Below are 144,179 nucleotides of genomic sequence, written 5' to 3'. Positions count from 1 at the left end.
AACATTTTGGCAATGACAAAGAAATAATAATCAAGTATTAGTTATTGTTTTCTCTCCAATCATTAATATCAAGTGATATTCAGTTTGATATTAGATCTCAAATGTTACTGAAGAAAATGATATGGATTGAAATCATTTGGTAGGAAAAGTTTTCAATATTTCTGTAGACAAAACACATTGTTTGTGAATAATTAGGATATTTGAAAGGTGAGTGCTACCTTTGTTAGAATGAACAGGACCAAAGTGGAAAATCTGTGATAAAATCTACAAATGCAGAAGTCTATAAATTCTGGAAAAGAAGTGGAAAGCAGAATGGGCTCAATGTCTCATACAAGTGGTCCTCTACTTATGATCACAATTGAGCCCAAAATTTTTGTTGCTAACTGGAAAGTTGTTAAGTGAATTTTGCCCCCAATTTATTATCTTTCTTGTCATAGTTGTTAAGTGAATCACTGCAGCTGGTAAGCTAGGAACATGGTTGTTAAGTGAATCTAGCTTCCCCATTGACTTTTCTTGTCGAAAGGTCATAAAATGTGATCACATGACCCTGGGACACTGCAACCATCATAAATATGAGTCTGTTGTCCAGCATCTGAATTTTGATCACATGACCATGAGGGTGCCGCAATGGTTGTAAGTGTGAAAATGGTCATAAGTCGCTTTTTTCATTTGTAAGTTTGAATGGTCATTAAATGAATCATTGTAATTTGAAGACTACCTGTAGTGAGATTTTTCTTTCTTTCTTGTTTAGTGAATTTTCAGTCTGACTTCAGACTGGAAATTTATTAGATTGAAATTATAGTCCTAAAAACTAATGCTGGGGTGTCTGAGATGCTCATTTACCTTTAAAAAAACCCAGTAAAAGGAAGGAAGCGCAGGTTATTCTACCTCATTACTGTAATATACCAGCACCAGCAAATTACAAAAAGTATAATGTGTGAGTACTGGTAAACAGCTATTCACTTGTGTGTGTATGGGAGGGGGACATCATAAGACAGAATGCATTTTGCAAGGAAAGGAAAAATACATTACACCCATCTTTTTTTTTTTTCTGGATGGTTCGATGACATTCTTGATAGGGCAGAACAATTGCCTTACTTTCATTTATTAGAATAGCATCATAAAGACCAAGGTACTTGGAAAATGTCCCAGAAAACTCACATCTTCTAAGCACCTTGGCCTTTATGACACTATTCTAATAAATGAAAGTGAGGCAATTTTCCATTGTTCTGCCCTATCAAGACTTTGTGCACTTTGTGAAGGAGAGTTCTTTACCAGTATCAGTAACAGTCTGTATCAGTGGTGGGTTGCTCCCGGTTCTTTCCGGTTCTTGCAAACTGGTAGTAAAAGCAGCGGGAGGCTCTGCCCACCCGCCCGGACGTCATAATGGATGATCTGCGCATGCACAGAAGTGCAGAAGTGTGCACACTCCTGTTGCAAACCAGTAGTAAAGGTAAGTAGAACCCACCCCTGGTCTGTATCATAAAAAATTATGGGTTATTTTTTCACTATGGAGAAGTAAAATTCTAATATATCCGAGGTAAACCTAAGTTCATTTTCACTCTACCCTAACCTTAACAACAATTTAAATTCTATCACAAACTAGTTCATTAATAGAAAAAGGCAGCAATATATGAAAGTTAATTTTGCTGATAAATCTGAATTTATGGCTCTCGGTATCAGATGCCACATCAAAATTATACAATGATCAGTATATCTTTTCCACTGTTATACAGATTACAAAAGAGAAAGAAAAAAGGATGTTAACTATGGTGGAAGTATCAGAAATCTATAACATCTCAGCACCACCACATAGGAGCTGCCAACTTGCCATGGCCATGTCACCATACTCACCTTGGTGTAGCCATCTTGGTACCACCATCTCAGCACAGGAAAAATCGCCATGGGAAACTCACTACAGGACAACTTGGTGTGCCCCTGCAGCATCTCACAGTGACAGGGAAATGTATGAGAGGCACGTCCCACCTGTCATGGCATTGTGTTGCCTGTGCACAAGAGGTGCGTCCTGCCCATTTCTTTTTCCCTTCAAAGGCTCATGGGGGAAAAAATGGCTGAATGCAGCCTAGGAGGATGGCCTGCCTGGTGAGCATGCGGCAAGTGAGATGTGCCTCTTGTGTGTGGCAGTGATGGTGATACCACAGACAGCCGTGTGGAGTGAATCACCACAACCTGACTTACTGGCCAGTCCCCAGAAGGTTGGCCTCGATCCAGAGATGTAGCCTGTTGTGATGGTCGATGGTCACCTCCTACAAAAGAAGGTGCCAAAGGAGCCAGGTTGAGGTTTCCTATGGCAGGTTTTCTGTGGTGAATTGTCCCACACTGAAATGGCCACACCAATGTGACCCTGGTGACAAGGCTGTGGGAAAGTGCTGGTGCCCAGATGTCCGATTCTGGCACCAGAAGGGCAAACCAATAAAATAAAAGGGATACAAAGACTGTACATGGTCAGGTGTTAATAGTAGATTTTATCCTTATATCTGCAGTTTTACATGGAAGAAAACATCCAGAAGTAGAAGGAAACCAGATCATTCTTTTATCTGAAACTGAAAACAAAATCATTTGTTAGTGACATCAGCAAAAGGTGTAGCATCAGTTTCACAGACATTAATGATCTGCACAGGTGGTCCTGGTCTTCATCCAACAGCCAAGAGCTTATTGACTGGGGGCAAGTTAGAGATGGATTTTCTCTGCTAGATTCTGCCCAGTGAATTTACCAACCTTTCTGAATTACTAAATTTCAATGTCTATGGAGATTCTCAGTCATCAAGGTCATTGTTGTCCCAAAGGTGCTTTTTCAAGGGGCAACTGGACTTTCTTGTTTTTCTTTGAACATGTTTTGTTTCTCATCCAAGAAACCTCTTCAGCTCTGACTGGATGGTGAGGAATGGAAGGATTTATATTCCTTGCAGACAGCTAGTCATATGCATTCTTTTAGAGAGCCATTGAGGCCACTTGGAGTTTATCTGTGTCCTCAGGGTCATCTGAGTAGTGAAAATGGGCATGGAACCTTCTTGGAATTGCTGAAAGGACTGTGTTATAGATAAGAGATAGCTGATGTCATATTCCTTCCCCTTTGACATAGATGGCCTCTTTGACCCCTCTGTCAAAGTAGGGGTCTCCTCTGATCAAAATGTGGACTTTGCTGTCTTCAAAAGGGTGGCATTTGTCTTTTAAATGCAGATGGACTGCTGAATCTTATCCTGGAAGGTTTGTTTTCCTATGTTGTGCCATGCATTTGTGAAGTTGTTTTGTTCCCTCAAAGTACAGATCTGCACATGTCTCACTGCATTGTACTACATATACCACATTGCTCAGCTTATGTCTGGGTGTTTTATCCTTGGGGTGGGCAACCAAAGATAGCAAAGTGGTGAAGACAGTCCACAGTCCACATTTTGGACAAAGAGGACCACTGGTTTGAAAGAGGGGTCAAAGAGGCCATCTATGTCAAAATTGAACAGCTCTCTCTCAACAGAGAGGGAAAGATATTATATCATCTACTGTCTACAACACAGTCCTTTCAGCAGTCCCAAGAAGGCTCCACACCCATTTGCACTACTCTGGTGACACTGAAGATACAGATAAACCTCCAAGTGGCCTCAACGACTCTCTAAAAGAATGCAAATGACAAGCTATCTGCAAGGAGTATAAATCCTTCCATTCCCCACCATCCAGTCAGAGCTAAAGAAGCTTATTGGATGAGAAGTGAAAATCCTTCAAAGAAAAACAAAAAAGCCCAGTTGCCTGTTGGAAAAAAAGCATGGGACAACCATGACCTGGATAATTGAGAATTTCCATAGACATAAAAGAAAGTGACTGAAGTTTTAAAAATTAAAGGGGAAATGCAAATAACAAACCAAGAAAGTGACCTAGAAAATGTTTTTTGTTGTTGTTATTGTTGGAGCTATCAAAGGCACTTGTGAAACTACTGATGAAATCTGTGTGATGGGAGAAAGAATTGAAGAAAAATCAAATCTACAATATTTGAATGTTGTAAAGCTTAAGACTGTTAGCACTAAAAGAAAGTAATATAAAATTTTCATTCTCATACAGTTTCTACAGAAAATGTGTGGCTAGTAGATAATGCATGTTTATCCAGTTAATCTAAAAATGGTATGGTGTCAGCCATATGTGGTTACCTCCAATACTAGACTATTTACAAGCCATTTTAAAAAGCACTTGTCCAATATTGATCCCTCTCACAAACTCAGTGCAAAAAAGTTTTCTTGTCCCATGAATTCCTCTTTGTCATAAGGTTGCAATTTTATTTCTTTGTACATGTATATCCTATCTGCATTTAGAACTTTAGTTATTTTTGAGGAAGTTGAAGTCAAGGTTTCTTTCTGGCAGATGTTGACATTCAAAGATTACAGACAATCTCCTCAACGGGAATGGCATGATTCCTGAATTTCTTTAGCCTATATTTCAAATGATTGCTCTGTTAATATGCCATAAACCTGTTAAATTCCCTTGGAATTGAGTAGGCTGAATCATGATGTGATTAATTTCATTTGTGCTTCAAAGCATTGTGAGCAGCTTCTGGAATGGAATAAGAATGAAACAAAGACATGCATGTTATACTTACTCTTTGCAGCAATAGCTTGTAAACAGGCAAAACCCTATTCGTTTGAATGGTTTACAAGGCAAGTATTTGCACATGCCTCCGACTTGAATACACTCTGAATCACCCCATACATTTTGTTTAATTCCTGCAAAAGAAAAAAAAAGAAGATAAAATCAATCAGGTTTTATATTCATTAAAAAATAAATAACTCACATTCTAAAGAATGCATGCATTTCCCCTATTTGCAGGATGTATTTTTAGCACATACCTATACAATGCCTTGCCTGTTTCAAATCAAGAATGAAGTAAAATAGAACAACTTTTTAAAGTATTCTCAATAGTGTTTGTCAAAAATGTGCAATTTGAGGCTGGAGAAGCTCCCATAAAAGCCTCTGGGATCAGTCTCCATGCTTTCCTGAGATGGGATACCCCCCCCCCCCAGATTTAAGTCATGCATGCCAGGTCTGCCTGCTCATCCACAATTAAGACATGAATGAACATAGTTTATTGACAAATGGACCTATCAGTTCCCAGCAGTATGTTGAGGTCAATCTGAAAGAAAAAAATGAAAGATGACAGGAAACTTTATTTGGAGCACTTTTACCTGGCTAAAGGAAGCAGCTGTTTCCACAATATGGAAAAACAAAAAGGTTTTTTTTTTTTTTTAAAAAAAAAAAAGCTGACTAAAAGCAAAAGGATAATAGGGATTTTTAAAATAATGATTATGGGAAACATAGGCCTTGTTATAAGAAAATTCTGGGTTCAATCTAGGCCAGGTCTTTCAAAGAAAACACAGGGCAGGTTACTTGAGGCAGACACAAAGTTTAATATTTGACAGTTTGTCAGCAGACATACGATCTAAACCAAAGTTAGGCTGAGAAGCGACAGTTTTCAAATGATTACCTTTATAGAAAAACCTCTCTTTTTTCTCCCAGGAGCAGAGCCTGGTTTAAGACCATAATCCCTAAAAATATTAATCAAAGGAGAACTGTAAAAATATTACAGTTGTCTTGGAAAATAAACTCACATAGATATTCTCATTCTCAAAAATCTTTGGAAGGGCAAAAGTGCTCAAGTTTTAAAGTTGGGAAAGTTTCTTAAAAATATTACCTTTTCCCAATGGTGGGTTGCTATAGGTTCGCACTGGATCGGGCAAACTGGTAGCGGTGGCAAGAGGCTCTGCCCACCCACCCGTATGCTTTGCACATGCGCACGTGCATCCACGAGCGAACTGGTAGCGACAGGATTTGCAACCCAGTACTGCCTTTTCCTTTTATCCTCTCTAAACCATTATATTTAACTGCTTGTTTCTATGCGGTACTGTGTAGCAACCCCAACAAATACCACTTTTAATTAATTCCTTTATGTTTATATATCCTACCTGAAACGGACAGGAGTGCTAAGAAGAAAATTAAAGAAAAAAAAGTAAACCTCTTCATGATCCAAATATTCTTCAACATCACTAAAAGAAAAGAAATAACAATATAAGACAAATGACTGAAAAATGTTCAGTGGTACATTTGTTCAAGTTTTAGTTCTTATGGTTTAAAATTATAATTGGTCCCCCAAATTAGGAGAGTTTTCATGCACTCAGAAAAACCCAGATCAATCAAATGAATGAATGAAAACATCACTATAAATGTCCAACTGTCTTTGCATGAAAAAATCAAATCATGATATAAGAATTCAATGACTAGTAAAATTGTTTGAAACAATGGAAGCTATAGTTTAATGCTAAACTAAGGATTGAATTTAAGCTTTAACTATTTCTTCTGTAAAAGAAGTTTTGGAAATCACCTTTTGTATGTTTTTGTATCTTTTTGCAGTTTTTAATTTTTTTGCACTGCTATCTCATATCTTTTTTCAACTCTTATCTATTTCTCTATTTCTTGTTAGTTTTTATCTTTTGTTTTATAAAAGATAATAAAGATATATAAATGTTCATCTGTCTCAGAACATAATAGCCAGTTTATATCTATACAATTGTTAAATATAGAAGCGTTAATAGTTTCAAATATTTTTGAATTCATATCTTAGTTTGAATGAAAAAGTACTCTTGGAATCCACTGAGATGTATAAGTGACTGATTACCGTCCTTGCAGATCAATTTAAGCCAGACAAAAGCTTATAAGCTATCTTTGATTTTATATCCAGTTGAAAACATTGTCAACTTGATTACTTATTTATGTGAGTAGGTGTGATCTTTTAATCAATTGGGACCTGTTTGAGCCCAATAATATTTTTTGTCTAAATGTACACAGTTTAATTGTGAATGCATACAAAGAAGCCAGTCTTCAGGCTTTGCAGATAATCCTGATCTTTGTAATTTGTTAAACTTTTAACAGTCATTGAAACACATATTAATACAATAACATATTTTAACTCTACTTTAAGGATTTCTAATTTCTAAAACACCATAGAGATTAAAAAAAAACAATAATTAGCTACTTATCAAAATATTGGAATTCTAGATTTCCTACTTACGTTGTTTGATAGCATTTTTCATCGTTTCAATTACCCTGTACATTTTGAGCACATTCCATCCTTTGAGATATATGGTTTGATCATCCCACAGAAAGTCTTATTTTAGGGTACTTAAATAGAGATAATGTACCTTTCTTATTATAGTCACCCATATTCTGGAATCACTCTGTACCCATGGTTCTTTTCTATTTCTTGCTTCCATGTTTATATTTTCATAAAGAAATTTCATAAAGTAATCTTTCTGCCTACACCAGTTCCCATATTCTGGAGTCCCATTGTACCCATGGTTTTTTCCCCCCTATTTGTTGTTTCCATGTTCATATTTTGATAAAGAAAATTCATAAGTAATCCTTCTGCCCAAACCAGTTCCAATAAAACAAGATTCTTAGAAATATATTCATTAATGTAATTTACTTTAAAACATGCATAGTTATAATTATACAGAATTTGAAACCAGGATATTAATGCACTTGCTGTCTTTGTTCACTTGATAAAAGACACAATGTTTGGTTTAGAATAGAATAGAATAGAATAGAATAGAATAGAATAGAATAGAATAGAATAGAATAGAATAGAATAGAATAGAATAGAATAGAACAGAACAGAACAGAACAGAACAGAATAGAATAGAATAGAATTTTTTATTGGCCAAGTGTGATTGGACACACAAGGAATTTGTCTTGGTGCATATGCTTTAAGTGTACATAAAAGAAAAGATACGTTCATCAAGAAGCATAAGGTACAACACTTAATGATAGTCATAGGGTACAAATAAGCAATCAGGAAACAATATCAATATAAATCGTAAGGATACAAGCAACAAAGTTACAGCCATACAGTCATAAGTGGAAGGAGATGGGTGGTGGGAACGATGAGAAGATTAATAGTAGTGCAGACTTAGTAAATAGTTTGACAGTGTTAAGGGAATTATTTGTTTAGCAGAGTGATGACATTTGGGAAAAAACTGTTCTTGTGTCTAGTTGTTCTGGTGTGCAGTGCTCTATAGCGTAATTTTGAGGGTAGGAGTTGAAACAGTTTATATCCAGGATGCGAGGGGTCTGTAAATATGTTCACAGCCCTTTTTTTGACTCATGCAGTATACAGGTCCTCAACGGAAGGCAGGTTGGTAGCAATTGTTTTTTCTGCAGTTCTAATTATCCTCTGAAGTCTGTGTCTGTCTCATTGGGTTTCAGAACCAAACCAGACAGTTATAGAGGTGCAGATGACAGACTCATTAAATTCAGTCATTAAGGCACCAAACTAGAGTGAGTTTTAGTCCTGCTTTAAGCATAGAAGCTAGCTAGATGATTTTGGGCTAGTCACTCTCTTTCTCATCAGGTTGTTGTGAGGAAACTAAGAGGAATTTAATATACTATTAAGTATATTTGCTACCTTGGATTATTTATAAAATAATAAAGGCAGGATAAATATAAAATTATAAATAAACAAAATACAGAGAGTGTACTTGACTTATGAAGAACTACTTATCTTTTTAATCTGATGTTGCTGTGACCTAAATCCAAATCTCCAGCTCTCTCTTTTTGTTATTCTTATATGACTGGTGGTGGGAAGGGGGTGAGTAAGTTTCCATGCAATCTTTATCAATTCTTCCAGGAATACCAGACAGAAAGTATGACTAGATAAGTTAATTCTGCTTCATTGTATGATTATATTAACAGAATCGTTCAAGTCTGAAGGTACAACTTTCTACCACCACTTTTAACTGTTTTATCCATTAGGGTAGGTCCTCTCTAAATCTCTTTCTATGGCCTTGAATCCACTGGAGGCTAATGTAATATAAAAGTTCTCCTAGAATAGAATAGAATAGAATAGAATAGAATAGAATAGAATAGAATAGAATAGAATAGAATAGAATAGAATAGAATAACAGAATTGGAAGAGATCTTGGGGGACTTCTAGTCCAATCCCTGCTTAAGAGGAAACCCTGTACCATTTCAGACAAATGGTTAATCAATCTCTTCTTAAAAACATCCAGTGTTGGAGAATTCACAACTTCTGGAGGCAAGTTGTTCCACTGATTAATTGTTCTGTCAGGAAATTTCTCCTTAGTTCTAAGTTGCTTCTCTCCTTGATTAGTTTCCATCCATTGTTTCTTGTCATGCCCTCAGGTGCTTTGAAGAATAGCTTGACTCCCTCTTCTTTGTGGCAGTCCCTGAGATATTAGAACACTGCTATCATGTCACCCTTAGTACTTCATATCCAGTTCCAGCAACCATTCTTTATATGTTTTAGCCTCCAGTTCCCTAATCATCTTCGTTGCTCTTCTCTGCAGTCTTTCTAGAGTCTCGACACCTTTTTTACATCCTGGCAACCAAAACTGAATGCAGTATTCCATGTGTGGCCTTATCAAGGCATTATAAAGTGGCATTAACACTTTATGTGATCTTGATTCTATTCCTCTGTTTATGCAGCCTAGAACTGTGGTGGCTTTTTTGGAAGCTGCAGCAAACTGCTGCTGGCTCCTTTTTAAATGGTTGCCACTAGGACTCCAAGATCCCTCTTAGAGTTATTACTATTGAGCGAGGTACCACATATACTGTACTTTTCCCAGAACTACTTTGCAGAGCTAACAAATGGAAAGCTCGGCCATTCATGTATAAAAATGGGAAAAAAATATTGGTAGCTAAAGATAATAATTTTCTTACTCAGAGTAGCCTACTAACTAGAATAAGAATGTCAATTCATCTGACCATCATTCACCAGTAAGTACTTAATTAGGCCAACAAGTGTGTCATCAAGTTTATGGAGAGATATCATTATTTGTATATTTTATATTTCTGCTAAATTTTATTGTTTAATAGAGCTATTGTTTAATAGAACATTTAAAAAATGATTTGGAACAGATATTTCACTCACATGAGCATAGCATGTCCCTGCTATTCATTCAAACATTTTCATGATTCAAATGTTCTTCAATTTCACTAAAAGAAAAGAAATAACAATATAAGACAAATGACTGAAAAATGTTCAATGACAATGCTATTTATGATAAAATTTCAAAAAAGATATGATTATGATATTAAAAAAGGTTTCCAAATGTATTGAATTGTGTGCACTATTTGAAGCATTCAAATAATCATTTGAAAGATAAAATACAAAGCAATGAAGTATTTCAATATATATTTTGATTTTAATTTACATTAATTTTATGTACATTTCTCTAATGCGTATGTATGTATTTATGCTTTGTATTAAATTTCAAAGATGTGTGTATTCCAAGGATTGTTTGGCCACAGTACTATCTGTGACAAATTTTGAAGAACAAATGTATGTGACAATTTTTCCTTCTTCTGTTCAGTTGTGTCCACTTCTTGGATATTGCCTTGCAGTTTTCTTGGCAAAGTTTTTCAGAAATGGTTTGCCATTGCCTTCCTCCTAGGGCTGACAGGAAGTAACTGGCCAAAGATCATCCAGCTGTCTTTCATAGCTAAGGTGGAACTGGAACTCATAGTCTCCCAGTTTGAAGCCTAACGGTTTAACCAGTACACCAAACTGGCTCAATCTGACCATTAGAAAAGGGAAACAAGAATTGTAAGTAAGGTAACCTCTTCTAAAATAAATAAGCAATTTAATAGTTATTTTTGAAAATAGCTTGACTAGTAAAAACTCTTGCTTTCTCTATGCTAATCAGCTGATAAACAAATTAATGGTGAGTCCAAATCTGGTTAGTTTCTAGACATAGTTAAAGCTTTACAGATCAATGACTTCTGCTTAGGAACACAGACCATCATTATCATCTTCAATCCCTGGTTGAGCTTTATAGAGAATAACACTGCTTATTGGACTCCATTAAATCTTACCCATATGAGTATGCTTCGAAATGTAGCATAATTTTCACTGGAACTTCTGAAAGAAATACTTAGTTCCAATTATTTCAATGAAGTTTAAAAATATTGCAATTAACCAAAATTTAATAACCATCAGGATGGTACAATTACCTTACAAACATGTTTTCTTTGTTAGCTCGTTACTTTAATTAGTTAGACTATAACATCGTAAAACAAAGCACTATAAATGTAATCTGACCTCTTTAGAATTTATGTGCTGCCTAGAACTACTTATCAATTGCAGAACATTTAGTTATTGTTAAATGTTGCTCCCTTCTGATGTCTTTCATCATTCTTCCATTGCAATGAAATTATGTACTTCTTCCACCCACCATTATTTTATCTACTATAATGTGAAAGAACTAGTAATCTTTTTGTATAGTTTCTGAAAGTCCTTCTCTAACTTAATTGTTGTTCCTTGGAAGCTGTTATTCCTCATAATGTGATTCTCCAATTCCATCACTGTAGGTGTTTCTTGATTAGATAACACAGTGCTTATCTTTTTGGCCACAAAAAGAGCTTTATGTAAAAAAATCTTCTATTTATAGAATGCAGTGGATTAAAATATGGGTGCCTGATAGCTGATTAGGAGTGTAAAGAATAGAATAGTGGAGTCCTTGGTGCTCTCTGAGCTTAGTTGTAGAAGTTTCATTACCAAATTAGATGACGTCATCAATGCATAGAGTAGTTGGGCTGCTTCAGGTGATTGGGAGGATGGGAATGTTCCCCCATGTAACAAAGTAATTTTAATTGAGTAAATGGTTGTTTTCTCTCCTTGTTCAATATAGGTACGTTAGCCAATGGCAAGAGAGGAAGATGTGTGCTTCATCACAATAACAGTTCAAGAAAAGGTACATCATAACTTTCTGGATTTAAACAGTGCATTGTGTGTGTGTAAATGTATGTTCATTTGGTACTTTTAATAAAGTTTTTGTTGCTGTTGTTTCAGTTCTGGATGGTTGCTTCCATCACTCATCTCGGCTGAGCTACTGTAATAGCTCCTATCCTACATGGGAATGATCTTGGGAGACAGGTGGGGTGAGGAGGGGATGCTGCTTAGGGAACATTCAAATAAGAGAGGGTACAGCCCACAGGTGGATAATAGGCAAAGAAAGAAACTCAGAAGGTAACCTTCCTATTTTTTCAGACTGTAAAAATGATGGCAGGAAATTTGTACTACAGGTAGTCCTTGACTTACAACCACATTGAGCCCAAGATTTTTATTGTTAAGCGAAACATTTGTTAAGTGAGTTTTGCCCCATTTTATGATTTTTCTTGCCACAGTTGTTAACATACTAACTTAACAAACATGTTAAGTTAGTACCATGGTTGTTAAGTGAATCTGGCTTCCCCATTGACGTGGCTTGTGAGAAGATCACAGAAGGTGATCACATGCAACTGTCATAAGTATGAATCAGTTCCCAAGCATCTGAATTTTTGATCATGGGACCATTGGGATGCTGCAATGGTCATAAGTGTGAAAAACAATCATAAGTCACTTTAATTATATCCCTTTGTAACTTCGAATGAATTGTTTTAACTCGAGGATTACCTGCATTGGATCTGTAACATTCTGTTAATGAAGCTTTACAGCAAAGTAGAATCAGCTCATCTGGTCATGATTCCTGTCTGATCTAACTGAGAAAGGTGATGGCTATTGGCTCCCAAGTTTTTCTTTGTTTTCCCTTTCTGTATTTAGCCAGACCCAGAGTGTGGTAAGAATTTCCTCTTTAATCCTCTGTTGGTTCCCCAAACAGATGGTGTGGAATGGAGAAACCAATTTGTAACAAAGGATGGTGGCAGCAAAGACCGAATTTGCTGGTCACCCAAAGTTCAGGAAACCTCAGAATCTAAGTACCTTAGAGGAAGGGCTGGTTACACACTCTTTTCCCTTATTATGCCTTGCTTGATCTAAAATGTCTGTAGTGACAAGCTGAAATTAAGAGGCACATATATTTCTCAATTGACATTGTAACTGAACTTTCTCTGTGTTGTGTAATTAAATAATTTTCATCCTATTTTCTGACTGCTAGTTGACATTCATGGACACGTTTTGCCAATATTCTTCCTGTTTCTCCCACATAGTGATTTTCATAGTCCTTACATTGGATGCTATAAATAACTTCTGTTTTGTCTCTCTTTACTAGATCTGTGGGTTTGTTTAATATACTTGAAGGAATCTTGTTAGTGTGATAGTGATACAGTGATGCAAGGTTGGAGGTTTCTAAAAAGTTTTGGATATATAGAACAGTAAACTTTTTGTGGGTTGCAATGGTTGTACTGTGATAGGTTACATGGCTAGACACATTTTAATGAAGTTACATAGGAATTCATTGCATTGGAAGATAAGTTTTATTGCTCATCTATTTCTGCTTTCTCAAGTTCTGGGTTACTGCAATGCATTTTTGCTCATCTAAATCAATAAGGCCTGCTTATTTGAGATATTGCCTATCTCCAATTGTTTCTGCCTACCCAGTATGCTTGGGCAATGTGTGTGCCTTCCAGAACCCATCAATTATATCTTTATCATCTTGCAATACTGAGGAAGCATTCCTTCTCTGTTGCTGACCTCAGCCTCTGTAAGAACACTCTTCCATCCCAGGGATATAGGTGGTGACTCACTTTCCTGGGAATCCATAAAGCTCTTAAGACCTACTGTAGTTATGTGCCCAGGCTTGCGGGTAGTACAGGTAGTTCTTGATTTACAACAGCCCATTTAGTGACCGTTCAAAGTTACAAACTTCTGACAAGCAAAGTCAGATTCACTTAACAACCATGCTGCTAATTTAACAACCGTAGTGATTCACTTAACAATGGTGGCAAGAAAGGTCATTAAATGGGGCAAAACTCACTTAACAAATGTCTCACTTAGCAACATAACTGTTGGACTCAATTGTGGTCATAAGTCCAGAACTACTTGTATGTAAGTACAGAACTACTTGTATGTTTGTGGGACCCTTATCATGTTTAATTGTTATTGTTATGATTTTCTTTCTTTCTTTCTTTCTTTCTTTCTTTCTTTCTTTCTTTCTTTCTTTCTTTCTTTCTTTCTTTCTTTTCTTTCTTTCTTTCATTCATTCATTATTCTCCCATCTTACCTAAAGGTAACTCTGGGCAGCCCACAGTCATAAAAGATAAACACTATATAAGCTAAAACCATAAGTGAATTCAGAAAGCCAAACACTGTGGCCCAATTAAAAGATGGGGAGGATGGGAACAGGATAAAGGGCTTAGTCCAAATTATCCATGTTCTTTTGTGTTTTAAACCTTTTAATTGCTTACTTAGGTTTGTAACCTCCCCATCTCAAGTGAGTGATAATAAGAAATGTAAATAAATGGTATAGTTCATGTGGATTGCTATAAAATAGTCTTGGGTTTACAGGCTGTTATTATTTTCTCTGTTGATGAGAATGTCCAGTATTAATTTCTTGTTCTCTTGTGAATTTGAGTCTATATAATGTGTTGTTGCCTTATGGCTGTGCTCTATTTATTATGATGAAAGTAGAATCTATTGTGTGTGTGTGCATGCCTTCAAGTCATTGTTGATTCCTGGAAACTCCCTGGATTGTCTCTGAAGTTTTCTTGGCAAGATTTTGGAAGTGGTTTGCCTTCTTTCTAGGACTGAGACAGATGACTGGCCCAAGGACAAGCAATTGGCTTTCTGTCTAAGATGGAACTAGAACTCATAGTCCCCCTATTCCTAGCTCAGGGCTTTATGAATCCATATTTTGGATTCTATGTATAATACTGTTGCATTAAAGTTGTAAACCATTTTCTCCCAGTGTGAAATTTTGCAAAAGAGATTTAAGGATCAGACAATAATCTTCATAAAAATACAAAAATCAATGATTTGCTGTATTAATGTTCAAGTGATATTTTTTTATTTTTTTTTATTTTCATTTTGCTTTCACTTTTGATGAGAATTCCTCTATTTTTCTATTGCATTTTCAGTGTCTACTCAAAATCTCAATTATTTTTATCTAGCACTTGTGTTCCTGTAATAAGGCTTAAAAACAACAGTTCCATTACCTCCAATGCAATAAAAATGGAATTGAAAAAGAAAATTTCAGTCACCTTACTGACCTTCAGTTCTATCACTGCCTCTATTCTGCTGTATTCTAGACTAATTGCAGCTTCTGGATGATTTTCAAGAGCAGCTCCATGTAATCTACAGTGTATCATAATTCACACAGCTATATTATTATTTGGAGAATTTTTGCTTAATATGTTATATCAACCAAGCTATTGTGGTTTGTAATGTATTTTTTACTATACTCTGTGATCAGCCATGTGTGGTTTATTGTTTATATTATTTATATGATGAACAGTTGCAGGAACTGGGCATGGCTAGTTTACTGAAGAGAAGGACCAGGGGAGACATGATAGCAGTGTTCCAATATTTAAGGGGCTGCCATAGAGAGGAAGGGGTCAAGCTACTTTCCAAGTCACCTGAAGGCCAGACAAGGAATAATGGATGGAAACTGATCAAGGAGAGATTCAACCTAGAAATAAAGAGAAATTTTCTGACAGTGAGAAGAATCAACCAATGGAACAGCTTGCCTTCGGAAGATGTAGGAGCTTCATCACTAGAGGCTTTCAAAAAGAGACTGGACTGCCATTTGTGAGAAATGGTGTAGGATCTTCTGCTTGGGGGGTGTTTGGACTAGATGACCTACAAGGTCCCTTCCAACTCTTTTAATCTGTTAAATTCAGTAAACAACTGTTAAACAAATCTATGGATTAATGTGATATGAAAACTAGGTTGAAGTCTTGTACAGGCATCTGTCTCAAGGTCTCCAGATTAATAGTAAAAAAGTTATTCACTGTTATAATTGCCAGATGTTCAGGGATTATAATAGCTGGAAATTCTAGGAATTATAATTCTAAAATATCTGATTGGAGAATCAACTTGATCAAGGCATCAATCTAGGGAAAGCTGTACTAAATAAATGCAAAACTGAAATTCTTCAAAGGCTGTTGCCATAGCATCAATATGACAATTCAACACTTCCAAAGACTCCAGTGGATTTGTACAATTGTACACACTATGGTACTCCATGTAATCCAGACCCTTCTAGAAATGGGTGGTCCCTTTTGATTAGACTGTGAAACATTTTGCTTTTTCCTGTTAAAGTTATTGATGAAGTGCCAACTGAATAAAATGTTTAGATATCAAATGTCTATACCTGATAATTAAAAATATTTTTAAAAAATTCTTTCCCTTGAAGTCAATTTTGTAATCCTGTGTGTAGAATAATTCAAAGATGAACTGATCAATTTCAGAAATTGAAAGTGATTATCATAAAGGTAAATTAAAAACATACAATAAAATCACTGGTTTATTATAGATGTCAGTGTTTATTTTTCAGTTTTTGCCTTTGACAGCAATACTAGAAATAGTAATGAGACAAACAGATGGTCTGATAATGAATCTAGCCTTGGCTGCTGTTCCAATTATTTTTTTTTTGGTATTCAGACTCAGAGCTGAAGCATTCAACCATTAATTTTAGGTTCACTGAAAGAGATAATATGGAAATCAAAATTTTGTAAAAAAAAAAAAAAAAAAAAAAATAAGGAAAAAGCAGCATCTTAAACTTGAATTTTATATCCTGAAGAGTAGAAGACTTCATATAATTCTTTATCAGGGGTGAAATGCTACCAGTTCGGACCGGTTCTGCCATCCGGGTAGGGAAAATTTTGACTGGTTCGGAGAACCGGTAAGAAAAATTTTGATTGGCCCCGCCCACTTGCCCTCCCCCTCTCTCACCTCTCCTATATTCTGTTGTTTATTAGCTCAGCTGATTCGCGCGGCAGAGTGATTGCCACCTCAACTGAGCTAAGAAACAGCAAATGAGTCCTAGTCTCATTTGCCCTCAGCTAGAATAATAAAGGGAAACTTTCTGCGGCTTTCCCTCCCCCCACCCCTCCAAGCAGGGAAAAGAATACTAGCTTTAATGAGATGTCTGGGCATTCAGCCAAGAGCAATTACCACCTCCTTACAATATTGGGAAGCTGAAAACCACCTTGCCTGAATTGAGAAACTGCCTCAAAAGAAACTGCCTTTTGCTTCCTCTGGAGCAAAAGCAGAGAGCCTCTTCTAGGGAAGAGTTCTCTGTCTTCTATTTTTCTTCCACAGCGGAACAAAAAAGCCCCTTCCTGTGAAGGCTTTTCCAGTTCTTTATTCTGATTTTCTTCTGGAGCAAAAGAAAGCCTTTCTAGTGAAGCAGTTCGACTGGTTAATTGTTCTCACTGTCTGGAAGGTTCTCCTTAGTTTTAGGTTGCTTCTCTCTTGTTCAGTTTCCATCCATTGCTTCTTGTTTTGCCTTCTGGTGCTTTGGAAAATACATTCCCCCCCCCTCTTTCTGGCAGCCCCTTAAAAGCCTGTTGCCTATCACACTCTTGGGCATGTCTTTGATACTAGCGTAATTCTTTTCCGGCAGCAAGTTGCTCATATCAAGTTGGCTATGGCAAGTTGTCCTATAGTGAGTTGGCTGTGGCGAGTTGGCCATGGAGAATTGTCAAGACCTGTTGAGAGGTCTTGCTGGAAGCCCCTTTCCTTTGAGAAATACTTTCGCCCAATTTTGAAGCAATATCATAGTGATCTACATTGGTAGCAATGGCTGGATAGGTTAGTGTATAAAACCCATGATTAAGATACTTAACTAAGGAAATAGTTTTAGGAAGTAGATAACCTCACATATCACTTGTCATTTTATTATTTTAAATAATGCAAAATTTGGCACTATTTTGTTGTTCTGACATGCTTACTCAAGCTGGCATCCATATATCATTTTCCCCTATATCTCTGTTACTTGTCATGCCACCCACTATCAACAGGACTTACCATTTTTTTAAAGCATGATACTCTCTTCTGAGTTGCTTCCACATAGCTAGTTGTCCCTAAGCATGTCATTTTTATGCTTCCACAACCACATGTGCATTAATTTATAATTCTTGTCATTCCTGCATACAGAAAAGGAATTCAGTTAGGAATTTTTCATTGTATATCCTTCCTTCCTTCCTTCCTTCCTTCCTTCCTTCCTTCCTTCCTTCCTTCCTTCCTTCCTTCCTTCCTTTCTTTCTTTCTTTCTTTCTTTCTTTCTTTCTTTCTTTCTTTCTTTCTTTCTTTCTTTTTCTTTCTCCCCTCATATAAAGGTTAATATAGGGAGATGAATCTAATATCCATATGTCTTGTCCTACATGTCCTATCATCCTTGACATAGCAAATAACAGAATTCATTGAGGTAATCTGATATGTATTGGACTAGGAAAGACTGAATTATAGCATTAACCAGAATTTAATCTACATATTTCTGTTCATTTGCAACTATGTATATAGTTCATTTAAACTAAATGGTTAAAATGCAAACATATACCATTTTCTATATAATTTTATAGTGGCAGCCAAAAATTAAACTTGCTTTTACTTTTAAGATGCAAGATATCGACTGACTTATACCTTTTCCCAAAAAGTTAGTTTTCACATAAGAACACTGTACATAAAATTTGCTTTATGCCAACAAATGAAGAAGCCAAATCTTCTAGTTCCTTAAACTCATAAGATGCTGATGTTCTTTAATATCTGTTCTTTCATCCTAATTTCAATCCCATCACTTTCTCTGTCCTCCTACAACCTTGGCATTTTCCTCATTCATAGTCCTGTCTGCTCAGTTTTCCCATTGCCACCTACATGCATTCCCACCATTCTTTCTCTCAAATCCCTGTATTGGAGAAAGGTGCAAATGAAAATGGATAATTTCTTTTTAAAAAAAAATCTTGTTCTTCAACTGCATTTTTTAAATAAAAGAACAGACTGGAAAGTTTATCTTATCTAATCTTCCCCCTACCCCACCCCCACCCCAGCTTCAGTAAATACCATTTTGATCAAAATGTAAGAGGGATATTTCTCTTTCAGCGAAGTTCAGATATATGGGCCAAGTATATGTATACTTGAGCAGGTTTTAAACGTTTCTATTATTATTATCTTCATCATCATTATTGCCTGTTCCTGCACTATCAAGAATGTATGTATAAATTCCATTCATTTCCATGTTCTGGTGAACAGTAACATACCTAGTATTGTACCTGTGTACATTCTTTTTACAGCAATAAAAAACTTTCCTACAGAATCCAATGAGCTTAAATTTAGGATATAAACATTCCCCCATCTTGCAATAGCCTTCAGCAGCATGACATTCTTTTTCTGTTTTAATTGTATTTCCAATTCCTAAAAAAACAAAAGAGAATTGGTCAGAATTAGCCATATGCAGCAGAATGAATGAGGAAAGAGTAAATACAGTAAGTAATGGGAGAAAGGACAGTTTAAAACAGAAGTTACTGAAAGGCCAAATGAAATATTTCTTGAATATTTAGTGAGAAATCAGGAAGGAAAGAAGTCAGGAATAGTGACTATATTAAGAAAAAGGAAGAAAATCTATATAACAATAATTATTGGGAAACTTGGTCTATAACATGTTTTCCCAAGCCTTGGGCCAATCATTTCCAATTGTCGCTCTGTCTCAGTTCAGTATATTCAGATAGTATCAGTTGGAGAACATTGATCAAGATAATTTTTATAAAGAGGAAAATAATATAGAATTAAAGCCTTATCACTTGGGATTGAAGGTTTATATAAATCATAAAGATTCCAAAATGTATCTGAAGTTTGCTAGATGGCCAGTCAAAAGAGTTTTATCATGGAGTTGGCAATCAAGCAGACTGGACATGGTATTAAGGGATCTCTGATGTCTCAGGTAGAAAGATCCAATACATGATGGGGGAGGGGGGATGAAAACTAGTAACAACTATCTCTTTCTTTTGTATTTACAACCAAGAAAGAACAGAGAATTTTGACAGGGAACTGTTGGCTCAAAAAATGGCATCATCAAGAACACTTTGTATTCCTCGACTATATGGTCTATTTTATGAACAAGAAGTACATGGTGAAAAGTTGAATGTACCTCACAAACACTGGGAAGAATGTGGTTGGAAAATGTCTTGTGTGGGTAATCTGATGGCCTTTAAAGTGAATCTGTAGTGAGGAGGGAGGAAGATGAGAGGTAAGAAATTCTGAAAAATAAGAGAAGACTGCAAAAAGAAAGAAAAATGGGAGAGCCTTAATGAAACTGGTAGGAGTATAAGAAAGAATACTGACAAAACAAAGACAAGGTTTAAAAAATGAAAAGGCCGTGTAACAAAAGCAGAACAGCAGGGAATCGCCCAAGCCCAAATGTGTAAGGATTTAATCAAGAAGATTTAGGGCACAGGTGTTAAACTCACCATGTCATGTTGCTGTCACATGACGTATTGCAACCTTTTTTCCCTTTGAGGAGTTGGGGTGCATGTGGCCTGCACCTGACACATCCGGCCTGTGGGCCGCCAGTTTGACGCTCCTGATTTAGGTTCAGAATGAGCTGAGACTTGCAATAAATGCTAATCTATTTTACTGTCTCTTTGTGTGTCTTCCTCTCTCTTCCTCCCTCCCTCCCTCCCTCTCTCTCTCTCCCTCTCTCTCTCTCTCACACACACACAGAGGAAGAGAGAGAGGAAGAGAGAGAAAGAGAGAGGGAGATACACAAAGAGATAGTAAAATAGTGGACAACAGGGAAATGGCAGAACTGCTTAATTCTTATTTTGCATTTGTGTGGTTTTGCTCCAATTTTTTAAAAAGGAGAAAAGTCAGGAATATGGACTACCACTCTACTATTTAAAAGTTCACCTATTTTTGTTTATGGTTGATTAATTAAACTTTTTTTTTACCTGGAGTAAACAAAAAGGCTATGCAGAAGAACACACATGTAAGGTAAAGGATCTTCATAATAAAGCATGTAGGATTCTGACACTGGTAAAAGGGAAAAGATAAAAAAATATATCACTGAGTGATGTCCAGTTTTTCTTTTGCAAGCAGTAGCCCCTAAATTAATATGCTAAGATATTTTTGGTTCATTGGTGATAGAAAAATATCATATAAAATTCAGAAAAATGCAGATTTTTATATAACTATGTTTAATTTTGCACAGAAGTACTACTTGGCTGTGGTACTTCCTTGCCAGGGCCCAGAAGCTAAAGAGAATCACTAGGAAATAGTCAATATAAAATGGACTGAAAGATTAAAACAAGAAGCCCTCCAAAGGCAATGATAAAACATGGATCTATTTTTGTACTCTTACCAATACATACATTTGCAAAAGTTAAACTTATCGCAGAGATTTTTATATTTATATATTTATAGAATATATATAATTGTACACTGCCTCAGTCACCAGAATAACTGTAGCTAACATAATACATTAAAAGCCATAGAATAAAGGTTTAACAGAAAGCAATGACAAGCACAGCATACTGTATTAACGATGTCAAGGTAGAAAACACAATAAACACCAAGAGTTGAAACTATGAAAAATGATATAATGTGATCTTATAAAATAGCCGGCCCCAGGCTTTGATGAAAAACCCACATTTTAAAGGACCATTAACTAGTACTAGAGTTGGGACTATGTGGACTTCTGTGGACTCAATAACATAGATAACAGTAGGAAACCAATGCCACACAGATCAGTTCTACTTTTATTGTGAACCCATAATAACAGAATTTTGCAAGCATGAATTTGCTTCCCTGTTTCCTTCCTTTATCTTTGTGTGAGGGGCTTACCTGAGGCATATATTACATTTTACCCTGATTTTTTATATGATTGTTTCATTGGTAGAAGCGCTTCCATGTCCATTTCCTTTATACTCTATTACTTCTCAAGGAATGCAGGGATGACCATGGAAAAATCATGTGTCTAAGGTCTCAGGAGATGACATTGATTGGTGCATGCCAATTCTACCAGATCTAATAAATAGGCAGACATAACTGGAGAAAAGTAATCCCTCAGATTTAATCCTCAAGCCATTAGCATTTTATAATTAGTAACGAGCACCTTGAACTGCACCTGGAAGCCAACTGGTAACACTATCATTACTTGGCCTGATACATTTTATACCGATTCTAACTTCTGGCCCTTATAGACTCCTCCATCTAAACTAACATTGCAGAAGTCCAAATGTGAACTGATTAAAGGCATAAGTGATCATTAGAACAGTTTCTCAGTCCAAGAAAGGATTTAACTGACATGATATTTACAAAATGTTCCTTGGCTACAACAGTCATTGGCTCACAGTGCCCTGAGGTCCTTCATGAAGGAGGGGCTTTGGGCTTGAACTCTCCCCTGCTACCACACCAAGTGAAATCAAGCACAAAAAAGGGGGAACTATTGCTTACTGACTACTTGCTTCTTTCCATAAGCAATTTTGTGGTCTTTATAACTCCAGAAACATTTGAAGGATCTAACATCTCCCCAAACTTTCCAAAACAATAAAGAAAATGCTTCCCAAATGTTGCTTCCTACTCACTGTGTCACTGGTTCATAATGGATGCATAAAGAGCACCACCATTTGTTTCTTTGTGTGAGTCAGCCCCTTCAAGGATTTCAAACCCTCTCCAAAAGCAAGTTCACAAGTTTCTCTTTTCTATGAGAGAAAAGATATTAGAAGAAAAGTTAAACAACACTTCACTATGGCTACCTGGAATCATTTTCACTCTGAGCCTTAATCAAAACCCTACATACCATAAGCAATGAAGAAGTGATTAAGAGTCCCTCAATCTTCACTTCCCTCCTTCCTGTTATTCACCCAGGAAGTGAATACCAAAGAAAAAGGGCTGTTCTGTTGCTATGTGACAGCAGCCTTAGAATTTTCCTCAATTATCACTTAGCAGCAGCCATTACAATAGTTCCATAACAGATGAAAGAAAGGCAAACAGAGCTATTCTGTCACCTCTCACTCCATCCTTTCTCCAGTAATCAGATGGTCTCTTCAAGCAATATCAGAACTCTGTTCCTATTGGTACGGCTATTGGGAAGAGGAATGGTTGGATTAGCCATAATTTCCTCCCCTCTATACAACAGTGACAAAAATGGCTGACTTTATATAATAGAAGTAATCATCTTCAAGTAAGGGCCCCTGAGAGGAGGAAAGTCTTATTCTCTCTTCCATTCAAGAACTTTGTTCGTCTATATTTGTACACAGGATCCTTTCAGTCTAAATGTAGAATTTTAATATTATTTCTGCCTTAATTCATTTCATTTACTTTGCACTAGTTGTTTAAACTTATCAAGGTTGTCTAGATCATTACAAGAATCTTTCTTGGATAGCACCCAAGTCCCTATAAATGAAGAGGAACCATCCAAAATATGGTTGAGTATGGTCAATTGGTAGAGAAGGAACAGAATAAAGAGAGAACAGCACAGGAAATCCAGATAATATGGCAGAAAGTTATAGGGAGTGTAAAGAAATCAGAAATATTGCAGATAGCATGACAAATATTTATTTATTTATTTATTTATTTATTTATTTATTTATTTATTTATTTATTTATTTATTTATTTATTTATTTATTTATTTATTTATTTATTTATTTATTTATTTATTTATTTATTTATTTATTTATTTATTTATTTATTTATTTATTGGTTCGATTTATATGCTGCCCTTTCTCTGGAGACTCAGGGCGGCTTACAATGTGTTAAGCAATAGCCTTCATACTTTTGTATATACCTGCTTAGTAGGGCTTTCGGGCCCCCCTAAGCGGTGTACTTTTTATACAAAGTCAGCTTGTTGCCCTGACAATCCAGGTCCTCATTTACCTACCTTGAAAGGATGGAAGGCTGAGTCAACCTTGAGCCTGGTGAGATTTGAACTTGCAGTAATTGCAGGCAGCTGGTGCTACTTAACACACTTTAGTCTGCTGCGCCACCAAGGCAAATAACACAATCAATTGACAATATATAGTTAGGAGAAAAGAGTCAAGTCAAAAAGTTGTGACTGGAGGGAGAGATAGATATCCTCAAAAAGAGAAGTTTAAAAAATGAAAGACAGTGTATGAATAAATGCATGGGTTTAGTGAAATTAAGATGTGATGAAAGAGTGCCTTTTCCCAGTTTTGACTGGTGCGCTGTTTATGTCCCTTTTTGGAATGGGAGATCCTGCCAACAGTCACATATGTCCTCATTATCTCAAGTGGATTACAACAAGGCATTCTATTGGGTCTCCCTTTAAAGATCACCCAATCAAAGCAGAATGCCAGAGCTGCAAGGTAAGATTAGTTTCAGCACAAGTTAAAGTGGTGTTTTATGTTTTACATCTCCCTGGTGTAACCAGAGAGAGGCAGTACCTCAGGCTGCCTGGTCCCATGCCATGAATGACATGGGGAGATGTTAGATCCTTTAGCACCTTAAATTAGACCCAGAAGCGAACTGACCACCAATGCACCTTGTGGAACTGAGTATAACATGTTGTTCTAGAAGCACATATAACTGCTCACACTGATTTATTCTGTACCAGCTAAAGCTTAAAGATCAGGAGTGGCAGCGGGCCAGATGCATCACATGCAGGCCACGCCCAACCCAGCTCCGCAAAGGGGAAAAACATTGTGAAACATCACATCATGGCAACATGACACTGTGAGTTACCCTTGTTATAGATACTCTTCAATGGCAGCCCAATGTAGAACACATTGCAGTGACCAGAGATGAGTGGCTGTAAGCAGGGGCTGCCAATATAAAAACAGCAGAACTGTTGACGAACCTAATCTAATCTCACAACACTTTGCCAGAGGGCCATGACCTGTTGTTATAGTACCATGATGGTGAACCTATGGCACACGTGCCCAAAGTAGCACACGGAGCCATGTTGCCTGGCACGCGTGGCATCGCCCGTTCTTTTCTGGATTTCTGGCGCTCATGCACGTGTGACAATCAGCTGTCTTTCATGCGTGTGGCAGTGCTGGAAACTGGAAGAGCTGGTCTTCTGTTTTCTAGTGTGAGCATGCATGCCGGCCAGCTGATCGTTGCGCCAGTAACCTGAAGAGTACCTGGCTGGTGTGCATGCGTGCACCGGAAACCCCTGGGCAGCTCCTCTTCTGGGTTGCAGCTCTGACAAGCATGCACACATGCTTCCTTTTCGGCACTCAGTGCCATAAAGCTTTGCCATCACTGTTATAGTCCAACAGTATCTACTATCCAATTTTGCCAACTACATCATGATTACACACACACACACACACGAGAGGCATACTATCAAATTCGTCCCCCCAAACACTACAAGACTGTAGAAGCTCAGTGTTCAATGCAAGAGATTTTTATTTGCTTAAAGAACAAGCACAAGATAAATCAGCTATAAAAATGACATGGTATTGGAAATGTAGGAAAGGAACTTTGCATTGCAGATCAAGCAAAAAAAAAAAGAATTTCAATGAATGTTCAAGCCGGGGAATCCATCACGAGTAGCCAATGGTATGATTTTATCTGCACAAAGAGCAAAACAGAATAATCACATTAAAACTTTTCATTTGGTACATAATTTAGAAACACATATATGTATACATATTAATTCAAGTAAATGAAATATAGAAGAAATACTCTCAAATTCATAATTAACCCCCCCCCCCCCGAACAGACCTTTCTACCCAAAATTAAATTACTTAAATTATATCAATGGAGTGTATCTTCCTTTCTCTATATTTAAGACAGCTCGGTAAGTTTTCAGAGATAGTTTATTAATGCAAGTAAAGTGCTACATATTTTTTTCCCCATTCTTAATCTTTTTGTGTAAGGATTTAGGAAAGAAACTACATCCAGAAAATGGAAAAATAAAGTCCAGTTGCCATTTGAAAAAAAGCACCTTTAGGACAACCATGACCTGGATGACTGAGAATCTCCATTAACATACATCCAAGCTTCTCTTCTAGAGATTCTTCTCCTCTATTCTAGATCTATCTTTATACTGTAGTATTCATGTTTATCAAAGATTTAGACTTAGTGGTGATTTGAGTGCAAAGCATAATTGTTACTCAAACCGAGAATCCCTAAATTTGAATTACAGGATCATTGAAACTGAAAAATTGAAGAATTTTGAAGCGAATCTTTTCCCCGGATGAGATCAGAATTTGGTTTAGGTTTGCCTCTGCATTTGATTCACTTTGCCAAAGAGATTTGTGCAATTTGGTTTCTCTGTTTAGCCTCAGAAGATAATGAACCTTAGTTACCAATAAGAGCATTTAATAGTTAAGTGCTGCCATTCAGTGCCAAAATCAAGGGATAGATGGAGCAACTAGATGCATACTGTAGACTTCAACCATCAATACACTAAAGCTTTAACGGTAGACACTTTATTTATGAATAAGTGGCCTATTTTACCATCAGTCTCAACTCAATCCTTATTGCTGTGACTAAACAGCTGCTACAGGCAAAAGAACATGCCACCTCAATTTATTTACAGCCGGACAGGAGAATCTAAGGCATTCCATATATTGTTGTATTATGATCTCAAACTTCATAGCTATTATGGGCACTTGTAAGGAAAACAGGTATCTCTGAAATTCTTTGCTATAATTTTATGAATTATAAGTAGATTTTACTGAGACCTTGGATAAATAAAAGAAGCAGACAGAGTAAACAGTTATTATAAAATCAAATTAAATTACTTTTTTTTGCAGCAGACATCACTCTTATTATCACACTTTCCAATGGCTTTCAGATTTGATGGGCATCGTAGAAACCTGCACTTGCCACCTTCACGGTCACAGTCAGCAGCTGTCTTTGGTGTCTTACATGCTAGAAAGAGAGAGGGAGGGAGGGAGGGAGAGAGAAAGGGAAGAAAGAAAAAAATTATACAGATTTAGATTTGTGTAGCCAGAAACCCTCTATTATTATTCTTACTATTTGTTGTCAGAATAGCAGAATTTATCCAACAAAACAGGGCCACTGTGAAATCAGAGAGCATATACACCAGTGGTGGGTTTCAATTTTTTTTACTACTAGTTCTGTGGGTGTGGCTTGGTGGGCGTGGCATGGCTTGGTGGGCATGGCTTGGTGGGCGTGGCAGGGGAAGGTTACTGCAAAATCCCCATTTCCTCCCGATCAGCCAGGACCCGGGAGGCAGAGAATGGATGGGGGTGGGGCCAGTCAGAATTTTTACTACCAGTTCTCCGAACTACTCAAAATTTCTGCTACCGGTTTTCCAGAACTGGTCAGAACCTGTTGAAACCCACCTCTGAGATACACAGACCTTGCTCATCATGATCTGTTGGGTAAATAAAAGGAGAGATAAACATTTATATATGGCAAATAGATTACTAAGATAGAAAAATGTTTGGACTAGAATCAATCAGTTGACACATTCAATAAAATATGCTTAGCAATAAGGACAATCAGGAGGGGGGAGCGGACCTGGCAGGTATTACGGAAACCTGGTTGGGCCAAGAGCGGGGGGTCCCTCTTGTTGAAATGTGCCCACCAGGTTTCCGCGCATTCCATCAGCCGAGGTTGCAGGGTAGGGGTGGGGGGGTAGCGGTTATTATTAACGAAGGTCTGAGACCGAGGGAGGCCACTGTTCCTCAGACGGCCGGCTGTGAATCCCTCCTTGTGAAATGGGGCCACGGGGTTCAGATGGGTTTGCTGATCACGTACCTGGCTCCCTGCCATGTGGCAGCAGCCCTGCCCGAGCTACTCAGTGTCATCGCTACGGTGGCGGTTGAGACCCCTAGGCTTATGGTCATGGGGGATTTCAACTTGCCGTCCGTTGATGAGGCATCTGAGGTGGCTCGGGAGTTCATGGCTTCCATGACAGCCATGGACCTGACCCAGTTAATTCATGGCCCTACCCACACGGGGGGAAACACGCTGGATCTGGTTTTTGTCTCTGGACAGTGGTTGAGTGATCTCGAGATAGGGGATATAGTCACCGAGCCCTTGTCATGGTCTGATCACTCTCTCCTTCATCTCGACCTTCGAACCGCTACACCCTGCCACAGGGAGGCGGAGCCGGTAAGATGGTTCCGCCCCAGGTGCCTGATGGAACCTGATAGGTTCCAGATGGAGCTTGGGCCATTCCCTGAGGCTCTGGCACACGCCTCGACTGGAGACCTAGTGGCCGCCTGGGATAGGGTGGCCGCTGGAGCTCTGGATCGGGTCGTGCCTTTGCGGCCTCTGACCCGGCGCCGATCTCATTTAGCTCCTTGGTTCACTGAGGAGCTGAGGGAGTTGAAGCGCCAGAAAAGACGCCTAGAGAGTAGTTGGAGGGCCAGTCTTTCTGAATCTGACCGGACACTGGTAAGAGCTCATATTAGGAATTACCTAGTGGCGATAAAAGCAGCGAAATGTAGCTATTTTGCTGCTCTTATTGCGTCATCAGATAATCGCCCGGCCACCCTGTTTAGGGTGACCCGCTCCCTGCTCCACCAGGAAGCGCGGGAGAACCCCTTGGAGGGTAGAGCCAAGGATTTTGTTCAATATCTGTATGACAAAATCGCTCAGATTCGGGAAGATCTGGACTCTGACTGGATAGTCTCAGGGGGAGGGACTGGGGCAGGTCTTGAGAATGTTATCTGGGATGAGTTTGATCCTGTGACCCCTGAGGACGTGGACAGGATTCTGGGTAGACTGAACGCGACCACTTGTTTATTGGACCCGTGTCCCTCCTGGTTAGTGCTGGCTTCTCGGGAGGTGACACGAGGCTGGTTCCAGGGGATTATAAATGCTTCGCTGGGTGAGGGTGTCTTTCCTGCCGCCTTGAAAGAGGCGGTGGTGAAGCCTCTCCTCAAGAAGCCTTCCCTGGACCCGGCAATGTTGGTAAATTATCGTCTGGTCTCCAACCTTCGTTTTGTGGCAAAGGTTGTTGAGAGTGTGGTTGCGCAACAGCTCCACCAGCACCTGGATGAAACGACGTATCTGGATCCGTTCTAGTCGGGCTTCAGGCCCGGGTACAGCACGGAAATGGCATTGGTCGCGTTGGTTGATGATCTCTGGAGGGCTCGGGACAGGGGGTGGTCCTCTGTCCTGGTCCTGTTAGATCTCTCAGCGGCTTTTGATACCATCGACCATGGTATCATGCTGCACCGGTTGGAAGAGTTAGGGGTGGGAGGCACTGTGTTGCGGTGGTTCTCCTCCTTTCTCTCTGACCGGTCACAGTCTGTGTTGACAGGGGGACAGAGGTCGACCCCGAGGCCCCTCATATGTGGGGTGCCGCAAGGGTTGGTCCTCTCGCCTCTCCTGTTCAACATTTATGTGAAGCCGCTGGGCGAGATCATCCATGGTTTCGGGGTGGAGTACCATCAGTACGCTGATGACACCCAGCTGTACATCTCCACCCCGGATCACCCCAACGATGCCCTTGAAGTGATGTCCCGGTGCCTGGAGGCCGTACGGATCTGCATGGGGAGGAACAGGCTCAGGCTCAACCCATCCAAGACCGAGTGGCTGTGGTTTCCGACGTCCCGATATAGTCAGTTGACGCCATCACTGACTATTGGGGGCGAATCATTGGCCCCCACGGAGAGGGCTCGCAACTTGGGCGTCCTCCTGGATTCACGGCTGTCTTTAGAAGAGCACTTGACGGCCGTGACCGGGAGGATTTTTTATCAGGTCCGCCTGATTCGCCAGTTGCGTCCCTTTCTGGATCGGGACTCGTTACGCACGGTCACTCATGCCCTCGTCACCTCCCGCCTGGACTATTGTAATGCTCTCTACATGGGGCTCCCCTTGAGGAGCACCCGGAGGCTCCAACTGGCGCAGAGTGCGGCCGCGCGGGTGGTAATGGGAGCGACATGGCGCTCCCATGTAACACCTCTCCTGTGTGAGCTGCACTGGTTCCCGGTGGTCTTCCAGGTGCGCTTCAAGGTTCTGGTTACCACCTTTAAAGCGCTCCATGGATTAGGGCCTGGTTATTTACGGGACCGCCTACTACCACCAATAGCCTCCCACCGGCCAGTACGCTCTCATAGAGAGGGACTCCTCCGGGTACCGTCAGTCAAACAGTGTCGACTGGCGGCCCCTAGGGGGAGAGCCTTCTCTGTGGGGGCACCTACCATCTGGAATGAGCTCCCCCCGGAGATACGGAGGATCCCGGATCTGCGCTCCTTCCGCCGTGCTGTGAAGACCTTTTTATTCCATCAAGCGGGCTTGGCCAAATCTCTTCCCTTTTTAAATATGTAAATTTTAATCTTTTTAAATTATTGGGGTATTTTAATTTGTCTGGGCCAAATAATTTAATTTGATTTTATCGGGTTTTTAAATTTTGTGTATTTATGTATTTTATTGTTGACTGTTCACCGCCCTGAGTCCTTCGGGAGTAGGGCGGTATACAAATCAAATAAACTAAACTAAACTAAACTAAACTAAAAGTTCCAAAATTCAATCCCAGTAACACGAACTATCCAAAGTTAAAACTTTTTTTTTTTAGTTCAACTGTTCATTTAAGATTTTAATAATCCCATAGGTCTAACTAGTGCTGGACAGAAATTTAATATCCTTCAAATCATGTTCTGGTAACTAGAATGATAATTCTTTTTTTTTTTAAATGGAAGTTATCAGGAAAATGGTTTGTCATTGCCATCTTCTTCCAGATTGTTTTTTGTTTGTTTGTTTTTGACTTTCCAATCTAGCCTAAATTCCTGACATTCTATAAAGGTCTCTCATTTACACTAACAAAATCAATCCAATCCCTTTTAGAGCCCAGACAAGATTGCTCAGATGTCACAACTTGCTGAGATAACTTAATAAAAATATGCTGCAAATATTTCATTGTCTCTATGAAAAGACCTAGAAATTCAAGGTTGACTCAGCCTTCCATCCTTTCTAAGGTAGGTGAAATGAGGACCCAGTTTGTGGGGGCAATAAGCTGACTTTGTATAAATATACAAAAGGATGAAGGCTATTGCTGAGCACATTGTAAGCCGCCCTGAGTCTTCGGAGAAGGGCGGCATATAAATCAAATTAAAAAGAAAAAAATGTTATGCTAGCTTTACAATATTCATTTAAATAAATAATGTGTTGATCTATTTATTAAAAATAAAATAAACAGTAAAAATTGCAACATCCTATATCAGAGAGAATGTGTAGGAAGCAAAATAATGGAATTAACTATAAAGTGTACTGTGAATTAGGGAGGGGGCAGGGCTGCTGCTGCTGCCGGAGCATGTTTGCAGCAGCTCCTCTTGGTTTTATTTTATTTTATCAATTTTTGATAAAATATTTTATCAACCATTGGAGCCTTTTTATTTAAATAATATTTTTTGTAGACGATAACAGAGTAGACCACAACACAGACAAAGTTTTGGCTGATGAGGACTAATAAGGCATGGGGAAAAGAAAGAAGCCTGTGGCATCAGCCCGGGATTTCTCCCACCAATGAAGAATGCAAAACAACCAAAAATTGACAAGCACTTTGCTGACAAGAGATTTGTAAGTAAAAATATCCCCGCCCCCTCCATTTCCAACAATCTGGAGAGGTTAGAACGGGACCAACAAAGAGATTTGACAAAACAGCAGATACTAGACTTTCCTGATCTGGAGGAAGAGGAGCCAGCTGTTTTCACAAACAATGAGTCCAGCTACAGCCTGTATGGAGACTGAGATAAAGTCTAAAAAGTTTAACAACAAACTAATCCAGAGTGTGGAGAGTTTACCGTGGGAGAATACAACAGAGTTATGGCAAAGCAATGTCTTCTTACAGCACAAACAGTTGTTTCAATATTTGAGCAACTAATAACCATCCAACATGATGTAGAGACACTGAAAAAAGATATAGCTGTTTTTCTGTAAGCACAACATTGGGCTATAGGCACCCCCACTAAAGTCCGTACAGCAGACTTGGGTAAATCCCATATTCAGGATAAGGAAGAGGAAAAAGAGCAAAGACCCAGGGAAACAGTTAAAGAGCCTGCCAAAAAGTGGCAGCCCACTCGGAAAAACAGTCCTTCTCCAGACAAGGCATCAAGAGGAGGAGATATTAATAGAGGTATTAGTAGAGAAGTTTCATTGGAGGATAGTAAAGCATCTCCCCTACAATTACAGCAATCACATTGCTCATTACAAACACATCAGGTTGCACTTAGAATCCATATGAACAGAATTAATCATGGACCTGGATTACCAAGAGCACTATACTAAATTCCCTAAACCAGCTTCTTCACTGTCACTGGGGGCAGATTGATCTCCATGCTGCGGAGTGGCTTCCTGAGGCCCCAAATTGGAAGCGGATACTTCTGTCTTTCAAACAGCTGATCATACCACTGTTGCTGTTCAAGATGAAGGCACATTTAGCCTCCTTTCAAATCTTTCCTGTCAGAGTTTTCTGTGAGGAAAGGGTTAAACCCTTAATTGTTAACATGCTAGCTCCCAAAGTTGCTGTCTCTTCCGCATTCTCAACCTTGGAAAAGAGAGAGGAAGAAAGTGGGATTAAGCCAGCCTTGCCAGCGAAGATGTACTTAACAGCACAGAAATCGGTCTCATTAATGCTTTTGGCACTCTCCCAAGGAAAGAACAAGATAACATACTATTCAAATTAGAAAATTTAAAAAAATCCTTATTGGACATAATCGACACAGCTGAACTGCTTATTGATCTGCTTTCCCCTATAATTGAGCCTCTTGCTTCTCCCCCAGGGGGCAACAATTTGCATGAATATGTACTGTGGATTAGAATGTCTTCACTGCATTAACATTCTTTGAACAAAAAGAAAATATATCCCACACTATCATAAGAACATGAAAGAGCATCTTCATATTTATGCAGTATTCTTGGTTAGTTTGACATTAAGATATACCTTACCTATGGCCATTATCAGGGTAAAGAAGAGAATAGCTGAAAAAATGCCAAAAATCTTCATGTTTAGGAGGCTGGATAGATTATTTTGGACAGGCAATGAGAGGCTAAAGAGATGACCAAAACTCCTTGTATTTATAGTGAAAATCTGGATTTTGTCATGCCACAAATATGTATATCATGTGGTTTTACAGACTATGCAATAGTCTGCATAGAATGGGAAATTTTCCAGACACCTGATGAAATTATCCAGACAGGTTTTGTAAATGGGGGAACTATGCATTGCTCCATTAGTTGAGAACAACCTATTTTCAGTACTAGAGGTAGTTCTCCAACCTAGCAGTATCTGAATGAGATAGTGATAGGAAAAATTATTCCATGATGGAGACATTTATTACAGGCTTCTATTGGTGAATGGACTTTACTCAGAATATAAATTTGCCAGAATAAAACTACATAATTCTATCAGCACCAGATAAAAGTAATATAAGTGAAATGAATAAAGCTGTTTTCTGATAAGATGTCATAACACATTTCTTAGGTTCTCCAACTCTAATCTGAGATTCATTTTAAGATGAATGAAGCTCTGTTAACAATAAGAGCAATTAATAATCAAGTGTTGTCATTCAGTAGGAAAATAAAGAGAGCCATTCACCAGTGAGAGAGACAATTTCATAGCCATCATTCAATAATGCTCCAAAGCTTTTTAATGCTCATTGGAAACCTCTTTTGAACTGAAGCAGAAAAAAAAATGAAATTATGAATATGGGTTGATAACTGGAAAAGTAGTAGTTGATAGAAAAATGACAGTTATGTTATAACCACAGAGTTTAATTGAAAAAATAGTTTACATGATTTGTGATTATAAAAGCCCAGTCCATCACAATACCACTGGGAGGGAGGGAGGGGCCAGCTGTCAGGGGGAAAAGCTGTGTAAAACAGCTCGCTGGTTTGGAGAGTCGCTTTCAAAGCTATTTTCCTTTGGTCAGTGGACTCTTCATAGTCCCAGATCCCTTAGAGGGGGAATTGGAAGAAAGGGGTGCCCTGCAGTGCAATTCTTGATGGCAGTCGGGATAGCAGATGGCAGGAAAGCATCATAGAAGCTGATCGGGGATAGAAATGGCCTACAATGGTGGTCGTGAAGAAATGACATGAGAGAGCTGTACAATGATAGCGCTGGACTAGTGGGCAACAGAGAGACAGAGCTGGGCTAAAGCGATCTTTGGCATCTTCTTGCGAGTAAGCTGGGCGAAAGACTTTCCCGGAGGATTAGCAAAGAGGGAAGAGGAAAAAGGAGGCCCCAGGAAGGGGGAAATTCCCTTCAAAACACAGCAGTGAACGACAAGTTTAGGGCATAAAAGAGGCTATTTCAATGCAGGAGACAACATTGGAGAAGTGAGGGGGAAAAGTTAAGGGAGTATCTTGCTATTATTGATGATTTGATATTATAAAACCAGTCAATTTAAACTTTGAGTGAAAGTGCTGACTAATTGGAGATTATGAATTTGTTGAAGAGTGAGTGATTGTTGAATAATATAACAAGGAGCAAGGATAACACCTACCGACCAAGAGAAGAAAAGCTAATTTAAAGGAATTTAAGAGCTACATTTGATAACTTGTTGCTAACTAACTTTTAAATTGGGGAGATCCTGTGCATAACTTTGGCTGCAACAGAACTTGTGAAATAGTGCTCATTTAGAAACAGAGAAAACCCTACAAGGCAGTGGTGATATGGGACACTTTTAAGAAGACATTACCTTTATGAGTACTTTTATGATTACTACTTTATTTTTTCTTACTATTTGATTAATATATTTTTTCTATCTAATATATTAAGTAATGATGGCATTGGTATTGTATGTGATTTAATTATAAATTTTGTTATTAATTAATTGTTAATATTGTTGAATGTGCTAGAGTGATATATTGGAAGGATAGATTAATATAAGGATGCTAAATTTAAATGACATTTAAAAACATAGGATATTGAATGGAACTGGTGAATTTAAGTACTGAAAATTGAATTGTGGAATTAGTAATAGCTGGGGTGTGCTGGAGAAATACAAGAGGAATATAAGGAAGTGGGGAGGTTGGTTTTAAAGTGGCTGCAAAGATGACAAGCATTCCTAATTTGACAAGAATTGGTGCAGGGAAAAGGCAGGGGGTACAAACTACAACAGTGGAACTGAGTCCAGCAGGGGAAAGGTCCATTGAGGAAATAATGCAAAAGACTTACAACAGATGTTACAGACAATGCAGAATGTTATGCTAAAAAATCATGAGGACTTGAAACGAGAGATAGGAGAAGTAAGGAGTGATACGAGAGAATTGAAAGAAAAGATGAGATCAATGGACGATAAATTTGAATGCTTCCAGTAATAAATAATGAAAAATGAGCAAAAACTACAGGAAATAGAGGAGAGAATGGGAAGGGAAGAAAAAAGAGTGGAAGACATGGAAGAAAGACTGATACAAGCCAATAAAGATCTGGAACTGTCGGTTATCCATTTAGAAACAGAAAAGGCAGACCACTTCCTGCAATTCCAAAATGTGAGGGAAGAAAAGAGTGAGGACCTTCCTGAGATGATGGTAGATTTATTGGCAGGTGCATTAGGAATTGGGAAAGAGGAAATGATCAACAAAATGAATGAAATCTATAGGATCCATACTAATTATGCACGTAGGAACAATCTACCCAGAGAAGTGCATATTAGATTTATAAAAAAATCAAAATGTGACGAGATCCTCGATAGGACCAGAGAAGATCCACTGGAGTTTAGAGGAAGGCAGCTGGTGGTGTTCAAACAGGTTCCCAGAAGGGTAAGAGAACTACGACGACCCTACCAAAAGCTAACATTCAAATTGACAAGAAAAAATGTGAATTTCCAGTGGTTGATTCCAGAGGTGATTATGGTATCCTGGGGTGAAAAAAGGTTCAGACTGGACACAGTGAACAAAATAGAAGACTTTTACAGACAGAATTTTGGTAATGAAGGGGAGGTGGAAGAAAGAAAAAGAAGGGAGGACATAGAACTAAGAGGACAGTCACCAGAAAAGAGGGAATCTCAAAGTAAAGAGAAAGGTAATGGGAAAGGAAAGAATGTAGATAATGGGAAAGATGATGATGGTGGACACAAAGAATACAAAGAAGTCCGATGAACGAGGGCAACAAGGCCTAAATACAAGTAGAGGTGTACAAAAGGAAATATCAATCTTATCTGCAAATGTCAATGGGTTAAATTCTCCAGGAAAAAAATAAAAATAAATAAATAAATAAATAAATTAATAATAATAATAATAATAATAATAATAATAATAATAATAATAATAATAATAATAATAATAATAATAATAATAATTTTATTTCTATACAGCCCTTCTCCCGAAGGACTCAGGGCAGTGTACAGCCAATTTAAAAACACAAGACAAAACAATGATTAAAAATTAAAATAATTAAAAAGATTTGGCCCGGTTTAAAACCCCGAAAATTTAAAATACCCCAATTTAAAATTATTATGTTGATAGCCCGGCCTGGCGGAACAATAGGGTCTTCAGTGCACAGCGAAACACTCGAAGGTCGGAGATCTTACGTATTTCTGGGGGCAGTTCATTCCACAGCGCTGGGGCTCCCACAGAGAAGGCCCTCTCCCTGGGTGTCGCCAGTCGACATAACTTGGCTGATGGCACCCTGAGGAGACCCTCTCTGTGGGAGCGAACTGGCTGGTGGGAGGCTATTGGTGGCAGAAGTCGGTCTCGAAGGTACCCGGGTCCTGTGCCATGGAGCGCTTTAAAGGTGATGACCAACACCTTGAATCGCACCCAGAAGACCACTGGGAGCCAGTGCAGCTCGCGCAGGAGGGGTGTCATGCGGGCACAACGAGTTGCGCCCATAACCACCCGCACGGCCGCATTCTGGAACAGTTGGAGCCTCCGAGTGCTCTTCAAGGGGAGCCCCATGTAGAGAGCATGGGGAGGAATTTATTTTTCAATAAATTGTATAAAATGAACTTGGATATAATAGTTTTGCAAGAGACGCACATAAAAAAGCAACATCAGTATCTATTAAAATGTAATAAGCTAGGGAATATGTTTATATCCTCACCACAGCACAAGAAAGGGGGAATTGTTATGTATGTAAAGGATGGAATTTTGTCTAAACAAATATGTAAAGATGAGGAGGGTAGAATATTACTAGTAGAGTTAACCTTGAACGAAAGAAAACGATCTTGGCTGGATTAAATGCACCAGACAAGGGTCAAAAATTATTCTATAAAAAATTGTATAACAAGATAGGAGATTTAGAATATGATAATATGTGGATAATTGGTGATTACAATGTGATTGTGGATAGAGAACTAGACTATAGGAATGATAGATCAAAGAAAAGTATCAGAAGAATATTACCTAATATATTTTTTAAAATGGTGGAAGAACTGAGTCTAAAGGACAGTTGGAGGGAAAGAAACAGGAACAAGAAACAATATACATATTACTCTGGCAGATATCTATCTTGGTCGCGAATTGACATGGCATGGGCATCAACAGAATTAAATTTAGAAATAGAGGAAATTAATATTGATAAAAATTCATGGGCAGATCACCTATTATAATTAAATGGAAAGGACAAAAAAAAAATAAGGAGGTGGACTCTAAAAAAAGCAATTCTAAATAAAAAATATTAAATTAAAGATGGATGAACAAATGAGCTTCTTTTTTCAAAGTAATAAAAAAGAGGATATGAATAGTCAAAATCTGTGAGATACGGCCAAAGCTTATATGAGAGGAATAGCAGTAACATACATGGCTAAAGATAATAAACAAAAAAGGCAACAACAGAAAAATCTAGAGGAGGAGCTTAGCAAATTGGAGAAAGAATTACAGGAAGAACCAAAAAAGCGGGAATTGAAACAGCAGATAGATATAACTAAACATAAATTGAATATCACTGAAAAGGAGACTATGGCGCAGCAAATAAACTTTTTTGAGAATGCAAATAAGCCAGGAGGTTGGTTGGCTTATAGATTAAAAAAGCAAAAGGAAAAAAGTCAAATTAGTAAATTATATAATGAGGAGGGAGAAGTAATATGTCAAAAAGAGGGGAAGAAAAGGGTGGCCTATGAGTTTTTAAAAAATTTATATGAGCATGAAGGAAAGATAGAGGAAGGTAAGATATTGCAATATCTGCAAAAAATAGGACTGCCAAAAATTCTGACAGAACATAAAGACTTATTAAATAATGAGATAACAGCATTTGAGGTATCTGAGGCCATTAAAAAACAAAAAAGTAACAAAGCACTAGGTCCTGATGGGTTGCCGTCAGAAATCTATAAAAAATCATCAAGAAATTCTAGGCCCATTGTTAGTAGAGGTATACAATTATATATTGAATGAAGCCAGGATACCAACATCATGGAGGGAAGCAACCATTACACTGATTCCCAAGGAAAATTCCGATTTGACGCACATCAAAAATTATAGGCCGATATCTTTATTAAATTCGGATTACAAAATGTTTATGTCAGTTATGGCAGACAGGATGGCATGCTACTTTATAGGAGGAAAAACATAAAACTCATCAACACTTCCGGAGGCATTATATTAGGAGGGCTCTATTAAACATCTGGACTAAAACTAAAAGAAGCAATTATATGGAAATCCCTAACTGGGTATCAACATTTGAAATGTACACCCATCCAAACTTTATTAAATCAGGGGGAGTTGTTACCTATAAAGACGTTTTGAATGAAAGAGGAGAATTGCAAGCGGGAAATATTTTAAAGGAAGAAGGAATTGACCTGGAATGGTGGGCATATCTCCAAATAGAATCCAAATTTAGGAAAGATAAAAAAGAATGGGGCATAAAGCAAGAATTATTGGAATTAGATAAGATTTTATTAAGTAGGGAACGTAAGACCATAAATAAATTATATTGCTATTTGTTGGAACAAGATATGATTGAAGAAAAAGTCAAAGAAACAATGATAATTTGGAGTAAATATTTGGGACATAGTATTTACTTGGACAATTGGCAAACTCTATGGGAAAAAAAATTTAAAAATTACGTTAGCAACCTCATAGAAGGAAAATTTATACAAGATGTTTTATAGGTGGCATCTCCCTACCACAAGATTAGCACGAAACAATAAGGGAAATTCTTCGGCTTGTTGGAAGTGTAAGATGCCTTCAGGGGATTTCTACCATATGTGGTGGGAATGCCCAAAGGCAAAAAATATTGGAATTTAATAAAGAGTTGGCTTGAAGAAATTTAATAAATAAAGAAGTCAAGCTGGAATTTTTCCTTTTGGGAATGACAGAGGGTAAATATAAGAAAGATAAAAATTCTCTATTATTGCATGTACTCACAGTGGCACGGATAGCCTTTGCTCAAAAGTGGAAAGAGAAAGATACCCCAACTGAAGAGGAAATATTATTAAAAATTCTTAACTGCACAGACTTAACTTGGAGCTCAAGGATAAATGGGAAACACAGTACTATATAATTTGGGGAAAAATTTATGAATGGCTAGACAAAAGGAGGATAGCTGAGACAAGGGTGTAGTGTTGGATGAGAAATATATACGTTATGACAGATAAATATATATGTAAATTGCATAAATAGATACAGGTATAGATTAATAGACAAGTATGTATAACTGTATAGAGATATGATATAGATTGTTAGTATGATGTTACGTATAAATAACGTATAAGGTTAAAGAATTATATTATAATATTAACTTTAACATAATTTATATTAGTTTAAAGTGTTGAAAGATATTTAGAACCAGTGATGTCATATCTATGTCCAATGTTTTTAATTTTGAATGATTAATAAAAAACTTTTTTAAAAAAACAATACACGGGGTGGGGGGGAAGAAATCCAAGACGAAACCAGCATGATTGCATAAAAAACTCTCTGATAAACTGAAAGACAAAAAGGATAAAAATGGAAAGAACATAGAACATCAGAATTGAAAGGAATTTTGGAGGTCTTCTAGTCAACCCCTGCTCAAGCAAGAGATCCTATACCATTTCAGACAAATGACCATCCAGACTTTGCTTAAAAGCCTCCAGTGATGAAGCACCTACAACTTCTGAAGGCAAGCTGTTCCTCTGGTGTATTGTTCTCACTGTCAGAAAATTTCTCCTTCATTCTATGTTGCTTCTCTTCTTGCTTAGTTTCCATTAATTGCTTCTTGTCATGCTTTTTGGTGTTTTGGAAAATAAATTGACCCCCTTGTCTTTGTAGAAGCCCCTCAAATATTGGTACACTGCTGTCACGTAACCCCTAGTCCTTCTTTTCACTAGAACAGACATAACCAATTCCTGCAACCGTTCCTCATATATTTTAGCTTCCAGTACCCTAATCATCTTTGTTGCTCTTTTCTGCCACTTTTCCAGAGTGTCTACATCTTTTTTTTATATTGTGGTGACCAAAACTGGGTGCAGTATTCCAAGTGTAGTCTTACCAAAGCATTATAAAACAGTACTAACAGTTCACATGTTCTTGATTCTATCCTTCTATTATTGCAAGCTAGGATTGCATTGGCATTTTTGGTGGCTGCAACACACTGCTGACTCATATTTAAATGATTGTCCACTAGGACTCCAAGATCCCTCTCACAGTTACTGCTAATGAGTCTGGTTTCACCTAACATCTACTTATACATTTGTTTTTTCTTGTAAAACCTTACTTTTCTCTACATTGAATTTCATTTTGTTAGATACGGCCCAATGTTCAAGTCTATTGACATCAGTCTGGATCTTGAGCCTATCTTCTGGGGTTTTAGCTATTCTTGCCATCTAAATCATTTAGGAAGATGTTGAAGAGTACTGGGCCTAAATTGGAACCTCAGGGTACCCTGCTTCCTACTCCATGTAGATACAGTTCAATTAAAGACTACACATTGAGTGCCAGTCAGTTACAAATCCATCTGATGGTGCTGTTGTCTAACCCACATATTTTAGCTTTTCAAGAAGTAGCAATAGCAATAGCACTTAGACTTATGTACCACTTGATAGTGCTTTATAGCCCTCTCTAAGCAGTTTACAGAGTTAGCATATTGCCCCCAACAATCTCAGTCCTCATTTTATTGACCTCGGAAGGATGGAAGTCTGAGTCAACCTTGAACTGGTGAAAATTGAACTGCTGGTAGTCAGCAGAATTAGCCTGCAATATTGCATTCTAACTACTATGCCACCACAAAGTAGGTTATGGTCTACTTTTTCAAATGCCTTACTTATATCCAAGTATATTATATCTACTTGATTTCGCTGGTCCAGTAATTTAGTCACTTTGTCAAAGAATGAAATAAGATTTGTTTGGCATGATCTGCTTTTGACAAATCCATGTTGGCTTCCGGTTATAATTTTGCTTGCTTTTAGAATTGTTGCTTGATTATCTTTTCCAGGATCTTCCCTGTTATAACTGACGTCATTTAGGCAGAGGCAGGCTATGATAGAGTCCTTTATTGCTCTGTTAGCTGCCACAACAAATGCCTACAATGACTGGTAAGGCTCCACCCCACACTACCCTGAAGCAGCCACCCTCAGTCCCCAAAAGCCAGTAAACAACAAAGAAAGTCCAAAGAGAAGGTGCAAGCTCATGAGGCAAGGTCCAGACTCCAGGTACAAAGGGCAAGGCAAGTCCACAAGTCAAGGCAAGTCCACAAGGCAAAGGGCAGTCTACAAGCCAAAGGCAAGGAGCACAAATCAAAGCCAGGGGAGTGTAAGCCAAAAAAAAAAATTGTTTCTGACAAAGATAAGCTCTCCCCCGCACCAGGCTTCTCCTTAAGTCAACCCACATCAGGTGTTCCTTGTGAGGTGGAGCAACCATCTCCTGAGTAGTCTTGCAGCCCTTCTTTGAGCTTGCCTCTGCTCTTCTATCCATGCCCATGAATCAAGTGGGGGAGGCAGCTGTTCCTCATCAGAAGAGATCTGCTGCTTATCAGCATCACTACTATCTGCAGCCAATCCTTCCTGTGTCTGTGAGGGTGGTAGCTATCCATCTGGTTGACCACTTCCACCAATGTCTGAGGGGCCTGGGACAGCATTGTTCTCAGCCCCTGGCCTTTCCGAACATTCTGATATGGGAACCATATCAGCTCTTTTCCAGTTCTCTGGTAGTTGCCCAGTGCTCCAGGATCTTTGAAAGATATGGTTCAATAGTTCTGAGATCATGTCTGTCAGCTCCTTCAGAACTCTAGGATATAATCCATCTGGTCCTGATGATCTGAACTCATCTAGGATGGACAGATGTTCTCTTACCATTTTCTTTCCTACTTTAATTTGAACTCCTGGTTTGTCTTTTATGTTTCTGTTTCTGGTAGGTAAGACTATTTTTTTCTTTTGTGTGAAGGCAAATGCAAAGAATGAATTAAGCATCTTTCTCCCTGCTGCCTGTCACTTCCTTGCCATCTTCTCTTAGTGGACCAATTGTTTCCTTGACTTTTTTTTTCTTGTTTTTTTACATATTGAAAGAAATTTTTAAAATTATTTTTGACATTTGTTGCAAGTCTTAGGCTCAAGATCCAGATGGTTAATGACAGATTTGAACACTGGGCCTTATCTAATAAAATGAAACTCAATGTAGGGAAAAGTGAGATTTTACACTTAGGCAAGAAAAATGAAATATACAGATACAGACTTAATGAAACTTGACTCAATAGCAGTAACTGCAAGAGGGATCTTGGAGTCCTAGTGGACAATCACTTACATTTGAACCAGCAGTGTGCTACGGCCACCAAAATACCCAATGCAATTCTAGGCTGGATTAACAAAGGGACAGAATCAAGATTATGTGGAGTTTTAGTATTGCTTTATATTGCTTTGGTAAGACCACACTTGGAATACTGCATCCAGTTTTGGTCGCAACAACAACAACAACAACAACAACAACATTATTATTTTTTATTATTATTTTTATTTTTTTTTATTATTATTATTATTATTATTATTATTATTATTATTATTATTATTATTATTATTATTATTATTATTATTATTATTATTATTATTATTATTATTTAGAGACTCTGAAAAAACTGCAGAAAAGAGTAACAAAGATAATTAGGGCCATTTGTCCAGAATGGAATTGGGTATCCTATGGTATCCTGAAATGATTCCTCTGGTTTCCAAAAAAATCCATAGCAAACATGGATATATAAAATGTAATATATTTATCCTCATAATATTTGGTGTATTTTGGTGATGGGATATTTCTTAAACTGCTAAAGGACATAAATGGACTATCAAAAATAATAAGTCTTAAATATAAGTCACTAGGGAACAACAGAGAAAGAGTTCTATAGTCCTGTTATTCTTCATGTGAACTTCCCAGAGCATAGCATCTAATCGGCTTGATGTGGCTTTTCTTATATTTTTAGGATTATGCTATTTAGTAAACATTTTTTTAAAAAAATGTTCATTTAGCATCAGCAACTAAGGGATGCAGTGGCTCAATGGCTTAGATGCTGAGCTTGTTGATCAAAAGGTCGGCAATTCACCGGTTCAAATCCCTAGTGCCGCATGACGGGGTGAGCTCCCGTTACTTGTCCCAGCTTCTGCCAACCTAGCAGTTCGAAAGCACATAAAAAATGCAAGTAGAAAAATAGGGACCATCTTTGGGTAGGAAGATAACAGCGTTCCGTGTGCCTTTCACATTTAGTCATGCCAGCCACATGACCACAGAGATGTCTTTGGACAGCGCTGGCTGTTCGGCTTTGAAACAGAGATCAGCACCATCTCCTAAAGTTGGGAATGACTAGCACATATGTGCAAGGAGGACCTTTACCTTTACCTTTAGCATCAGCAAAAAAAAAAAAAAATTGGTATAGTGAAGATGGGTTTACTTAGAAGCTGCAAGGATGAGATGGAAATTACATAGAAAATCTTCCTTGGATAAAAGAATGACAATACCTATTTCACACGGTTATAAATATTACAATGGTTGTGTAAACTTTTCAAAAGCCAAGAACCAAGCAAGCAGACATTGGAGGCAAGCAGTTTGTGAATTACTAATAGGCAAAACTGGGGACTACTGTCCCCAGTCAGACTGATACAATAAAAGCATCACATTTTCAAGTACTGAAAGCATTATTATTACATTATTACAATCTGGGAATGGGTACAGATGAAGACTAGCCTTATTATGCATTATGCATTATGCATCATGTACTATGCATTATTGTTAAGTGTTATACTTCATGATAGACCAGGAGATAGAATTTCATTTGTGGTTCCATGTTGAGCAACAAAGTGTCTAAGGATATCTCTGGGAAAAGTGGAACTACTCAAGTAGTTCCCCATACTTATTTGAAGTCCAGACAACATTTCACAAGCCTGTAAAATTCATGACATTTTGGGGAGAGGTGGAGTGGGGGAAGGATTACCAAAATGACACAAATGCAAAATACAATATCCCAAGACAAAGTCTCACCAGAGCATGATACTTTATATCCTTTATAGGTTTCTAATGCTTTATGCAACTAACAGACAGCCACTATCAGGTATAAATTGATGGAAGAGTACATGATTTCTTTTAAAAGAGTCTATCGTTTATTTATATAGCTACCAATCTCAACAGAAAATGGTGCAATCAAATGAAACCACTCTCGGCCAGTCCACCCAACTGCACTGGAAACAAGCCAACACCAGAACGGAATAAAGCAGTTGCAATCCTTTAATTAGGTTCAGCACAGCAAACACAGGCAGGAGAAAGGCACAAGCCGGAAACAAGGTTTAAAGTTAGCGCTACACGCAATCGCAGTGTAGCGCCTTTTATATACACAGCAATAAATCAAGTGGCAATTAAACAGTTAACATCACCCCTCCTTCCCCTAGCTGGCCTGAAGGAGGAGCACAATAAATCAATTAACAATCAAACAGTCAACATCATCCCTCCTTCCTCAAGCTGGCCTGTAGGAAGAGCGCGCCTCTGTTACAGCACAAGGCAGCGTCATCTGCAAACACCATGCCCCCCCATCTCCGATGAAAGAGTTTGCTTCATTTTGTGTGCGGGTGGTAAAGACTTCTCAAACAGCTGATGACACGCCCCCGGAGAGTCCAACAGCTTGCCCCCTCCTCGTCGTCCTCCCTAGTGATGGCGAGACCCAACCGAGGCTCGACAGGCGGCTCCTCTCTACCAGGAGTCCACCTGCAGGAAATAAAATAAAGATGTTAGCATAGCAACCGTTCTACCCACTGGGACCTGGTTTATTTGGATATTTACGTGAGGTATAAGCACAAGGGCGTATCCTATCCTGTTCATCTTTTTGCAGCAACACAGCTCCCACAGCAACGTCACTAGCATCGGCTTGAACGATGAATTCACAAGACAGATCAGGGTGTTTAAGTACCGGTTCTCTGGTAAAAAGATATTTCAACTGTTCAAACGCACTTTGACATTGAGCTGTCCACTGCAATAACTGGTTTGGTCTTGGTTTTATCACAGGAGATTTAGTGCGTAACAGGTCTGTTAACGGTAGTGCTATAGCGGCAAATGCAGGGACGAATTGGCGATAGAAATTCGCGAAACCAAGGAAACTTTGGAGTTGTTTCCTGGTTTTCGGTGCTTGCCACTCAACTATAGCTTGGGTACGTTCTTGTGGCTGCCGTGGTCGGCCTCTGGTCGCTACCCCCGTAGCCGGCTTTCGGGTTTGTACTCGTACCGGAGGTACAGGACATTCAGCCGCTCTGTGTCCTATCTGATTGCAGCGAAAACAACGAAATGCCGGTCGCTGAGACCTTTCAGGTAGGACGCTGCTGGGCGGAGGTACTTGAATCCGCGTGGTTGGCAGCTTTTCTGAGGCCCTCTCCGTGGGAACCCGTCTCTGTCCCACATTAACTTCCGACCGAGGCCTAAACTCCCGGAGTGTAATGTCCAGTTCAATAGCGGCTTTAAACCAAACAGCCAGGCGCGGAGCCAGGCCTCAGTACGCACAGGCTTGACGTAACTCACGATCCAGCCCCATCCGAAATTGCTGGACTAGCATCCGTTCGGGCCAGTCCCTTAAGCGACTAGCAATTTTCCGGAAATCACGTACATAGTCCTTTGCAGGAACACCCCGCTGTTTGAGGGCTACAAGATCTCCTTCCGCAATTTGTACACTGGAGTCATCCTCAAAAGCAGACCGGAGAGCTTCCAAGAACCTACCCACGTCCACTAGTTCTCTAGCATGGTTGCGATGTAATCCCGCCACCCAGTCTGCTGCATCACCGGTTAACACAGCTGTAATGGCTACCACCATGGCCCATTGTGATGGATACCAGCGACCATACTGGTCTAGATGACTAACCACCTGGCTTAAGAACAATGCCACACGGTCTGGGCTCCCGTCAAAGGTGGTTTGCAGTGCAGGAGGGCCCCAGATTGGAGGTGGTGCCCACATCCCAGGAACCGGGATCCATGCTGGGGGTGGTACAGGCGGTCTGTTCTCCCCATCTCTCCTCAGATCTCCAACGGGCCTCCGTTCCCCCACAGGACGTTGTGCCCACCTTCCAGCTCCTACCTCTCTTCTGGTCAATGGCTGTTCGGAGCCCCTGGTGCTATCCTCCCTCTTAGGCAGGTGGTAGTCCCGGTCTTCGAATTGGCCCTTTCCTTTTCCTGTTTCCTGTTCCCTTCGGAATTTGGGGCTAGCGATGCGAAACCGAGCCTCTGGTCAGGAAAGGCCCTCATCCTGCCAAGACTTGCCTTGTAACGGTTCCGCCCCAGCGGCCCAGGGTTGCCAAGACGGGGCGTCCCGGAAACTCCCTTCTCCAAACCGATCTCTTATGGCATCCATAGCACTGGATTCAGGCCCTGTATTATCATAGCCCCAATCCGCCTCTTCCTCGTCTGTCCAACGTCTCTCCCGCCAACCTCTAAATGATGGACCCAATGGGGGGGTAGATGGCCTTTGGGGCCCGGTATGAGTAGAACTAGGCCACCAGCCCCCACTGGAAATCTGTCCCGAAGGGTCTAGCCCTTGACTCTGCGCACCAGCCGTCTCCACACAGTCCTCCTCACGTGGCTGGCACAGCTTGGATCTGACTACCGGTTGATGAGGGGTTGCAGTTTGTAGCTTCTCCTCTTCCACCACCACCTCCTCCACGTCAGCCTCTAGAGGGACCTCCAACTCCGAATCACCCAGCGCCGTCCCTTCTGCCATCACCGACAGCCTTTCTCACCGGACTGCAGCTAGGGAATGTAGGCAGTTGAAATTGGTGAGTGGGGGAGCGCTAACTTTCTCTCGGCCAGTCCACCCAACTGCACTGGAAACAAGCCAACACCAGAACGGAATAAAGCAGTTGCAATCCTTTAATTAGGTTCAGCACAGCAAACACAGGCAGGAGAAAGGCACAAGCCGGAAACAAGGTTTAAAGTTAGCGCTACACGCAATCGCAGTGTAGCGCCTTTTATATACACAGCAATAAATCAAGTGGCAATTAAACAGTTAACATCACCCCTCCTTCCCCTAGCTGGCCTGAAGGAGGAGCACAATAAATCAATTAACAATCAAACAGTCAACATCATCCCTCCTTCCTCAAGCTGGCCTGTAGGAGGAGCGCGCCTCTGTTACAGCACAAGGCAGCGTCATCTGCAAACACCATGCCCCCCCCATCTCCGATGAAAGAGTTTGCTTCGTTTTCTGTGCGGGTGGTAAAGACTTCTCAAGCAACTGATGACACGCCCCCAGAGAGTCCAACAGCTTGCCCCCTCCTCGTCGTCCTCCCTAGTGATGGCGAGACCCAACCGAGGCTCGACAACCACATTCTATTAAACACTAAAATATCATTAAAAAAATTAAAATACCCAAACCACAAACAGAGAAAAAATATAGCAGCCACATATCACCCACAATAAGGGAGCCACAGTAAATTGTTGCTGGTTCTTTGGGACCTCAAGCCTAGTGACATAAATGAGTCTTGAGAAACTTATTGAACATTAACAGGGATGGAACTAATCTGGCTACTCCCAGGATCAATCAACTGGATTAGGAAATATCCATGCCACTGTCACTTGAAACAGAGCTGAGATAGACAATCAAATGTTCTTTAGGTGCTTTCAGATACAACTCTGTGGAAACTAACTTCGCTGTTTCAGATTTACTATTGCTATGGTATCTGCAGGGGATCACATCACATAAAATAGTGAATTAGAGAGGCCAGTGGTATGATCTGATATAAATCAGTTTTTGGTTTAGAACACAGAGTCCTTGACATATCAAATATTAAAGGGTTAGGATTACCCTAACTCTAATGGTAGATAAATTCACAAAGCAGATTTTCTGCAACTACAAGGCATATCTCAGGTCCAGCAAAAGGTTCAAATTCTAACTCTTAAGTTTCAAAAATGAAAATCATCTTCACCATGTTTATTCAGGAATTAGTTCAAGGCACTATACAAAGGACAGGTGTATCAAACTTGATTTCATTGAGGGCCGCATGAGCGTTGTGTTTGACTTTGGGGGGCGTGGCCAGAGTGGGTGTGGCCAGCTTGACATTACTCGTGTCGGGGGCATCTGTGATGGCCCAAACAGTCTGCCAGCGAAAATGGGTTCCCAAGCTCCATTTTCAGCTGTGATAGCCTCCTGACACCCTCTGCCAGAAAAAATGGAGCTTGGGAGGGCTGTGTGCTGTCTGTTTTCACTAGCAGAGACACCACGGGCCAGTCCTTCACTGTTTCCAGGGCGGCCCTGCAGGCCAGATCTAAGCACCCTGCAGGCCGAATCTGGCTCCCTCGGGCCTTGAGTTTGACACTCCTGACATAGGATAACAACATAGAAGAAAATGCTTACTGGGCCACAATCCATTGTGCAACACAGTGGAACATTGCTCCTGTAAATGAGATGCATATTTATAATAAACACATTTTATTTGATCTAAAGTACTATTTAATCATCACCAAGAAAAATTAGACATGGAAGTCCAAAACCCCAAGGTCATTATGTGGAATCTTGGCCAATTTAAAGCCAATTCTATTTGAAGACTGATGAATAGGCTAATATTTCCTATTATTCAATCTCTCACCTGAAATATTTAATTGGATTCCCTGTTGCTTAATCAATAATGTTTATATTAATGTTAATCACTATTATTTTATATGAGGAGGATCTGCCAAATAATGTGAATATAAGAAACTAAGATGAACACAATGTCAGAAATCTCAGACACACAGAGAAAATCATATTAACAATATTTAATTGCATGTAACAAAACATTGTAAATTATAAAATGTGCATGTTTTGGACTAACAACCTTCTGCATTATAAACTTAAAAAATAAAATCTATCTTGAAATTAATTTCTGGTGATTGTGAGAATATAGAAATGATTTCCCATTGTTTTCTTCTAGATGATGGTGTCTAACCTACAACCCTAAGTTATCTGAGGCCCTCCTATCTGAATAATAAACAGATCAAATCCTGTTTAGTTTTTTTTCAAGCTTAGAAAGCCTGACTAGGTGCTTCTACCTACTAAACAGTATATGTCGGAATAGTAAAAAAATGTTTAGATTATTTTGAGTTTAATACCCCTGCTTTGAGTTTGTCCAAAACAGAAGACAAAAGAGGGGTGTTTTCAGATGTTCTCATTCAAGTATTTCAAAAGTCTCATGTCCTATAGCAAAATTAGAATCCATCCGTGTGTTGTGCTTTCTTTAATAGATTACTATTATTATGGTTCATTGCATAGTCAGCCAGAAGTTCAGACTGGATTTGTCATTTTTATGCCCCTATCGAGGCCTTCTCAAGGATCTGGCATAGGCAAATGTTGTTTGATGGTGTTAAAAATATTGTCCTAGAATGCAAGCTGTTCTAAGTAAAACTGCCTTTTACAATTGACTGATGCTGATTTTTTTCAGTTGATGTTTCTAACTTTTGCTGTTTTTCCCTTATTACTACAATTATTTAGCTTATTTATCATCATTAATGAATTCCAAGTCAGTTTAAAACAGGATGCTTTTTCATATTTCTACAGAAGCACACGTTACATGAGGACTTGAGGTTTTATGGATTGTGTTAGTACTTTACCATTATTGCTCAACTGCAAATTCTTGCCTTAGTAAAGTTGGTTTTCAGGCTTTCCTTACCAACCGCTTCCTATAAAATAATCCATATTTATTTCATATTTTGATTAACTTTTCACTCTATGGGGCCATATTTTTAATGATCTGTCTTCTTAAAGACCTTCCACACCTGACATCATTTCCTAGCACATCACAGATTATTCTGGAACAAAGTGTGTTTAGTTTTTTGGTAGATCATGCCTTTTGGAGCCTCTAAAAATAAAAGTGGGGTTTTCCTCCCCAAGTTACAGTAAATTAAAACCATAGCTTATTAGCAAACTCTTCTAACCTTTAGGTTTCCATTACCTAAAGGTGGTAGAGTCTCGTGAGACCCCTAAGTTTTTGTATAGTGCAATAAAAAATCTGACTTCAATTATTGGATCACCAAGTTGTTGTTTTAAGTCCTACAACTCTATTGATACTCTCTTATACTTCCGTGTTTTAATTTCCACATAATACCATATCCAGTGATCTTTCCAGTTGAATTGATTTTCTTGTTAACATGAAGGCTGAAAGCATGAAACAGGAGACTGATAACAGAAGTAGAATATTGAATTGTAAACCTCCCCTTCATGATTCACTGCCCTGTCATGGCAAAAGGCCTTGTGCAGCTCAATAAAGTTATGAAAGGTCATAGTGAAGAGCTCTGACAAAACGTGATCCACTGGAGAAGAAAATGGCAACCCACTCTAATATCCTTTCCAAGAAAACCCCATGGACAGCATCAAAAGGCTAAAAGATATGAGGCTGGAAGATCAGCCCGCCAGGTCACATGCTGTCCAATATGCAACTGGGGAAGAGTAGAGGGCAATTATAAGTAGATCCAGAAAGACTGAAGCAACTGGGCCAAAGCTGAAAGGATGCTCAGCTGTGGATGTGTCTGATGGTGAAAGGAAAGTCCAATGCTGTAAAGAACAATATTTCATAGGAACATGGAATATAAGACCTATAAATCAAGGTAAGATGAATATGGTCAAACATGAGATGACAAGACTAAACACTAACATCTTGGAAATCAGTGAACTAAAGTGGGCAGGGATGAACAAATTCAATTCAGATAACCATTATACCTATTACTGTGGGCAAGAATTCTCTAGAAAAAAAATGGATAGTCAATAGAGTGGAAAAAGCAGTATTGGGCTACAATCTCAAAATGACAGAATGATCTTCCTTCGAATCCAAGGCAAAGTATCCAACCTCACAGTAAACCAAGCCTATGCCCCAAACAATGTCTGAAAATAAAACCATGCCTTAGTAACTAATAAGATTTAAGAAAAACCAGTAAGCAGCTGCTGCTGCTCTTCCAATATTTAGGTTTTCATGTTGGAACCTATTCTAGAAGTTAGAGTCTGGTGAGATCCCCATGTTCTTATATAGTCCAATCTAAAACATGAATGCATTTCATTGGATCACCAAGTTGTTGGTTTAAAACCTTCTGTACCCAAAGTGGGTAACAGAAAAAAAAAAGTGTGTGTGTAAAAAAAAAAAAAAGGAAATTGATGGGCATCTGGGCTGATCCAGAGTTTTAATCATGTTGCTTTGCATGGCTCTTCCACACAAAAGACTTCAGCTGTTTGTCTCCCCTGCAGAAAATGGCTGGAAATGAAATCAACAAAAGAAACTTCAAACCACATCCATTCTTCATTTTTGGAAGTGGGGCTATCCATGGGATCTTTGTGGACTGTGATTACCATAGCTCTTGACCATTTGATGCTTGTTTTCCTCTAATAGTTATACGGGTAATTGCCAACCATTAATTTCTTTCCTGTGGGTTGGTCTTTGCACACATATAGTCTCCATTTGCGACTTTTTGTAGGATTGCCCCACATTTCTGTTGATAACCTTATATTTGTTTGAATTTCCCTATAATGCCACATCCAGTGGTCCCCAGGTTCACTTGATTTTAACAATAGAAGGGAATATGTGTAGATCAGGGATGAACTGTTGGTCTTTGATGCTCTTTCAGCTTGTTTTGTAGGGTTCTTGGTACTTTCTTGGTACTTGCAGATGTTTGCAGACAATGAATCAGTGGAACGACTTGCCTCCAGAAGTTGTGGGTGCTCCAAAACTGAAGGTTTTAAAGAAGAGATTGGATAACCATTTGTCTGAAATGATATATGGTTTCCTGTTTGATCAGGGGGTTGGACTAGACAATCTCCAAGGTCCTTTCCAACTATGTTACTCTGTTACTCTGTTGCTATTCTGTTATTCTCTAACCCTGAGAAGGAGAAGAAGGAGAATATATTGATAGTACAGTAACATTTATGCCAGCCAAACCCAGAAAAGACAACTCTTGATGCAGAATAAGAAAACAGAGGGAAATTGTGGGTTAATAGCTAATAGGCCTTCTTTGTACTGAATCAAGCAGGAGGTGAAGATGAGCCACTTAAGTCCAACCAGTGGTATATTTTATTCAGGGTTTTCTATCTCTACAAGCAGAGTTTCAGCATTAACTGAAATAGGAGCTTTGTCTATCCCTCGTGAAAACAACAAGATATTGTTGTATCATTGGTGACCCAACAAAATGTTTGGATATTGCTTATGAACAAATTGTCCTTATCTGCTAAACTGAGATACTTGCTCATATTTCAATATAAAACCTGTATGAAATTTCCGAAAGATGCCCTAATTAATTCATGAGCCACGAGCCAAACTTCAAAAGAAATACAGTCATTTATTAGGAGCACCATTTTGGCAATATTCGGATGCAGTTAGAACTAATCCCAGGGAGCAGTCGTTAATAATATTAATATCAAAACCAGATAAGGATCTGACGCTCCCTGACTCGTACAGACCTATATCATTAATAAATCAAGATGCAAAAATTTTTTCAACTATTTTAGCAAGAAGAATGAATAATTTTATAAGTAATTATATAAGGGAAGATCAATGTGGATTTGTAAAGGGCGGACAAATGCATAATTTGGTTGGTAGAGTGATAAATGTAATTCAGGAGATTAAAAATTCAAAGCTTAAAACGGGGATATTAGCCTTAGATATTTTTAAGGCCTTCGATTGTGTGAGCTGGCAAGCATTAAAGATGGTAATAGATAGAATGGGGTTTGGAAACAAATTTAAAGTTGTAATAGATCAATTATATTCTCGGAATTCTGCCTTAGTGGTAGTGAATGATGGTGTTACAGACAAAATACAACTAGCCAGAGGAACAAGGCAAGGATGCCCACTCTTGCCTGTCCTATTTGTATTGGTTATGGAACTATTGGCCAATGCATTAAGAGATGACGGGGAGATAGAAGGGATAGGTAAAATAAAACTAAATATGTTTGCTGATGATACACTGTTAACAGTTAAGAACATAGTAGATAAGATGGAAAGAATTGGATGGCATCTAAAAGATTTTGAAGAAATAACTGGATTAAGAATAAATTGGTCAAAATCTGAGTTGATGCTGTTTAATTATACTAAAAGGGAAGAGAAGGATTGGGAAGGGAAGCGAAGCGAAATGAGAATTAAAGAATACATTAAATACCTGGGAGTTAGAATTACAAAAAATCTGGAGGAGTTAGAAAAGGAAAATTTAGGCAGCTTAAAGAAGGAGATTTTGGAAAGTTTGAATAAATATAAAAGGTTGAATTTATCATGGTTTGGAATAATTGCTTTAGTAAAAATGAAGATTTTAGCAAAGATTAATTTTGTTTTTAGGATGCTACCAATAAGAATATCAGAATTAGAGTTAAAGAGTTGGCAGAATATACTGAATAACTATTGTAATGGGAATAAGAAAGCGAGGATAAATAAAAATAGGTGGTATCTAAGCCAAAAAAAGGGGGATTTAGGACTCCCAAATATTAAATTATATTATGTTGCTAATAGGCTTAGACGTGTTATAGAGGCAATTTTAGGAGTAGAAGAATTGGAATGGTTGGAAGATAGATCTAAAATTAAAACCAAATTAGAATGGAAGCTGGAAAAGATATTTTTTACGGAAGGTGGAAAGAAATGGGTTGAAAGTATAAGCAATCCTCTCCTGAAGCTTCATTGGGAAATTTGGAGTAAATATAAAGGGAGGCTGCTTCTGAAGAACTCTCCATTATTACCAGTAGTAATCTTGGAAAATTTCCCAGGGAATTTGAAGAATAATGTGAATAAAATTTTAAAAGAGAAAAATAAAATGAAACTAAGGGAATGGTTAGGAGGAATGAGGACACGTGGGGAATTGGAAGAGGTTCTAGGAGGAAAACGGTTGTCTTGGTTAAATTACAGCCAAGTGGAACAATGGACTAAAAACTGGATAAGAGAAAATGGAGAGTGTAGAGAGTTAATGAGGTTTGAGGAATTAATTGAAAAAAACGAAAATGTAAAGGAAGAAAATAGAGGGATAAAAGGCTTAATGAGTGGAATTTATAAAATATTGTTAGAGGAAGAGGAGAGGAAAAATTGAGAAAAGATGGTATGGGAAACTGATTTGAAGATACAAATAGGGCAACAGAGTTGGGAAGGAATTTGGCAACAAAGAGTGTTGAGAAATATGTCAGTAAGAATAAAAGAGAATTATTATAAAATGGTATGGAGGTGGTATTTAATTCCAGTTAGATTAAACAATATGAATCAGCACTACTCAGATAACTGTTGGAGAGGTTGTGGGGAAAAAGGAACGTATTTACATATGTGGTGGGATTGTAAATTTGTGCAAAAATTGTGGAAGATTGTATATAAGGAGATTAAAGAAATTGTAGGAATAAAGGTAGAAGAGGCACCAAAGGTAGCATTACTCTCACTATTGGAAGATATAAAGTGTAAAAAAGAAACTAAAGAGTTGATAACAAATTTGTTGACCGCATCAAGGTTAATGATTTCTAGGAACTGGAAGATAAGAGGTGATTATTGTTTGGAAGAATGGTATAAGGAAGTATGGGATATTGCCATAAACGATAAATTGACATGTAATATTAAAGTAAGGAGGGGCACAATGAAAGTGAATGAATTCAATGGAATCTGGAAACAGTTCCTAACATATGTGTTTTCTGCAGGAAGGGGGATACCATCACCAGAAGAAGCTTTAAGATTTTGGAAGCAGGAATGATCCCGAGGGGTGGGGGAGCACTTGTTGATTGTTTGTATTGTGTATATTGTTATATATTATATATTATGATTTATGTATGTTAATTTTATTATATATAACATAAATAAAAATTATATATATATAAAAAAGAACTAATCCCATTAGTTCGGATGCAGTTAGAATGTTAGAAAATTCCCCTATGACCCTGTCTTTCCCCTCCTCCCTGGCCATGTAATCACATTCTCCAATTAACCACTCTGGCTGGCTGTGAAACCTAAAACTCTTCTACTGATTGCAGTAACCAAAACATCTGTGGAATGTAATGTCAGTTAGGGAAATCAATCAGCTCCATCAGTTCTCCCTCCCTCCTGCTCATGGCAACTTGAAAGTTTTGCAAGTTGACATTCTGTTTTTAAAGAAATAGCATGGAACCGTTTGTTGCTTAAGACTTGTAAGTATAAAAAATAACAACTGTTGCAATATTTCATTTACTACGTATGATGCAATCGTTATATATCTATAAATACAAGGATGTGCCTCATCCCAGAAGTAAGATTTAATTCAGAACCAGTCTAAACATGAAAATCCTTTTCCTGCTTTTTGCTGTCCTTGTCTTTGTAGTCCTGCCTGGATCAGGTAAGACACTGATAACAAGAAGGAAAATCCTGTTTTTTCTAATAAAGTAGGACTGCCTCTGCCAGAAGGATAGAAGGATCTGTCTCGTAATCAAGTCCTTTCTTCATTTCAGCACCAGAAATGCATAAATAATGAACTATTGCATTTTGATATTATGTTCTTATCTAAACTTCTTTCAGCTATTAAGATTTTTTAATTTCAGAACATCTGAAAAATGCACCACTGACTTTTTTTCTCCCCGGTATGAAAACTGAACATCTAGGGAAATATAGAATGGCAAGGTGGGATTGGAAAGCCAATTCATTGGCTTTGTTCTTTCATTCAAAACATATCTTACTTTTTTAATTTTTATTTATGGTTCATTGCATAGTCAGCCAGATGTTTAGACTGGATTAAGCATTTTCAGGCACAAATTAACAACTATTCAAGGAATCTATATGTAATTAGCCTGAAAAAAATAAATGAAACAATGAATTTTCTAGTCTTGCAATGAGACATCTAGAAACAGAAGTAAGTCTTTTTCTATATAATACTAATACAGAACACAGGACTCTTAAATACTCCCTCCAGTCTTGATGATTATATCAAGAAGGTTATTAATTTTTTTGAAAGCAATACTGGAATAAATTATCAATGCTCTCTTCTGAGGTTTTTCTTTCCAAGCTCACAGTCAAGCCTACAGGCCTGAGTTTCCTGGTGATGTTTCATGAGAGAGTTAACCAGAAGATCAGAGAAAGAGAAGAGATTGAAAATGTTTCTAAAGGAACTAATGGGGGAAACATCCAGAGGCAAGTTGGTATGTTGGTAGCAAAGGAGGAGGAAGAAGCTAATTATTTTTTGCCCAAGGATTTTCTACTCTAACCTCACACTATAATGAGGCATTCTAAGCCAAGATTCTTTTCCTTTAGATAAGCAACTTCTCATGGTAATAGGTTAAAATATATTGCAGAAGTTAGGTGATTTTCTTTTTCTAATTTCCTTAGAAACAGATATATGCCAGCCAAGAAATTCAGATCAGGGCAGGCTTCAGCCTTGCCTTAAAATGAAGTTATATGAAGTCTAATTATTTTCAGTAAATCTACAAAGCAGCTGAAGCCCTAAAGGGGATATGTCCCAATAGATACATACCAGTGGTGGGTTGCCCCCGGTTTGCACTGGTTCTATAGAACCGGTAGTAAAACCGGTGGGAGACTCCGCCCACTGACCCTGATGTCATGAAAACACTTCTGCGCATGCGGCCCATTGTGAATCGGTAGTAAAGGTAAGTAGAACCCACCCCTGATACATACATACATACCCACATACCTATAGACATATATGAACGCACAGACACATATATATTGGGGTGTGTGTGTGTGTGTGTGTGTGTGTGTGTGTGTGTTTACTCAACCTACAACTGGCCTGTTTTTTTCTTTCCATAGGGAAGAAGAAGAACTGTTTTCAAGGACTTGGAACCTGCAAAATACGTTGTCCTGAAGGCACTAGAAGCTATGGGAAACAAAATTGTTATTTTTTTCAGCAGTGCTGTGTACGAAGTAAGAAATATCTCCTCCATTAGAAATATTGCAGTAGGAGCTTTGGGCACTTTGCCTATCTGCTATTTGTATTGTCAAAGGACTGCAAGGCATTTTCATGAAGAACAACTAATGTTTTCAGTGAAAACATTGGGATCAAGGGCCTGGATAGCTCAGCAGACTAAGGAGCCTGGATAGCTCAGCAGACTAATGCATTGTAATTTAACTCCAGCTGTCTGCAATTAGTAAGTTCGAATCTCACCAGACTCAAGGTTGACTCAGCCTTCCATCCTTTCTAAGGTAGGTAAAATGAGGACCCAGTTTGTGGGGGCAATAAGATGACTTTGTAAAATATACAAAAGTATGAAGGCTATTGCTTAATGCATTGTAAGCTGCCCTGAGTCTCCGGAGAAGGGCTGCATATAAATCAATTTTTTTTAAAAAAGGGGAGGGTGAGAGAGATTTAAGAGAGACTGATGTTCATTGAGCAGGATCTATCAAGTACATCAAATTATTATTTTATTGTATTTATACAGCATTTGGAAAATAATGGCTTACTGCTGCCCTCATGAAGACGTTCAGGATCCAGCCATGATGTGATGTTACTGCCTGCAACTGCTTTATCTTCCTTTATGCAAATCCAAATCATTCATTAGATTCCAAAGCATTTTCCCTCAGAAGTAAAATTTGCAAGATTTGCTTAGAAAAGAAGCTTTTCCCTTTGCTGCTTTTAATAAAGTTAAAGATGCATTGAAATTTTCATGCAATTTATTTTTTGGAACCTCCCAACAAGATATTTGCCTGCCTCACGTGTGTAAAGTTATAGTTTATATATATATATCTATCTGCTTATGTTTGAGTGGGATTCTCCACAATTCATCCACCAAGAAAAATACTTAAATCACATACATGAATTTATATGGTATTTATTTATTTTATTGGAATATTTACATTTTATGTAAATACTCCAATAACTAAGAGTATTCAGAACTAAGAGTATTTAGCATAACTCTAAAGCAAACAAGTTATTTTCATTGTAATAATAGACCACACCCTATTTTAAGAATAAAAAATTCAGGATGATACAAAAGCTAAAATCCATATCATTTGAAAGTATGAAAATTTAGTTTGGTAGCTCCATAGGTCCCAAGCTTGTTTCCTGACAGATGACAAAACATTTGATTTTTTTATGCTACTGTACCTCTTTTTCTCACTAGAGATTCAAAATTATCATTTCACCCATTAGGAGGACTGAGTTGAAGATTATTCAAAAATAAATTATCATTGACACTCTCATTTCAAATACAAGGGCTGCGGCAAAATAGTATTTGGCTATGCCATTATGCATTACAAATACCTCAATTCCTTGAGTATACAATTTATTGTCCATCTATCATGAAAAAAAAATTAAAGATTGAAAATTTAAAGAGCATGTGTTCTGTACTTGTACCTTTAGTTTTTACTGCCTGGGTACAAGGTTTTATACCTAAGCAGGAAAAACCAAAGGTACAAGTACAGATTACGTAAAACCATGCTCAAAAACAGTAACTGTGAGAGGGACCTTGCAGTCCTATTGGACGATCAGTTAAACATGAGCCACCAATATGCAGCAGCAGCCAAACAAGTGAATACAATGTTTAATTTTATAAACAGAAGCATAGAGTCAAAATCACATGGAGTATTAGTACAGCTTTATAAATCCTTAGTAAGACTACGCCTGGAATACTGCATCCAGTTTTGGTCACCACATTACAAAAAAATGTTTTGTAAGACTTTGGAAAAACTACAAAGAAGACCAACTAAGATGATTAAAGGCCTGGAGACAAATACATATGAAGACTCTAGAGATCTTTTCTCTAATCTAGAGAAAAGAAGGACTAAGAGTGACATGGCAGTATTCCAGTATTTGAGGAGCTGCCACAAGGAATGGGGTGGTGATGGGGGGTGTCAACTTCTTTTCCAAAGCACCAGAAGGCAAGACAAAAAACAATGAATGGAAACTAATCAGGGAGAGACACAACCTGGAATTAAGGAGAAACTTCCTAACAGTAAGAACAATTAACCAGTGGAACAGCTTGCCTTCAAAAATTATAGGTGCTTCGTCACTGGAGGTTTCGTTACTGGAGGACTGGACAATTACCTGTTTGAAACATTATAGGGTCTCCTGCTTGAGCACGGGGTTGGGCTAGAAGACCTCTAAGGTCCCTTCCAGCTCTATTCTGATTGATCTATCAGGTATTGTTGGATTCTGTAATAAATAATGAGAAACCTGTGGAAAAGTTCCAGGGAGGTTGTCAATGAAAGACAATTGACTAGTTGTTTGAGTATTCTTTAGCATTTCCTTTTTTATGTGAGAATGTCATGGAATGTTTTCCAGACCCTTGAGCACATATCTTTATTCTGTAACTCCTTAAATCCAGAAAAATAATTCTTTAACCCCAACACTTAAAGCAGATTGTGATGACTATGATTAAAATGATGATGATTTATTAAACTTCTAAGCTATCCAACTCTCCGGACCTGGCGGGTATTACGGAGACCTGGTTGGGCCCGGAGGGTGGCGTCCCTCTGGTTGAAATGTGCCCACCAGGCTTCAGAGCATTCCATCAGCCGAGGGCCCAGGGGAGGGGTGGGGGTGGCGGTTATTATTAACGAGGATCTGGGTCCGAGGGAGACCACTGTGCCTCAGATAGCCGGATGTGAGTCCCTCCTTGTCAGGTGGGGCCGTGGGGTCCAGATGGGCTTGTTGCTTACGTACCTGGCTCCCTGCCGCGTGGCAACAGCCCTACCTGAGCTACTCGATGTGATAGCCACGGTGGCAGTAAATACACCCAGGCTTTTAGTCATGGGTGATTTCAACTTGCCATCCGTTGGTGAAACGTCTGAGGTGGCTCGGGAGTTCATGGCTTCCATGACGGCCATGGACCTGACCAGTTAGTTCATGGCCCTACTCACAGGGGAGGTCACACTCTGGACTTGATTTTTGTCTCTGGCCAGTGGTTGAGTGGTCTTGTTATAGGGGATATAGACATGGAACCCTTGTCATGGACTGGCCACTCACTCCTTCGACTAGATCTTCGAACCATGACCCCTCACCACAGGGAGGCAGACCCAATTAGATGGATCCGCCCCAGGCGCCTGATGGATCCTGATAGGTTCCAGATGGAGCTTGGGCCAATTCCTGAGGATCTAGCACATGACTCGGCCGAGGACCTGGTAGCCGCCTGGGATCGGGCGGCTGGTGGGGCCTTGGACCAAGTCGTGCCTTTGCAGCCTCTGACCCGATGCCGATCCTGTGCGGCTCCTTGGTTTACTGAGGAGCTGAGGGAAATGAAGTGCCGGAAAAGACGCCTGGAGAGCGGTTGGAGGGCCAGTCTCGCTGAATTTGATCGAACACTGGTAAGGCCTACCTAGTGGCAATAAAGACGGCAAAGTCTAACTACTTTTCTGCCTCTATTGCATCATCAGGGAATCGTCCGGCCACCCTGTTTAGGGTGACCCACTCCCTGCTCCATTCGGGAGTGCGGGAGGATCCCTTAGAAGGCAGGGCGGAGGATTTCGGACAATACCTGTATGACAAAATCGCTCAGATCCGGGGGGATTTGGACTCTGACTGGGTAGATCAGGGCAGGGTGACAAGGAACAGTCTTGAGAATGTTATCTGGGAGGAGTTTGATGCTGTGACTCCTGAAGATGGGGACAGGATTTTGGGGAGACTTAGTGCGGCCACATGTTTACTGGACCAGTGTTCCTCCTGGTTGGTACTGGCTTCCCGGGAGGTTACACGAGGCTGGCTCCAGGGCATCATTAATGCTTCATTGAGTGAGGGTCACTTCCCCGCTGCCCAGAAAGAGGCGGTGGTGAGACCTCTCCTCAAGAAGCCATCCCTGGATCTGGCAATAATGGCTAACTATCATCCTGTCTCCAACCTTCGCTTCATTGCGAAGGTTGTTGAGAGTGTGGTCGCACAACAGTTTCCGCAGTTCCTGGAGGAAACATCCTATATAGATCCATTCCAGTCGGGTTTCAGGTCTGGGCACAGCACAGAAACGGCATTGGTCGCATTGGTGGATGATCTCTGGAGGGCTCGGGACAGGGGTTGTTCCTCTGTTCTGGTCCTATTAGATCTCTCAGCGGCTTTTGATACCATCAATGGTATGGTATCATGCTGCACCGGCTGGAAGAGTTGGGGGTGGGAGGCACTGTGTTGCAGTGGTTCTCCTCCTTTCTCTCTGACTGGTCGCAGTTTGTGTTGGCAGGGGGGCAGAGGTCGACCTCGAGGCCTCTCATCTGTGGAGTGCCGCAGGGATCGGTCCTCTCGCCCCTTCTGTTCAACATTTATGTGAAGCCGCTGGGTGAGATCATCCGTGGCTTTGGGGTGAGATACCATCAGTACACTGATGACACCCAGCTGTACATCTCCACCCCAGGCCACCCCAACGATGCCCTTGAAGTGATGTCCCAGTGCCTGGAGGCTTTGTGGATCTGGATGGGGAGGAACAGGCTCAAGCTCAACCCTTCCAAGACTGAGTGGCTGTGGCTCCCGGCATCCCGATATAGTCAGTTGACTCCATCACTGACTATTGGGGGCGAGTCTTTGGCCCCCACTGAAAGGGCTCACAATCTGGGAGTCCTCCTGGATAGGCAGCTGTCTTTGGAGGAACATCTGACGGCTATTACCAGGGGGACCTTTTGTCAGGTTCGCCTGATTCGCCAGTTGCAGCCCTTTCTTGATCGGGATTCCTTGTGCACAGTCACTCACGCCCTCGTCACCTCTCTCCTTGACTACTGCAATGCTCTCTACATGGGGCTCCCCTTGAAGAGCACCCGGAGGCTCCAGCTGGTCCAGAATGCAGCAGCACGGGTAGTGATGGCAGCAACATGGCGCTCCCATGTAACACCGCTCCTGCGCGAGCTGCACTGGCTCCCGGTGGTCTTCCGGGTGCGCTTCAAGGTGTTGGTTACCACCTTTAAAGCGCTCCATGGCATAGGGCCTAGCTATCTGCGAGACCGCCTGCCGCTACCGACGACCTCCCATCGACCCGTGCGCTCCCACAGAGTGGGCCTCCTCAGGGTGCCATCAGCCAAACAATGTAGGCTGGTGACCCCCAGGGGGAGGGCCTTCTCAGTGGGGGCTCCCACCCTCTGGAATCAGTTGCCCCCGGAGATAAGGAGAATCCATGATCTCAATGCCTTCCGTCGTTCCCTTAAAACCCATCTTTTCCAGCAAGCCGGGTTGGCTTAAGAAGAAATTTTTAAATTCTTTTAATCAGTCTGTGATTTCTTAACTTTCAGGCCAAAATGTATATATATATTTTAAATGTTTTTTAATATTTGTATTCTATGTTTTTTTATCTTGGCTGTACACCGCCCTGAGTCCTCAGGGAGAAGGGCGGTATATAAATTGGAAATTAAATTAAATTAAATTAAACATTTCTGGGAGAATCACACCAATCATGCAAATAAATTACAATAAAATCAATAAAATGTGGCCAGTGTCACTGATCAGATGGAATAATGTGAGGCGTCTCCATCTCCTTTGACTTCTCCACTCTTCTGAACAGCAGAGTGAAGGCTTTCTGGTTTCAGGGGAACCTACAAAGGTCTGCTAGTAGGGTAACAATTCCTTAGCTACATTGTAAATCAATATTTTATAGGCCAATTTAATGTCAGTTTCCAGAATGAAAGTGATTAGTGATATTACCAAGTACATGTATCAACTTCCACATGTAGCATTACTTTTGGAGTCTTTTGTACAATTCTTCCATACATTTGTGCTGTTTCTTCTTTGCATTTTAAAGTTTCCTCATTACTCTTGCTGCACAGCAAGAGTGCATTACTTAAGATAATGGTTATTTATTGGAGAATAGAACTCCTCATTATTGCTAAACTTGAAAGCAGTTGGAGTGATACAGTTGATTTCCAGAGTGTCTATTTAACTTACTTCCTTTAGTGGTTTGAGCACCTTTCATCACTTCCCAGTTTTAACTACTTCCCAGTTTTAACATGTACATAAGCCTTTTTCCAAAACTGACCTGTCTCCTAATTGTTGTTATACACCCCTCTAAAATGTGTTCTGCTCTTAAATATATGCCTGTCCATAAGGAAGTTGTGCAGTAACAACTCCATGGCCGAGGAATAGAGGAAGTCAATGGCCTCAGTGAAAAACTGATTCAACAACTATCAATGGGTCTGCCTTGAAAGAGCACATATCAGCATATGTGGGATTTGTATTTATAAACTTGCATACCACAAAGTGTCTAAATTGGAGGGGCCAATGATTAGATTTGATATAGATTAGCTTGTGGTGCTAGAACATAGAGGCCTTACCAGATCAGATATTCAAAAGTTAGAATGACCTAACCCTAGTGGTTGATGGATTCATGAAGATGTGGCAGACTTTGTACAACTGCAAAGGATATCCCAGGCACCAGCCACAGGTTCAAATCTTAACTCTTGAGTTTCAATAATGACAACCATTGAAAGATAATACAGAGCGATCCTGACCATGTTTATTCAGGAATCAGTTCAAGGTACTGTACCTAGGACAGCAATTTATAAGAAAATGCTTACTGGGCCAAAGGTCTTACTAAACACAGTGGAATATTTCTCCTGTAAATAAGATGCACATTTGTAATTAATATTTTAATTAAATTTAATTTAATTCATGGAAGTCCAAAACCCCAGAGGCATTATTTGGAATCTTGGCCAATTCAAAGTCAAACCCCTTAGTCTATCCTAATTAATGAATTAATATTTATCAATATATTAAAGAAGATTTTTATTTTTTCCTAACTTCAAGTAGTCTGTTTCTTAGTTATCTCTATCTCTGTCTAAGCCTAAAATTAACTTGCCCTATTCTAAGTTTTGAAGACTGTTGAATGGATGAATATTTCCTACAACTAATTCTCTTGTCTAAAATACTTATGTGGATTCAATGTTAATTAATCAATAATGTTTAATTAAGTAATCACTATTATTTTATATGTGACAAATCTGCCAGATAGTGAATATAGGAAACTAAGAGGAACACAATGTCAGAAATCTTAGACATACAGTAGAGAGAATTTTGTGGTTTTTCTCTAGCTTTTTCTCTTTTATGCTGTCTCTGGGTATTGCAGCATCTACTGTTCTGACTTTCCTGGCTTTCTTATCAACAATGGTTAAGTGTGGGGTGCTATGCACTACCTGTCTGTTTAAAATCCCCAGAGTGGTTTAGCTTCTTCATTTTCTATTACTTTTTCCATTTTTCCTAGCAGTTCTTGCTTGCAGACAAATGATATTTCTTGCAAATCTTCCAATGTTGCTACTTTTGTCCTGCCATTGTTTGTAATCTGTGTGATCTTTATGCAGCAGCTAAATAGGTGGTCCACTGTTTTTTTCAGCTTCTTTGCAGAGGTGGCACTTGCTATCTATTCTTCTCAATTCTGGCTTTGTATGCATTTATTCTTAAAATTTGGTCTCTGTAGACTCTGCCTCTTTCTTCAATTGTCCTGCTCTTAGTCATTTACAGGTCCTGTTATTATCTGTTTTGCCTTCTGTTGGTACAAAATAATGTACTGTGCTTAAGGGTGTTGCATATGTGCTACTAACAATCCTGATAAAATTTTAAGTTAGGAAAAATACTTAACATTGAATCTTACTTGTTTCAATTCTCATTTGGTTTTAGGTAGTTTCTTCATTATCTGGCTGCCAGTGAGTTTTCAGATTACAGACTAAATCCAAGAGTCATGCTATTTTAGTTATTTGTCACATGTTACTGGCAAATTGCCAGAGACATATTTACATAGTCCTTATGCAATAAGACAAAAGAGAGTTTGCAAGTGACTAACAAGGGACAAAACATATTTTGTTTAATTACTTGAGGTAATGTGGAAATGAATCATGCTATGTATTGCTTTTTATTAGCTTTTGCGGCTGTGAGGATTTTAAACATATTTTTGAATCTCTTCTTTTAAGTCATTCCCTTATTGAGTAGGCAAATAGCATACACTACCACTCTCTACTTTTGTGACTATAGATTGAAAATAAGAGAGCAAGTTTCTATTGTTTCCTTTGACAGGAAATTTGAAATACTTTTACTTTTGTTCTGGAAAGAATACTTAAGACATTCCATTTTTATCCCATAAAAACAAAGGCAACTCCAAGGATCCGAGTGATCCAAATAAAGGTATATTGTCCTGAAGCCAAAAGAAAATGCTTTTCCTGTTTCATATACACTGATTTGACATATCTTGTCAAGGAAATATCTCAGGAAGGTGATTAATTTTTTTATTAGGTGCTTACATGGCCTGTTGCTTCAACATCTGGAATCATCAACAGTATCAAGCCCCTTATTGCTTTAATGTTTTTAATGTTTAGCTTTTAAGTTTAATGTTTACCTGTTTTTAATGTTTGCAAGCTGCTTAGAGTTGCCTCTAAACAAAATGGGCGGCACACAAATCTTATAAATAAATAAATAAATAAATAGTTTAGAGACATTTCTGCTACAAATGCTCATTTTTATTCTTTAATTTACTCGAATTAATGGACCCCAACAATTTTAGAAAAGATAATGCACAATGGCTGAATTCATACAACACACCAAACTTCAAACAATAAGCCATAAACCATAGCATGGCTGTATGAACACAACTGGGAGAGAACCTGTAACATTCTTTCAGAGCAAAGAAAATGCTACAAACATGAATACCAACATTGTACTGTTGTTCCTGCTGCTATGCTTCCCAGCAGATCAGTACATTCCATCAGAGAACGATCTGTTATTCTCCCACAGTTTTCCTCCTCTTCTTTTGAGGTGCTGCCATTCCCTGTCTTACAGCAACACTGATACTGTAGTGGTTCTGATAGACGGTCATGAAGATCTTACTTGTGTGTCTTATTCTCTTCCTCTCGTTGTCAAGTAAGATACTTTTCTACTTCTGTGTGTGTGTGTCTGTGTCTGTGAGTGCGTGATTACACTACAATAGTTGAGAGGGATGAAATCATAAGAAACTTTATCCATATTCTGAAAGGTTCCAATTACTCTGAATGCAAATAGCTGTGTTCTCTATCTAGAAAATGATTTCACGGTTTAATTTTCTAGGATTTACCCAAGCCAAAAAGAAAAGATGTCCAGAGGGTGGTGTGTGCCGACCTTACAGAGAATGTTATAGGGAAGAGACATACTGGGGACGCTGCCCTTGGAACCGTAAGAAGATCTATTGTTGCTTCTGGTAAGTTAGATCCAGTCAAAGAACAAATATATATTCATTGAACATTATGCTGACTACTTAATGGAGGAACAATGGTATTCAGATCTCAGTTTATGGTATCATTGTTCTCATGTTTGAAAATTCATTTAGAAATGAAATTATAATTTATCTACCAGCCACTTTTATCCAGTAACCTGTATAAAATAGTAAGTCTGCACCTCACTTGTTAAACAGTATTATGTTATTTTTGCATTTTTGTCATAGATGCATGCCATAATAATAAGAGCATATAAAAATACCTCATGCTTGGATATTGGTTCTTTTGAGATTTGATAGGAGCTTTCATGAAACAAATTAATCATGAAAGCAAAATACTTACAATTTAAAGTCATAAGACTTATTTTGCTCACTATCCAGTTCTGAAATTGCATTCTGTATTTTCAGAATTTTGGAAGCTGCAAAATGTCCCTAGACTTTTTCTTTCAGGGGACTGGAGTTTCACCAGTGTTGTAAATAAATGAAGAATAGGAGATCTTAGTTCATCCTTTACTAAATCTGTTAATATGTTTGGACTAACATTCACAGCCACATTGGAGACTAGTTAGAAATACTGGAGTTCTGGTTCTGGGGAACCATAAAGTTGGTAATTATTGCCTTAACTGACTGAGAGTTAGGGGAATACTCAACTGTCTTTTAATGACTAGTTGCTGGATTTGCACAAAACACTAATTTCACCTAAAATCAAATGTGTAATATGTTGCATATTTTGGAAATCACAGTGTGGGAACCTACTCACTGTCTTATTCTATTCTTTCAATCAATCAGATCATAATACTAAGCATTAATATGGTTTAATTTGGTTTATTTTGGAGAGAAGCAAAACATAATATGTAAATACATCAATTGTGCTTAAAATATTAAAACCACTGCTTGTATTTGCCCAAGACTGCATGGCAAGAAAGACTGTGGAAAGAAGTGGGATCTTCGAGTGGACAACCATTTAGATATGAGCCAGCAGTGTGCAGCAGCTGCCAAAAAAGCCAACACGGTTCTGGGCTGCATAAACAGAGGGATAGAATCAAGATCATGAGAAGTGTTAATACCACTTTAGAATGCCTTGGTAAGGCCACACATGGAATACTGCATTCAGTTTTGGTTGCCACGATGTAAAAAAGATGTTGAGACTCTAGAAAGAGTGCAGAGAAGAGCAACAAAGATGATTAGGGGACTGGAGGCTAAAACATATGAAGAACGGTTGCAGGAACTGGGTATGTCTAGTTTAATGAAGAGAAGGACTAGGGTAGACATGATAGCTATGTTCCAATATCTCAGGGGTTACCACAAAGAAGAGGGAGTCAAACTATTCTTCAAAGCACCTGAGGGTAGAACAAGAAGCAATGGGTGGAAAATAATCAAGGAGAGAAGCAATTTAGAACTAAAGAGAAATTTCCTGACAGTTAGAACAACTAATAAGTGGAACAACTTGCCTGCAGAAGTTGTGAATGCCCCAACACTGGAAATTTTTAAGATGTTGGATAACCATTTGTCTGAAGTGGGGTAGGGTTTCCTGCCTGGCCAGGGGGTTGGACTAGAAGATCTCCAAGGTCCCTTCCAACTCTGTTATTCTATTCTATTCTAAGTTGCTGCCAACTGATATCTGGAAGGAGACCAGGATGGTTGCCTTGGCCAGATTCCTTCCCTTTGTGTTGTGTAACTCAGCTCAGTTCTTGAGTCAAGGGACTGGTCAAGCTATCTGCTTGATTGCAGAGGATTTTACTGCTTCTTTTGAAGTAGAGTGAATGAGAGGCATTTTGTTAAACAAGCAAGCAAGCAAGCAAGCAAACCTTTTAATATAATTGAATCAAGCTGGAGGACTTACAGGCTGTGACCATATTGTCTGACACTTTCCTATAAAGTTCCAGTCCAGTAGAGTGATGCAGGAAGGTTCTGCATGTTTACATGAGATCACTTAGTATCTCAAGGATAAACTCACTGAAGTTTGGTAATCTCATAATATGTGTGTTTGTGTGCACATTAGCATGTGTGCCTACAAGCCTATGAAAATGTTGTTAAGCAAAATATGTTCTTGTTCAAATAAAAGCTAGATAATAACCTATCTGCTTGATTGCTGGGAAATCTTAGCAAATACAATTAATTAATATTTTTGGCATACATGAATTGGGGTTAATAGGAGCTGAGTTGATTTGCCAACTGTCAACCCTGAAGTTGGCCTGACTGAAGCCATTTTCTTTCTTATTGCTTCAGTGTTGACACAGCCTGGAGCTGAGGCGAAGGGGGAGGGGGAAGTAGATATAGTTGGGGTGTTGTAGCCAAAATAAAATTCTTTCCCCTGGGAACCAAAGACATTTATGCAGGTGTTCAGAAGAAGAAGGCTGGGATTATCTAACAACCGGATTGTATGCTGATTGGGCCTTGTGACTGATGACTCGGGAGAAGTGACAAGACTTTTATTTTTATTTAGGTGAAAATCAGTGGGACCTTTAGAGCCGGTTTTCACCAGGTTTGTGCCAATATGATATATCCCAATAAATTGTTCTTTGATGAAAATACCTGCCTCGGAGTTCTCCTTGTGGATGTATTACTTGGAGCCCTGACATCAACTTACATGGATTAAACTCCATTAAAAGGATACCAAGATAAAAATAAGAGTTTACCAATCACCAACCAATCATCTTGATGGCTGTGTTAATTTTAGCCTTTCTTGTCCACCGGAAGGCAGATTCACTTAACAACCATGTTACTAACTTAATACTGTAACTGCAGTTATTCACTTTTCTGAATGTAATATATTACTTATTTGCCAGGTATTCTTCCTACTTTTTCTTCTCTTTTGTATATGGGTCTATGTGAAGACAATGCCTTGGACCTTTCAGAAGAGAAGCTTAAGAAGAGCACTACTGAATAATGTTAGAAATATCCGGCATCTTGCTGTGGATCCTATGTTTCTTATCTTCTGTCCAAGTTCTCTAAGAAATAACTTTTTTGCAAGTTTGTTTCTTTTATTTTAGTCTGTTTATCGAAATTATCAAAATATTTCAACAATCATTTTATAAAAACAAAGGTAAAGATATTACTTGTATGTGTGTCTCCTTGAAAAATATGTCAATAATTCAAAACCAGGTTGTTTATTGTTGTCCTTCTAGCTGATTCATTTCTTCCAACATATCACTGATGTATTTTAAACTACCAACAGCAGAAACAATATGCTTGTTATTATTGCTAAATCATTTGAATAAAGCTCAGCAAATTTTATCTGAGTATACAAGGTCTGTCGGCGTTGTAGTTTTTATAAGTATTTTCCCAGGGGTGAAATGTAAAATCTGTTACTACCAGTTCTGTGGGCATGGCTTGGTGGTGGTGGTGGTGGGGGTAATGTGACTGAATGGGTGTGGCCAACTTTTTTTTTAAAAAAAAATTCAAAGCATTTTTTCTAATGCTTTGAAAAGCCTCTCTGCTGATCAGGTACTCAGCTGTGATCGGCAGAGAGGCTCTTTTAAAAATGCCTCTCTGCCAATCAGGGAACTCAACTGGGATGTCAGAGAAATGCCTCTCTGCCGATCAGGGAACTCAGCTGGTATAGAAATTTAATAAAATAAATAAATAAATAAATATGGGATCGTCAGAGACTTTTCAAAGCATTTTTTTTACCACCTCTTCAGCCAAGAGGTTGCAGAAAAAAATGCTTTGAAAAGCCTCTGATAATCCCAGCTGAACTGCAGGATCATCAGAGGCTTTTTTTTTTTTACTTTTAAAAGCATTTTTTCATCAGAAGATGTTGTAGAAAAAATGCTTTTAAAAGGGGAAAAAAAGCCTCTGATGATCGTGCGGCTCAGCTGGGCATGGTGGTGGGGGGGCGCGCAGGGATTTTTGCTACCGGTTCTCCGAACCACCCACCGCCATCACTACCAGATCTGATGATCCGGTCTGAACCGGGAGCATTTCACCCCTGTATCTTCCCTTCCAATGCTATCTTCATGCCCTGAAATTCTAAATATCTAAAATCACACTTGACTCCCTAATTTTACAGTGATTAAGATTCATGTTCTATAATAAAATTGCTATGCCTCTGTAAATTATGACAGAGACACTGAAATAATGTCTAGAACAAATCAATACTTTAATTTTATTTTATTTTTTGGCAAGAAAGTCTCTTTGAGTAGCAACAGACATAGTAACAATGCAGTGATATTGCCAGTAAAACTGTATTTCTCCTGTCCTGGTGAACCAAACACATTTACATATTGCAGAAAATTCTACCAATGCAGCTGGAAAATGAGACATAGTGCTTCCTGGAACTTGCTTTGGAGGGAAGGCTTGAATATTTACTTATTTCTGTATTTATCATAATTAGGATATCTTTCCCATCTTTCTTCCTTTTGCCAATACAAGTAATCCTCGATTTTCAGTAGTCCTCGATTTACAGCTGTTCATTTAGTGACCATATGAAGTTACAGTGGCACTGAAAAAGGGACTTAACACCATTTTTCAACTTAGGATCATTGCAGCATCCCCATGGTCACATGATCAAATTTTGGATGCTTGGCAACTACTCATATTTGTAACAGTTGCAGTGTCCCAGGGTCATGTGTTCACCTTTTCTGACCTTCTGACAAGCAAAGTCAAGGGGGAAGTCAGATTCACTTATTACTAACTTAACAACTGCAGTGATTGACTTAACAGCTATGGCAAAAAAAAGTAATAAAATGGGGCAAAATTCACTTAACAACTGTTTCACTTAGCAACAGAAATTTTGGGGTCAATTGTGGTTGTACGTTGAGGACTACCTGTACAAAAAGAGGCACAAACTGTGGGCCCAGCCTGGATTTGAACCCAGATTTTTCTTCTAACATTTGGTGACCACAAAGGGACATTAGACTAGTCTGGCTGGATGCATTCAGACTGGGTAATTTAACCCAACCAGCATGAATGCTCCACCAGAATCTGGCCATTTCTTCACAGGTAGTAAAGAGAGTTTTGGTTTTAGGCCAAATAGTTGCTTGAATCCAGAGGCTTTCCCATCAATAAGTACCCCACAAATTCTCTTTGTATGTTTCCCACTGCTGCCTGTGTCAGGAAGAGACTTAAAGATCTTGCAAAGCAAGGGAGCTTGACTATAGAACCCAGCAGGTTGCAACAAGGATTGAGAGCTTGGACTTAACTGGGTAGTTGTCATCTTGCTGTCTGATCTAGTTGGGCAACAGAGGTGCCTGAACTCCACTAGGAAGTCCTCCCAAATGCAAGGTTACCCAAAAAGTGGAAAGAAAAAAGGATAAACATAAGAAAGTGCTCTTACTTCACTAGGAAGTCTTCCCAGGTATGCACAACACTCCAAACTGTAAAGCAGACACATGTTAATTAGGGCCTTCTGCATTAGAAGTCTTCCCAGCTTCCCCTTTGGAAGATTGTTTGTTGCCTGGGACAGAAGGAAAATGATCGTCCAGGGAGGAATAAGAAAAGCCATGCACAGAGTTTATACAGGAAATGGATGAAAATCAGAGACACAGCTAGCAATCTAATTTGGCCAAATGATGGTACTTTCAGCTATGCAATATTAAAATCTCTAATGAGACTACAATTAAAGTCATTATACTTATCCCATAGGTTTTGGTGGGCAGAACTTTCCAATTCCGTGATCACCATACCCAATCACAACTCATCCTATCCCCCAAGTTCCCACTTGGATTGTGTAGATCGATCGATCGATCGATCGATCGATCGATAGATAGATAGATAGATAGATAGATAACTTTATTTCTATACCGCCCCTCTCCCGAAGGACTTGGGGTGGTGCACAGCCAAGTAAAAAACACAATACAAATCCCAATTAAGTTTAAAAATTATTAAAATTATTACATTTACGGCCAAGATTCGTTAAAGCCCAAAAATTTAAAACTCCGAATTTAAAACTCCTTTACAAAGACAGCCCTGCCTGTCGGAAGAGCAAGGTCTTGAGGGCACAGAGAAAAACTCAGAGGTCAGAGATTGTGCATATTTCCGAGGGCAGTTTGTTCCAAAGGGCAGGAGCTCCCACAGAGAAGGCTCTCCCCCTGGGTGTCGCCAGCCAACATAGTTTGGCCGACGGCACCCTGAGGAGCCCCTCTCTGTGGGAGCAAACTGGTCGGTGGGAGACTATCGGTGGTAGACTATGGCTGGGGCTAATCTAGCCCCATTCCCACTCAACAGAATACAGATGAACAGGATGGAAGGGCACCTGGAAAATTCATGGTACCACTTCTACAGAAACACATTCCCAACCATACGGGCCACAACAAGGTTAGGCTGGGAATGCATTTCTGTAGAAGTGGTACCATGAATTTTCCAGGTGCCCTTCCATCCTATTCATCTGTATAGGATCAGGCCACAGGAAGGTACCTTGGGCCATTCCTCTCTCCAGGCATTCTTGGGGTTAAACTTGGTGGATGTTAAGTGACTAGCTGTTTTCCATGCTGGCCTACAGGATTTCAGTCTTGTAATGGGCTGTGCATTGTTCTGGCAATGAATGGGGAAGGTCTTGTTGTTCAGAATCCTTGACCATAGCTGAACGAGTTGCAGCTGTACTGCCCTTTTGAGCCTCATGGCCATGACAAACAAAAGTGCATAAAATCAAATTGGATTTGGTGATTTGGTAAAATGAGTACTTTCAACTAACCTAAAAGCTAAAGCTTTCTCTTAGACAGAAAGATAATGTTTCTTTAAGTTAAAAATTTGAGCAGAGTGAAAACTAAGATTTAAGTTTTATAGCAAAAAGGTCTAGTGATGGTGTGTAAAATTTAAGAGCTCTGAACTTCTCATTCATTTCCCTTTGTGTGCACCCATGGTCCAACGGTTGTGCATGTGTGTATGTTTTATTTTATTATTTTATTTTATTTTATTTATTTTGTCAAGCATGTATTAGGTAATAGATATTAGTATAAATATTATTATAAATACATGAAATGGATACGAATAGAAGGGAACATTAGGACAGGGACGGTAGGCATGCTGGTGTGCTTATGTACACCCCTTAAAGATTTCTTAGGAATGGGGTGAGGTTGACAGTAGACAGTCTAAGGTTAAAGTTTTGGGGGGTGGGGGAAGAAACCACAGAGTCAGGTTGTGCATTCCAGGCATTGACCACTCTGTTACTGAAGTCATATTTTCTGCAATCGAGTTTGGAGCGGTTTACCTTAAGTTTGTATCTATTGTGTGCTCGTGTACTGTTGTGGTTGAAGCTGAAGTAATCATTGACAGGTAGGACATTGTCGCAGTTAATTTTATGTACTATGCTTAGATTGGTGGCCTGGTTTCCTTTTACTGTTCACTCTTCCAAACTTAATTGCTTTCTCCAATGAATTTCCCCACATGATATGGCCAAAGTCAATGAAACACAGTTTCATTATTTTGCCTTCTAGTGACATGGCTGGTGTTATGCACACCAGTACTTGATTGTTAATTACTTTTGCTGTCCAAGGAATATTCAGGAGCTTTCTCCAGCATTACAACTTAAACGAGTCAATTTTCTTCCTGTCTTGCTTTTTTTTAAAGGTTCACCATAGGTAGCTATGAGGAACAAAATAGAGCATACTAACCTACATTTGGTTGCCAGGCTGATGCCTTGCTTTTCCATATTTGGCTCATGTTCATCATGATTGCAGTGACTCACTGCAATCTGACATTTTATTTCTGTACTGCATTCACTGCTTCAAGCTATCTGCAATTCTAAGAAAGCAATTTTTTTTATGCATTCTACCTCTTTATTGCCAATTTCTATTTTGTAATAACTGCTGAATGTGTTCACAGAGTAACTTAGGCAGATTTCATTATATTCTTTTCAAATAGTCCTCCTCAATCTTTCCTAGATATAACTGTCAGCACTAGCCTTCACTTATTTTATTCTTTATATTATTTAACTTTATTACTAAATACCAAGTCAATTGGACCCTGATTTTCCTTATTACCCTTCCTGCATTTACCACTTATTACATATAATAGCAGATAATAGCAGCAGCTCAATGTTATTTCTAAGCTACAAGGCAGTAATAGTAATACAGGTGGCTAAATAAAAAAATGTAAACGTAAAACTGTATAATACAGTTGGCTCTGAGAATTTCCTCATCACCTGCTTCTTGTGAAGAATTCTGTAAACCTCTATAGCACCCAAAGTTGTCCCAAGGACACAGATTGCAATAGTCATTTCTACACTTAATCTTGCTTTAAGAACAAACCGTTAATAGTCCTTGAGCAACACTTTACATTTAATCTTGCATTAAGATAAAACTGTTGAAAGTCCTTGAATAATCTTGAGTAGCTCTTTGTGGAAAGATCAGAACTGGAATAAGAATTTGAAACCTTCTCAAATTTTCATTCCAGAGTGAAAGGGCTATTCATTCTGTCTCTTTTGGCATTTTTGCATCCTAATTTTTTGGCTTCAGGTAATGTTTCCAAACATACTGATTTCTGGACCCTTATCATCCCCATTTTAATTACGGCCAAAATATTTAATTATTTTAACACTGTTTTTAAATTTTGTATGCTCTGTTTTTACTTAGGCTGTGCACTGCCCTGAGTCCTATTTGGAGAAGGGCGGTATAGAAATTTAATTAATTAATTAATTAATTAATTAATTAATTAATTGAGGGACTATGTGCCATCAAATCAGTGCTGACTCTTAGCATGCACGAAGATGGATCTTCCTCCAGTGTGATTTGTGCTGCTCCTTCAATCGTTCTAACATCATTACCCATTACAACCAAGTTCATCTACTGTCAGCTGGTGTCCTTGTCTTCTAACATCCCCAGCATTAGAGACTTCTCCAGAGATCTAAGTCCTTGTGTAATGTGTTCAATTAGGATAATTGGAGATTACCTATTTGTCCCTCAAATGAGAATTCTCAGTTATTGTTCAATGATCCAGATATTTTCTTGTCTATCCATAGAATGCTCCAGTATCCAACACCAACTTCAAAGTTATCAATACCCTTCTATAAGATATAATGTATGCAGTCTTATGACAGAAAAGAAAGTAAAGAGATTATGTTTCAAATGTTCTTGTCTATCCATAGAATGCTCCAGTATCCAGCACCAACTTCAAAGTTGTCAATATCCTTCTATAATATATAATGTCTGCAGTCTTATGACAGAAAAGAAAGTAAAGAGATTATGTTTCAAGTGTTCTTGCGATCTGTACAGTCAGGAAAATATACCACAATTCATTTTTTTCAGTAGTGAAGGGACTCATTTAAGTGAATTGTATCTATGAGTATTTTGCATAATTACTCACTAGGGTGAAAGTGCACAGATAACTGATAATTTGCTTTGTGCGTATGAATCCTGACTAGGAGAAACAGAGATGGTGCAGTTCTTTCCTGATGCCTGAAAAGCTAAGGAGGATGCAGAATATATAGAAACCACACAGCCTTTCTGGCAAAATCACTCTTAAAATCACAATAGACTAATGCATTTTTTATTTCTGTATGTTAATGCTTTGAATTTAGTTCTTAGATTGAGATTGTAGCATTTAAAAAATGCGGCAATTTAAAGAAAGAGCTTTGTTGTTTTTTTCTGGGTTGCCATGTGGTATTTGCTACAAGGTGGCTTCTGTTACAGCTACTTGACACTGGAAAGTGAGACTGATGCTTTAGGAGATCCTGAACCTGTCCTCCTAGATCCCTAATTTTAGAATCCAATTAGAAGCTAATTAACCCCTGATGTGGCCATTTTAATAAACTTATTGTTTTATCTCACTTTTATTCTTTCCACTCATGTTTATAGTTCTGTCTCTGCTTCCCCAAACCTGTAATTTATTTCCACAAGCTCTTTTAGTAAAAGCCCCATTTCTTCTCCACTTCCATTTGAATCTATTCTCCTCTTCCAGTGCCTTTGTGCATTTTGAAACTGAACTTTTCTTGGCTGGTTACTTTGAACTGTTCATTGGCATCACTTTGCCCCAACCACAATGACTTGAGACTGCCTTTCTGGTTAGCACCTCTGCCAGAGGGGATGTCAGACTTCCCTGAGCTTGAACCTCTAAGTAAGAATGATCCCTAACTCCATTTATTGAGAAAGACATAGTTTACTAGAAGTCAAGTGAATTACAGTAATGCATAGCCAAAACTGAATATTGTATGTCAAAAACCCCAAATCCAGGGGTGAAATGCTCCCGGTTGAGACCGGCTCGGGTGAGTAGGTAGCAATGGCGGCGGGCAGTTCGGAGAACCGGTAGCAAAAATCCCTGCCCCCGCCCCCATGCCCAGCTGAGCCGCACAATCATCATAGCCTTTTTTTTCCTTTTAAATGGCTCTGACGATCCAAGCTCTGACAATCCCAGCTGAGTTGCCTGCTAATCAGGCAACTCAGCTTGGATCACCAGAGCCATGTAAAAGAAAAAAAACTTTTTCCTTTTAAATGGCTCTGACGATCCAAGCTCTGATGACCCCAGCTGGGTTGCCTGCTAATCGGTAGCAAAAATCCCTCCCCCTCCCACACTCAGCTTGCTTACCTTAGCTGCTGGTCGCAATGCCTTGCTGTAATCCCTGCAATCCATTGCATCAGCAAGCAACTGAATCTCCTTGCCTGCAATCAAGCAGGCAGGGAGTTGTGGACTTCAACTCCCAGAATTCCTCAGCCAGCAAAGCAAAGCTGGCTGAGGAATTCTGGGAGTTGAAGTCTACAAGTCTTAAAGTTGCCAAGGTTGGAAACCCCTCTTCTATTGGGTAAGATTTTTTCCCCTTTTGGAGCTTTAAAAAAATAGTTAATTGAGTGGGTTTTTAGTTGTTCTTTTTTTAGACCTAGCCATTTAAAGTTTAGGAAGTTTTAAATGTAGCTGCTTTTATATAAAAATAAAATGAAATGAAATAATATTTGTGCAGCTTTCTGAGATTTAGTGTGTTTCTGTAGTGTTTCACTCTAACTACACAAACACACAAAATCTCACAAAGCTGTATGTGGAATTTTGTATGTGTAAAGTGTGAAAGTTGGTTTTTTGGGCTTTTTGTGGCTGTGTGAGGTTCCTGCTTGTTGCAGGGGCCAGTTTGGGTCTAGCACAGCTGCTTTTATTTTGTGGGTGAGCCAGTTGTCTTGTGTTGTGTTTTGTAGGTTAAAAAAGGGCAAAGAAGTGACATTGACTTGGCCATGCCTACCTGACCAACAAGCAACGCCCTCCCAGTCACCTTACCACCAAGCCACGCCCACTAATTAAGCCACGCCCATAGAACCGGTAGCAAAAAATTTTAGATTTCACCCCTGCCAAATCTAACTTTTCCCTCCCTTAGTTACCTCCTCTCACTGGGTTCCTATGTCCATTCAAATTCAAAAAAGATGTTTTTAGAACAGTCACTTCAGGTATAGGTTTGGTATGCAGCTACTTACCTTTCCCAGCCGAATGTCCTTGAAGCCCATCTTCAAGAGATACAGTCAAGTTTCATTTCACTTAATGCATCTCCACTCCCGTCCAGCCCCCCTAAAGTTTATAGCAGTTGATACTGAATATCTATGGAGATTCTCAGTAATCCAGGTCCTGGTTGTCCCAAAGGTGCTTTTTCAGGAGGCAACTGGACTTTCTTGTTTTTTCTTTGAAGACATTTCACTTCTCATCCAAGAAGCTTCTTCAGCTCTGTCTGGATGGTGGGGAATGGAAGGATCACCACTACCATCCAGTCAGAGTTGAAGAAGCTTCTTGGATGAGAAGCAAAACATCTTCAAAGAAAAAACAAGGAAGTCCAGTTGCCTTCTGAAAAAGCACCTTTGGGACTGATACTGAATGGTTGCAAAACGTGAGCAGGAGGTGCAGCTGACAGGGGAAGAATTAATTCTCCTTCCCTGGAACTGTTTGGTTTTCCCTAGGAAATATAAGAATGACTCACTCCTTTTGTTTTCTTATTGATTATTTTATTACATTTAACTGATGAAGAGAGATAGAGAGATACAGATTACGGGCCAAAAATTGTAAAACTATCAGAGCATAGGCAAATAATTTATACCTACACCATGCCAAAGTAAGACCTTTCATGTCTATTTATTGTTTTATAATGGTGGCCAACTGTTCAGGGATCAATATAAATAGCAAGGTTGAAGTGGAGGCCCTGCAGAATGCTCAATTATAACTCATAAAAACTGAAATTATTTGGTTCGTAATGAATGTATTGCAGCTGAAATATTAAATCCCAAACCACTGAACTAACTCCCAGGGATAGCAGTATCCACTCATCGCTTGCTTTAAAAATTTTATCTGACCCAAATCAAAAACTTATCCTGGGTCTCAAGATACGAATACAGTTAAGTTCATTCAATTCTTTGCCATATCCTATATATCAATGAATAGAAATAGTGTTTGTATCTTCACCATTTTTGAGGAACTCCAACTGGGAGGATGAATTATTTGTTCTCTAACATCTCTATTCAGTGTAATAATTAAGGCATTATATACAGAATAACAGAGTAACAAAGTTGGAAGGGACTGTGGAGATCTTCTAGACCCCCCTGCTCAAGCCGGAAAACTTATACCATTTCAGACAAATAGTCATCCAATCTCTTCTTAAAAGCATCCAGTATTGGAGCACCAACAACTTCTGGTGGCAAGTCATTCCACTGATTAATGTCTATGGAGATTCTCAGTTATCCAGGTTATCCAAAGGTGCTTTTGCAAAAGGCCACTGGACTTTGTTTTAATTGTTCCACTAATTAATTGTTCTAACTGTCAATAAATTTCTTCTTAGTTGTAGGTTGGTTCTCTTCTTGGTTAATTTCCATCCACTGCTTCTTGTCCTACCTTCAGGTGCTTTGGTTGACCCCCCCCCCTCTTCTTTGTGGCAGCCCCTTAGATATTGGAACAGTGATATATCACACCCTAGTCCTTCTTTTCATTAAAGTAGACATACCCAATTCCTGCAAACATTCTTCATATGGTTTAACCTCCAGTCCCCTAATCATCTTCGTTGCTCTTCTTTGTACTCTTTCTAGAGTCTCAACCTTTTTTTTATACTGTGGTGACCAAAACAGGATGCAATATTTCAAGTGTGTTCTCACCCAGGCATTATAAAGTGGTATTAATACTTCACATGATTTTAATTCTATCTCTCTGTTAAAGCATTCTAAGACTGTGTTGGCATGGTTTTGTGTAACAGCAGAAGATGTATGCTAACAATTGATCTAAGGCTTATATTGATAATTACTTCATTGTTTTATTTTAAATGTCTTTTTCAGCAATATGTGATTAATAGATAAGATACTCATCAAATAAAGAAGGGGAAAGAATGACACTGATTTTAAGTCATAATCTGTGATTGAATAATGAAGAATGTCTTCCAGAATGAAATGGAAGCACACACACACACACACAAACAAACATGCACACACAAAATACAGTCATGATGGTGATTGAGTATACTGCCCAGAGCTCCCCTAAAAGAAGGCACACATCTGCAATGCTGATTTAGCTTTATTTTAAGGAAAAAAATGCCAAATTTTGCTTCAATGTATACATGTTTTAGAGTCTGATAGATAGCAATTTTGATTTACATAAGAGAAGCTAAAGCGATAACAGGCGGTGATGACAGGTCGTTGGCCATAACTCAGAGATATCCAGGATAGAGATTGCATCATTTTCCTTTGACACTATAGAAATGAGATAAAATAATTTCTTGATTAAAGTGGGTTTAGTGTTTCTTCTGCCTCCTCAACCCCAAAATCTATCCTTTCTGTCCATTTTTTTTTTTTACAGAGATTTTCCCTGGAACCATTTTCCCTGTTTGTGTCATTGCCTTACAATGCTTTGTGAATGCAAGGAATATCAGGCAGATTATGCCAATCTACATCTGTGGCATCTCTATTAGGGAAGGGTTTCCTTACCTATTTTTTTAATTTCTACAGCAATTTCTTCCAATTTGAACGAAGCCAGTACGACAGCGAAGCAAATAACACCTACGTTGAGTTTGCCTTTGGCCGGCACCTGTGAAAAGAAAAAGAGCAGATAAGTGAATAATGAATCAAGATACTTTTTTATATATACTGCAGAGTCTGGTTTTCCACTGGAATTCTTCCCTACTTGTTTAATTGCTGCAGCAGCAGTTCCATTGCTGCTGTTTTCTGCTATTGAAAACTGCACATATGAGAGTTAATGACTTGCACAAGGGATACTCAGGATATCTCAGTCATCAAAAAAACTTTAGAGAATAAGGGGAGGACATATTACTTCTGTACTGCTCTGAAAGAGAAGTACATTGGGTTGTTCACTCCCCTTGACTCCCCAAGAGTCAAGCTTCTCTTCAGGGAGTATGTACAGTTTTCTTTTTTGTATTAAGGAAATAAAAATAGATATGTGGGGGAGGAAGATAATTTCTCTGCTGCTAGATATTTTGCTGCAAACATCTAGGGAATTCCTCATTTCACTTCTGCTTTTCATGCTAAGTATGAATAGATCCACTCGAAGATTATTATAGTATAGTATAATATAGCTATCTTTCCTCTTTACACAAATAGAATATAAATAGAATAATGAACCAATAAATTGGCTTTCCAGTCCCTCCTTGATGCCCTATATTATATTGAATTTCTATTTTTATTTTATAAGAAAAATCAATTATGTATTTTTCAGATGTTTGGAATTTTATATTGTCAATAGTCAATGTATCAAGAAACAAAAAAATAAATAAACCAAAAGGCATCAATGACTGCAATATTTCAAGCTAAAAGATGAACCTTTAATTCCAGAAGATCATCCCTTATGATTGTGCAAATTTGGTGCCCAAATTGAATTGTAAACCATACAAAATTGTAGCAGATTCCCCTTCTTTCAAAAATGATTCTATTTATTTAGAAATGAGTAAGTTACCAATCCTTTCTAAATTATCAGTAAATTTGTTTCTTACCTGGTTCAGGCAGGAAGGTAAAAAAAAGGACTGCGAAGAGCAGATAAAGGATCTTCATATTTGGATTGGTTCTGGACCAAATCTTATTCCTGGGACAGGACACAGCTCTATATTTATGGAGTTAGAATGATTGCATCACATTGCCTCAATGAAATATTGCAACTATGCTTAGGAGTTACTTTTACTGTTTTACATAAGTGGATATTGCATAATGTCTTAACCACTGAGCTTAGGAACACATACTGTAAATTTCTGTTTGACCACCTCATTCTGTTTGGTCCTGTATGACCATACATAACAGATTGATTGATTGATTGATTGATTGATTGATTGATTTGTTTGTTTGTTTGTTTGTTTTCATCTTATAGTGATTCTCTTAATTTCTCAACTAAGAAATTAAGAGTTGGATACATAAAGCATGAGTGACTGGAAGTAGGAACCTCTGATCCAGGAAAGGCCATAATTGGCATGTATCTGCCATCTGCTATAACAGGAGCTTTGAGTCCAAGAATATTGCCTAGTCATAAGACAAAACCTCCACTCTGAATTCATGAAGAAAGTAAAATGCCATAATTAACAGTATCAAAAGCCAGTGAGAGTTCCAGACAGATGGGAAAGTTATACTTCTTCCCAGTTTTATTACAGGTTACTCTCAAAACTATTGTGTGTGTGTGTGTGTGTGTGTGTGTGTGTGTGTGTGTGTGTGTGTGTGAACATGCATGATGTTCTAATCTAATGGAAGAGATCCAGGTAATGTTTCCTCTAGAATCCTTTGCAATCACTACCCCACCATGTCTCAGCAATCTTCCTCAAAAAGGGAGGCTGTCATCAACCAGGAAAGCAGGGATACAAATCACAGATGATCATGCTAAGATACAAAAAAACAAACAAACAAACAAACAAACAAACCTCTGAATCCCTGAATTAAAAATTAAAAATGGGAACTTTCTATTCTATCCGATTCAGTCCTTAACCTTAACTTCATTGTAAAAGATTCAGTTGAGTCAACATAATAGCAGAAATGAACCCATAGTATGAAGGTTTCAGGAGGTTTCACCCTATTATGCCAGAACCTTCTCTAGGTTTTTTCACCATACTTTTACTGTGCGCATGGAATAATTTTCACTATCAGTAGCACACATTGCCTGTTGTCCTCTTTAACTGTGAAATATAGTAAGATGCTACGGAGTGTGTATTTATTGGACAGTTTTTCCCCCAAAAAAAACCCTGATAAAAATGAAATAAATTCTATGGCTTACTAGTCATATAAGGTATTAGTAAAACTTAATAACCTTCTAATTCTACTGCCTAGAGAAAGATTCTATTGGATGTTGTTTCATTCATCCATAGATTGGTGGACATTTTGCTCAATTAGGAAGTTAAAACACATTAACATAACTGGGAGGTAGCAGTCATGTTTAAGTTCAGAAGATAGTGAAAGATGGCTGTATTTAGAGCCCTTTTGGGCATATTAATGTGAATTCAACAGTCATTGTACTGGAAAGCCATTCCAAATGTGTGAGGTTCCTAAAGTTAGGCAAACTCTGGTTTAAAGAAAATGTTGGAATGCAGTATTGCAGGTTGACACTGCCCATTGCCAGGAGTTCAATCCTGACCAGCCCAAGGTTGACTCAGTCTTCCATCATTCTGAGGTTGGTAAAATGAAGACTCAGATTGGTTGGGGCAATATGCTGACTCTATAAATTGCTTAGAGAGTGCTATAAAGCTCTATGAAGTGGTATATAAGTCTAAGTGCTATGACTATTGCTACTACAGTTTAATAGTGTGCAAGGCTGACAAAAGCCAAAGAAAGAGTTTGAGAGGAAATTAAACACATGAATACAAGGAATTCATGTTGAGAAATAACGGTGAGATATCAACAGAATCCATGAAACTCAAGCTACCTGATGTAACACTTATGTGAAAGTGTAGAAATATGGATGAACCAACAACTTCAACTGACTTGGAATTTAGCAATCACAATTCCTAAGATAGAAAGCAAACATTTATTTATTTATTTATTTGTTTATTTATTTATTTAATTTTATTTAATTTTTGAATTTGTATACCGCCCTTCTTCCTAAGGACTCAGGGCAGTGTACAGCCACATAAAAACATACACTACAAATATTAAAATACCATTAAAAGATATATATAAATTTGGCCCCATAATTAAAAACAGTAACAAACCAATTAAAACATTTAAAAACTATTAGGTCAGCCCGGCTTGCTGGAAAAAGAAAATTTTAAGGGCACGGCAGAAGGCACCGAGGTCTTGGATTCTCCTTATCTCTGGGGGCAGCTGATTCCAGAGGGTAAGTGCCCCCACAGAGAAGGCTGGGGGTCACCAGCCGACATTGTTTGGTTGATGGCACCCCGAGGAGGCCCTCTCTATGGGAGCGCACCGGTCGATGGGAGGCCGTCGGTAGCAGCAGGCGGTCTCGAAGATAACTAGGTCCTATGCCATGGAGCGCTTTAAAGGTGATAACCAACACCTTGAAGCGCACCCGGAAGACCACTGGGAGCCAATGCAGCTCACGCAGGAGAGGTGTTATATGGGAGCGCCAGGTAGCTCCCGTGACTACCCACGCGGCTGCATTCTGGACCAGTTGGAGCCTCCGGGTGCCCTTCAAGGGAAGCCCCATGTAGAGAGCGTTGCAGTAGTCCAGGCAAGAGGTGACGTTAGCACATGCAGTTAGTTTTCAAATGAAATCCAAGTTCAAGATAAATTCAAGGTCTAGAAAATTTGAAAATGAGTGGTATGAGGTTATTAGGTTTCATAGTTTCCCTCATAATATTTCATGCTGGCATTCATATGTGATGTGAATTCAATTATTGGTCAGAAAACCACCAAAAGAAACAACACAAGAATTAATTAATGTGTAATTAACAAGGAATTCACCATTAATGGGTGAATTATCCTAAATTCAGAAACCTCACTTAACCTGTATTAATAATGAAAATGATTAATCTACTCCTTACTTCTTTACTATTGAAATCATCCTTCCCAAACAAGTCTTTTCCAAATATAATTGCATCTTTTCAGTGTATTGTTCTAAATCAGGGGTGTCAAACTCGATTTCATTGAGGGTCACATCAGGGTTGTGTTTGACCTCGGGGGGCCCGAGTGGGTATGACCAGCTCGATATCACTTCTGTTGAGAGAGCCTGTGGTGGCCAGAGTGCTCTGCCAGTGAAAATGGGCTCCCGAGTTCCGTTTTTGGCTGCCACTGCCTCCTACAACCCTCTGCCAGTGAAACCCTCTGCCAGAGGGTTGCAGGAGGCTGTGGCAGCCAAAAATGAAGCTCGGGAGCCCATTTTTGCTGGCAGAAGCACCGCAGGCCAGTCCTTCTCTGTTTCCAGGGTGGTCCTGCGGGCCAGATCTAAGTACCCCGTGGGCCAGATCCAGCCCCTGGGCCTTGAGTATGACAACCCCTGATCCAAATGGATTAGGTTTGTTGTTTGTTAGTAATATTTAAGATGGAACAGTCACTTCAGTGTTTTGTGAATAGACTGATTCCAATTGACTGATTCCTTGTGTCCAGTCTGGTAGTTACAAAGAACTGGGACTTAAACTGACCACTTCTTATGATTTATTTATTTTTATTTATTATTTTACTAAATTAATACTATCTTATACCATATTTGAGTTCTATTTTATTTTTGTTATTGTGCATCCTCATTTGAGTTCTGCACATGATCACTTAATTAATTAATTAATTAGGTTCAATTAATATTGCACTGCTGAATATAATGGTAATCCCCTCTTTTATTTTACAAAGAAAATCGGATGGGTAGACAATATAATAATATACAATATAACAATGTAAAGATGGTATAAAGCCATATGCTGGACCTCTCTAACCAGACGGCCCTCAGTATGCTACAAGGAAGAGGTAAGGATTGTACTATCTATGCTTATGACATTTAAAGCCATCAAGGTGTCTTGTTGCTTGAAGTTCCATGTAATAAAAGAAAACCGGACGTATTTTGAAACTGAAAGGAGACATTAAGGTTGAATGTGTAAAGAGGTAGCTAAAAATTAAGTAAGGAAAAAACAAACTGGATATCAAAACAGCCATGGAAATTGCTAGAAGAGAAGAGACACCAAAGCCAAAAAAGATAAAATTTTGAGTAAGAAATTCAGAGAGCTGTTAGAAAATAGAAGAAACACTATGACAAGATCACCTATACTGATGTCTGCAGCCTGTGGCTCCGGAGCCACATGTGGCTCTTTTGTCCCCCTGCTGTGGCTCCCTGTCAGCTGAACCACCCACTGGCTGGTCCCGCCACTCACCCTCCCCTCCCAGTCACTCCTTGCCTGGCCTGACAAGGTAAGGTCGACAGCGGGGGATGGAGACTTGCTCCATATTCCAGAGCAGGAGCAAAGCATCCCTGTACTTGCCATATCTTGCAGGTGCTTTTTCTGGCCCTTGTTGGTGCTGCACGCACCTCGGTCGCTTGGGGAGATGCACGACTTGCTCTCCACCCTGAGACACTGGCCCAACCCAGCTGCAGCCAATGCTCTGCATCGTAATGGGCTACAGGAGGAGGAGAGGACACTGTCTCCCGCATTGTGAAGTGTGCTAAATTTAACTATGCTGTGCAAGGAGCTGTGACAGCAGTGGGTAGGCTATGGAAGTGGCAACAGCAGTGGCGTTGGCTGCAGCCAGGCCAAGCCAGTGTCTCAGGGTAGAGAGCAAGTCGCGCATCTCCCCGAATGACCGAGGTGTGCACAGCACCAACAAGAGTCAGAAGGAGCACCTGTGAGATATGGCTAGTACAGGGGCACTTCGCTCCTGCTCTGGAATATGGAGCAAATCTCCATCGCCCACCGTTGGCCTTACCTTCTCAGGCCAGGCGAGGAGTGACTGGGAGGGGAACGTGAGTGGCGGGGCCAGCCAGTGGTGGGTTCAGGAAATAGGAAGCCACAGCAAGCGGACAAAAGAGCTTCATTTATCTGGCAACCTGAAATGACTCTTGTTTTAAATATAGTAAAAAGCACCCAAAGAATAAGAAAGAACATGGCGGGGGGGGGGGGGACCCACCAACCCTTACAACCTGGGTAAGCATAGCTGAGGTGTGTGTGTCATGTAACTGGGTGGGAGTGAGTGACGTTGAGTTGGCCACGCCCACCTAGGTTTTGTGGCTCCCGGTGATTTCTTTTTTGTGGGAAATGGATCCAAATGGCTCTTTGACCTACACAGAAATCAAAGATGAAATAAAAAGAGAAAAACAAAGAAAGTCTTTCAAAAAATCTCTGAAATCAGGAGGAGGTTCCAATTACAAAATGCCAATGGAAAGATAGTAACCAATTCAAAGGAGATCAAAGAAAGATGGAAAGAATAAACTAGATGAACTGTTTATTTATTTTATTTATTTATTTTATTTTATTTTATTTATATACCACCCTACTCCCGAAGGACTCAGGGCGGTGGACAGCCACAAGATAAAAATACATCATACAAAAGTTAAAAAACCATTTAAAAGTACATTAAATAATTTTGGCCCAAAAAATGAATTTAAAAACACCCAATTTGTATAAAACTTAAAGGCAAATTAAAAGGGAGAGTCAAGCCAGACCAGCCTGCTGGAATAAAAATGTTTTGAGGGCACGGTAGAAAGTGTGTAAATCTGGGATCCTCCGTATCTCAGGGGGGAGCTCATTCCAGATGGCAGGCGCCCCTACAGAGAAGGCTCTCCCCCTGGGGGCCGCCAGTCGACACTGTTTGGCCGACGGCACCCTGAGGAGCCCCTCTCTATGGGAGCATACTGGTCGGTGAGAGGCTACTGGTGGCAGAAGGCGTCTCATAAGTACCCTGGTCCTAAGCCATGGAGCGCTCTAAAGGTGATCACCAAAACCTTGAAGCGCACCCGGAAGACCACCGGGAGCCAGTGCAGCTCATGCAGGAGGGGAGTCACATGGGAGCGCCACATTGTTCCCATAACCACCCGTGCAGCCGCATTCTGGACCAGCTGGAGCCTCCAGGTGCTCCTCAAGGGGAACCCCATGTAGAGAGCATTACAGTAGTCCAGGCATGAGGTGACAAGGGCATGAGTGACCGTATGTAACGAGTCCTGATCCAGAAAGGGACGCAACTGGTGAATCAGGTGGACCTGATAAAAAGTCCTCCCAGCCACAGCTGTCAAATGCTCTTATAAAGACAGCTGTGACTCCAGGAGGACACCCAAGTTGCGAGCCCTATCCGTGGGCACCAACGACTCGCCCCCAATAGTCAGTGATGGCACCAACTGACTATATCAGGACGTCGGAAACCACAGCCACTTGGTCTTGGATGGGTTGAGTCTGAGTCTGTTTCTCCCCATCCAGATCCGCACGGCTTCCAGGCACCGGGACATCACTTCAAGGGCATTGTTGGGGTGATCCGGGGTGAAGATGTACAGCTGAGTGTCATCAGCATACTGGTGGTACTTCACCCCAAAACCACAGATGATCTCGCCCAGCGGCTTCACATAAATGTTGAACAGAAGGGGCGAGAGGACCAATCCTTGTGGCACCCCACATACAAGGGACTCGACCTCTGCCCCCCTGTTGCGGAGGAGAACCACCGCAACACGGTGCCTCCCACCCCCAACCCTTCCAACCGGTGCAATATGATACCATGGTCGATGGTATCAAAAGCTGCTGAGAGGTCTAACAGGACCAGGACAGAGGAGCAACCCCTGTCCCGAGCCCTCCAGAGATCATCAACCAATGTGACCAATGCTGTTTCCTTGCTGTACCCAGGCCTGAAGCCCGACTGGAACGGATCTAGATAAGCCGATTCATCCAGGTACTGAGGCAGCTGTCACGCGACCACACTCTCAACAACCTTCGCAACAAAGCGAAGGTTGGAGACTGGACGATAATTAGCCAACACTGCCGGGTCCAGGGAGGGCTTCTTGAGGAGAGGCCTCACCACCGCCTCTTTCAAGGCGGCGGGGAAAACACCCTCACTCAAAGAAGCATTTATAATCTCCTGGAGCCAGCCTCATGTAACCTCCCGAGAGGCCAGCACCAACCAGGAGGGACATGGGTCCAATAAACATGTGGCCGCACTCAGTCTGTCCAGTATCCCGTCCACGCCTTCGGGAGTCACATGATCAAACTCTTCCCAAACAATGTTCCGAAGACCTGCCTCCGTCATCCCTCCTGGATCTACCCAGTCAGAGTCTAGGTGTTCCCAAATCTGAGCAATTTTGTCATACAGATATTGTACAAAGTCCTCAGCCCTACCCTCCAAGGGGTCCTCCCGCGCCCCCTGATGGAGCAGGGAGCAGGTCACCCTAAACAGGGTGGCTGGGTGATTATCTGATGACGCAATAAGAGCGGAAAAATAATTACTCTTCTCCGCTTTTATCGCCACTAGGTAAGTCTTAATATGAGACCTTACCAGTGCTCAGTCAGATTCAGAACAACTAGCCCTCCAACTGCTCTCTAGGTGTCTTTTCCGGCGCTTCATCTCCCTCAGCTCCTCAGTGAACCAAGGAGCCAGGTGAGACCGGCACCGTGTCAGAGGCCGCAAAGGCACGACCCAGTCCAAAGCTCCAGCAGTCGCCCTATCCCAGGCGGCCACTAGGTCTTCAGCCGAGCCATGTGCCAGAGCCTCAGAAAGTGGCCGAAGCTCCGTCTGGAACCTATCTGGATCCATCAGGTACCTGGGGCAGAACCACCTCATCAGTTCCGCCTCCCTGCAGTGGGGTGTGGCGGTTCAAAGGTCTAAGCGAAGGAGGGAGTGATCTGACCATGACAAGGGCTCAATCGCTATATCCCCTATCTCAAGATCACTCAACCACTGGCCAGAGACAAAAACCAGGTCCAGCGTGTTTCCCCCCGTGTGAGTAGGGCCATGAATTAACTGGGTCAGGTCCATGTCCATCATGGAAGCCATGAACTCCTGGGCCGCCTCAGATGCCTTGCCGATGGATGGCAGGTTAAAATCCCCCATGACCATAAGCCTGGGGGTTTCAACCGCCACTGCGGCTATAACGTCGAGCAGCTTGGGCAGAGCCGCTGCCGCATGGCAGGGAGCCAGCTACGTGACTAGCAGGCCCATCTGCACCCCATGACCCCACTTCAAAAGGAGGGACTCACATCTGGCCGTCTGAGGAACAGTGGCCTCCCTTGGCCTAAGAACCTCATTAATAACAACAGCCACCCCCCTCCCCTCCCCTGTGAACTTGGCTGATGAAATGCATGGAAACTGGGTGGGCACATATCAACAAGAGGGGCTCCCCCCTCCTGGCCCAACCAGGTCTCTGTAATACCCGCCATGTCCACGCCCCCCTCCTGAATATGCTCACAATGAGGGGGGCTTTATTTGCCACAGACCTGGCATTGCACAGCATCAGCCGATGGCCCAGGGCCCAAGGATCTGTGCAACCTGGGGAATGAGAGGAGCATTGGAGGGCAGAGCGCACCACCGCTTGGAGACAGCGAGCATGCACTCCCACAACATGATGTGGCTTCCTACTCCCGCCATATCTGCTCCTCCCACCTACAGTATCGATGTCATAGCCATCCGCACCACAAGCTCTAACCCCCTCCTTGACCTCAGAACCCGCACCCCCCATGCCGCGCTCCTCAGGTGGACTAGGCACCCTGCAGGTTCTCCCCCAGACGCACTCAGCCCACCCCTCTCCCAGAATCCTTTAAAATCTTGTTCAAAAACTTCCCTAAAAATCCCCACAGCCCTCTTTTTGCAGAATGCCATCTCTCAGGACTCCAAAGTTCGTCATCAAGATAGGCCCTCGATAGAGTGGAGGGCCAAACCTGTGAGAGGGGGGAATCTCGCAGGACAAGGAGCTCAAGCACTGAATACATCCGCTCATTAGGGTGAAAGAGTCCATGGTCGGGAGACCACCAAGATATTATAGTCCACAAGGGAAAGTTCCAATCCAGGTACACACAATCAGACTCCATTGCCCTCTCACAGCAATGGGGGGGGGGGGGAATACATGTTATTCGACTGCCGGAAATTTCTTGGACTAGCCATCCTCTCACGAGGCCGATCCAGTTTAAATAATCCAAATGGATTGATGGAACACTGGTAGTGAGAAGAGTCATACACCGGTTCCCTCCAGACTTGTGTACCCAGATCTAGTTCCCCATATGGGTAGAAGCAAGTCAGGGAGCCCAGCTCATGAGAAGGATTTAGTATGGGGAGAAATCTTGCAGCGGTGGGATTTCAGAGAGGGCTTGATGAAAAACTGGGGGAAGTAAGAGTCACTCAGCATACCAGGATAGGTGGGGTAGCGGTGATCATAATAAGGCCAAAAGGCCTAAACTTGGTCAAAAAGGAAGGAGGGGGGGCAATGCAGGCAGCAAAGTGTCCACAGTCATTTTCCGACTCCCCTATCCACTTCAACTTCCAGTTGGTGGTAATGCTCCCCCATTTTGCCCCCTCCAGCTCACCATGGAGATCTCTGGGTACGCCTGGGGGTGGCCCTTCCCCCATGGTCCAAACCCCTTCAGCCGCCCAGGAAAACCAGGTTGAAGGTACTGCTAAGCGTCCCACACCATCTCCTTCAGGGACTGCTGGCCTTTAGGTAGCTGCCCTAACTCCAGCTGCCATTTCCGTGAACCGCCAATGCGGCCGCTATCTCCGCCACCAACACCGCCGCTGCTGGCCCTCCCGACATCCTCCACAGCCTCCCCTAGCCTCCACAGGTCTTCCCGAGGCATCCAGGGGAATAGAAAGCCCCGCGGGAGCAGCCCAGCACCACCATTGTTGGCTGCCATCTCCGCCGCCGACACTGCCCCTGCTGGCCCTCTCAACATCTTCCACAGCCTCCCCTAGCCTCTACAGATCTTTTCCAAGGCATCCAGGGGAATGGAAAGCCCCCATGGGAGTGCCACCATCATCAGCCGCCATCATCTTGTCGTCCCGCCAGCCGCTGGTAAGCTCAAACAACCGTCTCCGCCAAAACGCCATCCCTCTCAGCACCGAGATGACCCAGAGGACGGAAAAAGCTGTCAAAATGTTCCCTGGACATTCCTCTACCCGGGCAGGGGGCCATAGATGGTCAGACTGGCCCCCCCAAAGCCTCTCTAGGCCAGGACATCACCTCAAAGTTGCAGATCTAGCGACAAAGCGCCATCTTGGACATGTGCAGAATGTTGAATGTTGAACTGTTGAAATCCCCACTGATATATATATATATATATATATATATATATATATATATATATATATATATATATATATATATATATATATATATATATATATATATATATATATATAATTTTATTTTGAATTTGTATACCGCCCTTCTCCCTGAGGACTCAGGGCGGTGAATAGCCAAGTAAAAACATCAAGTACAAATATTAAAATACAGTTAAATATATATATATATAAATTTGGCCCAATTAAATAAAAACAATAAGCAAAACATTTAAAAACACTTAAAAAATTAGGCCAGCCCGGCTTGCTGGAAAAGGAAGGTTTTAAGGGCACGGCGGAAGGCACTGAGGTCTTGGATTCTCCTTATCTCTGGAGGCAATTGATTCCAGAGGGTAGGTGCCCCCACAGAGAAGGCCCTCCCCCTGGGGGTCACCAGCCTGCACTGTTTGGCTGATGGCACCCCGAGGAGGCCCTCTCTGTGGGAGCGCACGGGTCGATGGGAGGTCGTCGGTGGCAGCAGGCGGTCTCGAAGATAGCTAGGCCCTATGCCATGGAGCGCTTTAAAGGTGATAACCAACACCTTGAAGCACACCCGGAAGACCACTGGGAGCCAGTGCAGCTCGCGCAGGAGCAGTGTTACGTGGGAGCGCCATGCTGCTCCCATCACTACCCGCGCTGCTGTGTTCTGGACCAGTTGGAGCCTCCGGGTGCTCTTCAAGGGGAGCCCCATGTAGAGAGCATTGCAGTAGTCAAGGCGAGAGGTGACGAGGGCATGTGTGACTGTGCACAGGGAATCCCGATCAAGAAAGGGCCGCAACTGGCGAATCAGGCGAACCTGACAAAAGGTCCCCCTGGTTACAGCCATCAGATGTTCAGATATAATGAGCAGCAGAAGAATCAATCAATTTCCAAGCTATGTCAGGAAATCTGGAAAATGACCAGTGGACAACAGGTTGTAAGAGTTCAATCTACATACCAAAATTAAAAAGGGGGGGGGGACTGAACAAAGTGTGTAATCTGTCATATAGTGTCCTTCATTTAACATGTAGGCAAAATAATCCTTAGGATCATTGAATTAAGATTATATCCTACATGAGAAAAGAGATATAAAATGTTCAAGCTGGCTTTCGAAAAATTCAAGGGACATGATTCAATACAGGTAGTCCTTGCTTATGACCACAATTGAGCCTAATATATTTTTTTTGCTAAGCAAGACAGTTTTTAAGTGAATTTTGCCCCATTTTACAACCTTTCTTGCCAAAGTTGTTAACTGAATCACTGCAGTTCTTAAATTAGTAACAGGGTTTTTAAATGAATCTGGCATCACCATTGACTCTTTTTGTCAGGTCACAAAAGGTGATCACATGACCCTGCAACTGTCATAAATACGAGTCAGTTTCCAAGCATCTGAATTTTGATCAGGTGACCATGGGGATGCTGCAATGGTCATAAGTGTGAAAAACGGTCATAAGTCATCTTTTTCAGTGGTATTGTAACTTTGAACAGTCACTAAGTATACTGTTGTAGGTCAAGGAATACAACAGTGCTGATGCATGCTGGATAATTGAAAAAGCCAAAGAATATTAAAAAAACAACAACCTGTCTTTGACTCACTGATTATAGAAAGTCCTTTGACTGTGTTAATGACATCAGGCTTAGAAAAATGGGAATTTCTGTATCTCATTATCGGTAAGAGAAGCTTTTGTAAAAGTCAGGAAGACACAGTACAGATAGAATATAGTGAAACAGCTGAAAGGTTTGCCTATGCTCAATGTTGGAAACAGCCATGTACACCCACAGAGAAACTGGTTATACAAAAGGTCATGAATTGCACAGAAATGGACAAATTAACGCTGATTTTAAAAGATAAAGAGACATCGATATTTTACAATGTGTGGACCAGTGGTATAACTGGATAGAATGGAGATAGATTGGAGATAGATAGTTATTAAGTACATGTAATAGATAAAATAAGAATGTGAATACGCACAATTTAATTTTTGTAAATAATGCATGAATTACTGTTACAAGAAAAACACCACACTTAACTATTGTTGAGTGAAATAATTTTTTATGTTTTTAATGTAATAGAAGTTTAATAAAGTGTTTATATAAAAAAAGAATATAGTGAAACAGGCTGGCTCAAAGTTAGTAAAGGAGTGTGACAAAGCTGTATAATATCCCCTTATTTATTCAACCTACATGCTGAATATAAATTAAGAGAAGCTGGATAGGAAGAAGATTGGAAGTGATTTTAAAATTGGAAAAAGATGTGTGTTGCTGATGTCATTACCTTCATACCTGAAAATGCAAAGGATCTAAAAACTCTAGTAATAAAAATTAAGGTGCAACGGAAATGAACAACACAATAATTAATTTGTAATTAACCAATTAATGGGAAAGTTCTCCCACTGAAATGGTACCTATTGATCTGCTCGCATTTTGCATGCTTTTGAACTGCTAGGTGGGCAGGAGCTGGGGAAAATTATGGGCGTTTGCCCTGTCACGCAGGGCTCGGATCTAGAACCCGGATGGTCATTTTTCTAGCTGATAAATTCAGTATCTTTAACCACTAATCATTGTGTCCCTATGGCTATACTACACTACACTACACTACACTACACTACACTACACTACACTACACTACACTACACTACTTTATACCTGTATTATTATATTATAATAATGTTATGTTATGTTATATTATATTATATAAGTATATTTTAATGTTGCTTATTCCTTATATTGTATGGTAATAATATAATAGTTGATTGATGATTGATTGATATGAAATTATATTATGATACAATATTATGCAATACCATATAATATGATGAATAAGCAACCTTAAAATAAAGAACTGCTGTAACAGAGCAGAGCAACAGTGCTTTAGCCACAACATTGAGATCCATTCCCTTTCATAGCTAACATATCCTGAAACAGTTTGTAAAAGGCAAGTTCTAACAGTTTTCTGAATTAAGTATTCTAAGTATTGGAAGACTACTGTCAGGTCTCCTGTGAGACATCTCTTCATTTAGGCTAGTTCCCTTAGCTATGCACTGTATGATTTAGTCTTCAGATACCTTATCACCTTTATTGCTTTTTTCTGTACTCATTCTAGGGCCTCCTTGTTTTTGTATCATGGAGACCAGAACTGGATGCAATATTCCAATGTGGTCTTGCTAGTGCAGGATAGAGCAGTACAATCACTTCCTGTGAATTCTGTTGATTTAGCCTAGAACTGAGTTGGCTTTTTGGCAGGTGCAGCATACTGTTGACTCATATTTCAGTAATGATCCACCAAGACACCTACACCTCTTACAGTTACTGTTGTTGAGACAACAGAACCTATGCATTTAGGTTTTTTGCCTAAGTGCAAGACCTTACTTTTCTCACAACTGAGAACATTTGTAGTTATGAATTGTGAGCTGTATCTTATTGAATAGTGCCCTATTCTCAAGTCTGTCACGATCCTTCTGAATCTTCAGTCTATCTACCAAAGTGTTGGCAATTTACCCAGCTTGGTATCATCTGCAAATTTATAAGTTCCCATCCTATCCCCTTACATAGATCATTTATGAAGATGTTGAAGACATCAAGAAATTTTCTAGCCCTTGAACTGATCTTGAGCTTGGATTTCTTTTGCAAAATAACTGCCTGTTGTAATATATGCTTATTATTTAGCTTGGAATTGTGATTGCTAAATTTGAAGTCAGTTGAGACCTTCTGGTTTCTCCATATTTCCATGCTTTCACATACTGTACACATTACAACAGACAACTTGAGGTTTACTGGATACTATTGGTATCTCACCGTTATTTCTGAGCATGAAATCCTCATATTCACATGCTTAATTTCCTCAAAAATTTCTTCATTGGCTTCCTTCAGTGTTGCACAATATTAAACTCTAATATTTTTAATCTAGAGTTTGTATATCTTTTGGGACCTCACACATTTAGAATGGCTTACCTGTGCAATGACCATTGGATTCACATTAATATGCCCAAAGGGCCCAGAATGTACTCTTTGACTACATTCTGAACTTAAACATGGCTGCTATTGTCACATCTCAGTTGTGTTAATGTATTTCAACTTCATAAATGATCAAAGTATCCAATATACAGATGTATGAAACAACTTCCAGCAGTGTCAAAGTAGACTACAATCCTACTTCTTGGTAAAGCTAGAAAAATATGAGATAGATAGCAGCAGCACCAGATACATTTCTAATTGTCTGACAAACCATATTCAATGAGTAGTGCTTAATATGGAGGGAGATAAGAAGTGGGGTATCACAAGGTTCCATCTTAGGCCCAGTACTCTTCAATATCTTCATAAATGACTTATATGAGGGAATACAAGGGGAACTCATCAAATCTGCAGATTACCCTAAACTGGGAAGAATAACCAACACCCCAGAAGACAAGGTCAGATTCCAAAAAGATCTTGACAGGCTTGAACAAAGGGCCCTATCAAACAAAATGAAATTTAATGTGGAGAAAAGCAAGGTTTTATATTCAGGCACGAAAAACCAAAGGTCCAAGTACAGATTGGGCAAAACCTGGCTTAGAAACAGTAGCAATGTGCAGCAGCACTCAAAAATGCAAATACAATCCTTGGTTGTATAAACAGAAGCATAACATCAAAATCATGTTACTACCACTTTATAAAGTCTTAGTAAAGCCACACCTGGAATATTGCATCTAGTTTTGATCACCACATTACAAAAAAGATGTTGAGACTTTGGAAAAAGTGCAGAAAAGAGCAGCTAAGATGATTAAAGGCCTGGAGACTAAAATATATGAAGAAGGTTTGCAAGGATTTGGGTTTGGTTAGTCTAGAGAGAAGAAGGACTAAGGGTGATATGATAGCAGTATTCCAGTATTTGAGGGGTTGCCATAAAGAGGAGGGGGGGTCAACTTATTGTCCAAAGCACAAGAGGGCAGGACAAGAAACAATGGATGGAAACTAATCAAGGAGAGAAGCAATTTGGAATTGAGGAGAAACTTCCTAACAGTGAGGACAATTAACCAGTGGAACAGCTTGCCTTCAGATGTTGTGGGTGCTTCATCACTGGAGGTTTTTAAGAAGGTACTGGACAGTCACTAGTGTAAAATGGTATAGGGTCTCCTGCTTGAGGAGGGGGCTGGACTAGAAGACCTCAAAGGTCCCTTCCAGCTCTATTGTGATTGATTGAGAGTCTTTCTCAAAGCAATATAATTAGAAGCTTATTAACTCTACCATGTTTTCCTGAAAAATAAGACTCTGTCTTATATTTTTTTGAACCCTGAAATAAGCGCCTGGCCTTATTTTCGGGGAGGGCTTATTATTTTGGGCTGCATGGAGCAAGACGGGAATCCTCTTGCCGTCTTACCTGATTTCCAGCTCTGTCTCCCTAACTCTAACCAGGAGGAAATGGCGGGAACTGGCTGCAGTGCATTTAAATATTTTTGGGAGGGCTTATTTTTGGGGAGGATTTATTTTCAGGGGAGGGCTTACTTTTGGGAAAACTTAGTAGTTTTATTAATAACTGTAATATGACCATTCTATCATAGAATTTATTCAGTTCTGGAGTAAACCAATTACCTGTATCTTCCAGTCTGATTGCAGCACTATGTATGTTACTGATGCCATATTTTGAAGGTAACCTGTAGTGAGACTGAGTACAGGAATTATCATTTCCTTTCCCATCTTTCTGGACCTCCCTCTGGCTTTTGATACTGTTAATCATGACATTTTAGTTTCTTCATGGAATAGGAATAACATCTTTGTCTTATAACTAGGAAATGCTTTGTCACTGCATTATTTTATTTACCAGCTGAGCCAATTATTTCTGGACTATCAGACTTTCCGTACCTTGCCAAGAATTGTTATCAAAAGCTACTACGCATGTCCATCCACCCACATTCCTTTCACACACTCTTTCCTTTGTTTTCTTTCCAGAAAGGTCTGGCTGAGAAATAGCCGGCAAGAACTATTTCAAAATATAGCAATTACTTTTCTTAGTTAGTGAGGTGTTTTATTTTCTTTATAACAAATAAATGAGTTTTATTAGAAAACTTTTCTTCACGTTTCTTTTCAGAATATTGCAACTTGGAATAAGCCACAATCCATCCTCTAATTAAACCAGGGTGATTTGTCCCAGAGCCAAACATGGGATTAATCGATGCCCTGACATCTGGTAGCAGAGGATGGTTGATTTATGGCTTTTTTCCTTGTTTGTTATTTCTGATAAGAGCGCATAGGCAATTAGTTTTTAGCTACTGAGGTACGCTAATTATCTTTGCTAAGATGCCGAAACAGAAGTAAAACAAATACAGAATACATTTTGCTGAAAATATAGATATCTCTGCTCTCACTAATGAAGAAGCGAAAAGAATTCTACAAAGGCTTCAGGAGGAAAATTACAGAGAAATTGCTTTTGAAGATAACGTACTGGAACTGAGGTCAGTGACGTCTTCTTCTGAATATGCATGCTCTGAAAAAGTCCTCCCAGAACCTTCTGAATTTGTAACGCTCGGTGCAAGGCCAAAGCAAACTGCCGAGCAAAATTACTCCCACGCAGAGAGAGAAAAAATTCATTATTCTCCTCGAAGCTCTAAGCTCACCCTGGATGAGCTGGCTATGAAAGCCTATTGTGACCGTATAAAATTCTATGAACAGGAGCTATCCCAGGCAAAAATGGCTATATCTATGCTTGAGCAAGATAAGGGAGAATCTCGTGACTTAAGATTTTCAAAAAGCGCCATCTTGTCTTCTTCCTCAAAGACACTCCCCCTGGTGGATTCTGTGTCAGGCCAATTAAGACAGAGAGCACTACATACGTCACATGAAAGTCTCCCTGATCAAGTTACACATGTCTTACATAATCACTCTTACTCTAAAGCATACAATGCCAGGTATGCAGAGCTGCCCGAAGTTAAAGGTGCAGCACCATCTGCTGGTGAAAGTAATTTACTACAGGAAGCTGAAATGCCACAAGTGTTTCCACAGGCCCAAACTCAAACACCCCCTGGTGGTGTTGGTGTCCTTTTAGATGGAACACAGCCAAACTTAGTGCAGCAAAGGCAAATGACTGCATCTCCAGAAGGTCATGCCAATATTGCAGCTCAAGCACAAATGCCTGCATATATGCCCCAGCCACAAGTGCAAATAGGGCCAGCTCCTGGCCCACCTCCAATGGCACAACCAAGACCATTTTTAGGTCCACAACAGGCACAGCAAAGAGACTGAGATCTCTTTGAGAAAGAGGCCATAACATTGAAGATATTCAAATGATCAGCATCATTATTAACTCTTTGAATTATGAATGGAAAGATGCTGTTACAAAAATTAACCAAGTCCCAATTGCTCAACGCACAGTGGACAATGTTTGTAGACTTTTAATTGAAGAAGAAGCATTCATGTTGGCCACGCCCCACTTGAGAGGACCACCCGCATCAAGAGCTCCAGCTAGACGCCCCTTCTGAGGAAGGACCTACACTCCAAGGATGCCAAGGTGCAACACCTGCAATCATGTGGGACATGCCACCCGGGATTGTCCCCAACGAGTTCCAGCTCCCGTCACATACCAGCCCAGAGGAACAGACTCCAGAGGCAAAGGCAGAGGTGGAAGACAAGGTCGTCGTGGTCCCCAGCGTGATCCACAAACTCCACTCGCCACACTGGCTTTAACCAATGATCCACAACCTCAACCAGAGTACGACAGACGACTCCTGTGGACTTTGGACAGTGGTGCAGCATTGCATGTTACCTACAGAAAGGAACTTTTCACAGAGATGCACGAGCCTGAACCAGAACTATGTGAACTTTATTCTTTCTCCAATCATCCTTGTCAGGTCAAAGGAAAAGGGACTGTTTATGTTGAAGAGCTCGATGCATTCATTCCTGATGTTTATTACATACCAACAGCAACCAGTAATTTGCTTAGTCAGTGTCACTTGTCTAGAATGTTAAAGTTCCAAGTTCACCACCTTGAAAAAGCAAGTTACATAGTTAAAGATGGAGATATTGTTGCTGAAACCATATTAATTGGTGGTGTTTATTACTTAAAGCCAAAGCCTAAAACACAAACACAGGCAAGTATACAAACTCCAAAAAGGGAACGCACAGGCCCAGAGAGAGATGCTCCAGAGAGAGATCCTGTTGCTATTCCAAAGGCTCCTAAAGCCAACAAAAATAGAATTGGTAAACAGGTTGCTCAGAGCAAACCTGAGGTTCCGCATAAAAATGTTAATGTTGAGAATTCACTAACAGGTAAACCTTTGCATTCCAGGTGTATCCATAAATGGCATAGAAGATTGGGGCATGCCAGTTTCTGTGTTCTTAGGAAGATGCCGGAGTTCGCAAAAGGTTTGGATCTAAAGGGGTGTAAGGTGTTTTTGGATTGTGCTGTCTGCAAAAAGGCCAAATCCAAAGCAGCAGCCATTCCCAAACGCGCTACATGCCTGTCAACACGCATTTTTGATTTGGTTCACATTGATATAGTTGGTCCTTTCCCGCCATCATTTGGTGGTAGAAAATATTTTCTAACAATAGTTGATAATTACTCTAGATATGGATATGTATATCCTATGAAAGAAAAATCAGAGACCTTTCAGATCTTTAAAGACTTTGCAACCCTTGTTTCTACCCAACACCAAGTTCGCATTGCCAGAATCCAGAGTGATCGTGGTGCCGAGTTCATGTCTCAGCGTTTCCAGGACTGGATGCGTAAGAATGGAATTATTCATCAGACTTCCGCCCCTGACACATCAGCTCACAATGGAGAGGTACTGCAAACCATGATGCATTGTCTCCTAGAAGACGCCAATCTTGATATGATATACTGGGGTGAAGCTATCAAGTATGCAAATTACATTGTCAACCGTACTTGGAGCAGTGTAACAAATCAGACTCCTTTCTTCATGTTGTATGGCTACAAGCCTGATCTTAAAAACATCCATATTTTTGGTTCATATGCTATGGTGAACATTCCCTTAGCTCAAAGAAGAAAAGGAAGTCCAGCAGCAAAGAGACTGAAATTTATGGGTATTGATGATAATTCAAAGTGGAGCAAATTTATTGACTCTAAACATGTAATTGTGATTTCCCAAACTGCTAATTTTGAAGAAGATATTGACTGGTCCAGGATTCATTCCAATGATCCTGGAGTTTATTTTCCTAGAGATAATACTGCTGATGCCACGCAGATTGATGGTCAAGGTTCCACTGATTCTTCTCAACCCGATGTTCCGTCTTCGCAAGCCGCGGATGCTGACGCTAGTGATGAAAGTGAGGACGAGGACGAAGCAGAAGAAGACTGGACAGTTGTCCCGAGATGTTCCAAGAGGGCCACAAAAGGAATCCCTCCACAACGATATTCTTGGCAACTGACAAAAGCACCCTTGCCTTTGATTTGCAATGTCACACTTCCACCTGATAATTTCACACATCAAATCAAGCAGCTCCCTGATTCAGAGCAAGACAAATGGTATGATGCAATGCAGGTTGAAATGGACAGTCTAAAGAAACTTAAAGTATTTACACCTGCAAAACCTCCAGCAAACAAAAAAGTCATTGGCACTCGATGGGTCTACAGAATCAAAAAGAAGCCAAATGGTGAGTCATTGTACAAGGCCAGACTTGTAGCTCAGGGTTTCGCTCAACGTTATCCTGAGGACTACACAAATACTTACTCACCGACAGTCAGAACTGAGAGTGTAAAAATTACTTTAGCAACTGCAACTATCCTTGGTTTAGAAATTTTCCAGTTTGATGTTGACACGGCTTATCTACATGCAGACCTAGATGAAGAGATCTACGTGAGAAGTCCTCCAGGATTCCGACAGCAAGAAGGGGATACCTGGTTCCTTAACAAAAGTCTTTATGGTCTGAAACAATCTGGTTTAATGTGGTACTTATGTCTTACTGACAAACTAAATTCAATGGGCTTTATTAAGTCCGAAACTGATGAGTGCGTGTTCACAAAAAGATCTAACAATGCATATGAGATAGTTCTTGTTTATGTTGATGATATTGTTTATATTGGTCCAAATAAGCAAATGAGTGAAATTTTTGCCAAAGCTTTGCAGAGATACTTCACATTGAAATCATTAGGTCACATTAGCACTTATTTAGGTGTTCAGATTGAAAAAACACAGAAGGGGTTTAGTCTTTCACAAGAAGATAACATTTAACAAATTTTGCATAATTGCAACATGAAGGATGCTAACACAACAAAGACACCCATGCAAACAGATTTTCACAACTTGACACAAGAAGCAAGTCCTGAGTTCGAGGATCAAACACTTTATCGTTCAGTCATTGAGTCACTGTTATACATTAGTAGTTGGACCAGACCTGACATTGCACTTAGTGTTAATCTCTTATCTCGACACGTAGGTAAAGCAAAACAGTTTCATTGGACATGCATTAAGAAATTATTGAGATACCTAAAATACACTAAACACATGAAGTTATTGTTAGAACCAACACATACTGATTATGCAGAATTATGTTGTTATGCAGATTCTGATTGGGCAAGTGATAAGAAATCACGTAAAAGTACTTCAGGTTATATGATGTTCTTAAATGGATGTCCTGTTTATTGGCAAGTACGTAAACAGAATTTTGTTTCTTGTTCATCTACTGAAGCTGAATATGCTTGTGTTTCAGATGCATGTAATTCTCTAACTTGGTTTGATGCTTTAGTCACAGATATCTGGACACACCCGATCCGACTGATCACCGTGATGGAAGACAATGAATCGGTGGTTTATATTTCTGAATCTCATTTCACAGGTTCTAGGTCCAGACACATTGACATCCGTTATCAAAACATAAAACATTTAGTGAAAAAAGGTTTTGTCAAAATGCAATATGTATCTACACATGATCAAATTGCTGATATGCTCAACAAACCACTTCCAGCAGCTCAACACGAGTATCTGCGTGAGAAGATGTGCCTTATTTGATGATGTACTGATATTCGCTCAACTGGCAAAGAAGGGGAATGTCACTGCGTTATTTTATTTACCAGCTGAGCCAATTATTTCTGGACTATCAGACTTTCCGTACCTTGCCAAGAATTGTTATCAAAAGCTACTACGCATGTCCATCCACCCACATTCCTTTCACACACTCTTTCCTTTGTTCTCTTTCCAGAAAAGTCCGGCTGAGAAATAGCCGGCAAGAACTATTTCAAAATGTAGCAATTACTTTTCTTAGTTAGTGAGGTGTTTTATTTTCTTTATAACAAATAAATGAGTTTTATTAGAAAACTTTTCTTCGCATTTCTTTTCAGAATATTGCAACTTGGAATAAGCCATGATCCATCCTCTAATTAAACCAGGGTGATTTGTCCCAGAGCCAAACATGGGATTAATCGATGCCCTGACATGCTTGGACTTGAAACTCCTGTTTAAATAGCAAATGGCAACTAGTATGCCAATTATAGCCTTTCCTGAATCGGAGATTCCTTCTCCCAGTCACTTATGCTTTTACATATCCAACTGAAAATGACAACAATCAGCCCTTGAGGATTTCTAGCCTATCATCCTCTCTCTGGATAGGCTAACAGTTACAGATGAAGGTCTGGATCAATTACCCTGAAAATTCTACACCAGCTTGGACTGTCCCAAAGGTGCTTTTCCCAATAGGCAACTGGACTTTCTTGTTTTTTTTTTTCTTTTGAAAATGTTTTGCTTCCCATCCAAGAAGTTAGGCCGCACTTAGGCTGTCGATCCACTTTTAATGAATCAGAATAGAGCTGGAAGGGAGCTTGGAGGTCTTCTACCCTCTACTCAAGCTGGAGACCCTATACAATTTGAGACAAATGACTGTCCAGTCTCTTTTTAAAAACCTCCAGTGATGGACTTTGATGAAGGCTAGCCTCTTCTTCTCTTTCCTGTCACCTTTCAGAGAAATTTATTTGTTGTTTGTTGGTTTGTTGGTGTTTGTGAGTCAGTAGGTTAGTTAGCTAGTTAGTTATTTTATTTTTATAGCTACCCATCTTAGCAAACAACTTTGGGTGGTTCTCAATTCAGAAACATATATTACAATTAAAACCTTAAAAACAGTAAAAACTATTAAAACACTAAAACATTAAAACATATGATTCAAGTACATATGAGCAAGATATCTGGCCTGTTAACAATATAGCCAGGAGGTGGAGCCCCTAGCACAGGTAGCACCTGAGTCATGGGCATAGCCAAGCTGTACAGAAAGCTAACACGATTCTGTCCATTCTAATCTCCAGAAGGAGGTTGTTCCACAGAGCAGGGGCTGCTGCAGAAAAAGTTCAACTTCTAGTCCCTGTCAGATGACATTATTTGACTGATGGAATCTGCAGCATTCCCATTCTATTTAATCTAATTGGATAGCTAGAAATATATATTTATATTAGCAATAGACACAATTTACATAGATTACTGCAAAACCTTTGATTCAGTGGTACACAACAAACTACTGCTGAAACTTAGTTCTTATGGCATCTCCGGTCCCCTACACAAGTGGATAGCCAAGTTCCTGTCAAACAGGCAGCAAATGGTCAAAATAGGGAAGACCCTATCAAACCCAGCACCAGTTAATAGTAGTGTCCCCCAAGGCAGTGTCTTAGGATCCACACTCTTTCTGCTTTATATCAACAACCTATGTGATCACATTAAAAGCAGCTGCATCCTCTTCGCCGATGATGTAAAATTATTTAGCACCTCAGACCATGTTGCTGCCTTACAAAGTCACTTAGACCATGTGTCAGAATGGTTGCATAATTGGTAACTCCAAATTTCAACTAACAAATGCTCTGTACTACACATTGGCAAAAAAAAATCAGAACACCAAATACAAGTTAGGCGGAAATGATCTCGTAGATGACCCTCACTCTGTCAAGGACCTAGAACTACTTGATCTAAGCCCCAGAGCTCATTGTAACAGCATTGCCAAAAAAGTTTTAAGAGTTGTTAACCTTATTTTGTGAAGCTTCTTCTCCACTAACATCAAATTGTTAACTAGGGCATACAAAACTTTTGCCAGACCAATTCAGAAATACAGCTCATCTGCCTGGATATCGGACATTAATAAGATTGAGCAGGTCCAGAGATATTTCACGAGAAGAGTACTCCACTCCTCTACTCACAATAGAATCCCTTATGCCACCAGGCTTGAAATTTTGGGCTTGGACAATTTGGAACTGTGCCGCCTGCAGTCTGATCTAAGCATAGTACACAAAATTGTCTGCTACAAACCTGTCAATGACTTCTTCAGCTTCAACCTCAATAATACATGGGAAAACAATCAATACAAACTCAAGGTAAACTGCTCCAAACTCAATTGCAGAAAATACAACTTCAGCAATGGAGTGGTCAATGCCTGGAATGCTTTACTTGACTCAGTTGTTACATCCTCAAACTCTCACAGCTTCAACCTTAAACTGTCTACCATGGACCTCACCCCATTCCTAAGAGGTCCATAAAGGGAGTGTGCATAAGTGCACCAACGGGCCTACCAGGGACGTGTCTTATTGTCCCCATTTATCTGTATTTACTTGCTTTGTTCATGTTTATGTTCATACTTATACTTGCTACCTTGTACATGTTTGACAAATAAATAAAATAAATAAATAAATATTGTTATATTGGATATAGTTATACTGTCTATTCATCTGATTTTCTTTCTCAGATAAAGGAGGAGTTTGTCATTGCATTCTTCTGGGGAATATGAAATGAGTCTTTTGTAATTGTCACTAAAGTGATCATGTTCCTCCAACATTTTCCTATAAGGCTGCTGCCCACTAAATGTTCCTGCTGACTTTAGCTGGGCTAATGGCAAGACCTTGAATGATCCTGCTGGATTATCCTCTTGGCCAGGGGTGTCAAACTCAAGGCCCGTGGGCTGGATCCAGCCTGGAAACAGTCCTCAATGAAATCGAGTTTGACACCCCTGCTCTTGGCATACAGTCCCAGATTCTTCTTAACTCCTGCTTCCCAAGAGGTCCTCTCTCTTGTTATGGTCATCATAACAGGACTTGATGAGGTAAAAGGGTTACCAAAAACAGATTAGGATTCATTGAAAAATAGAATAAAATCAAACTAAAATATGATGGAACACAGTAATAATTAAATAAAATAATAACAAATAAAACAAGTAATTAAATATTTTGCTGTGTTTCATTCTCCATCACCTTAGAACTGAAAGGCCAACAGTAAAATGTTAATAAGTAGTCCCAGCTCTTTCTGATCACCAGACTGGACACATGGAATCAGGCTATTAGCAGTGGTAGGATTTTGCCAGTTCTAGGCGGTTCGGCTGAACCATTTGTTAAATTGCTGGCTCGCCCCACCCCTTGCCCCGCCCCTCCGCACCACTATTTATTGGCCTTGGACCTCGCAGCACATGAACTGTTTGTTAAAAACTTCAATGACAGCTCCCCCCTCAGAATCAAAGTCGGCGGAAGCCATGTTGGGAGGAGAAAAAGTGGGCTCAACCGTCAATTTACAGCATATGTAGTCAACCTTATTAGCAATACAAGAAACAATGCTAAAAATGCAGGAGGTCATGACAACCAATCACGAAGACATTAAGAATGACATGGGAGAAGTAAAGGGAGAGATAAAGGAGGAGATACGAAAGTTAGTCGATAAAATTTATACAATGCAGGAGACAATAATTAAAAACAAACAAAAGATAAAGTCAGTTGAGGCTAAAACAGAACATATGGAAAAAAAGATGAACATAGTAATGAATAAAATGATGGTGAAACATAGGGAACTGGAAGGAGCCATAATAAATTTGGAGATTGAGAAATCGATGGTATATGTCCACTTTCAAAATATCCCAGAAAACAAGGAAGAAAATCTCCCTGCAGTGATGGCTGAGCTACTAGTGGAAATATTGCAACAAGGTAAACAAGAATTGGAAAACAAAATCGATGAGGCATATAGGATCCATCATAGAGTGATGTTTCGATGGCTCATCCCAGAGGGAGTGTTGATAACGTGGCAGGAGAAAAAAATTTGGATTGACAGATTAGAAAAGGCTCAGGAGTTCTATGATCATTATATAAGCGGAGAAGATGAACAAGACAGCAAGGAAGACGAAGGAGAAAGTAAAAGCCAGAAAGATCAGATTTTGGAAGGAAAAATTGTAGAACAAGACACAAGAGACCATAAGGAAGTAGAGCATCAAGTGAGAGAAAGAGCCAGAACCAGAGCACAGACCGAGAACAGACCGAGGAGAGGACTGAGATCAACGGATAAGTAAGAAGATGGAAAATGAAATAAAGATGCTGTCACTAAATATAAACAGCATCAATTCAGCTACTAAACGTAAACAAATACTATCAAGATTACAGAAAGAGAAAATGGATATCGTCTGTGTCCAGGAGGTACATATTAAGGGAAAATATAGTGATCTCATAAAATGTCCTAAATTAGGGGAAGTATTTTCGGCATTGGCACAGAATAAAAAAAGAGGGATTGCTGTATATATAAAAGATTGGTTAAACACTAGGAAAATATTTAGTGATAAAAACGGAGAATTTTAATAATGGAAATAAGTATAAATTATAGGAAAATTCTGCCAGTAACAATTTACGCACCAAGCATAAATCAAGAAAAAAATTATAATAAATTACACAAGAAATTAATGGAATTAGAGGGTGAAAATATTTGTATAATAGGGGACTTCAATGGAGTAGTAGACAATAAATTGGATTATAAGACAGTGAAAGAAAACAAAAATAAAAGACGAAAATTACCAAATGCATTTTTTGAATTGGCAAAAGAGTTTAATCTAAATGATGCATGGAGATAATTAAATATACAGAAAAGACAATACACCTTCTTCTCTCATCCACATAACTCATGGTCCCACATAGACATGGCTTGGATGAATCCAGAATTGATTAATAATCTAGAAGAGATGGATATCATGCAGAACACCTGGGCAGATTATAGTCCCTTAGTATTAAAATGGAAAGGTAGGGGAAAAAAGAAGAGATGGACATTAGATCAAAGAATTGTAAAAGAGAAACGTTATTTACAAATAATGGAGAAGGAATTAAAGATGTTTTTTAAAGAGAATAGGAATGAAGATACTACAATACAAAACCTATGGGACACTGCCAAAGCTTATATGAGGGGGATAACTATTGTGTATATGGCGAGGAGAAACAAAGAGAAGAAGGAACAACGAATATCAACATTGGAGAAGCTGAAAAAATTAGAACTATCACTTCAGAAAGTGCCCCAAAATAGGGAAATCAGAAAGGAAATAGAGTTAATGAAACATAAAATTAATATACTACAACAGGAAAAAAATGATAAGGAATAATTGGCAAAACAAAACTATTTTGAATAAACCAGGGAGATGGCTCGCCCACAAATTTAAAAAAGAAAAATCTAAAAAATTGATACAATATTTATGAGATGAGCAAGGAAATTTGCACCATAGAATTGAGGGGGGAAAATATTATTCAAAACTATTTTCAAATACTGTATAGTCAAGAAAACATTAAAGAAGAAAATACCATAAATTACCTACAGGAGAGGAACTTGCCAAGTATAACAGATGAAGATAGGAAAATGTTGAATGGAGAAATTACATTAACAGAGTTAAGAGAGACAATTAAAAAACAGAAAAATAACAAAACACCAGGGACAGATGGAATTCCGGCGGAAGTATATAAAAAATTTCAGGAAGTTTTGGAATAAATTATGTTGGATATATATAACGAAGTATTAGAGAAAGCCAAAATGCCAAATTCATGGATGGAGGCATACAGTATTAATTCCAAAGGAAAGTACAGACAATCAATTCGTTCAAAACTATAGGCCAATCTCGTTGTTAAATGCTGACTATAAAATTCTGGCAACAATAATAGCAGAAAGACTAAAAAAGATATTAAATAAAATAATTCATTCGGATCAAAACGGGTTTTTACCTAAACAACAAATTAAGAACAATACAAGGATTATCATGAATATTTTAGAATACTATGAGGCTCATCCAGAAAAACAATTGGCAGTAAGAATAATAGATGCACAAAAGGCGTTCAACAACTTGAATTGGCAGTTTTTAATTAATCAATTAATCGGGATGAAATTTGGCAAAAAATTTATAGAAATGATTAAGACAATTTATTCTAAGCAAACTGCAAAAATTATGGTCAATGGGGATCTTACAGAAAAAGTCGATATAAACAAAGGGGTTAGAAAAGGCTGTCCATTGTCCTCCCTCTTATTCATTCTTTCATTGGAAATATTATTGGCACAGGTAAGGGGAAATAAGGAAATAAAAGGGTTAAAAATTAAAAGAGAAGAATACAAAACACAGGCCTTTGCAGACGACATGGCATTTATATTAGAGGACCCTTTGGAAACAGGAGAAAAACTCCTACTAGAAATCGAGAAATTTGGAATAGTAGCAGGCCTGAAAATAAATAAAAACAAAACTAAGATAATTACCAAGAATCTCACACAAGGCCAAAACAAGAAATTAGAGGAAAAACTAGGAATTCAAATTGTCAAAAAAGCAAAGTACCAGGGCATTTGGCTCACGGCAAGAACATCTTCAATAAAGGAAGACAACTACTCAAAATTATTGAAACAAATTCAAAAAGATTTAGAAAATTGGGCAAAACTACAAATTTTTTTGATTGGGAGAATCACCACGATAAAGATCAATATCTTACCTAAAATTTTATATTTGTTCCAAACAGCACCTATAAAATTGGGGAAAACCTTTTTTGACAAATTGAATAAAATTATTAGTAAATTTATATGGCTAGGGAAAAAGCCAAGAATCAAAATTAAAATGTTACAAGATGTCAGAAGTAAGGGTGGCTTTGGCCTTCCAGACTGGGAACTGTACCATCAGGCAGCAGTAATGTCATGGCTCAGGGAATGGATAAATCTAAAGAATGGAAGAATTTTAACAATTGAGAGCCATGACTTGCAGAAAGGTTGGCATGCCTTTAGTTGGGATGGAAAAGACAAAGCCCACAAGTATTTCCAGAGGCATCAAGTGAGGGAAGTACTATTGGAAAGTTGGATGAAAATTAAAAGGAACTTTTATCCAAAGATCCCAAGATGGGTGTCGACAATGGAAGCCTTGGTCTACCCTAATTTAATTGATCTTAATAAAATAGTAACATATAAGGAATTGTTAGATGGATTAGGGAATTTGAAATCTAGACACAAATTATTGGATGAAGGAATTGAAATTGATTGGTGGCCCTATTTACAAATACAAACAAAATATAAAAAAAGATTTAGAAGTATATGGATTCCAAACTGACCAACAAGAAATGGTCAAAATATTAACTGGGACTAATGAGAAAATAATTACCAAAATATATAAATGCCTCCTTCAATTCAAAATGGAGGAGGAAACAGTAAAGGAAACAATGATAATCTGGGTAAAAAACTTTAGGTATAATATTGAATTAGAGTACTGGGAAAAATTATGGGGAACAAATTATAAGATGACGTTGTTGGCCGCCTATAAAGAAAATATTTACAAAATGTTTTATAGGTGGCATTTACTCCCAGTCAGATTGGCCAATATAGCCCCCAAAAATGCACCAAATGGCTGGAAATGCATTCATCAACATAGGACATATTTCCACATGTGGTGGACATGCCCCAAACAAAGGCATATTGGTTAAAAAACCAAAAATGGTTAGAGGAAATGACAGGGGAAAAAATTGCTATGAAATCCAAACTATTTTTATTGGGAATTATAAAAGAGAAGATTAGGAAAGAAATTTATTACCTTATACTTCACATAATTTTATTTTTATTTATTTATTTATTTATTTATTTTATTTCCAATTTATATACCGCCCTTCTCCCTGAGGACTCAGGGCGGTGTACAGCCAGAATTAAGAACATGAAATACAAATATTAAAAAACAATTAAAATATATATAAATTTGGCCCAAAAATTAAAAATCACAAACCAATTAAAACATTTAAAAATTTCTTCTTAAGCCAGCCCGGCTTGCTGGAAAAAGTGGGTTTTAAGGGCACGACGGAAGGCACTGAGGTCTTGGATTCTCCTTATCTCTGGGGGCAACTGATTCCAGAGGGTAGGTGCCCCCACAGAGAAGGCCCTCCCCCTGGGGGCCACCAGCCTACATTGTTTGGCTGATGGCACCCTGAGGAGGCCCTCTCTGTGGGAGCGCACGGGTCGATGGGAGGTCGTCGGTAGCAGCAGGCGGTCTCGAAGATAGCTAGGCCCTATGCCATGGAGCGCTTTAAAGGTGATGACCAACACCTTGAAGCGCACCCGGAAGACCACCGGAAGCCAGTGCAGCTCGCGCAGGAGCGGTGTTACATGGGAACGCCATGCTGCTCCCGTCACTACCCACGCTGCTGTGTTCTGGACCAGTTGGAGCCTCCGGGTGCTCTTCAAGGGGAGCCCCATATAGAGAGCGTTCCAGTAGTCAAGGTGAGAGTTGATGAGGGCATGAGTGACTGTGCACAGGGAATCCCGATCAAGAAAGGGCCGCAACTGGCGAATCAGGCGAACCTGACAAAAGGTCCCCCTGGTTACAGCCGTCAGGTGTTCCTCCAAGGACAGCTGCATATCCAGGAGGACTCCCAGATTGCGAGCCCTCTCTGTGGGGGCCAAAGACTCACCACCAATAGTCAGTGATGGAGTCAACTGACTATATCGGGATGCTGGGAGCCACAGCCACTCAGTCTTGGAAGGGTTGAGCTTGAGCCTGTTCCTCCCCATCCAGATCCGCACAGCCTCCAGGCACTGGGACATCACTTCAAGGGCATCGTTGGGGTGGCCTGGGGTGGAGATGTACAGTTGGGTGTCATCAGCGTACTGGTGGTACTTCACCCCAAAGCCACAGATGATCTCGCCCAGCGGCTTCACATAAATGTTGAACAGAAGGGGCAAGAGGACCGATCCCTGCGGCACTCCACAGATGAGAGGCCTCGAGGTCAACCTCTGCCCCCCTGCCAACAGAAACTGCGACTGGTTGGAAAGAAAGGAGGAGAACCACCGTAACACAGTGCCTCCCACCCCCAACTCTTCCAGCCGGTGCAGCATACCATGGTCGATGGTATCAAAAGCCGCTGAGAGATCTAACAGGACTAGAACAGAGGAGCAACCCCTGTCCCGAGCCCTCCAGAGATCATCAACCAACGCGACCAATGCCGTTTCCGTGCTGTGTCCAGACCTGAAACCTGACTGGAACGGATCTAGATAAGATGTTTCCTCCAGGAATTGTGGAAATTGTCGCGCGACCACACTCTCAACAACCTTCGCCATGAAGCAAAGGTTGGAGACAGGACGGTAGTTGGCCAATATTGCCGGATCCAGGGATGGCTTCTTGAGGAGAGGCCTCACCACTGCCTCTTTCAAGGCAGCGGGGAAGTGACCCTCACTCAATGAAGCATTGATAACACCCTGGAGCCAGCCTCGTGTAACCTCCCGGGAAGCCAGTACCAACCAGGAGGGACATGGGTCCAGTAAACATGTGGCCGCACTAAGTCTCCCCAAAATCCTGTCCATATCATCGGGAGTCACAGCATCAAACTCCTCCCAGGTAACATTCTCAAGACTATTCCTCGTCACCCTGCCCTGATCTACCCAGTCAGAGTCCAAATCCCCCCGGATCTGAGCAATTTTGTCATGCAGGTATTGTCCGAAATCCTCCGCCCTGCCTTCCAAGGGATCCTCCCACACTCCCGGATGGAGCAGGGAGCGGGTCACCCTGAACAGGGCAGCCGGACGATTCCCTGATGACGCAATAGAGGTGGAAAAGTAATTAAACTTTGCCGTCTTTATCACCACTAGGTAGGCCTTAATATGCAACCTTACCAGTATTTGATCAGATTCAGCGAGACTGGCCCTCCAACCGCTCTCCAGGCGTCTTTTCTGGCGCTTCATTTCCCTCAGCTCCTCAGTAAACCAAGGAGCCGCCCGGGATCGGCACCGGGTCAGAAGCCGCAAAGGCACGACTCGGTCCAAGGCCCCACCAGCCGCCCGATCCCAGGCAGCTACCAGGTCCTCGGCCGAGTCATGTGCTAGATCCTCAGGAAATGGCCCAAGCTCCATCTGGAACCTATCAGGATCCATCAGGCGCCTGGGGCGGATCCATCTAATTGGGTCCGCCTCCCTGTGGCGAGGGGTAGCGGTTCGAAGATCCAGGCGAAGGAGTGAGTGGTCAGTCCATGACAAGGGTTCCATGTCTATATCCCCTATAACAAGACCACTCAACCACTTGCCAGAGACAAAAATCAAGTCCAGAGTGTGACCTCCCCTGTGAGAACTAACTGGGTCAGGTCCATGGCCATCATGGAAGCCATGAACTCGCGAGCCACCTCAGACATTTCACCAATGGATGGCAAGTTGAAATCACCCATGACTAAAAGCTTGGGTGTATCTACTGCCACCGTGGCTATCATGTCGAGTAGCTCAGGTAGGGCTGTTGCCACGCGGCAGGTAGCCAGGTACGTAAGCAACAAGCCCATCTGAACCCCATGACCCCACCTCACAAGGAGGGACTCACATCCGGCTATCTGAGGCACAGCAGTCTCCCTCGGACCCAGATTACTCCCACCAGAATTTCATTTGCACAAAATTGGAAACAAAGATTTGCTCCATCAAATACGATGATCATAAAAAAGGTGCTAGAATGTGCAGAAGCAGATAAATTAACAATGGAATTAAAAGACTAAGAGGAAACGATTTATTACGAGACATGGAATAGATCATATAACTGGTTGGAGAAACAATCCAAAATTAATGTATAAATGTATAAACATAAGAGAAGATATTATAGAGGAACAAAATAGTTATTGTGTAATAGATCGGTATAAATTGTAGTGAATATAGAAATTAGTAAGTAATATATAAAATGTATGTATATATAGTTGGTTATAGATATTATCAAAGATGCTGGTATCGGAAAGCTGTAAAAATGTAACAAGGATGTTAAAGATGTAAATGTTGAATAAAAATTATTCAAAAAAGAGACCATAGCTTTAAATTGAGAAGCCAAGAAGCCTCCCAACTGATCGGCTAGAACCGATCCACTCCTTGTAAACCGCTCGGTGGTCATAGATTGACAATTGATGCCAAGCTGCCTGAAAGCAGTTTCCAATGCTCTCGGTGGTGGCAGAGTGCCAAAAAACTGTTTAAACTCTTGCCTTGATGCTTCAAAGGGCCGCCCTACAGCTGATCAGTGGTAAAAGGCAGTGTGGTGGTAGACAAATGCGCTCCAAAAACACATGGGGAGACTGGAACGCTCCAAAAACAAATGGGGAGACCAGTATGATCCAAGAACAAATGGGTAGACCAATATGGCTCTGCAAGCAGTTAAAAGTCTGGTAGACCTACTAGATCCTTTACCTCTGCTAAATCCTAAAGAATTGTTTGGTCAAAAACTCACAGTGACTCTGAGATAATCGAACAGACAATGGCTGAAAGCCAGATCTGCTAGAGATGTTTCTCTCAGGTCAACTGAGTCAAAACTGGGCCTGAGAGAAGGAACAAGGGGCATGGTCAAAAAACTGACTTCCCTTGACGTGAGTGACATTGAGTTGACCACACCTCTACTACCCAGTCACATGGCCATCAAGCCACACCCACTGTCACATGACCATCAAACCATGCCCACAAAATAAGCCACGCCCACAGAACCAGTAGTAAAAAATTTTCGAACCTACCCCTGATGTGACTGGGAAAACCAACTATCACACTTTACACAAAAATAACACAAAAGCTACACAACTGACTCACACACAATGCAAAAGCAGCTGGACTTCACACAAAATGGCCCCTGCAACAAGCAGGAACCTCTCAGAGTCACAGAGAGCTCATCAGGCCTAGCTATCTTCGAGACCGCCTGCTGCTACCAACGACCTCCCATCGTCCCATGCGCTCCCACAGAGAGGGCCTCCTCAGGGTGCCATCAGCCAATCAATGCAGGCTGGTGACCCCCAGGGGGAGGGCCTTCTCTGTGGGGGCACCTACCCTCTGGAATCAGTTGCCCCCAGAGATAAGGAGAATCCAAGACCTTAGCACCTTCCGCCGTGCCCTTAAAACCCACTTTTTTCAGCAAGCCGGGCTGGCTTAAGAAGAAATTTTAAATGTTTTAATTGGTTTGTATTTTTAATTTTGGGCCAAATTTATATATATTTTAATTGTTTTTAATATTTGTATTTCATGTTTTTTAATTCTGGCTGTACACCGCCCTGAGTCCTCAGGGAGAAGGGCGATATATAAATTTAAAATAAAATAAAATAAATAAAATAAAAAACAAACTATCACACTTTACACAAAAATACCAGTTCGGGCAATAGGTAGTAAAAAAATGCTTTAAAAAGTGAACGGCTTACGGTGAAATGTTCTACAATAAAAGAAGACAATTATGATAAATTAATACAACAAATTCATAAAGAGATATTTGGGCCAAATTATAGTTATCCTTAATAGGTAGAATAGTCATTATAAAGATGAATGTATTACCTAAATTATTATATCTTTTTCAATTGATACCAATTAAACTAGGGAAATCGTTTTTTTAATATTTAAATAGAATGATAGGTAAATTTATTTGGCTGGGGGGAAGAGCCTGAATAAAACATAAACTTCTGCAGGACTACAGAATGAAAGGAGGATTCAGCTTACCTGATTAGGAATTATATTATCAGGCAGCTGCAATAACTTGATTAAAAGATTGGATTCAATTAAGAAATAAGAGAATATTAATATTGGAAGGCCATGACCTCCAATTGGGATGGCATGCATTCCTTTGGGAAGGGAAAATTAAGACACATACATACTTCCAGAGACATCTAATCCGAAATGCTTTGATCGATATTTGGATTATTATAAAGAAAAATCATTATATGAAAGTTCCAGTTTGGATATCAACAATGGAGGTCATAATCTATCCCAATGTATTGGATTTAAATAAAATACTAAGATATTCGTACCTATTAGATGAAATTGGAAATTTAAAGTCAGAACAGGATCTAATAAAACAAGGAATAAAAATTGATTGGTGGCCATACTTACAGATCAAAACAAAATATAAAAAATATAAGGAACAATTTGGCATATACAGGGGCCAATTGGAATTTGATAAAATATTATTAGGATCCAGGGAAAAAATTATCACAAAAATATATAATTTTTTGTTGAAATTTAAAATGGAAGAGGAAACCGTGAAAGAAACAATGATTAGTTGGGCAAAAAAGTTTGGACATAATATTCATTTGGATCAATGGGATAGATTATGGGAGAGAAATTACAAACTAACAATGTCAGCTGTTTATAAAGAAAATCTTTACAAAATGTTCTACCGATGGCATTTGCCACCAGTGAGATTGGCCAGGATGTTCTCAAATAGGTCTCTGAATTGTTAGAGGTGTGGATATAAACAAGGGACATTCTACCACATGTGGTGGACTTGTCCTAAGATTAGGAAATTTTGGGATAAGATTAAAAAATGGCTGGATGAAATAACAGGGCAGAAGATAGAAAAAAAGCCGGAATTGTTTCTCCTGGGTATTCTGGAAGGGGAAATGCAGAAAAGTATACAATATATCATATTACACATACTAACAGCAAGTAGAATTGTGATAGCACAAAATTGGAAACAATCAGACACCCCTCCAGATCAAATCATAATAAAAAAAAATATACGAATGTGCAGAGATGGACAGATTATTTAGGGAAATGAAGGAGAGGGAGGATACCGAGTACTATTTAATATGGATTAAATAGTATTCCTGGTTGGAGAATAAACATAAAACTTAAAGGATGTTTTTGTTATGAAATTGAATTGTAAATAGAAGTCAAGATAATTTAGATAAAGATGTAATTTTAAGATAAAGATATTTAGAAGTAGAATTTGTGTAAAGAGGTTAAATAGGCTAGAGATATTGATGCAAAAAAGTTGTTATTAGTATTGAAATTTTGATATGTTTGTTTTTGGTTGTTTATATTTTTTGGTTTGTGTGTGTGTGTGTGTGTGTGTTTCTTGCTTTTTTTTGTGTATTATGTTTCTTTTTGTACTGTGTATTTTAATCGTTGGAAATTTAATAAATATTTTTTTTAAAAAAACCGTAAAAAAAAGTTCCGATGATCGTGCGGCACAGCTGATTGTCACAGCTGATTGTTGGAACCTTTTTTTTAAAAAAAAATTATTACCTATTGCCTGAACCGGTAGTAAAAAAATGCTAAAAAAAAGTTTTAAAAAAGTTCCAAGGATCAGCTGTGCCGCGCAATCCTCAGAACTTTTTAAAAACTTTTTAAAGCATTTTTTTACTACTGGTTCGAGAGAACCAGTAGCATTTTCACCTCCGATTCTGGCAAACACCCCAAACTGATAGCATTTAACCCCTGATATGAACCCATTAATATTTTTTGCCCCCTTTTCTATATATATAGTTTGGCCATATGGGTGACTTACATGATGATCAAGAGTTTACTCAGGTTTCTATTCAGCTGTTATTGTCAGGCTGATTGATTTTTCAAAAGTTCTTCTCTCCGTTCAAGGACCAGTAGCTTTTATGCAGCTCTTGCTAAATGGAAAATCTCCTGGTCTGAAGGGCTTTCTAGGGAAATGATGTGAAACATTTGCAAATTTCCTAGATCCTAGATTTTTGGAGGCATGTCATAAATCTTTTATAAATGGCAAATGGACATCATTATGGAGATGTATATAAGGTTGTTTTAAAAGTCAGATAAGGATCCCAATTGTGCTAATTTCAGGCCTATTTCATTAATATGCATATTAAATGCATATTAATATCTTAACTACTACATAATTGATAGGCTACTAAGCACATACATACATAGCATACTACATACATACATATATACATACATACATACATGAAAGTAACAAAATGAAATTGAGTGTAAAGAAAAATAAGGATTTACACTTAGGAAAGAAAAAACAAATCTACCTGTACAGATTAAGTGAAACCTGACTCAATAGCAGTAACTGTGAGAAGGATATTGGAGTCCTACTGGACAACCACTTAAATATGCAGCAGCAGCCAGAAAAGTAAATACAATCCTAGATTACATTAACAGAGGGATAGAATCAAGATAACATGAAGTACTAGTACCACTTTATAGAGCCTTAGTAATACCATACTTAGAATACTGCATCCAGTTTTGTTCATCATATTATTAAAAAAGATGTGGAATAGAGAAGAGAGCAACAAAGGTGATTGTGGGGCTGGAGGCTAAAACATATGAAGAACGGTTGCATGAATTGGATATGTCTAGTCTAGTGAAAAGGACCGGGGGGTGACATGATAACAGTGTTCCAATATCTAAGGACTGCCAGAAAGAAGAGGGGGTCAACCTATTTTCCAAAGCACCAGAAGGCAAGACAAACAAATGGATGGAAGCTAATCAAGGAGAGGAGCAACCTAAAAATGTCCTAACAGTGAGAATAATTAACCAGTGGAATGGCCTGCCTTGAGAAGATGTGGATGTTCCATCATAGGCTTTTAAGAGGAGACTAAACAGCCACTTGTCTGGAATAGTATAGGGACTCCTGCTGCCCTAACCAACTCACTCACACACACATACACATAACTGTGGTCTAGTGGGTTTATTAATATTCCCCAGCAATTCCCTTCACCAAAAACCTTGAACTGTCTGAATCGAGTCCAGCCATGAGCAAACCAAGGTTAGCCCAAAAGTCCACAAGGCACTTGAAAGTTGCTTAAACAAAATAACTTCACCAGACAAACTTAAATCCACCAGGCAAAACACAAGAGAGCTCATGGGGCAAGAAAAGTTCAGAGCCTCCAAGGCACGATTCAATTCCAAACATGGTATCAATCCAGAGTGAACTAGGAATCATGATGACCAAACACACAGCTAGAAAACAAAGAAGTTGTTCCCAGCAACTCCTCCATTTGTCTGCTGTGATAAATAGCCAGCTTCCAGTGCAGCCCATTAAGATGGGTGGGGCCTTCTTCTCTCTAATAGTCTGGCTGACCTTCTCTGCTCTTGTCTTTTCTCTGTCCTATGTGTTCTGGGATCAGGTGTAGAAGGCAGTTTCTCCTTCTCTTCACTGGCCATCTGCCATTGTAAGCTTTCCCCAGATGCAACCTCAGCCAACTCCCCCACCAGCCAGCCATTCAGCGCCATCAATCAACTCAGTTCCTGATGTGCCAGGAATTGGCTCATCCTCCCCTGAGATGACAGCTGATGAGGTATCTGGGGAATCATGCAAAGGAGAGATCATATCTGCTTGAGCAGGGGGTTGGACTAGAAGACCTCTAAGGTCCCTTCCAACTCTGTTATTTTGTTACATTGAATAGTGAGGTTTCAGAACACATAATTCACCCCTTCCAGTAGGCGTACATCAATAATGGTCAAGAATCAGGCAATCTATTTCTATTGATTGATATGTGAGCTATGGTCCAGAATTGGATAAACTGTGCTGTGTTACTATTTGAGAGCCAGAAGTAGTATTTGATTTGCTTCAGATTAAATTCTTAAAACAGGTGATAGATAGTTTAGTTTAGTTTTATTTGATTTGTATACCGCCCTACTCCTGAAGGACTCAGGGCGGTGAACAGCCACAGGATAAAAAACATAAATACAAAATTTAAAACTGAATAAAATCGAATTAAACAATTTGGCCGAAGACAGATTTAAAACACCCCAATAAATTAAAAACGAATTAAAATTTACGTTTTAAAAAGGGGAAAAAGGGAAACAGTTAGGCCAGGCCAGCCTGATGGAATAAAAAGGTCTTGAGAGCACGGCGGAAGGTGCGTAGATCCAGGATCCTCCGTATCTCTGGGGGGAGCTCATTCCAGATAGTAGGTGCCCCCACAGAGAAGGGTCTCCCCCTGGGGGCCACCAGTTGACATTGTTTGGCCGACAGCACCCGGAGGAGCCCCTCTCTATGAGAGTGTACCGGCTGGTGGGAGGCTACTGGTGGCAGCAGGCGGTCCCATCAGTAACCAGGTCCTAAGCCATGGAGTGCTCTAAAGGTGGTAACCAAGACCTTGAAGCGCACATGGAAGACCACCGGGAGCCAGTGCAGCTTGCGCAGGAGAGGTGTTACATGGGAACGCCATGTTGCTCCTATAACCACCCGCACGGCCGCACTCTGCGCCAGTTGGAGCCTCTGGGTGCTCCTCAAGGGGAGCCCCATGTAGAGAGCATTGCAGTAGTCCAGGCGGGAAGTGACGAGGGCATGAGTGACCATGCGTAAGGAATCCCGATCCAGAAAGGGACGCAACTGGCGAATCAGGCGAACCTGATGAAAAATCCTCCCGGTCACGGCCGTCAAGTGCTCTTCTAAAGACAGCCATGAATCCAGGAGGACGCCCAAGTTGAGAGCCCTCTCCGTGGGGGCCAGCGATTCGCCCCCAATAGTCAGTGATGGCATCAACTGACTATATCGGGATGTCGGAAACCACAACCACTCGGTCTTGGATGGGTTGAGCCTGAGCCTGTTTCTCCCCATCCAGATCCACACGGCCTCCAGTCACCGGGACATCACTTCAAGGGCATCGTTGGGGTGGTCCGAGGTGGAGATGTACAGCTGAGTGTCATCAGCATACTGATGGTACTTCACCTCGAAACCACGGATGATCTCGCCCAGAGGTTTTACATAAATGTTGAACAGAAGGGGCGAGAGGACCGACCCTTGTGGCACCCCACAATGAGGCGCCTCGGGGTCGACCTCTGCCCCCCCTGCCAACACAGACTGCAACCGGTCGGAGAGAAAGAGGAGAACCACTGCAACACAGTGCCTCCCACCCCTAACTCTTCCAACCGGTGCAGCATGATACCATGGTCAATGGTATCAAAAGCCACTGAGAGATCTAATAGGACAGAGGAGCAACCTCTGTCCCGAGCCCTCCAGAGATCATCAACCAATGCGATCAATGCCGTTTCTGTGCTGTACCCAGGCCTGAAGCCTGACTGGAATGCATCCAGATACACTGTTTCATCCAGGTGCTGGGGGAGCTGTCGCGCAACCACACTCTCAACAACCTTCGCCACAAAGCGAAGGTTGGAGACCGGACGATAATTAAACAACACTGCTGGGTCCAGGGAAGGCTTCTTGAGAAGAGACCTCACCACTGCCTCTTTCAAGGTGGCGGGGAAGTCACCCTCACTCAATGAAGCATTTATAATCCCCTGGAGCCAGCCTCGCATCACCTCCCAAGAAGCCAGCACTAATCAGGAGGGACACGAGTCCAACAAACATGTGGTCGCATTCAGTCTACCCAGAATCCTGTCCATGTCGTCAGGAGTCACAGGATCAAACTCATCCCAGATAACATTCTCAAGACCTGCCTCAGTCCTCCCCCCTGAAACTACCCAGTTGGAGTCCAGACCTTCCCGAATCTGAGTGATTTTGTCATGCAGATACTGTACAAAGTCCTCGGCTCTACCCTCCAAGGGGTCCTCCCACACTCCCTAGTGGAGCAAGGAACGGGTCACCCTAAACAGGGCGGCCAGGCGGTTCTCTGATGATGCAATAAGAGCAGCAAAATAATTATACTTTGCTGCTTTTATCGCCACTAGTAATTCTTAATATGAGATCTTACCAGTGTTTGGTCGGATTCAGAAAGACTGGCCCTCCAACTGCTCTCCAGGCGTCTTTTCCGGCGCTTCATTTTCCTCAGCTCCTCAGTAAACCAAGGGGCCAAGTGAGACCGGAGCCGGGTCAGAGGCCGCAAAGACACGACCTGATCCAAAGCTCCAGCGGCCGCCCTGTCCCAGGCGGCCACTAGGTCTCCAGTCAGGGCATGAGCCAGAACCTCAGGGAATGGCCCAAGCTCCATCTGGAACCTATCAGGCTCCATCAGGCACCTGGGGCGGAACCATCTTACCGGCTCCGCCTCCCTGCGGCGAGGTGCAGAGGTTCGAAGGTCAAGGTGAAGGAGAGAGTGATCAGACCATGACAAGGGCTCAATGACTATGTCCCCTATCTCGAGATCACTCAACCACTGTCCAGAGACAAAAACCAAGTCCAGCGTGTTTCCCCCCATGTGGGTAGGGCCATGAATTAGTTGGGTCAGGTCCATAGCTGTCATGGAAGCCATGAATTCCTGAGCCACCTCAGACATCTCACCCACGGATGGCAAGTTAAAATCCCCCATGACCATAAGCCCGGGGGTGTCAATTGCCACCATGGCTATAATGTTGAGTAGCTCATGCAGGGCTGCTGCCATGTGGCAGGGAGCCAGGTACGTGATCAGCAAACCCATCTGTACCCCATGACCCCACTTCACAAGGAGGGACTCACATCCAGCAGTCTGAGGGACAGTGGGGTCCCTTGGCCTGAGACCTTCTTTAATGACAACCGCCACCCCCCGCCCCTCCCTTGTGACCTCGGCTGATGGAATGCACGGAAGCCTGGTGGGCACATTTCAATGAGGGGGACCCCCCCTCCTGGCCCAACCAGGTCTCCGTAATACCCGCCAGGTCCGCTCCCCCCTCCTGAACGAGATCACAAATGAGGGGGGCTTTATTTACAACAGACCTGGCATTGCACAATATCAGCCGAAAGCCCAGGCCCTGAGGATCTTTGCAACCTGGGGAACGAGTAGAGCATTGGGGGCCGGAGCGTGCCACCGCTCAGAGACAGCGGGTGCGCGTTCCCACAACACGATATGGACCCCTGCTCCCGCCATGCCTGCCCCTCCCACCCACAGTACTGATGGCAAAAACATTTTCTGGATAAGCTCTAACCCCCTCCTCGACCCCGGAATCCCCACCCCCCATGCCGCGCCTCGCAACCGGACCTGGCCCTCTCCTAGGTGGGTTATCCCCCATACCCACAGCCCTAATTCTAATCTGACCCTCCCCCTCCCTGGAGCCCCTTAAAAGTTTAGCTAAAAATTTATGTAAAAAATCCCTCAACCCCCTCTTTGCTGCATGCCACTGCTATAGATACCTGTGGATAGATACTGCTATCCACAATTCAATAAATTGAAAATTAATATTTCAAATCCTGCAACATAATTATTTAAAATCAAATGATTTCAGTTTCTTTTGATTTACAATGTGGCACTCAGTAAGGCTGCCCCTTTCACCCTTAATATTTAATTTGATCCTTGAACCTTTGGCCACCTTTCTAAAGCAAGAGACACGAGCTGTCTTACTTTGGCCATGGAGTAGATATAAATTATTTCTATATGCTCTGATATTTTAAAATTTTTGGGCAGTACTCTATCTCTCTAGCTTATTTTATAAAGGAAGTGCATAATTTTTGAATATATTCTGCTTATAATAGGTAGTCTAAGTATTATGCAATGACAGCTTTCAGAATTTCTACTGATTTCAAATTTAATTTGGTCTTCCAAGTTCACATCAGAGGCAGTATTTTCAATTAAAGCACATTTTTACAGCTCAGTATGGGACCAATACTTACTGGCTTCAAAGGCACCTGAGATACTCTCTTATAGGCAGAATCCATGAGAAAAATAAAACCCACATTGTATCATGAGCATCTTTGGAATACTAAAAATGCTCCCCAAATCAAGGCTAGGACTAAAACTTTCATAGTGATAAAAGGGGTAATCCCAGGACTGCTTTATAAATTCATCATTGGAACCCATAAACCTGTAATTTTAATACCACTAATTGGATTCAGTAGGAAGGAATCATGGAGAAGGCTAAGATAGTGGGAACAACTGTCAGCTCAAAACAAAGATAGGCTTCAGGGAAAGAGCCTCAGATTTCTCCTAGCCAAAGATATGGTGGAGGATGTGCATTGACCTCCCAAAGGAAAAGCATTGCAGAATGTTGGCAAATTTTGAGGTGAAGACTGGTAGTGGGCAGAAGAAATGACCTTGAGGAAGAGGAAGAAGTTACCAGGAGAATGGTCAGATAAAAGAAATTTGATTCCAGCAGAATGAGAAACTATCTCAGAAAAGATCCTACCTAGTTCTCACAAGAATAATGGGAAGGAGGATGTAAACACTTTCAAGCTTGCAAGACTCACTTACTATAACCCTATAGTAAAAATGGTATTGCCCTGCATGCCTACAGTTTCTTAGTTTGGTCTATCTTGAAAAGTTCACAACCACTAAAGAAAAACACTCACATCAAATGCAAGTTTGATTCAGGACCTCTTCAGAAGAAGACATGGCAGCCTAGGAGGATAGGAAAAGTGGAAAAAATACTGAGAGTTCAGGAGAAATTGGGGTTATTATTTCAAATTAGGAGTCAACCCTGTACCAAAGATCAGATACAACATTCCCAAGCCAATGAGTAACTGCACCCAACTGCTTCAGGTAGGAGCAGAGCAAGTACCAAACCACACAGAACCTCACAAAGCAGAAGCCAAGTGCTTGATCTCAATGAATGCTATCTGGAACTAATCCTTGAAAAAGGAAGAGAAGCAACACAGTACCATGCTGGTCAAACCCAAGTTCCAGAGCTGGGCAAAAAGGATAGCATGATCAATGTCATCAAAAACGTCTGATCAGCCAACATGAGCAAGAAGGAATACATCTGAAGTTATCCAAGAACCCAGTGAATACCATCTACACCCAATACCCTGGTCTGAATCCTGTCTAAAAGGGATCCAGGTAATATATTTCATCCAGAGAACTTTGAGTTCTCTGTATCACTATATACTGTAAGCCACAATAAATTAGAAAGGACCATGAGAGGACCATGTGGCAAGCAGGAAGACAAGACACACGCAAGCTTTATTGTCAAGAAATTATTTACTTCATACATAATAAGGGAGAAGCCCATGATAGAAAGGGCCTCACACTGGAAAAACTGTCCAGACTGGATGAGTCAAGCAATGGCCAAATGAATGAAATAAATTTATGACTACTGGCAGAATACTTCTTGCTTTTTTGCTTAATTTAGATCTACCATTGGATAAGTAGGATAAAAATAATGCATTTCAACAAAAGCAGCACACAACCCTATGGGATTGGCACTTTAACATCTCTGCTCCGTTTCTTAATATTTAACTTATTTTATTCTTGTTTTTTTACCTGGCTTACTGATATATTATATTTAAACTGGTTTTTAAGCTTTTATGATTTGAACTGTACAGTATCCAGAGTCACAATGTGAAGGAGATAATGTGAATGAGATGGGTAGTAATTAAATTTGATAAATAAATAAATGAATGAATAAATGAATGAATGAATTGCTACATTTAATAGATATTGCCATGGCTATTGATAAATTGACATGTTCTTCAGTCAGCTGATTTGTTATAACCAGACTCATTTTATTATTCATCAAAATATTTATTCATCAAAATTATATGACCCCCTTCTTATGAAAGAGTGACTCTGGGTGGTGTACAGTCAAACCATAAAACAGTAATATACAAAACAATTATAATCCAAACTTTATGAACAACTGAAGGCGCATTAGACCATTATGAATGAACAAGAAGAAAAAATATATTTAGGAAGGGTTTTTTTATATCCACAAGGTTCTTCCTCCAGACTAGAAAAGTGAAATGCAAACTTAAAATATGACTACTGTTTCTCTATCTTTTACACACATTTTGGACTGAGGAATGTTGATGTAGCTTTGCTAAAAAGATGAAACGGAAGACTGGAAGAAGAGGTTTTCAGAGTGGTCACCTCTGCAGTTCCTTAAAAGTCTAAATAAGCAATGTAAACTTCCTATTTGAAGTGCCTTAATCAGCTTTTCCTGTTCTTGTCACTGGAGGGCAACAGAAAGCAGCAGGAGACAAGTAACAGCAATAAACACACAGCAGGATGACAGTATGCCCAACCCATTAACCTCTCTAGAATGATAGTCTAACAGGTAGAGATGGAGGCCAGTATTAATTATCTTTAAAATCCTATATAATTTTGCACTCATTTGCTCATTCAAGAGCACATTTATGTCCCAAAAGCTTATATATCTCATATATTTAAAGGGATTCTTACAGGTATCTCTATTCTTCAGCAGCATTTGAGAATGCAGGAATCACCTTAGGCCTTAGAATGGATACAGCATCATGATACAGGCCCTATCTCTGACAGTACCTGCTCCTTAGAGATGATGTTGCCATTTTTAATTACTCCATGTAATTTCTGCTTCCACAGAAATCAGATATACTATAGCCAAACTGCAAAAAATTCTGCTGTAAATTGACAGTAAATTGATTTATTGATTACATGTTATCAAATTATTTTTCATCTAGTAGCAACTTCAAAGATTCATTTTCTCCATGATGATCTTTCCCTATCCTGGCCTTTTAGCTTGTCTAACACTGGGTTCATGGCTTCTGTAAATGAATCTACCTTAAAACTGTTCTTCTAATGTCTTGAAACATGGCCAGGATTCATAATTCTGTCCTGTCCTCCCTGTATTCTTGCAAAAGAGGCAGTCCCTTACTTTAGCAAGTTGGGGCTGGGGGAGTCCAGCAATGGGGAATATTGGGAGTGCCATTGCTAAGCAATATGATTATGTTACATCATGTTTTATGAACATATTGCTTAGTAATGGAAATTCCAGTCAGAATTGTAGTTGTAGCTGTAGAATCTACAACAAATTTATATTTTTGGACAGCCAAATGTAATGAAATCATAACAACAATAAGAAAACAAAAACAGAGAGTCATTTTTACAGTATATTTCTGATCAAAAACAAGCAGTTTCAAAGGAGGAGAATTCAATCTTTCCCTCTGGAAAATGTGCAGAAGAGCAGTCTCCAGGTGGGTCTAGGACAGGGGTGTCAAACTCACGTCATCACAGCGGCATCACGTGACACACCAGGACTTTTTTCCCCTTTGCTAAACTGGGCAGGGCTAGCATGTGATGCATGTGGCCCACAGGCCGCGAGTTTGACACCCCTGGTGTATGACGTTTATGCCCACTTTGGCCCCAGCCATCCACCTCAGGTGATTCACAGCCAGCTTTCCTTCTCTGATGGCCCTCCCCCAGCAATTCTCCATGGCCAATAGGACCCTGGCTCTCTGCCCCTAGCCCTTTGCCCTGGCACATTCCCCCAGGCACCATTTGACCTGGGCCTTTTGCTTCATTGGACAAGAAGCCACCAGCCAATCAGCAGCAGATGGCAACAAGTAATTGGCAGCAGACTATGGGAGAGCCACTTGGTGGCCGTGGGGGAGGACTAGAACAATGCCAGGCAACTGGCGCTGATGGATTGCAGACACAATTGCCGGGGCCGTGGGTGGGCATCACACAACTGGCAGCAGTGGTGACATGCAAAAGCAATTTTGGGGGCCATAGTGGAGCACATCGGGCAACTTGCTGTGGCATGCAGTTGTGATTGCAGAAGTTTTAGATTCAGCTAAGGGGAGGAGAGATCAGATGCTGGTGGAACCTCAAGTTGATCACAGAGAAAGATACTTTGACAGATCTGGGGAAGCAGTATCAAGGTGATTTTTAACTGCAAGTGCTTCAGTAGGCACAAAGTGCAGAAGAAATTGTGTGGGTTTTAGATTCAGTTCTAGCTTTGTCTTCTGGAGACAAAGTTAGGAGAGCTTTCCTATCATTAAAATGGGACAAGCCATTGCTGCTGCATTTGGGAAGCCATGTGGCTTCCGTGTTGCTGAGGGAGAGCAAAGCCTGAGTCAGGTAGGTCTGGCTTCAGCCTAATTTGCTACCCAGGGGCTCTCTAAATCACAGCAAAGTTACCATTGCCAGTTGCCAGATGTGCCACCTAGCCCTCACAATTACCTCTGCGCACTGCCACGAGTTGCCTGGTGCGCCCCCCCCATGGCCCCCACAATCGCTTTTACATGCCACCACCACCATCCTTTACCCAGCATGCCCCCCCACAGTCCCTGTGAAAGCTTCTACATGCCATCGCCAGTTGCCTGGCATATCATCCATAGTCCCTGCGATTGGAACTGCACATCGATACTGCTGCCCTTGCAATTACATCTCCATCCTGCCACCTTCACCAGTTGTTTGGTGCCCCACCACGGCTCCCAGGATCCCTTCTGCATGCTGCTGCTGCCACCAGTCCTCTTCTGTGAAGTTTTAGGATGAGCCCAATGAGAACTCCGCTCGCCTGGCCTCCCGATGTCGAGGCGAGGCTGGGCATCACGTATCAAGGCAAGAGGCCAAGGCAGGTGAGGAGAGTGGATGGCCAAGGCTCGGGCAGGTGAGAAAAGGAGTGGCTGGGAGGGGAGGGGCAACCGGCAAGGGAGCCCAGCCAGTGGTGGGATCAGCCAGTTCGCTGAACTCTACAAAAAGTTAGCTACTGGTTCTATTGAACCAGTGCAAACCAGCTGAGTCCCACTACTGATCAAAAGCCACCAGAAGTTTAAGAACAGAGAGGATAGATGCACTACCCCCATCTGCCTCTTACCAGAGATCATCAACTAGTGCAACCAATACCATTTCTGTCCCATAACTGGGCCTTAAATTTTACCGAAAGGAATCTAGTCTCCATTTCATCCAGGATCTTCTGGAGCTGTAGTGCAACCACCGTGAAGCACAACTGGATGAAAATTGTTCATTAAGTTTGGATCTAATGATAGCTTCTTAAAGAGGGATGAACCATGACCTCCTTAAAGGATTTTGGGAAACCTTCCTCCTTCAGTAATTACTGAATGCACCTACCCAGAAGTCACTGTCCTGGAAGTTTCAATAACCAGTAGTGACAAGGATCTAATAAGCAAGTGATTGTGCTGGCAGCCCTGAGGATCCTGTCCTTTTCTCCAGGTTTAACAGGATTATACTGTTCCAAAATAATATGGCCAGTCTGTTCCCAGGGCATCTCTAATGGATTTGCATTATGCTTGAGCTCCAATTTAGAGTGAATCTGAGAAATTCAGATTGTACAGGTTCAGGTGTTGTACAAACTCCTCCATGCATCCCTGAAGATGATCATCCAAGTCCTCCTTCCTGAGGAAGGGACATTGAACATGACCATTGGGTGTGACCCTCTGGGAATGTACCAAATCTAGAGAAATACTGGTGTTTCATCATTATAATGCCATATGGTAGGCCTTAATCACAGCTCTGACCTATGTTTCATTAGATTTGTTCTTTGTTTTCCTTCATCTGTGCCCCAGCTGTCTCTTGGCCCTTTTCAATACTCTTGGCTCCTCTGTGAACCATGGGGAGTGCCAGGGCCTATGCACCAGGAGAGGGCGCATAGGGGAAATCCTATCCAGAGCATCCGCCTCTTTCTCATTCCAAGCTGCAGGCAGAGCCTCCATAGGAATATGCAGCAGTGTCCCTGGGAACTTACTCAGCTTCTTTTGGAATCCGGGCAGGTCTATCAGTTGCCATTCGGAAAAAAAAAAAGAAAAGAAAAGAAAAAGAAAATGGCTTTTGAAAATACTTTCAAAACAAATAGTGAGTTATAAAACAGGATTAAAGCAATTCAGTATGATCTACTTTGGTGGAGACTTTATGTTATGTTTTAGAATTATATTTTGGATCTGGTTATACTATGATATTACATGATATTTTTAAGTAAGCCAGTGACTAACTATATGCTTAAAAATAAGATAATATATTTTGCTTATATTTTTATATTTTTCTGAAGTAAGGATTAATTTACTTTTCTTTAAAAGTAAATCTGAAAATGCAGAAAATTTTAAACAAATATTAAAAAGTGTTTTGGAAGACTAACTTTATATTTTTATAGGTATTTTAAAAGATTTACTAAGCCTGGTTATTTAAAAAAAACCTTTTAAATGGTGAGTTTAAATAACTTCTCTTAAAAAAGCAATGACCCTAAAACTTCGTGATTTTTTTTTTATATGAGACTAATTCTACAAGAGATTCTTGTTCATGTTTACTGACACTTCAATGGATTGTTGAAAAGTTAGAAGTCACTTCCTCTGTGTTTTAAAGGTAACTTCTTGGAGATGACTTTGACATGCATTGTATAATTGGAACTTTCTCTATTCTTATCCTCTTTGGGTTTAAGGTTCTCATTATTGTTAATACATTTTTGGGAAGAGAAATAAAGTTTAGAGACACTTAATAAAAACTGTGGCCAAGTGAAAATCTTTGTGGCCGAAGTAGCAGAAAACACCTAAGATCTCCAGCAATGCCCGATTATATAGCTTGTAGAAACTAGGTCTCCTTCTCGCTTTTAGTTGACTTTCTAAATCTAGAATACAAATAAGACTGGAGGAATATTTCCAACACTAAACATAGGATCCACCTACCTGCCTGGATGCTTCTGTGCATGCGCAGAAGCGCTGCACACAAGCACACACACACACACACACACACACACACACACACACACAAGCGAACTGGTAGCGATAGGATTTGGAACCTGCCCCTGCCACAGACACCTACCAAGGAGCAAAGCCTGCTTTTCTGCAAAGCCCACCCATCAAATTCTGTTTCCAAGGACAAGAGTGAAAATCCAGGAATTCCATCACTCTGTTCTAACTGTATCACAGCTTTCCCTAAACTCTCACCACTGGTGAATATAGCCAAGCAGAAATTAAGGAAGGACATTTCTCTGCCACCTTTGACTTGGTAAGCACTGACCCTGGGATCTTTTGAAATCACACCAAGTTAGCTGTTTAACCAAGTTCCTTGCTCTTCCTAGGAGTTTTGCAACCCCCGAAATGTTTCAATACAAGGAAAGTGCAGCAATGCCTTATGAAAGAAACATAAACGTTTCTAATTGCATTTGCAGATACTCGCCCTCTTTAAGGTGACCCATCTCCTCCTGTGGAAGAAGGATGTATAGGTGCCCCTAAAGGGGCATGTTGAGGAATTTGTTCATTTTCTGGAAAACAAAATTACTTAGATTTGTTCCCTGTTAGATGTTTGCAGGTGTTTTTCTAAAAGGCAACTGGACTTTTTTGGTTTTTTCCTTGAAAACATTTCACTTCTCATCCAAAACCTTCTTCTGTTCTAATTGGATGGTGGGGAATGGAAGGATTTATATTCTTTGCAGAACATACCTTTATATTCTCTGCAAAAATTTATATTTTCTGCAAAGAATTTAAATCCTTCCATTCCCTATCCTGAACACAGATGACTACAATGCCAAGTTGAACTCTGAAAAGAGATCCTACCAACAGCTGTAAGAAAGTCATCAATTGCCTGTAACAACTACTGAAGGACAGTGCCATCGACAAGCCACAATATTACTACCTTTATCCTAGGGAAGCCACTCCATGAATATATGGACTCCCCAAAATCCAGAAAGAGGGAACTCAACTCAGATCAATTTTCAGCTCAGTCACTTACAACATTGCAAAACGTCTAACGACTTTATTAGCTCCTCTGGTTGCAATATCACCCATCACATCAACAACTCATAAGACTTTGTCAGCAAGGTTTAGAAACTTAAACTAGATCCTGATGAAACAATTGTTTCTTATGATGTCATTTCACTCTTCACCTGTATTCCAGCAATGGAAGCTGTCACTATAGTAAAGAAATGACTGCTACAAGACAGCACTAACCTTAGCTCAGATTACATATGTGCCATGCTGGATCTTGGCCTGACCACTACCTATTTTAAATACACTGAAGGTTTCCAAGACAAAAACACAGTTATGCTATAGGCCCGTGATGGCGAACCTATGACATGTGTGCCACAGGTGGCATGCATAGCCATATCGGTTGGCACATGAGCTCAGCTCTGGCACACTTGCCAGCTGATTTTCGGGCCTTCTGGGCCCACTGGAAGTCAGCAAACAGGCCATTTCTGGCCTCCGGAGGGCCTCCAGGGAAGTGAGGAAGGCCATTTTTGTCCTCCCCAGGCTCCTAGAAAGGCTCTGGAGCCTGGGGCGGGCGAAAAATAGGCCTACCAGGCTCGCCGTGCCATCACATGCCAAAAGCGAGGGAAGCGCGGGGGGTGGGGGTCACGCAGACATGCGTGGGGATGGGACGCATAGAATTATGGGTGTGGGCACATGCACGCGCAAACCCCCCCTGCGCTTCCCCTTGCTTTTGGCACACAATGGCAAAAAGGTTAGCCATCACTGCTATAGGCTCACCTGTGTCCCCCATTGTAACCAATCTCTGCATGGATGAAGTAGAAACCAAAGCCCTAGCCTTCTTCATAGGAATTTCACTCACTAACTGGTATAAGTATGTGGATGATACTTGGCTCAAGATTAAAACACAGAAAGTGGAAGATTTCACCAAACACATCAACACAGGACAGGAATATTAAGTTCACATGGAAAGATGTTAAGTAAAATAGTCTGGTTTTCCTGGACTGTGCAGTACACATTAAAGAAGACAGAAGCCTCAACACTGATGTATACAGAAAACCCACACAGAGATTAGTATTTACATTTTGAATCTCACCACCTGCTGGGGCACAAACTGGGAATGATGAGAATCCTATACCACTGAGCTGAAGGTTTGCCTACCAGCAAAGAGGTGGATGGGCAGGGGAGCGGGGGATCAAGAAAGCTCTCAGAACTTGTGGATGAATCCTTCCATTCCCCACTATCCTGTCAGAGCTGAAGAAACTTCTTGGATGAGAAGCGAAATGTCTTCAAAAGGAAAAAGAAGAAAGTCAAGTTGCCTATTGAAAAAAGCACCTTTGGGACAACCCTGACCTGGACTAAGAATCTCTACAGACGTATTTTGCTTATATTTTTATATTTTTCTGGAGTAATTTACTTTTCTTTAATGTTAGCAGAATCTGAAAATGCAGAGAATTGAAGTAGCAGGAAACACTTATGATCTCCAGCAATGCCTACCATACAGCTTGCAGAAACCAGCTCTCCATCTCACTTTCAGTTGACCTTCTAAATCTAGAATACAAATAAGACTGCATCTCACTTTCAGTTGACCTTTTAAATCTAGAATACAAATAAAACTGCAAGAATATTTCCAACACTAAACATAGCCTTAGTCTTTAGGCAAACAGGAATCACTAAACTATGCAATGAAAGCAAAATAGGCCTGCACTTCATCTGAGTGCCACAGATACCTACCAAGGAGCAAAGCCTGCTTTTCTGCAAAGCCCACCCATCAAATTCTGTCTCCAAGGACAAGAGTGAAAATCCAGGAAATTCCATCATTTTGTTCTAACTGTATCACAGCTTTCCCTAATCTCTCACCACTGGTGAATATAGCCAAGCATTATCATTCTGGATTCACAGAGATTCAGTAGAAATTAAGGAAGGACATTTCTTGGCCATCTTTGACTTGGTAAGCTCTGATTCTGGGATCTTTTGAAATCACATAGCCATTCAACAAAGTCCCTTGCTCCTCCTAAAAGTTTTGCAACCCCCAGAAATGTTTTAGAAAAAATCCTTAAATTCAAAGTAAGCTTAACTAGTCTGACTGAAGGATTTCCCATCCAAAACAACCAGAGGAAGCAGACATTGTAGCTCAGGATTTTTATAGCATGTAAGGATTAATACGAATAGTGGAGAGGAAGATAACTCAACAAGGTCTAAATTGGAGAATTAAATCATTTCCTTCCAGCTGCATTAATAGGCATATTCATGCCAGCCAATTCTACTCTAGGTCAGGATTCAGACTTTGCTTGGTGTGTGATTCCTGCATTTCTGCTGCAGGAAGGCAGAAGAAATAGATCTATCTAATCCAATGGAACTGCCTGAAGGCATAAGAATTCTGCTATTCTCAGAAGCAGATGGTATCATGAAAGGAAAAATTTATATGAATATCAAGGTATCTTTATTCATAATTTACTTGCTTCCTTTTTTTTTTCTTTTCACAGGAAATGCCACCTATGTGTGTTACCGTCGAGGCGGGGACTGTGTTCACTTTTACTGTCCTCCTGAATGAAACCTTGGGACATGGGGATGTAATGCGGGATTGACATGCTGTAGAAGGTGAGAAAACTCTCCTTTAATAAAGATGCCAAGATGTAGAATTGGATATTCTGCCTTCTTATGGATTTCATTTAAAAAGCATTGCAAGGCATTGGCCTGAAGAACTAGAGATGTTTCAAAGGCAGAAAAGAGGGCAGGAGAGATTGAATTTTGGGGATTCAGCTGGTAGAAAATACATTAAACTTTGTTTCATCTTTTATTTTATCTCATTTGTAGAATTTGAAAATAACGAAATCTCCATCTACTGCCTTGGATATCTTCAAGAGCTGACTAATGACTTGTCATCACCATTTCCCATCACGTTATCTTTCTTTATCTCAATCCAAATTGCTATCTATGCATTGAAGAAGAAAAAATAGCAAATTTCCCTGAAAATATAGCTAAATGAGCATTGTAGTTGTTGTGTGATGTGTGTGACTACATGAATATTCCTAATTTGTCTTTCATAGTACTGCTTTTGATAGCTTGGACTGTTTTAGGAATACAAGTCAAAATAGACAACAACATGGTTGTTAGGATATGATTTGAGCCTAACTAGTTGTCCAGGTATTATGAGTGTACTGTAACTTTAATATGAAAATGTATTATGTTACTTTAAAGGTATTCATTGTAATGCTGAGTCATGCTGTAATCAGGTAATGACTGGTTGTGAGAGTATTTAAGCAAGGTATTGTAACGTATTCAGTTTGATGATGAAGCTGCTATGATATGCTGCCATTGTGTATGGAGCTGATATGATAAGCTACCATTGAGAGGAGTTGTTATCTGCTAATCATCGTTTGATGGATCTGCTACCATCGTGGTTTGTGAACCAGAGTGAGTTTGTTATTCTAACCAACTAATGTTTGTTTGGTAAGAAGATTTCTGTAACTACTGGACTGATTTAACTGGCAAAGACTTGGAATTTGTTTAAAGACTATGAGACTGTTTTTCTACTATAAAGTAAGATTTTGATAAACCAGTTTGCATAACTCTTATTCATTGCTCTCAGCAACGTTTCCTTGTGCATTTACTCTGCTGGTTGGTAAAACAACACCAATATCCTTAACAATGGTAAGAAAATATCTATCCACTTTAGACAACTTCAGATCCTCAGAACCAGACACATTACATCCCAGAGTTCTGAAGGAGACGGCAGATGTGATCTCGGAACCACTGAACCACATCTTTCAAAGATACTGGAAACCCCTGATGATTGGAAAAGAGATCCCATCTTCAAACTCCAGGATCAAACTCCTGGCAGTGGGCAGAGTTAGCCTGCAACAGTGCTTTCTAACCACTACATCAACATGTACCATTATTCTGTATTCTGTATATCTTTTTGTTTGAATTTGATTGTGGGAGGCATTCCTTGGTCTTCAACCACACATCATGCCACTGAGACACACAATTTCCTTTTTCTCCCCATCAGTTTATTTACAAAAGTAATTACATTGCCATTGAGGTTTTTCAGTTCATGTAATTGCTTGAGCAGAAGTATTAAAAAAAAGAACCAAAAATATTAGCTAAAAACTCTCAATGCAACATAAAGCCTGCCCCAAGCTAAATACCATGGGATACCATGATAATTAAAATAATCATGTTTTCATAAATGTGTGTATCCTTAGTCTTTAGGCAAACAGGAATCGCTAAGCTATGCAATGAAAGCTCCTACCAAGGAGCAAAGCCTGCTTTTCTGCAAAGCCCACCCATCAAGTTCTGTCTCCAAAGACAAGAGTGAAAATCCAGGAATTACATCATTTTCTTCTAACTGTATCACCGTTTTCCCTAAACCCTAACCACTGGTGAATATAGCCAAGCATTATTTTTCTGGATTCACAGAGGTTCAGTAGAAATTAAGGAAGGACTTTTCTCTGCCACCTTTGACTTGGTAATCACTGATCCTGGGATCTTTTGAAACCACACCAGGTTAGCTGTTCAGCCAAGTTCCTTACTCTTCCGAGGAGTTTTGCAACCCCCCCCCCCCAGAAGAAAACCCCCAATACAAGGAAGGTGCAGCAATGACTTATGAAAGAAACATAAACGTTACTCCTGAGTATAGTTGCAATATTTTATTGGGGCAATGTGATGCAATCATTACTACTATAAATAGAGAAGTGTGTCCTGTTACAAGAATAAGATTTGATCCAGAATCAAATTCAAAATGAAGATCTTTTATATGGTCCTCGCATTCCTTTTCCTTGCAATTCTGCCTGAACCAGGTAAGAAATTAAATTACAAGTAATTTAGAAAGAATTGATAACTCACTCCTTTCTAAACAAATAGATCATCTTTGAAAATGGGGTAACATACTATGTCTTTGTTAGATCAACCATTTAATCCAGGCTCAGAATTTATCACATGCAGAAGAAATAGATTTCTAGAATTCAACATCTCAACCTTTTAGCTTTGCTTTGATTAAATAATTTTGAGAAGTATGGTCTATTAACAATTTGAACTTCAAAATTTTTGAAAAATATGCCATTGACTTTTCTTCTGCCTTAAAACATAATAAACGGCAGGACAGGAGAGATAGGAAAGCCAATATAATGACTCATTTTTCTGTACTGAACTGTACTTGGTTTTTTGTTGTAGCTCTCTTTCTTTCTCTCTCTCTCCCTCTCCCTCTCTCTCTTTCCTTCCTTCCTTCCTTCCTTCCTTCCTTCCTTCCTTCCTTCCCTCCCTCCCTCCCTCCCTCCCTCCCTTCCTTCCTTCCTTCCTTCCTTCCTCCCTTTGCTTGGTTTTAGGTGTTAGGGTTTAGGATTGATTTTGGTTTACCAAATTATTATCTATTTAGTGAAGAAGAACGATCCTAATCGTCTATTAAACCTATTTGTACTTGATGGGGGAGCGGGGAGGAAGGAAATAAGATAAAAAAGAAATAAAAATAATTAAAAGTAGAAAAATTACCTTCAATAATAACATATCTATTATTATTTTCTTAATAGAGAAAGGAAAACTGCATATACCGCTTAAAGAAAATCTTTACTCTTTGTGATTATGTGAACAATCTAATGCAGTTCTCTTTCAGAGCAGGACAGAAGTGTTGCCTCCTCCTCATCTTCTCAAAAATGTTTTTGAGGGCTCAGATATCCTGAGAGTCCCTCAAAGAAATCATAACTGGGTTTCATAAGCACAACTTTCCAAGAGAAAAGAGCAGCGATATGAGTTTTTCCCACATTAAGCAAAGAGGGTGAAAGCTGGAGAAAATGTCCTTAAATTCAAAGTAAGCTTAACTAGTCTGACTGAAGGATTTCCCATCCAAAACAACCAGAGGAAGCAGACATTGTAGCTCAGGATTTTTATAGCATGTAAGGATTAATACAAATAGTGGAAAGGAAGATAACTCAACAAGGTCTAAATTGGAGAATCAAATCGTTTCCTTCCAGCTGCATTAATAGGTATATTCATGCCAGCCAATTCTACTCTAGGTCAGGATTCAGATTTTGCTTGGTGTGTGATTCCTGTATTTCTGCTGCAGGAAGGCAGAAGAAATAGATCTATCTAATCCAATGGAACTGCCTGAAGGCATAAGAATTCTGCTATTCTCAGAAGCAGATGGTGTCATGAAAGGAAAAATTTATATGAATTTCAAAGTCTCTTTACTCATCATTCACCTGCTTCCTTTTTTTCTTTTCACAGGAAATGCCATCTATGTGTGTTACCGTCGAGGAGGGGTCTGTGTTCACGTTTACTGTCCTCCTGAACGAAACCTTGGGACATGGGGATGTAATGCGGGATTAACATGCTGTAGAAGGTGAGAAAACTCTCCTTTAATAAAGATGCCAAGATGTAGAATTGGATATTCTGCTTTCTTAGGGATTTCATTTAAAAAGCATTGCAAGGCATTGGCTGAAGAACAAGAGATATTTCAAAGGCAAAAAAGAGGGCAGAAGAGATTGAATTTTGGGGATTCAGCTGGTAGAAAATACATTAAATTTTGTTTAATCTATTATTTTATCTCATTTGTAGAATTTGAAAATAACAAATTCTCTGTCTGCTGCCTTGGATATCTTCAGGAGCTGACTAATGACTTGACATCACCATTTCCCTTCACTTAATCTTTCTTTAACTCAATCCAAATTGCTATCTATGCATTGAAGAAAATAAATTAGCAAATTTCCCTGAAAATATAGCTAAATGAGCATTGTGTGGTTTCTTTAAAAGTGGCTTGGGACAGTACATGTGTGTGACTGCATGAATGGGGGGGGTAGATGAACATGAGCACAAAAGCACAAAAGGAAAAAAGTCAGTTCAATCTATCAAAAGCAGTACGTAAAAAAGAATATTCCTAATTTGTCTTGCAGGGTACTGCTTTTGATAGCTTGGACTATTTTAGGAATACAAGTCAAAATAGGCAAGAAAATGGTAAGAAAATACCTATCCACTTTAGACAACTTCAGATCCTCAGAACCAGACAGATTACATCCCAGAGTTCTGAAGGAGACGGCAGATGTGATCTCGGAGCCACTGAACCACATCTTTCAAAGCTACTGGAAACACCAGATGATTGGAAAAGAGCTGATGTGGCTCCCATCTTCAAAAAAAGGGGTGGGGGTGGGGTGGGACTACAGACTAATCAGTTTACTTTTTCTGAAAAGATCCTGGCAAAGATAATCAATGGATCTGCCAACCCCTAGAAACAAGCAAAGCTATCACTGGAGTCAGTGGTGGGTTGCTCCCGGTTCGCACCAGTTCTCGAGAACCGGTAGTAAAAATGTCCCATCATTCAGAGAACCGGTAGTAGTTGCTGGCTGGCCACGCCCCCGAACCGGTTCCCCGGCTGCCATGTTCATCACTGCCATGTTCTTTGCACATACACATCCTATTGCCTTGCAAGTCTAATGGAATGTGCATGCGCGAAGAACATGGCGACAACAGCAGATGCTTTTTGGCAGCCTGCGGAGAAAATGGCTGGCAAAAAAGCCTTTTCGGAGGCTTTCTGGCCAGCTGCTTTCTAGCAGCGGCGGCTGGCTGGGGACTGCCAAAAGCTCGGGTTAGCTTGCCTTCCGGACTCTGGACCAGCCGCCGTGGAAGGTAAGCAGCCGAAAAAATAAGCAGTGGTGGGGGAGGAAGGTAAGCAAGTGGGCCGGGCCACGGGGATCACCGGGAAGGCAGACAAGCATGTCGGGGCCACTCGGCTAGCTAGCTCCCTTCCCCATGGCCCTACCATGCTTGCCTGCCTTCCAGCCTGGCCAGTGGGTGGGCGGGCGGCCCTTCAGGGAGATGGAGCCGCTGTGCTGGAGGTGAGAGGGGCAGGAGCAGCGGCGGTGCTGGGGGAGGGTGGCTGGATGTTCTCTCTCTGTGTGTGTCACACACACACGCCCTGCCCTATTGCCTCCACTGCCGCTTCTTTTGCGTTGACTTCTCGCCTCTCTTAAAGTTGATTGTGAAGAGCTGGAAGACGTTTCCTTAGATCTCCCCCAAGTCATTGTGCAACGTCAGAGATCTAAGGAAACGTCTTCCAGCTCTTCACGATCAACTTTAAGAAAGGTGAGAAGCCAATGCAAAAGGAGCAGCAGTGGAGGTGACAGGGCAGGGTGTGTGTGTGTGTGTGTGTGTGTGTGTGTGTGTGTTTATCCCTTCGCAAGGACTTGGAGGCAGCCCCTCTGAAGGAAAGAGGAGGCAGCGAAGCCCTGACTGTCCCCCGGGAAAGGACTGCAGAAGGACAAACCCCTGTCGGCTCCGCTGCCGCTTTTTTTACATTGGCTTCTCGCCTTTCTTAAAGTTGATTGTGAAGAGCTGGAAGACTTTTCCTTAGATCGCTGATGCTCCAGCAATGACTTGGGGGAGGAAACGGCGGCTGGTTCCACTTCTGGGACAGGAGAGGCGAGGAGCAGCAGCTGCTGCAAAGTTGGAGGCTCTTGGAAATGTTGGGGGGGGTAGGGCAAGAGGGAAATGAATCTCTTGTTGGTCTTGGGGGAGATGTTTGTCAAAATTGCACCCCCTTTTTACGTGCATCCACGTTAAGGGGGCTTTGTCCCTCTCTCCCCCTTTAGTCGCTTCCCCACTCTTCGTCCGACTCATTACTCAGAGACTGAAGCCCTGATCGGAGGAGTTTGTGGTTTGATGAGGCGATTAAAAGAAAGGCTGTTTTTCTAGACATGAAGCCTCTCCCCCCCATCCTCATTTTCCAGTTTGGGCGGCTAGGCAGGCAGGCTTTTATTTTGTCAGGGGAAGGTACATAGGAAATCGCTCTGTCTCTGCAGCATCACTCATGTGACTGGGTGGGCATGGCCAACTTGATGTCACTCACAGCAAGGTGCCGCCCCACCTTGCCCTGAGTGATTCCGAGTTGGCCATGCCCACTCAGTCACATGACCACCAAGCCACGCCCACCAAATAAGCCATGCCCACAGAACTGGTAGTAAAAAATTTTGGAACCCACCCCTGACTGGAGGCCAATATGGGTTCGTCAAAAACACATCATGCTAGACAATATTTATTGCACTCTTTGACAAAGTGACTAAATCATGGACCAGCAGACTTAAATACCATGCGATACCATGATAATTACAATAATCATGTTTTCGTCTACTGTATGTATGTCTCATCTATTTATCTGATTCTCTGATCATTACCCAGTCCATCCTCCTGTCTTTCCTGGTTCTTACAAACCTCTCCATGCTTTTCCTCCTTGTCTTCTTCCTGATATCAGTACCAAAATCCCTGGACTTCTCAGGGCAGGATGTTTCTCCATTCCACTCCACTGTGTGAATCAGGTGATATCCTCTCCAGCACCATGTTCTACACCATCTGCACTTATAAGCAACCTTTTCTCTGCTTTTCCTTCTATTCTATAATGAAGATATGGCTGTGCCACTTTTCAGGCGTCTTCTAGATGTTTCCCCTTTTCTGACCATCTGCTCCTGTCTTGAGCTCAGTCACCCACCTTCCCTAAAAATAATCCTTGATCTTAACACAAATTCACAAATTCAACACAACACCCATTGTCCACTTCCACCCAGACTCAATACTTGAACCCATGAAGGACTTTTTCAGGAAGTCTTTCTCTCTGCAACAATTCTTCAGAACTTGATTGTAAAGCCCAGTTTTATAAGCAGGGTACATGTTACATTAAAAAAAAAAAACTATAATTGTATTAGTATTTTGACTACATTTACTTTTTCCATTCTTTCTCTCATCCCTAACTTTCAAGGTCTTTTCTCAGAGCAATTGTATTTCAGGCAGGAGGAAAAAATTGGCTAATTTGATATATGCTGAAATATTTCTCTAGTATTTCTCATTCAGTTGAATAAGAGTCCATAGGCATTTTCCACAAAAGTGTGAAATTCTTACATGCACTGGTGTAAGTCTGTTGCTACCTCAGAAAAATACATACTTCCCTCAGTTGATAGCTTACAACAGGGGTGTCAAACTCAAGGCCCGGGGGCCAGATCCAGCCTGCAAGGTGCTTAGATCTAGCCCACAGGGAACAATGAAGAACTGGCCCGTGCTGCCTCTCCCAGTGGAAATGGATCTTGGGAGGGCTACCCGCAGCCCTCCTGAGCTCTGTTTTCACTGGCAGAGGGTTGCAGGAGGCCATCGCAGCCAAAAATGGAACTTGGGAGCCCATTTTCACTGACAGAGCACTTGGGCCACCATAGGCACCCCCAACACAAGTGATGTCAAGCTGGCCATACCCACTCTCGCCTTGCCCACCCTGGTCCCCCAAGGTCAAACACAAGCCTGATGCGGCCCTCAATGAAATAGAGTTGACACCCCTGATTTACAACTATAGATGTCACAAGAAAATTTTGAACAGCCATCTTTAATTTAGATCTATGGCAATATTGAATGCATATCTAAGTCAGGGTATAAAAGAGACCATATACAAAACTATTATTTTATCTCATTTCTATAGCTAAATTGGAAAAAAAAAGTCATCTCCATCTACTACCATGGATATCTTCAACATCTGGCCAATGATCTGACATCACCGCCTGCTATTGCTGTATCTTCTTTTACATAACTCTATTGATTTATCTATCTTTTAAAGTTCAAAACATTTATGCATTGATGTAAAATTTGACAGATTTTCCTCAAAATAAAGCTAAATGAGCATTGCAGATATTGTGTAACTTCTTTAAGAAGGGTTTGGAGCATTATATTCAAGTGAATGCATGGATGTGTATGTGTGGATGTGCATATCTTTTTGCCTACATTTCAGTGTGGAAGACATACTCTGCTCTTCAATCACACTATTCCATAAAGTCACCCAGAAAGTCTTGTTTTTCCTCATCTGTTTATTTACTGGAGTTACATTGTCATTCAGTTATCTAGCTAACTAGCTACACATCTAGTTCCCTCCCTCCCTCCCTCCCTCCCTTCCTTCCTTCTTTCTTTCTTTCTTTCTCTCTCTCTCTCCCTCCTCCCTCCCTCCCTCCCTCCCCCCCCTCTCTCTCCCAACAGAAGGTACCTCAGGGATTTTCCAGGACCAGTTAGATATTTTGGGGAGGCTAATATTTCATTACAAGAGTGATTGCCATACAATGTTACACTCCCTAAAATTCCTTGAGGCTCCTTTATTTTTATTCATTTTTACATCCAATTTTGTTTGATGACTAAGGATTTTAGTATAATTGTTGGGAAGTTCCTGCTGAAGTAGAAACACCTGTGATTATCTCTTTAGCACATATGGTTCACAACTTAGTTAACCACCAAAACAAGCAAAAATCAATGGCGGAGGCCACCAATAATTCAATACCAAAAAGGGATTTGACAATTGCTAGGGGTGAGGAGACTGCCACCACTGCCAACCACATTTCCCAGAGAAACCCAAAAAGGGTTTTCTTATCTTTTATATTATCTTTTCTTATGTGATGGAAGAAAGTGAAAATAAATTATTTGTCTATGCTCCGATAGTTTAACAATTTTGAGTCAGTACTCTTGTTGTCCCAGAAAACCCTGGTCCTTTTACCTGGCATGCTAGTCCAAATGAATCATACTATATAGGTGGAAAAAAGACAACTTTTATTTGCAAATAAAATGGTTACCCTAAAGCAAGTTCCACATAGGCACACCCCTGCTTGGATTGGACCTCCTTTCATACAATTTTGGAAAGCATACATTGCCATGAACCAATCATGGAAGCACCTAACATTAGGGACCAATCATTGGGGGTAAGATCATGCATACAACTTTAGCAGGCATAAAAATTCAGTTTAACTAAAGATAACTCACTTCATTTTGAGATTACAAGGTACCGTATTTTTCAGAGTATAAGATACACTTCTTTCCCCCCTAAAAGAGGCTGAAAATTTGGGTGTGTCTTATACTCCGAATGTAGCTTTTTCAAAGCTTTTTGTCAGCCCTAAAGAGGCACTAACGATCTTCCGGGCTTTGCCTGTTCCCTCTGACTCTCAGCTGTTCTTTGGAAACTTTTTTTTTTTCAGTGAAGCAATCTTCTGAGCTTTGCCTGCTCCCTCCAACTTAGCTGTACTTCAGAAGTTGGGGTTACTTTTTTCTTTTTTATTTATTTATTTTTATTTTCATGAAGCGTGTATTTTATGACAGATACAAGTGTAAACATAATTATAAATACATGAAAAGGATACAAATAAAACATTAGGACAGGGACGGTAGGCACGCTGGTGCGCTTATGCACACCCCTTACAGATCTCTTAGGAATGGGGTGAGGTCTACAGTAGACAGTCTAAGGTTAAAGTTTTGGGGATTTGGGGAAGAAGCCACAGAAACAGGTAGTGCATTCCAGGTGTTGACAACTCTGTTACTGAAGTTGTATTTTCTGCAGTCTAGTTTGGATCAGTTTACCATGAGTTTGTATCTGTTGTGTGCTCTTTTATTGTTTTGGTTGAAGCTGAAGTATTCATTGGCTAGTAGGACATTGTAGCAGATAATTTTATGTACTATGCTTAGGTCAGACTGAAGACGGCAAAGTTCTAAGTTGTCTAAGCCCAAAATTTCAAAACTGGTGGTTTTGAAACCCGGATCTCTGCACTTTCCATAAGGCCCTGAAGACGTTTTTATTTCAGCAAGCTGGCCTAGCCTAATTAGGTTTTTTATGGGTTAGTTTTTAATTGTATAGCTTTGGGGTTTTAAATTGGGAGCCGATTGATTTAGTTTATTTTAGCTATCTTAACTTTTATATTGTATGTATTTTAATTTTGGCTGTTCACCGCCCTGAGTCCCTAGGGGGAGAAGGGCAGTATATAAATTCAAATATAAATAAAAATAAATAAATAAATAAATAAGATATTTTGTTGCGAGCAGAGGAGTGGAGGACTCTTCTTATGAAATATCTCTGGAATCATTCAATTGTATTAATGTCCGATATGCAATGCGGGTACCAGACAGATGAGGTGTATTCAAAAATTGGTCTGGCAAAAGTTTTATACGCCCTAGTTTGCAGTTCAATATTACCAGAGAAGAAGCTACGCAAGATTAGGTTAACAACTCTTAATGCTTTTTTAGCAATGCTGTTACAGTGAGCTCTGGCACTTAGATCATTTGAGATGAGTAGTCCAAGGTCTTTGACAGAGTGAGGGTCGTCTGTTAGGTCGTATCCGTCCAGCTTGTATTTTGTGTTCTGATTTTTTTTCCAATGTGTAAGACAGGGCATTTGTTGGTTAAGATTTGGAGTTGCCAATTGTTTAACCATTCTGACACTTAGTCAAGGTCTTTTTGTAGAGTAGCAGCATTGTCAGTGCTGTTGAATAGTTTTACATCATCCGCAAAGAGAATGCAGTTGCTTATAATATGATCGCAAAGGTCATTTTTATAAAGTATCAAGAGTGTGGATCCTAAAATGCTGCCGTGGGGGACACCACTGTTAACATGTGCAGGGCAGTAGTGAAATCCAATTTCTTTTACTACTGGTTCTATGGGTGTAGCTTGGTGGGCATGGTGTGGCTTGGTGGGCATGGCAGGGGAAGGATACTGCAAAATCTCCATTCCCACCCCACTCCAGGGGAAGGATATTGCAAAGTCCCAATTCCCACCCCACTCTGGGGCCAGCCAGAGATGGTATTTGCTGGTTCTCCGAACTATTCAACATTTCCACTACCAATTCTCCAAACTGCTCAAAATGTCTGTTACCAGTTCTCCAGAACCTGTGAGAACCTACTGGATTTTACCCTGGTGCAGGGTTAGATAAGGCATTCCCTATTTTGACTACTTGCTGCCTGACACTCAGCATTCTGTGGGCATCATATGTGAAGTGGTTCGGGAATAACGAGAGGCACAACCAAGCAAGTGACAACAGCTCTTTAATATACAGTGAGACTTCAGCAAAAACTCAGGGGCTGCAGCCCTCCTTATATACAATCCAGGAGGGACTGTCAGCCAATCAGAAACTTAGGCAGGTTTGAATTTCCCGCTGAAAAGTATCAATACATAACACCCCTCCCTTCCCAGAAGGCACTAACATTCAAATATTTACATAAGTACACACAAAATCTCGCAGATGCCCAGGCCGAGTTCTCGTCCTAGTTGACCTGCGCAGTTCAGTGTTTGGTGGGGCGTCGAGCTGGTCGGAGGGACTTTCTGTCTCTCCTGGCTCCACCAATG

The 144,179-nt window shown here is 40.2% G+C and overlaps 7 long non-coding RNA genes across 10 annotated transcripts; 5 read left to right on the top strand and 2 right to left on the bottom strand.

The window, feature by feature from the left end:
• Window positions 1-16,252: 16,252 nt before the first annotated feature.
• On the bottom strand, window positions 16,253-22,606 carry LOC117671388 (uncharacterized). The gene is made up of 6 exons (XR_004592821.3): window positions 22,524-22,606; window positions 22,309-22,425; window positions 20,674-20,755; window positions 18,988-19,141; window positions 17,759-17,877; window positions 16,253-16,429 (listed from the first exon to the last, which is right to left on the bottom strand). It is a non-coding gene; the product is annotated as an uncharacterized LOC117671388 (long non-coding RNA).
• A 32,397-nt stretch (window positions 22,607-55,003) lies between these two features.
• Window positions 55,004-57,519, top strand: LOC117671389 (uncharacterized). 2 transcript variants are annotated; one of them, XR_015733971.1, is made up of 3 exons: window positions 55,004-55,071; window positions 56,678-56,791; window positions 57,307-57,519. It is a non-coding gene; the product is annotated as an uncharacterized LOC117671389 (long non-coding RNA). The 2 variants fall into 2 exon arrangements; XR_004592822.3 differs by lacking the exon at window positions 55,004-55,071 and adding an exon at window positions 55,183-55,256.
• An 8,029-nt stretch (window positions 57,520-65,548) lies between these two features.
• On the top strand, window positions 65,549-80,612 carry LOC148116947 (uncharacterized). 2 transcript variants are annotated; one of them, XR_015731589.1, is made up of 4 exons: window positions 65,549-65,672; window positions 65,856-65,985; window positions 68,447-68,485; window positions 79,830-80,612. It is a non-coding gene; the product is annotated as an uncharacterized LOC148116947 (long non-coding RNA). The 2 variants fall into 2 exon arrangements; XR_015731588.1 differs by lacking the exon at window positions 68,447-68,485.
• On the bottom strand, window positions 79,381-127,907 carry LOC117671475 (uncharacterized). Of its 2 annotated transcripts, none has more exons than XR_009622807.2 (4): window positions 127,893-127,907; window positions 80,828-80,934; window positions 79,809-79,908; window positions 79,381-79,574 (listed from the first exon to the last, which is right to left on the bottom strand). It is a non-coding gene; the product is annotated as an uncharacterized LOC117671475 (long non-coding RNA). The 2 variants fall into 2 exon arrangements; XR_004592902.3 differs by lacking the exon at window positions 127,893-127,907 and adding an exon at window positions 85,963-86,027.
• Window positions 127,908-130,454: 2,547 nt separating this feature from the next.
• LOC132712108 (uncharacterized) lies at window positions 130,455-133,629 on the top strand. The gene is made up of 2 exons (XR_009622808.2): window positions 130,455-132,671; window positions 132,888-133,629. It is a non-coding gene; the product is annotated as an uncharacterized LOC132712108 (long non-coding RNA).
• A 294-nt stretch (window positions 133,630-133,923) lies between these two features.
• On the top strand, window positions 133,924-136,783 carry LOC117671390 (uncharacterized). Its single transcript, XR_004592823.3, has 3 exons — window positions 133,924-134,872; window positions 136,293-136,407; window positions 136,623-136,783. It is a non-coding gene; the product is annotated as an uncharacterized LOC117671390 (long non-coding RNA).
• A 441-nt stretch (window positions 136,784-137,224) lies between these two features.
• LOC148116946 (uncharacterized) lies at window positions 137,225-140,719 on the top strand. The gene is made up of 2 exons (XR_015731584.1): window positions 137,225-137,687; window positions 140,515-140,719. It is a non-coding gene; the product is annotated as an uncharacterized LOC148116946 (long non-coding RNA).
• The last annotated feature ends 3,460 nt before the right edge of the window (window positions 140,720-144,179 follow it).

The sequence above is a fragment of the Pantherophis guttatus genome, chromosome 1 (genome assembly GCF_059756535.1).
Source record: "Pantherophis guttatus breed Tessera chromosome 1, ASM5975653v1, whole genome shotgun sequence".
Classification (NCBI taxonomy): Eukaryota; Metazoa; Chordata; class Lepidosauria; order Squamata; family Colubridae; genus Pantherophis; species Pantherophis guttatus.
Note: the sequence above shows the minus strand (reverse complement) of the source record. Positions and strands in the feature narration are given on the sequence as shown.